Source organism: Pinus tabuliformis, chromosome 1_2 (genome assembly GCF_031772625.1).
Source record: "Pinus tabuliformis cultivar Carrire ecotype Pingquan chromosome 1_2, CPIR1, whole genome shotgun sequence".
NCBI lineage: Eukaryota > Viridiplantae > Streptophyta > Pinopsida > Pinales > Pinaceae > Pinus > Pinus tabuliformis.
The window spans coordinates 443,759,051-443,903,229 of NC_142298.1; positions in this window are offsets into that span (position 1 = coordinate 443,759,051).

The window sequence follows — 144,179 nt, forward strand, 5'->3', positions numbered from 1 at the left end:
AGCTGGAAAATGAGTGAAGGTTGTAGTGTTCAGTAGGTCGGTGCCTACATACCAGTAAATATATCGACTAGTACAAGAGCCAAGGGGTTGTAGCTCCCTTCCAGTAGAAGTTGGAGAATGAGAGAAGGTTGTAGCCTTCTGTAGGTGGGTGCCTTCATACTAGTATGAGTCTGCACCAATACAAGATTTTCAACAGGTTTTTCTTATATTAAAGGAAGACAGCAACAGGTGTTTTTTGTCTCGCATTGGGTTTCCACCTGATATCTTGGTGTTCATGTGTGTGATGATCTATTCCATTTTTACTGCACGTGGTTACTATTTATAAGGTTAATGAAGTTATGATGCACTAATTAAAGATCAACATATGATGAATTAACTGAATCATAAGTTTTCTGGATATACGCTATTTGCATTAAACACGGTTGCGTGTACATGCGAGTTCCCTTAACTGAAGTAGCATATATGAATTTGATTATGGAAATGAAATTTTTTTTGATTTGCTAATACTGATTCACCCCCCCTCTCAGTATTATTTCCAACAATTGGAATCAGAGCAGGTCCTTTGTTAGAAGCTTGATCACTTGAAGGATATCCGTAGAACAATGGGAAAGAAGGTAAAGAAGAAAGCACCTTAGAAGAAGAACATAGCTCAAAGGAATGATGACAGTAGACCATTAGTTGGAAGCCAGGATTCAGATTCCAAAGCAAATGAAGCATCAGATAAAATGATAGACCAACAAGATCTATTTAACAAAAGGGAGAATGCCCTCAAAGAAGAAGTCACCAGATTAAAAGCTCAGCTGGAGTGTGCTCTCAAAGTACGTCAAATGCTGCAGGATGAAGTGATAAATTAAAAAAAATAAGCAGAATCAAGCAAATAAAGAACAAGAAAATGAGATTCTTAAATTAAGGCAACAAGTGGAAGAAGGAAGAAAGGCTGCAGAAATCTTGAAGAAGCAACATTTGGAAAAGGAAGAGCAATATCAGGTTGAGGTAAATATCTTAAAAGGTAAATTAGAAGAAAAGGGTAAACTGTTACGATTTCAAGGCAGTGCTATGATTTTGGATGATATTCTTAGCTGTCAAAGATCTCCTACTATCAAAATTGGTCTTGGTTTTTATGAATTTGTTGAAGGTGAATCTAGCTCACATGGTGAGGCAAGGAACTCTAATGCAAAACATGAAATGCTCAACAAAGAGATAAGAGGTCAACCACATCAACAACCAAGGAAAGAAATCCTTCAAAGATAATCTTTTACTCCAAACTATGGAAGTGATAGTCGGCCATTTCCTCAGATGAATAATGTTGTGTGTTATGTATGTCATAATTTTGGACATGTTGCAGCTAGATGCAGAAGTAGAATGGTTCAAGATCATCACGTTCCAAGTAATTTAAGGGATATTGTTTTGCTTGCAATATGTTTGGTCACAAAGCCATTGACTACTATAGAAGGAATATGAAACATATGATATGTTATGCATGTAACAAGCTTGGACATATAGCAAAGGAATGCAGGAGAAGATTTTGGGCACCATACCAAATGGAGAAAACATCAACTCAGTCGAAGATATGGAAGAAGAAGGAAGTACAGTCAGAAAGATGTGGCATAGCAGAGTATACAGACATGACAAACTTAGAAGGAGCTGAAAGTGTGAAACTTCAGCATTCTAAATCTCATATGCAAGTTTCATGAAGACAAGTCACATATATATGTGAGTTCGAAGCTGCACAGTTGCGTATATGTTAGTTTGAGGAAAAGCAGTGGGACAGACTTAGGAAAAAGGGTCTCATATAGTTTAGTAAACTATTTACTCTATTTGATTATTGTTACAATCTACTGGTGATGTGCGGAAATGTGTTGGTACTCATAAGATGTTATTTAGAAGTGCTTTTTGATCCTCACAAATTAACTTGATGTATATCTGATTGATGATGATGCCTTGATACTTCTCGCTGATATCAGATATGACAGTGAACAGATGGAACAGGGTCAGGGCGAGCATATGCTTCAAATAATGCATTGTTGGCATTATGGTTAAAATTATTTGCTGATGATTCTTATGTGGCTAAATGATACATATTGCTATGATACTTAGGGTCACATTGTTGGTATTCAGATTAGATTCATGGATGATCACTTAAGTGGCATATTATTGTTGGTTGGCAAAGAGAATGGTATTGCAGGTTATAATTCTAGATGTTGTTGATAGATGCTTATGGTGTAGATCATATATGGTGTATGATAGTTTCTGATGACTATCATGGTCTTGTTAAATCTTTGGTCTTTGTTAAAAATGTCATGTATATCTTTTAAAGACCCATGAGTCATATGATGTAATTTGAAACCCCACTATGCATAGGTTGGATGATGTAATGTTTCTTGTTTTTGACATGTATAAACAATTGGTATATCCCCACTTGGTTGGGTAGATGAGTCAAATTTGGTATATCCACACTTGGTTGGGAGATTGATGTATGTATGAGTCATTGGTGATAGGAAGGTCATACTCACTTAGTTGAGTTGTAGAGTCATGTTATTATTTTGACAAATATTTTTTGTAGACTCAGCATGTGCTCAGGGCGAGCATGGACGGTTTGGTGCATGTAAGCATGTACAAAGGGAGCCCAATTAGAGATTTTAGCATGTACTCAGGGGCAGTATGGACAACATAATGTATATCGAATGGAGAGAATATCTTGGTCCACCCTTTGCCCTTGATGTGAGAGGGGGAGTGTGACTTGGTGTGGTTGTTGCCATCAAGTCCAAAGGGGGAGATTGTTGGCATTATGATACAGGTGTTGTCCTTGATGGAAACTCACTCAGATGATAGTTCTCAGTGCAGTAGCAAAGAATTACATATTAGACTACAGAGAATGAAGAAAGAGAGGTATACATAGGTTCACCTTGAGAAAAAAGTGTATAGCATACACACGTGCTTTCACGGAATGAAACGCACGTATATCTTGAAAACTAAGTTTTGGTCCAAGGTATTTCGTCCATGGTATTTTGATCCATGGTATTTGGTCAGAGGTATTGACCCCGGGTATTGGGTCCAAGGTATTGTTCCTAAGAGGTTTTGGTCCATGGTATTGAGAGAGGCCTAAAACTATATAATGAGGAGAAGATCATTAGGCCAAGGTGTGAAAAGGATGCAAGTATTGAATATCTGATGAAGTGTGAGATCCAGTATGCAGATTATGGGTTTATGATGCTTTGCTTGATCTAAACTAAGGATGCACCTATCTGGATGATGATGGATGATGGATCAGGATCTTAAGGCTTGGAATGTATCATCATTATGTGGTTTGATCATGGATAGACAAGATCTAAATACTGATGCATGTTTTATTATGAAAATGTTATGATCTGGGTATTAATGAGTTCTAAAATAGCTGTGAAGTTGTTAAGTTAGTATTTGCAGATCTGTACATGGGCTCACTTTGGTAAAAGAGTGTATTCACTCTGGTTCAGTTCATCAGAGTAGCGTATACATTATGAAATATGATCTCTACATTTGCAGATGGTTCTAGTGGTTGTTGTGGAGTTCTGGGTTCTGCTCTGTGTTCTGGTGACTGTGTGATTTAGTTGTGGGTGATTCATAGATTGATGATAGAGTATTTAATGATTGGTTAATGCAATGGTTGTATTGCAGTGGTGATTGATTTTGAGCTTCAATGTTGTTGATGGGTCCAATATGAAAATTGGATGAAAGGTGTCCTTCAGATTGTGGTGTTGTATTCTAGGTGTATCTAGTCTGAAAATCTATGAAAGGTGGTCCCTGGAGGAAGAGAGAAGGTCGTAGCCTTTTGTATGCCGATACCTACATACTGGTAAACATATCGGCCAATAAAAGAGCCAGGGGGTTGTAGCTCCCTTCCAGTAGCAGCTGGAAAACAAGTGAAGGTTGTAGCCCTTAGTAGGTCGGTACCTACATACTAGTAAATATATCGGCTAGTACAAGAGCCACGGGGTTGTAGCTCCCTTCCAGTAGAAGTTGGAGAACGAGAGAAGGTTGTAGCCTTCTGCAGGTGGATGCCTACGTACTGGTATGAGTTTGCGCCAGTACAAGATTGTAAATAGGTTTTTCTTATATTAAAAGAAGACAGTAGTAGGTGGTTTTTCTCCCACATTGGGTTTCCACCTTATATCTTGGTGTTCATGTGTGTGATGATCTGTTCTGTTTTCACTGTACCTGGTTACTGTTTATATGGTTAATGAAGTTCTGATGCACTAATTAAAGATCAACATATGATGAAATAACTGAATCATAAGTTTGCCGGATATACGCTACTTGCATTAAACATAGTTGTGTGTACACGCGAGTTCCCTTAACTGAAGTAGCGTATATGAATCTGATTATGGAAATGAAAAAGTTATTGATTTGCTAATACTGATTCACCCCCCTCCTCTCAGTATTATTTCCAACAATTGGAATTAGAGCAGGTCCTTTGGTAGAAGCTTGATCACTTGAAGGAGATCCATAGAACAATGGGAAAGAAGCTAAAGAAGTAATCACCTCAAAAGAAGAACACAGCTCAAAGGAATGATGACAGTAGATGGTTAGTTGGAAGCAAGGATTCAGATTCCAAAGCAAATGAAGCATCAGATAAATTCATAGATCAACAAGATCTATTTAACAAAAGGGAGAATGCCCTCAACGAAGAAGTCACAAGATTAAAAGCTCAGCTGGAGTGTGCCTTCAAAGTACGTCAAATGCTACGGGATGAAGTGATATCATTAAAAAATAAGTAGAATGAAGTAGATAAAGAACAAGAAAATGAGATTCTCAAATTAAGGCAATAAGTGGAAGAAGGAAGAAAGGATGTAGAAATATTGAAGAAGCAACACCTGGAAAAGGAAGAGAAATATCAGGTTGAGGTAAATATCTTAAAAGGTAAATTAGAAGAAAAGGATAAGCTATTACGATTTCAAGATAGTACTAAGATTTTGGATGATATTCTTAGTAGTCAAAGATCTCCTGCTATCAAAACTGGTCTTGGTTTTTATGAATCTGTTGAAGGTGAATCTAGCTCACAGGGTGAGGCAAGGAACTCTAATGCAAAACTTGAAATGCTCAACAAAGAGATAAGAGGTCAACCACATCAACAACCAAGGAAAGAAATCCTTCAAAGAAAATCTTTTACTCCAAACTATGGAAGTGGTAGTCAGCGATTTTCTCAGATGAAAAATCTTGAGTGTTATGTATGTCATAATTTTGGACATGTTGCAGCCAGATGCAGAAGTAGAATGGTTCAAGACCATCACACAGAAAGATCATCATGTTCCTGGTACTTTAAGGGATATTGTTTTTCTTGCAATATGTTTGGTCACAAAGCCACTGACTGCTATAGAAGGAATATGAAACATATGAGATGTTATGCATGTAACAAGCTTGGACATATAGCATAAGAATGTAGGAGAATATTTTGGGCACCATACCAAAAGGAGAAAACATCATCTCAGTTGAAGATATGGAAGAAGAAGGAAGTATAGTCAGAAAGATGTGGCATAGAAGAGTATACAAACATGACAGACTTAGAGGGAGTTGAAAGTGTGAAACTTCAGTGTTCTAAATCTCATACGCAAGTTTCATGAAGACAAGTCATGTATATATAGGAGTTTGAAGCTGCAGAATTGTGTATATGTTAGTTCGAGGAAAAGTAGTGGGACAAACTTAGGAAAAAGGGTCTAATATGGTTCAGTCAATTATTTACTTTGTTTAATGATTGTTACAATCTACTAGTGATGTGCAGAAATGTTTTGGTACTCATAAGATGTTATTTAGAAGTGATTTTCGATCCTCACAAATTAACTTGATGTATATATGATTGATGAAGATGCCTTGATACTTCTTGCTAATATCAGTTCTAATAGTGAACAGTTGGAACAGGTTCAGGGGGAGCATATGCTTCGAATAATGAATTGTTGGCATTATGTTTAAAAGTCTTTGGTGATGATGCTTAAGTGGCTAAATGATACATCTTGTTATGATACTTGGGGTCACATTGTTGGTATTCAGATCAGATTCATGGATGATCACTTAAGTGGCATACTATTGTTGGTTGGCAAAGAGAATGGTATTGCAGGTTACAAGTCTAGATGCTATTGATAGATACTTATGGTGTATGACAGTTGCTGATGACTATCATGGTCTTGTTAGATCTTTGGTCTTTGTTAAAAATGTCATCTATATCTTTTAAAGACCCATGAGCCATATGATGTAATTTGTAACCCCACTATGCATGGGTTGGATGATGTAATGTTTCTTGTTTTTGACATGTATAAACAATTGGTATATCCCCACTTGGTTGGGTAGATGAGTCAAATTTGGTATATCCCCACTTAGTTGGGAGTTTGATGTATATATGATTCATTGGTGATAGGAAGATCATACTCACTTAGTTGAGTTGTAGAGTCATGTTATTCTTTTGAAAAATATTTTTTGCAGACTCTACATGTGCTCAGGGGGAGCATGGACAGTTTGGTGCATCTAAGCATGTACAAAGGGGGAACCCAATCAGAGATTTCAGCATGTACTTAGGGGGAGTATGGACAGCATAATGTATATCAAAGGTAGAGAATATCTTGGTCTGCCCTTTACCCTTGATGTCAAAGGGGGAGAGTGAATTGGTGTGTTTGTCACCATCAAGTCCAAAGGGGGAGATTGTTGGCATTATGATACAGTTGTTGTCCTTGATGGCAGATCACTCAGATGATAATTCTTAGTGTAGTAGCAAAGAATTATAGATCGGACTACATAGAATGAAGAAAGAGAGGTATACGCAGGTTCACAAAGGAGCATATAACGTACACACGCAGTTTCATGGAATGAAAAGCACGTATATCTTGAAAACCAAGTTTTGGTCTAAGGTATTTGGTCCATGGTATATTGATCCATGGTATTTGGTCAGAGTTATTGCCCCCAGGTATTGGGTCCAAGGTATTGTTCCTAAGTGGTTTTGTTCCATGGTATTGAGAGAGGCCTAAAACTATATAAGGAGGAGAAGATCATTTGGCCAAGATGTGCAAGGGGTGCAAGTATTGGATATCTGATGAAGTGTGAGATCTAGTATGCAGATTATGGGTTTGTGATGCTTTGCTTGATCTGAACTAAGGGTGCACCTATGTGGATGAAGATGGATGATGGATCGAGATATTAAGTTTTGGAATGTATTATCATTATGTGGTTTGATCATGGATAGACAAGATCTGAATACTGACGCATGTTTTATTCTACAAATGTTATGATTTGGGTAGGACTGAGTTCTGAAATAGCTGTGAAGTTTTTAAGTTAGTATTTGCATATCTATACGCGGGTTGACTTTGGTAAAAGCACGTATAGATGTAGGTTCGGTTCATAAGAGTAGCGTATACATTATGAAATATGATATCTATATTTGCAAATGGTTCTAGTGGTTGTTGCAGAGTTCTAGGTTCTGCTCTGTGTTCTGGTGACTGTGTGATTCAGTTGTGGGTGATTCAGAGATTGATGATTGAGTATTTAATGATTGGTTAATGCAATGGTTGTATTGCAGTGGTGATTTATTTTGAGCTTCAATGTTGTTGATGGGTCCAGTATGAAAATTGGATGAAACGTGGCCTTCAGATTGTGGTGTTGTATTCCAGGTGTATCCAGTCTAAAAATATATGAAACGTGGTCCCTGGAGGAAGAGAGAAGGTTGTAGCCTTCTGTAGGTCGGCACCTACGTACTGGTAAACATATCGGCTAGTACAAGAGCAAGGGGGTTGTAGCTCCCTTCTAATAGCATCTGAAAAATGAATGAAGGTTGTAGCCTTCAGTAGGTCGGCACCTATGTACTAGTAAATATATCGGCTAGTACAGGAGCCAAGGGGTTGTAGCTCCCTTCTATTAGATGCTAGAGAATGAGAGAAGGTTGTAGCCTTCTGCAGGTCGGTGCCTACGTATTGGTATGAGTCTACGCCAGTACAATATTGTAAATAGGTTTTTCATATATTAAAGGAAGACAACAGTAGGTGGTTTTTGTCCTGCAATGGTTTCCACCTTATATCTTGGTTTTCATGTGTGTGATGATCTGTTCTGTTTTTACTACACTTGGTTATTGTTTATATGATTAATAAAGTTTTGATGCACTAATTAAAGATCAACATATGATGAATTAACTGAATCATAAGTTTGCTAGATATACACTACCTGCATTAAACATAGTTGTGTGTACACGCGAGTTCCCTTAACTGAAGTAGCGTATATGAATTTGATTATGGAAATGAAAAAGTTATTGATTTGCTAATACTGATTCACCCCCCCCCCTCCCTCTTAGTATTATTTCCAACAATTGGAATTAGAGTAGGTCCTTTGGTAGAAGCTTGATCGCTTGAAGGAGATCTGTAGAATAATGAGAAAGAAGGTAAAGAAGAAAGCACCTCAGAAGAAGAACACGGCTCAAAGGAACAATGACAGTAGACCGTTAGTTGGAAGCAAGGATTCAGATTCCAAACAAATGAAGCATCAGATAAAATCATATGTCAATAAGATTTATTTAACAAAAGGGAGAATGCCCTCAATGAAGAATTCACCAGATTAAAATCTCAACTGGAGTGTGCCTTCAAAGTACATCAAATGCTGCAGGATGAAGTGATATCATTAAAAAATAAGCAGAATGAAGCAAATAAAGAACAAGAAAATGATATTCTCAAATTAAGGCAACAAGTGGAAGAAGGAAGAAAGGCTGCAAAAATCTTGAAGAAGCAACATCTGGAAAAGGAAGAGCAATATCAGGTTGAGGTAAATATCTTAAAAGGTAAATTAGAAGAAAAGGATAAATTGTTACGATTTCAAGACAATATTAAGATTTTGGATGATATTCTTAGTAGTCAAAGATCTCCTGCTATCAAAACTGGTCTTCATTTTTATGAACCTGTTGAAGGTGAATCTAGCTCACAGGGTGAGGCAAGTAACTCTAATGCAAAACCTGAAATTCTCAACAAAGAGATAAGAGGTCAACCACATCAACAATCAAGGAAAGAAATCCTTCAAAGAAAATCTTTTACTCCAAACTATGGAAGTGATAGTCAACCATTTTCTCAGATGAATAATTTTGAGTGTTATGTATGTCATAATTTTGGACATGTTGCAGCCAGATGCAGAAGTAGAATGGTTCAAGATAATCATGTTCCAGGTACTTTAAGGGATACTGTTTTGCTTGCAATATGTTTGGTCACAAAGCCATTGACTGCTATAGAAGGAATATGAAACATATGAGATGTTATGCATGTAACAAGCTTGGACATATAGCAAAGGAATGCAGGAGAAGCTTTTGGGCACCATACCAAAAGGAGAAAACATCATCTCAGCTGAAGATATAGAAGAAGAAGGAAGTACAGTCATAAAGATGTCGCATAATAGAGTATACAGACATGACAGGCTTAGAGGGAGCTGAAAGTGTGAAACTTCAATGTTCTAAATCTCATGCGCAAGTTTTATGTGATTTTGAAGTTGCACAATCACGTATATGTTAGTTTGAGGAAAAGCAGTGGGACAGACTTAGGAAAAAAGGGTTTGATATGGTTCAGTCAATTATTTACTCTGTTTTATGATTGTTACAATCTACTTGTAATGTGCGGAAATGTGTTGGTACTCATAAGATGTTATTTAGAAGTGCTTTTTGATCCTCACAAATTAACTTGATGTATATCTGATTGATGATGATGCCTTGATTCCTCTTGCTGATATCAGATCTGATAGTGAACAGATGGAATAGGTTCAGGGGGGGCATATGCTTCGAATAAAGCATTGTTGGCATTATGGTTAAAAGTCATTGGTGATGATGCTTATGTGGCTAAATGATACATCTTGCTATGATACTTGGGGTCACATTGTTGATATTCAGATTAGATTCATGGATGACCACTTAAGTGGCATATTATTGTTGGTTGGAAAAGAGAATGGTATTGTAGGTTACAAGTCTGGATGTTGTTGACAAATGCTTATGGTGCAAATCATATATGGTGTATGACTGTTGTTGATGACTATCATGGTATTGTTAGATCTTTGGATTTATTAAAAATTTCATGTATATATTTTAAAGATCCATGAGTCATATGATGTAGTTTTGAACCCCACTATGCATGGGTTGGATGATGTAATGTTTCTTGTTTTTGACATGTATAAACAATTGGTATATCCCCACTTGGTTGGGTAGATGAGTCAAATTTGGTATATCCCCACTTGGTTGGGAGATTGATGTATGTATGAGTCATTGGTGATAGGAAGGTCATTCTCACTTAGTTGAGTTGTAGAGTCATGTTATTCTTTCGAAAAATATTTTTTGCAGACTCTGCATGTGCTCAGGGGGAGCACGTATAGTTTGGTGCATCTAAGCATGTACAAAGGGGGAGCCCAATCAGATATTTCAGCTTGTACTCAGGGGGAGTATGGATAGCATAATGTATATCAAACGGAGAGAATATCTTGGTTCGCCGTTTGCCCTTGATGTCAAAGGGGGAGATTGTTGGCATTATGATACAGGTGTTGTCCTTGATGGCAACTCACTCAGATGACAGTTCTCAGTGCAGTAGCAAAGAATTACATATCAAACTATAGAGAATGAAGAAAGAGAGGTATACGTAGGTTCACCTTGACAAAGGAGCGTATAACGTACACATGCACTTTCATGTAATGAAAAGCGCGTATATCTTGAATACTAAGTTTTGGTCCAAGGTATTCGGTCCATGGTATTTATATCCATGGTATTTGGTTCGATGTATTGACCCCAAGTATTGGGTCCAAGGTATTGGTCCTAAGTGGTTTTGCTCCATGGTATTGAGAGAGGCCTAAAACTATATAAGGAGGAGAAGATCATTAGGCCAAGGTGTGTAAGGGGTGCAAGTATTGAATATCTGATGAAGTGTGAGATCCAATATGCAGATTATGGGTTTGTGATGCTTTTCTTGATCTGAACTAAGGATGCACCTATGTGGATGATCATGGATGATGGATCGGGATCTTAAGGCTTGGAATGTATTATCATTATGTGGTTGATCATGGATAGACTAGATCTGAATACTGACGCATGTTTTATTCTGCAAATGTTATGATCTGGGTATGAATGAGTTCTGAAACAACTGTGAAGTTGTTAAATTAGTATTTGCAGATCTGTATGGGGCTTTGCTTTGGTAAAAGCGTGTATACACGCTAGTTCGATTCATCAGAGTAACGTATACATTATGAAATATGATATCTAAATTTGCAGATGGTTCTAGTGGTTGTTGTAGAGTTCTGGGTTCTGCTCTATGTTCTGGTGACTGTGTGATTCAGTTGTGAGTGATTCAGAGATTGATGATTGAGTATTTAATGATTGGTTAATGGAATGGTTGTATTGTAGTGGTGATTGATTTTGAGCTTCAATTTTATTGATGGGTCTAGTATGAAAATTGGATGAAATGTGGCCTTCAGATTGTGGTGTTGTATTCCAGGTGTATCCAGTCTGAAAATCTATGAAACATGGTCCCTGGAGGAAGAGAGAAGGTCGTATCCTTCTGTAGTCCGGCGCCTACGTATTGGTAAACATATCAGCTAGTACAAGAGCTAGGGGGTTGTAGCTCCCTTCCAGTAGCAGCTGGAAAATGAGTGAAGGTTGTAGCCTTCAGTAGGTCGGCGCCTACGTACTAGTAAATATATCGTCTAGTACAAGAGCCAGGGGGTTGTAGCTCCCTTCCAGTAGAATTTGGAGAATGAGAGAAGGTTGTAGCCTTCTGCAAGTGGTTTCCTATGTATTGGTATGAGTTTGCACCAATACAACATTTTAAACATGTTTTTCTTATATTAAAGGAAAACAACAACAGGTGGTTTTTGTCCTGCATTGGGTTTCCACCTTATATCTTGGTGTTCATGTGTGTGATGATCTGTTCTGTTTTCACTGCACCTGGTTAATGTTTATATGGTTAATGAAGTTCAGATGCACTAATTAAAGATCAACATATAATGAATTAACTGAATCATAATTTTCTTTTTATATACGCTAGTTTCATTAAGCATAGTTGTGTGTACATGTGAGTTCCCTTAACTTAAGTAGCGTATATGAATATGATTATGGGAATGAAAAAGTTATTGGTTTTATAATACTGATTCACCACCCCCCCCAGTATTATTTCCAACAACATCACCCTCAAACAATGGAAGTCCTAGAAGCACAAAAGGGACATGAAGAGCTTATGGACCTAGTCCTAAAGCTAAATGATCAGCTTAAAGAAACAGAGAAGGAGTTGGAAACTTTGATTCAGTCCAAGCAAAGTGACCTGGCCACAACTTCCACAACTTCCATCCCCACAGTGACAACAACATTTCCTTCCACATTGGTAGCATCATTGGCACTTACAGCTCCACCTTCCACAGCGCTACCAATTAAAACTGAGTCCACTACAACAGTAGGTACTTCAACTGAAAAAATAGCAGAACTGATAAAAGATATGGAGGAGATGTCCATCCAAGCTAGAAAGCTAAAAATATTAAAAGAGAAAGTGGCAAGCTTAGAAACTGACTGTAAACTTGCCCAAATTCAGCAAAGAGAAGAGACACAGAAGGCCCTAAGGATGGGTGAGAAAATCAAAGTCCTAGAGAAAGATTTGACATTGTAGAAGCCACTAGGACAGACTAAAGTGATGATCTGGGCCAATATCATTAACTCTATCAATGATATTTGGCCATCAATTCAAGTTATATTTGAGAAAATTGAATTGGTGAAGGTAGCCACTAAGGCTATCCAAAATGTAAGGGAAGAATTAGGAGACCAACCTGAGGATGCAAATCAACTCATCCATCTCCTGAATAGTAAGAACAGATATGAGCTCCATGAGCTTGGTGTAGAGGATAGGACTGAAGCCATCCTAGAGATGAAAAAGGTTCTTTCCAAAAGAAACCTCATGCTCAACTTAGAAGAAAAATGCCACAATATGCAGGTAGCCATTGACAGGTTTATGGCTAAATTTCAAATTTTGAGGGATAAAGGCCTTCCTAGTCCTATGGTCATCAATGATAAACTCATGACCCAATTGGACTATAGTAATAGACTCAAGCAGTTGGCCAAGGAACAAGCCAGTGCTTAATGAATTAAAGCTTTGCCCACTAGCAAAGTATTATATGATACATTAGAAAACCTATTTTTCCTAGAACATGAAGTGAAACATTTGTTTCTCACCAACCCCAATTTTGCAAAATAGACAAAGGCAGACGAAATTTATAGAAGAATGTTAAAGGTGAAATTGCCTAAGGTATAATGGTGGGAAAAATGACAAATTTACTATGAAAGAAATTTACATCAGAAAGTTACGACAGTAAATCTGAAGGTAGCTAGGTGAAATAGGTGAAAGACAGATAAGCAGGGTCAAAGAGTAACAGAGTCAAAGAGTATCGGTGAAGATCAATGTAAAGAAGATTCCAGCTTGAAAATACCACAACTATCAACTAGCTTAAAGGGCTCAAAACTCAACATAAACAGCCAGCAACACCACAATAAAAGGGACAACAAGAAATAGTTTCACATCTATCTCTATCTTCATGCATGAAGTTATTTTATTCCCTAGATTAAATATCAAACTATTATGAGATATTTTGTAATTTTTTTTTGTATAAATACCTCACATTTCGAAGTATGTAGGGTGGATTCCAAGACATTTCTATAGACCTTTTCTCTCAAATAAAAATTCTATTGTATCAATGACTAGATTTGCTTGCTGGATCAAGGAATAAAGATCAGATATTTTACCGGATTCTTGTGTAAAGAGAAATACAAATAAGTATTCTCTCATGTTTATTGTTGTTTCTCTTATGTTTCTCTCATGTTTCTCTTATGTTTCTTCATAATCTTGTTTGTTTCTCTAAAATCTAAATGTATAACTGTTATAGACATATTTGGGCACTGCAACCCCAAACTCATATGTCCATAAACTAAGGACTCCTTAAGTACCTAAAAGTGTTGCTTCATACCCTAAAGGATCATGGTCAGCTGATTACATCATTTCTCAAAAGTTCCACCTGCAAAACTACTCAGAATTGGCCAAAATTGGACCATACAGGCTACTCCATGGACAAGGTGTGATGCATACTGATTGCCTAATTGGCTAGGTGCGATGCATACTGAAATGGCCTTCTGTGGGGTGCGATGAGCAAGAATAGACAAATGGCAGAGACAGTTTGCAAGGTGGATGATCATGGAATCTTCCAGAAAATTCTCCTGTGACAGTTGCCTCTCTGAATTCGCCCAAGGATGAGTAAGAGATCATGAAATCTCCAAGTGGAACCAAGAGCTATCAGTGGAATGACACTAATCAAAAACCCAGAGCTGACTCACACCCTTGCAAGACATCTATAAATGGATCACTCGTCTGAGAGATCTAAAGGCTGGAATTTTGTATTTTGTAAGGAAGTGATGTTGGTTTGTTGAGAAGAGACATTGCATTGTTGGGTGATTTTCTTGTTCATGAGGTGAAGAGGGCTTCTACAACTGGGAGGATGATGCTGGATTAGATAGCTAGGTTGTAATCCTCTCTTACATTACTATTAATAAAGTTCTTTGAGTTTTCCTCCATATGATCTTGTATTTGTGAATCTTAATGTTTATGAATGCAATTGTATGGTCAATGTATTTTTGATTCCATATTGGCTATGATGTCTTAGATAGAGATGCTTTGATAGTTTGCTGTTACTTTGAATCTACAGGTACTCTTTGAAGCAGGACAAGTAGGAGAGGAGTGGCAAATTCTATCAAGTAAAGGAGAAATCAAGCTAGGATCAAAGCGAAGGATCCAGATTGGTCCTCTATTCTTCCCTTCCATCTCTCACACTTAAAGGAACTCTTGAAAAGCTTTCATTGTTTGATTCTAAGATAGCTACCCATCTTAGTGGGACTAGTAGTTTGAATCGACACTAGTTTTCCCTGAAACAAAATGGTGACTTTGCTGGGGACCGAATAGTTTGTTTTGTTTGTTTATTGTTTGATTTATGAACTAAAGACGGAGCCTGAAGTTAAGCTAGCTAGCCTTCGAAACACATTTGCTATGCAATTGTGAAATAGATAAACGCTGCTTCAGTCAATCTCCAGGTTGGTTTATGAACTAAACATCTGACTTACAAAGCATCTTAAGTGCCCTTGTGGTAGCTCAGAACCTCATCAGATCCTACCCTTATGCTTTGTGTTTAATGTTCATCATTACTCAGCCTAAATCACTGAACTTAGCTACAAGTTTTGAGCCAAAACCAAGCTCAGTTTCGCTCCCTGGCCCATCGCACTGTCTATAACTATGCAACCTGGATGCATCACACCTCCCATGCATTGCAGGTGAGATGCATCCCTGTTTCTCTGTGTTGCAGGTGCGATGATTGAGTAAACTGTATTTTCTTCTCTGAAATTCGGTTTTTCTCTCTGTTTTCAGCTTTACTCAGTAGTTTTGTTGTTCATGATCAGTACCTTCTTGCAGTCACCATCTTCCTTCACATTATTTCAGCCTCCATTAGTTAGGAATTGTAAATGTTTTTGTGTATTTTTTTATCATTTGCAATCTTCCTTTGTCGAAAGTAGCCTAATCGAACTGTCGTCTTTGATGCAAGTGTCATAATTGTCATTTTGAATCGAAAGAAGAGTGTCGTAAAGTCTTCCTCTTCTAGATAGTTGATTGTACTTTTGTCATTGTACTTGATTTTGAAATTATTAGTATTTCAAGTGTCGAAAACAGTTTTAACTTCAAAATAGAAAAATGTTGTCTTAGTCTCCCTTTCGTTTTGAAAAGAGAAAATTGTTAGTACTGTTGCTTTGAAAGAAAATAGTTCAAATCTGTACTTAGCATTCTTTTTGTCATTCACACATTAAGAAAGTAGAAAACAAATACATGCATGTGCATCTGCATTTTGACTACTTGTTTTGATTTAGGAAAGTGCATTTAGTGTGTGCTCTATGCTCTTTGCTGAAATAAAAAATCGTTATCTTCTTTCCTTTGTAGCTAGGATTTTCATTGCTAAAAGAACATAAGCGACTGTTTATCATTTTAGATTGCATATTTAGGAATTTCACATCTACATTACGTAGTGAACCTTGAAAGACAAACTTCTAAGCAAGATCAACCATAAAATAAACCTCAATGAACATAAAAATGCTTTGGAATCTAATGCAACACATCTAGAAGTCTAGGCTAGAGACGTGTTCCGGCATCATAAAACCTGGTAACTATCATTTTCATTGTAGGTTGGGTGATTCCTCCTCTTTGATATGACAAGTTCTAGTACAGACTTGTGCTCCCCGTACTGTCACGTATATATTGGGAGACCATAATAGGCTATCATCATTTATCCTTAGGAAGCTATGTCTGCTGCCCTATCGATCGTAATGCACTGAAAATAGCATTCGGGAAGATTGACTGTCGTACATAAGTCCTTGGTAATTTCTCTTTCATTTATCACCAAGGTGTATTTTGTAGTTTTACGATCGATTTGGTAAACCCTCTAGCTAGACTTCCAGAGTAGTCACTTTCGTTCCTTTTCGACTCCTTAAAAGAAAAGGTCCATCTGAGCACTTGTCACTTCAGGCTCTTTAAAAATCGAAGGTGACTAGAGTCACCTTTAGCTTTTTCTCGACTCTTAAAAATTAAAAAATCAAGTTGTGTCCAAGTATCTTTAAAATTTATTTTAAATGGAATAATATCCTTGTTCCCATGTTGATCGAAAGTTGAGATAATGGAGTCTACCAATCAAGGAATTCCCCTTGGGGGGAATCCTATTCTTTCTCCTCTTGGGGAGATATTGGTTCTCCATATATGGCTACATTGTCCCTTCCAAGAATCACAATCAGCCTTCCAGTATGGCTTTTCTCAACCTCTGTCGTTCAAAACACCGTAGTTCCTCAACAATCTAATCAACAACTAGATGATACTGAGGTTACCCCTTCGCCTTCTACTTCATTTGTTTCTCCTTCTCCTCCTTCCTTGTCGCTTGGTGAAACTAGTGACACTAAAATCCAAGTAACTGAGAAGAAAAAGAAAGGGAAGGAGAAGCCAGCTAAACAAGGGAACACCAAAGCATCGTCTGGCGAAAATATGCACACTAAAGTTTCCAAACCAAAAAATCCATGCGCAATTTTCAAGGAGAACCCTTACCATCAAGATTGCCCTTGCATCCCACGGATCTTGAAAGAATGGTCTCCCTAGTTGCACCATTCGGTGTCATTAACCCTTGACGATCAGGTTGACAGCGCACCATCAACTAGTGAAAACGAAGTCAATAGACAGAAAGGAAAAGTTAGAGTTCCATGTAGGTTATGTGAAGGTGATCAAACTATTTACCTTTTTCCTTTTCTGGACGAAGACAAAAGCATTTTGGATAACCGTCCTGCTTCACCACAGTAGCTTCCACCTAGATACAAGAAACTCTTACGAATCCTTCACCAGTTGAAAACCTGATTGACATAACTCAATTGTCGATTGAACCACCTATCTTTGAATGTGAACCTTTTGAGTCCATACCAGATCAAATTCAACTGGTTGAGATGGCAGTCGACCCAGTCTTGCTTTCAAAAAATCCACCTTCAGATGATATAGTTTCCCAAGAGGATGAGAACGACACCGTTCAAATTCTTTTTGTTGATATAGCATCTAATGAACTTGGGGGAAATCCACCCATTCCTTCACCATAGGAAGAGACCCCCCAGTTCATGAAAATTATTTAGACATTTATCCCGTACCTCCTCTGAGCAGTCTGGTTGTCTTATTTGACTGGAATCAACTAGTGAAACCTCGCCTTCCATCTAATGTACCCTTCCAAATCATAGTACAGGTGTACAAAATGATCATGTCTAGGAAAATCATAGATGAAGGGGATTCAGTGAGTATCCTTTCCTCAACTTCTTGGAAAGCACTTGGTTCACCATCGCTTTTGCCTAAAAAACAAAATTTGTCGAGCTTAAACAAAGGAACCAGTCGACCATTAGGGATCCTTCCAAAGTTGCCTATAACTTTAAGCAAGAAAACTGTTCATTTGAACGTGATGGTATTCCAAGGTCCATTAGATTACAATCTACTCCTTGGATGTGATTATATATATAGCATGGAAGCCATTGTCTCCACATTCTTTCGAGTGATGTGTTTTCCACATGAAGGTAGACTGGTACAACTTGTTGACCAGCTTTCTTTTCCTGGTTCAAACACAACTATAAATCAACCATCATCCCTAAATGACCTCTTCGCATCAACAATGTCTCTTCCATCTTCATCCCATCCACCTAATTACCATGGGTAGTTCGGTGAGTGTGATGAAGATTAGGGGGCGTGCACCCTAGTCTGCTTCGGCAGGCGAACCCATAAGAAAAGAGAGATTTTTCTGAAAGGGCATAATACTTGGACCAAATAACATTTCCGTATAGGTTATGTGATCAGTCTAACATGATTATTTCCTTTGTATGATTGTGAATGGAAGCTCACAGCGTTCACCTTCGTACGTTATGTGATTGGAAGCTTACATCAATCACCTTTGTCTATTTCGATGGACATCACAAAGGAAGAGTTTTTGTCTCCCAATAGAAATGATCCTACCTAACTGCAAGGACTTCCATTTGATAACCTGGAAACTCTCCTTTTACTGAAAGACCTAGGGGCATGTAAACCTTTACATGCAAGTGAAAAGCAACCCTTGTTTTTCTTAGTTTTTAGGTTCTTAACCCTTTAACCTCATATCTCGGTCATTTCTAGCTTACATAAAAAGGTCATGAGCACATGTTATAGTAGTGATCAAGCTCATTAAAAAATAAATCTACCAAGAGACATTATCAAAAGACTGGTAAGAGCAATGTTCCCGCAAGGTTCAAGCTCGTTAAAAAATCAACCTGCACTGAGCACATGTTGGCACAAGGTTCAAGCTCATTAAAAAATAAACCTGCCTCTAGTAAATAACCTTTTGTGATCGCTTTGCTATCTACCCTTTTGAACTTTGGTTGTGTTCCTTCCATCACCTCCATTTCATTCGGTCGACCATACACTTCCACTTGATTGTTTACCCTTTTGAGGAACATCTGCGACGAGTGATTCTGATTGCCACCCTCTTCACACTACCATGTTTTGAGAAGTTCCAAACTTACCTGGAACCAGCTGCTACCTAGAAATATCACTCGTTCCTAAAAAACGAGCCTCTTTTAAACTCTTTTTAGACTCGTTAAATATAAAAAGATCATCGAGCTATTAGCCTTCCCAGCTCGTTAAAGTAAGGGGAACGCTATCCCTCTCATATATTTTAATCTTTTTGGACTTGAGGGATTATTGAACAAAAATATCGAGTGCTTGTCTTTGTCGACTCGTTAAAACTATCGAAAATCCATCCCTTTCATATTATTTTACACTTTTTCAGACTTAAGGGATTATGCCACAAAAAAGGACTATTGGAGTCTCCTTTTCGTCCATTTTCAGACTCTCTAAACAAGAAAAGGACCGAGTTATCTTTGTCATTAAACTCATTAAAACAATAGCGATAAACTTGTCCACCCAGACAAGAACGAGTCTCACTGACGCTAGGCTCACTAAACACAAAGCGACAGGTTTTCCCAAAGGGAAAATTATAGACCAAGCATATGTTATCCTCCTCAAGCTTGTCAAAAATAAAGAGGTGCTAGTCAGCAATGACTAGGGAAAAATGGGAAGAAAACTTGAAGAACTCTATTGGTAGCAAGTCACTCTTAATCATGACACTTTCACTCCATCACCATGATTGAGTTGGGTTGGTTTTCCGTTCACCGTCACCATTGGTCCGCTGTGCCATCCATGGGGTTAACACTACCAGTCCATATCAGTGTTGCCAATATGTTCAAGAGAAGTCATTCAAAGAATTCACCATCCAGCAAATGCCTCATCCACTGCATTACATCCACACTTCATTTTTCATGACCGCCATTCCTGAACCTCATATTATCAGATTGTTTTCACCTCCACAAAAATAATTTGCTCCGTTTCACGTTGTATATGTGGGATACATCAAGGCCCTCATACGACAGGTCACTTCTTGTTGACGTCAGCCCATTATCCAAGAAGTTGACTTAGAAACAACCCTTTCAGTACTTTGAAGCTTGCATGCCTCAATGGCAAGTTTCTCACTTCCAACGACAGGTTTACATCAATGACCTTCGACCGAAAGACTTTGCATGGTGTTCGACATCAGATCATATATTCATACCATGCGAATTGTACTATAGTACCTTTTGGGTCATCATCATTATCGGTGATTCCTCTTGCATCTCTTAACAGCTTACATCATTGGCTAGTAATCAGGTAATGTCTTTTTGTGTTCCACTTCAGAACATCTTTTCACATGGATTGACTTGTACATCAGGCAAAGATTGTACGAGTTTTGAAAACCCTGGATCTAGTTTCATCCATCTGAGCTACGATATATTCAGGAAAATAAAGACATCAATTGTACACAGAAGTGGCACAGATAGTCATCTAGCTAGGGAAGATGACTCTTCATGCGAAGAATCACAAGTCTGCAATAGCAAACGATTGTTTGTCCTATGTACATGAAAATGAATTTATAAAGCTGAGCATAGGAATTCCCACCTCAGCTAGATCATGAAAATAATATCATGATGATGTATTGTATTGTATCTTATATAGGTCACCTTTTAGTTCGAATACCTCGGATCCTCATGAATAAAGCATTTCACCCGACATTAGAAGATTTATGACCTCATGCTTTAGGAGGCATCTGTTATAGACATATTTGGGCACTGCAACTTCAAACTCATATGTCCATAAACTAAGGACTCCTTAAGTCCCTAAAATTTTTGCTTCATACCCTAAAGGATCATGGTCAGCTGATTACATCATTTCCCAGAAGTTCCACCTAAACAACTACTCAGAACTAGCAAAAACTGGACCATACAGGTTGCTACATGGACAAGATGCGATGCATACTAACTGCCTAACTGGCCAAGTGTGATGCATACTGAAATGGCCTTCTGTGGGGTGTGATGAGCGATAATAGACAAATGGCAGAGACAGTTTGCAAGATGGATGATCATGGAATCTTCCAGAAACTTCTCCTGTGCCACTTGCCTCTCTGAATTCGCCGAGGGATGAGTAAGAGATCATGAAATCTCCAAGTGGAACTAAGAGCTATCAATGGAATGACACTAATCAAAAACTCAGCTTTGACTCACACCCTTACAAGATATCTATAAATGGATCACTCATCTGAGAGATCTAAAGGCTGTAATTTTGTATTTTGTAAGGAAGTGATGTTGGTTTGTTGAGAAGAGACATTGCATTCTTGGGTGATTTTCTTGTTCATGAGCTGAAGAGGGCTTCTACAACTGGGAGGATGATGCTGAATCAGACAGCTGGTTTGTAATCCTCTCTTACATTATTATTAATAAAGTTCTTTGAGTTTTCCTCCATATGATCTTGTATTTGCGAATCTTATTGTTTATGAATGCAATTGTATGGTCAATGTGTTTCTGATTCCATATTGGTTATGATGTTTTAGATAGAGATGCTTTGATATTTTGCTGTTACTTTGACTCTATAGGTACTCTTTGAAGTGGGACAAGTAGGAGAGGAGTGGCAAATTCTATCAAGGAAAGGAGAAATCAATCTAGGATCAAAGTGAAGGATCTAGGTTGGTCCTCTATTCTTCTCTTCCATCTATCACACTTAAAGGAACTCTTGAAAATATTTTGTTGTTTGTTTCTAAGATAGTTACCCATCTTAGTGGGACTAGTAGTTTGAATCGACACTAGTTTTCCCTGAAACAATAACAAGGAATGATATTTTATAAATTGCTTGAATGCACTCTGTCTTGATTGTTTTACATTATGAATGTTTTCTCCTAAACTATCTTAGCTAGGGAATCGTCAACTTCTCCTTAGCTTCCGTAGTTTCTCCCCTAGTCTATAACAAAGGATTCTTAATTTCCCTTTGTTCATGATCACCCTCACTTCTTCATTTTGATCCTAGTCCAAGGATTCTTAAGTTTCCTTTCACCCTAGTTAGAATCATTTCATCCACTAGACCTAAAGTTTTGCCTTTTACTTTGCTAGCCTACCCTGTGAACATTCCCTTTAATGATCTAGTCCAGTTATGCTATCCATGGATTGACTCCATAGCCCAATGGCTTGAAGACCTAGCTCTATCCATATGTTCCAAGAATTCCACCACCCAACCTTCAATCCAAAATCAAAACCCCATGAACACTAAGAACTAGCCTAAAATCTAATAAAAACAAAGCTAAATCACAAAAAGAGAGCCCTCTCTGGACTTAGATTGGCTAGAGCCTAAGCCTAAAATATTGGTTTGTGGTTACCTCAGATGATTCCTTCTTTTCATAACATCTAGGGAAAAGTTCTGAGTGATAACATAGTGGCGACCATACTGGGGACTCAAATCCTCAGTCTTAATAAACCTTTGAGAAAATTTGAAATCTTTATTTCAATTCTCTTGAAGGGTTTATTAGAAGTTATTTACAAAATTTCACAAAAATAAAGTAATTAGAAAAGCTCGAAACTCTGGCTTCAAAGAGAACTCACTATATTAGTTCTAATCCAGATCCAAACCCTACCCCAGTAGTGGATAATCCCAACATGATTTCGAGACGATCCAAAAAACAAGAAAGTTCAGTAAGTCCAACACCTTCAATTAAAGCAGATTCATGTCCAGATGAGTGGTTGTTTGTAGAAGACCTCTCCTTTGATGAGTCATTTGACCCTTCTCTATTTAGAACCAAGTCTGAAAGTGCACTTGATGAAATAGTTCTGAATCCAGAGTTTATTACAGACCTCGAAGTCCAAAAGGCAAGCTAGTCAATCGATGAGTATATTCTAAATTCCCCTCAGTCATCCCTTACTACTGCTAAGATCCCTAAGATTTTTGAACCAGCGTCAACTACCCTTAGTTCACCATTATTCCCTTCCACCTCTGAAATTCATTCCTCACCTCCATTTATACCTTCACTTCCCTACCAACCTATCATTACCCATCAATCACCTATTACTCCCAGTTCTCCATCAACTACTATATCATCTCTTGGTACCCCACCCCACTTCTTAGCCCTGCCCAACTTAGAGCCATGGCAAATAGATATGCTCCTCTTATTTTACCTGCCCCACTTGGCACCATGCCACAAGATTACCGAAACAAAATTGTCCAATTTGATGGCATATGGCCTTATACAGCACAACATCATGTAAACAAAATGACAGACTACTTTGAATTACATGAAATTGATGTCAGAGATGTTCAAATGAGACTTTTTGCTCAGACTCTAGCTAGTGATGTTAGGAAATGGTTTAGAGCTTTACCTGTTAATAGCATAGATAGTTTAGATATATTTTATCAGCAATTTTTAAATAGATGGTAAAAGAAAAAGAACCTTGTACAGATCCTTTCAGAATGCGCAAAAAATCAGAAGAGGACCAAATGAAAGAGTCCAAGATTACTGTACCAAATTTAACAATATATACAATGCAATATCAATCAATCTTAGACCCCCACCTGACTTAGCTCTGATAAATTTTCCTAATGGGTTTGATACTGATATGGCATTCCAACTCAGAGAGAGAAATCCTCCAACTTCAGAAGACATGTAGAGTGTAGCAGTTAGTGAAGAAGCCAACTTGCTAGAAAAAAGATCTAGGGTTAGGAATGAAAGGAGAGGATCTGCCAAAGATGAAGCCTCACCCTCTAACCTTAAAATAGATGTTCTAACCAAGGGTAGGGAAAAATTGATGGATAGGATAGAGATCATTGAGAGTAAGCCTCAATGGGATAATCAACAGGCACCTCTAGTGAGAAATCCTAACTTTAGAAAGAATCAAAATTAAAATACTAGGAAGAATGGACCTGATCAGAATATTAGGCCTCCCTTTCAAGAAAACTATGCTAAAACATCCCATTTATATGACCCTGAACAAGACACACAAATTAACTTGATGGGATTAGATGATGAGGAAACTATCCTCTTGACCCAAGATGAGAAGGAACTACATATGCTACAACAATTGCAGACCCAATCCGGAGAATCATTTGATTATAAACAAGGGTATGATTCTGCTATTTTTGAAGTACACAAACAATATAATTTGAGTAAAAGGAATTTTGACACTCCTAACCAGACGAAGAAAACAATGCCAAATCAACCTAAGAAAATCAAAACAGATCTAGTTACTAAGACTCTCCAAATCCTCCCTAGACCAAATCAGAACCCTTCTGGTCCCATCATTGTATATATAACCCATGACCAATCCCCTAATGATCAACCGTCCACTTCAATCTGCTCCAAGGAGACAGTGGAGAAATCTCCAAACACCATATTAGAAAATCCATAGAAAAAAACCTTAAATGCAGAAAAAGAAGAGAAACCTACTCCAAATCCTGCTATGAAGATTCCAAGAACTCAAACAGAAAAATCTCCTTTGCCTTTCAATTTGGGGGTAGAGGTAGCTAAATTGAAAATTTCAGTTCCCTTAACAAAGCTGATTAAAAATGAAACCTATAAGTCTCAAATAAACAAAACCTTAAACTCTGTTGAGAATGAAGACTCTTTCAACTTGTTTGATGATCAACCTGAGCTTATAGTTCATCTTTATGTTAATGGAAAACCACTAGGAGGGATACCACCCTTTTATATTAGCCTTAGCATTCACGATAAAATCTTACACAATGCAATGTTAGATTCAGGGGCCTCACACAACTTAATGCCTAAATCGGTTAAGGAAAAGTTAAACTTGGACATTACTATACCTTACAAGGACTTATTTTCATTTGACTCAAGTCAAGTAAGGTGTCTAGGATTAATCAAAGACGTGTGTGTTTCTTTAGAAGAATATCCTGCTAATACCATTCTCATGGATATAGTAGTCGCTGATATCCCACCTAAATATGGCATGCTATTGTCTAGATAATATGGAGCTAAACTCTAAGGATCTTTGCAACTTGACATGTCATATGCCACAATCTTAGTCTTTGGACAACCTAAAAATCTATACAGAGAGACCCTAATGAAATATGTAGTGAGTAGCCGAGATAGACCTCAAAACTTTCCTATCTACTCCGTTCATTTTGACATTGATTCTTTTATTTTGTATAATGCTTAACAAACACAACAAACCACTTTAGACAGTATTATTTCATAATCAAAAGAAATTGCAGTTACAGCTAAAAAATAAATTGTCCAAACTCAAGAGATTTCTAATAAACAAGAAGATCAAAACACTTCAAACAAGGAAAATTATCTTCCCCCTGACAGTGAAAATTATGAACATGAGATATTATGGTACCTTGAATTTGATGGATCAGTGAATAAGTTAGGAGCAGGAGCAGGAGTGTGGATATATAATCTGGAGAATGATCACTCAGAGGGCCATGCTTACAGATTGAATTTTAAATGCACTAACAACATGGTTGAGTACGAAGCACTTCTTTTAGGTCTTAAATTAGTTAGGAAACTAGGAGCTATAAGAGTTTCTGTCATGGGCGACTCTGAATTAGTGATAAAACAGATTAAAGAAGAGTATATGACCAAAGACCCTTGATTAAGTTGTTACAAAGGAATTATTATAGAAATACGAAACACTTTCCTAGAAACCAAAGTTGTTGTAATTCCTAGGAAACATAATATGCAGGCTCATAGTTTAGCAATGTTTGCTAGCGCTTGTAAGTTACTATTTCAACCTAACCATCAGTACATTGTTGAGGTTAGGCATAGACCTGCTATCCCAAATAACTTGAAAAACTGGCAAGTATTCGCTAATGACAAACAGATAAACAATTTTTTAACCTTAGAGGAAGAGTTTGTAAATAGTAATATAGACACTGACATAACATTAGATCCTGATTTAAAGATGAAATAGAAATTAATGAAATAGAAGATGAAAAGATAGATAGATTCCACCCCACTAAATTTACAAAATTAGATGTATAAAACCTAAAGCAAGTTGAAATTGATGAGTCTGAAATCATTAATCTCAAAGACAACTTTCTTCCCAAAGGATTAACCCCTTTGGAAGACTTGTTTGATTCAAACGACGTCCCTAGAAAACCAAAGGTGGAACCCTTAAAATTTGACATAGAGGAGTGTAATATAGGTACTAAGGAAAATCCAAAATTGATCAAACTTTCAAAGTCCGTACCTCCTACCAAAAAAGTGAAATACATTGAACTATTAAAGGAATTCCAAGATGTCTTTGCTTGGAGTTATGAGGACCTCAAGTCCTATGACACCAGCATCATACAACACACTATCCCCATAAAAGAAAACCAGAAACCTTTCAGGAAGAAGCTTAGGAAGATCAATCCCATCCTATTTCCTTCTATTGAAAAGGAAATTAGAAGAATGTATGAGGCCAAGATAATAGCACCAATCAGATTCTCTGATTGGGTTTCAAATTTGGTGCCAACAAGGAAGAAAACTGGTGAGATCAGACTTTGTGTTGATCTCAGGAACCTTAATAAAGTTTCACTCAAAGACAATTACCCTCTCCCTAAAATGGATCATATATTACAAAGGGTAGTACGGTCAACCAAAATCTCATTATTTGATGGTTTTTATGGTTACAATCAGATTTTAGTTCACCCAGATGACCAGGCTAAAACTACGTTTACTACTCCTTGGGGAACATTCAGGTATGTGAAGATGCCTTTTGGATTAAAGAATGCAGGGGCCATTTTCCAAAGAGCCATGGACATAGATTTTGCTAAGGAAATTCATGACTTCCTAGTGATATACTTAGATGACATCACTCTATTCTGAAAATTTGATAAACAACACTTACATCATCTAAGGTAGGTCTTCATCAAATTTAGGAAGTATGGAATTTCTTTGAATCCCAAAAAATATTTATTTGGGTTAGAAGAGGGAAAGTTACTAGGCCATATAATCTCTAAATATGGTATCCAAATAGATCCTGCAAGAATTGAAGCCATCTTACAGATACAACATCATAGGAGCATTAGGGAATTACAAGCCTTTTTAGGAAAATTAAGTTTCTTAGGAAAGTTATTTCTAACTTAGCAGAATTAATTAGGTCATTAGACAATATGTTGAAAAAATATTCGACCATAAAATGGACCATTGAGGCTAAGAAATCCTTTGAAGATATTAAACTAGCCGTAACAAAAACACCAGTTTTGATCAGTCCAAAGTTTGATAGTGATTTCATTATATTTTCCTTTGCTTCAGAACACACAATTGTTGCAGTCCTATTGCAGAAGAATGATGAGGGTTATGAACAACCTATTGCCTTTTTTAGCAAAGCCTTGAGAGATGCCCCCTTAAAATACAATATAATGGAAAAGCAAGCCTTTGCTTTGGTCAAAGCTATCAAAGATTTTAGAGTTTACATTTTATATTCTCATGTAATAGCCTATGTCCCCAATTCAGTGGTCAAGTATATCCTAACTCATGATGGTCCAAATGGAAAGAGAGGGAAATGGATTGCTACTATATTAGAATATGACCTAGAAATCAAACCAACAAAGTTAATCAAAGGCCAAGGTTTAGCCAAGCTCATGGCTGAATCGAACTGTCAGGCCTTAGATATAAATTTTATTGCAGAAATGGATAATGGAGAGGAGATGGCAACTCCACCAAACAGCCAGGCCTTTATTGAATTGCCATGGTATGATGACATCATATATGCTTTACAAAATGTACAAGATCCTCCTGAATTATCCAGGACCAAAAGTAGATTTTTAAAAATGAAATCTTTAAAATTTTGCATAATTTACAATGCTTTGTTTTGGAGGAATCATGAAGGTATCCTTCTTAACCTTTTATTGAAAGAATAATTTGACAAGGTGTTACAAGAGTTTCATGTAGGTGACTGTGGAAGACATCTTTACTGGAAAACCACTACTAACAAGATTCTTAGAGTTGGTTTCTATTGGCCTACTTTGTTTTCTAATGTAAAGAAATTTGTAACCTCCTATCATAAATGTCATCCTTTTGAAGGAAAGAAAAAGCTTTCACTCCTGCCCCTAAAACCAATCTCTGTTGAAGCACCTTTTCAACAATGGGATCTTGACTTCACTGGTGAAATTCACCCACCTTAATCTACCCAACACAAATGGATCCTCACTGCTACAAATTATTTTACCAAATGGATAGAAGCCATACCATCAAGGCAAGTCACTGCCACTGTTATAATAACCTTCCTCAAGTCCAACATCCTATCTAGATTTGGCTACCCAACCAAGATCATCACTGATAATGCAACAACTTTCAAATCTAGAATAAGGATTGATTTCTATAATAAGTATCGTATAACCCTGGGCCTCTCCACAACTTACTACCCTCAAGAAAATGGACTAGCAGAGTCCTCAAACAAAAGTCTGGTAAATATCATCAAAAAAAATTTAGAGGATAATAAGAAAACATGGAACAAAAAGCTACTAAAGGCCTTATGGGCAGACATGCTAACCACAAAGAAATCCATTGGTACTAGTCCTTATCAATTAGTTTATGGAATGGAAGTTGTTTTCCCATCTTCCTTGGAAACACCAATGATGAAGTTACTCCAAGAGTTGTAGGTTGAACCAAATGACATCCAAAGAAGAATCAACCAAACAATTCACTTGTAGAAAACCAGGAAGAAATGTACATTAGATCTCAAGTTGTGCAGGAAAGGATCAAGAAGACTTTTGATAAAAGGACTAAGGCTGCATATTTTTACCTAGGGGACAAAGTTCTAAAATGGGATTCAAGGAGAGAAGATAAAGGTAAACATGGGAAATTTGATTTCCTATGGAAAGGCCCATATATCATTTATGATTTCAGAGCTAATAATGCTTTCTTCCTTAGAGAAATGGATGGTACAGAAGCAGAAGGAGGACCAGTGAATGGTCGAATGCTCAAACACTATATTGAACCTAATTACTGATTTAATTGATCATTTGTACATACTTTACCTTCAAAAAGTCTAGAGTTGATTGGATGGTGATTTTTGAAGTTGAAGCCTGAAGAGAAGGCCCTAACCTTCAAAAAGGTTTATTGTCATAAATAAAAATAATGCAAAAACATGAAAAGGAAAAGTTACAGGGTAACATCACAACAATTCAGAAGGCCATTGGTCTACAAAGTTCTTGACATTTCACTAGGAAATTCCATCCCCAAGTGGAGCCACTATTAGGTTCCTATACCAATAAGAGTCATAATTTTGAATGTCTGAGATTAAACCTATAATATGTACATACCTTTGCTTTCTGCAAATATTTTCCATATTCAAAATATTAAAAAATGTAAACAGGGTATGTCCTAAAAGAATAATCAAATGAAAAAAAGAACAAAAAGGTCAAAAAAAGATGAAAAATATGAACCCCAAGAAAAGAAAAAAGACCATCAAAGTGATCAAGCCAAAATCCCACTACTATTTACCTTTTATGATTAATAAATGATTGTGTGTAGTTTGTAATATTTTCCACAATCTATGATAGTAAAAATGTTTAAACTTGGCTATTTCATGTTTCAATTTCATGTCTATAGTTAGAGAATAAAATCTGACCAAACCGTTTAATCTTGACAGATAATTAGATAAGTAGAGTAAATAAAAGGAGCTCAACTGTTTAATCTGAGCCCTTGATGTAATAAGATTAGATTTAGTTAGTTTACTATTCTAAAGAAAAAGAAAAACGTTTGATAATGGTTTGCTAGCTCAAATGCACCCTAATAAAGAGAAGTAAAAAATGGTAGGATGAGTAGATGCGGTAAGTAGAAGAAAGGTTGCAGAAGTATGATGATTGATTAGAGAAAAGCATATTTATTATTCTCATCATAAAGGTTCCAAATGTGAATGGGAAATCAAGCATGCAGATGGATATCAAAATCAATTAGTTAACTTCCCTCATTCATTTCACCTTTTACTTAACTAATTTCCCACAATAAAGTTCAAAGTACTCAAGTCAATGAGGCTCAGAACATTTCTCTGACTTTTGGAGGGACCAGACTCTTGGATCAACGACTTATAGGAAATAAGTACTAAAACCCTCTTATAAGAATTCATCCCACCCTTCAGTTCATTCATTTTCCCTAATAATACTCTTTTCCTAAGGTTAAATTATTTTTTCCTAGGAAAAGTGTTTATTCCCCCACATAAATCATTTTCATCTAAAAAACCCATGAAAACACTATATCCTAAGTTTTTATGTTATTATCGAAAAAGTATTAAAATATGAAATATCATATACTTAGGGTATGGTTCCCCTTTCTGCGCATCTTATTAATTTCTAATTTTATTTATTTAAATCCCAAACAAAAACCCTTTTCCCGTATATATTTAACTCCTGCAATATTAACTAGCCCTATACCCTAGTTTAAAATATAAACTATGATTTTTTACCCAAACCCCGACAACCCCACTAACTAATCGATCCGTGATTAAGTTAGTCAAAAACCCAATTAAACCCTCCGCTAATGACCCCAATGCCTTAACCCCACCTCAATCCATCATTAACTAAAAACTGCCGCATTTAATCACCTGTCACACCCCACCCCACTACCCTCTGTGCAACTCCACTGCCCGATCACCGCACGATTTCTCCCCTCCACATATAATGGCCCTCATCCATTTTGGACGGGCCTGACTTCCGAACAATACCCACCCAAAAAGAGTTGTTTTCTGTCGTGCCCTCGATGCTATGTGTCGCTCAATGTATGGAATCGGGTGGCCTCCCCCCAATACCACTGAACACCCAAAAGCGGTGTGATGGAAACCACTTACCACCCACGTACTACATGAAAAAATAGCTATTGTTCACCCCTCTACATGACAAGCAACCAATGTTCACCCGTACCCACCAAAATTTACTTTTGCGCATAAATCCAAAAATCCCCAAATCATTTGTTTTTATCATTTTTCCAACTATAAGACTTCATGCACGCACCTTCGAATGTCGAAGTTGTTAACCTATGTCCAATTGCACCCTAAAGATGCCATAGAGCACCCAGTTCACCTTATAGCCTACACAGAGTCTTTTCGACCATTCACAGATGCCAACCGACTTGTTCAGAGCTAGTTTTCCTTAATTCCAAGTATTTAAGCCATAATTCACTAGAAAACCTCTCAATTTCAGAACCAGTTGCTGAGTCTTATTAGTTAAAGTGAAAAATTAATTAAATAAACTCAAGTGACTTATGCTTACTCTGACTGAACCACCATTGCCCTAAGAAATTGAAAATCACCTCCCCCATTCTCAAATCCACAAGAACTAAGAATGGCTGCCCCAATTTCCATGGATGTGAGACCGATTTCCACTCCTCATCTAGGCCTAGACCATATCCCCTTGGTAGACAAGGATTTCCAGATAAAGGACACCTCTGTCCATGAATCCCCTCTCAAACTATACTGCCAATACAGAGACCAATATTTGAACCATGCTGATAAAATTGGTTTTTGGGAGTCCAATTCGCCCAAGTACCAATTCCCTAAAGTTCACATTTTCCCAGAAATTGTCCATTACTACCATGAAAACTATATCCCCAGTCAAACTACAGTGATGTCCCCTAACCAAACCATACTTTTCACCATCACTACTGAATCTATTAGTGAGATGCTGCAACTTCAACCAGGGAAAAACTTGACTCCTCTCTCCATTGGAGACCCGTTGGACTCATTTCCCAAGCTTAGCCCTGCAGTATTGGCCCAAACAATCCAAACCTTCATTGTGGAAGAGAAGTATACCACCAAAGAACCCCCTCCATATGTGTATACCATATTTTCCCCATTTGGCCAATACATTGTAGCAATGATATCCAGCGTCCTAGGTTATACCACTAGTGAGTATATAGATGAGATCATCTTGGCTTTTATGTCCATATACACTCTAGGACAACCTCCTGCTGTTATTTATGATTATGCCAAGTTTATAGCTGATAGGATGCATGACCAGTTCCTTAGGATGAGTAATGAGCGAGTCTTCAAGTACTCCTCTGTTTTGTGTCACCTTTTCCTATACTACCAAGCAAATAAGTTCCCTTTACTCTCTAGAAGCTTGACATAAAAGGTCACCCTAGATCAGTAATTTTCTGGACTCCATTGATCCATAAATATGACTCCCCATATTCATATACAAACTTCATAGACCTATTTGTACATCCCATTGTGACAATGTTGATAGGCAACCCTCCTCCAAGAATCAGTTCAGATATAAGGAGGATCCTGCAACTCTCAAAACAATCCAAAGTGGGGGATTGGTACTTGTACCAAAACCACACTGAGATTAGAATTTATTGCTATGATCTAGTCCCATACAAACTACCTAAATACCTCCTAATGAGGTTATTTGCTTTGGAGTACTACAGGAAGATAATCAATTTAGATGAGGTACACTTTGTCAAAGCCAAAAAGAAGGCCCAGCTCAGGATCAAAGACCAATTAGGTCCCTTTATTTGTAATAGTTGAGAATCTAGAAAGGAGGTAGATCAAATCCTTCAAAGATTAAATCTAAACAGAGCTTCACATGGAGATACAATCCCTTAGATTTCATCTGCAACAAAAGGTAGAAAAACAAGATGTCTCCCTACATTCATCACCGCATCCCTGAAATAGAAAAGTATGCGAACCAATTGGAATGGGTGGAAAACACTTTAGAGGACAGGGAAAGTACTGAAGTTATTGTGTAAAACACATTAATTGATCTAGAGAAATAGCTTGATGAGGGTTCTTTCCTCTAGGTGCCAGGAGAATCACAGGTCCAAGAAGAATCACAGGTACCAAAAGAATTAGAAGCACTAGACCTATTAGAGGTACCAGAGAAATCAGACATACCAAAGTAATCAGAGAAAACAGATAGACCAGAGGCCACCAAGAGTACCCCCCTAGTTTTACAGACTCCTCTAAATGAGGAGAAAAGCCTTAAGAGAAACAGGGAAGGGGCCACTCCTTAAAAAATAACAACATCTCAAGCCTATGCAGAAACAAGCCAGGAAAACAGGAAAAGAGTGGATCCTGTCTCTAAACAGGGATATACAGAGGAGACAACTGAGGTTACTAGCACAGAAAGAGATGGGAGTAGGCATGCCACTCCATCTGGAGGCATTTGGAGGCAAATTTTTGAGCTATCCTCTTTCAGAATGCTAGCAGATAAAGACCAAGACATCAAAGAGAGATACAAAGAAATAAAGGTTAGAAATGAGAAGCTGAAAGCCCAAAATTATGCACAGTATCTAAAAATGACCCCTACCAATCAAACAAGGCTTGTGTCAGCCTATTATGTCAAAGAGGGGAAGATGCAAATAACCTTCATCAAGCCAACCACTCAGCAGCCAAGGACAACAACAGATTTTAAAAGAGTGGATTTTGAAGTACTAACAAGGGATATTCATCCCATTAACCAGATTGAGCTGCATAAGCAAACAGGTGAAATGATTTATTCTACATTGATAGGGAAAGCCATTGCAGCCCACCAATTATAGAACTATTTAAATAATATATCAGCTCAGTTTCAGTTGGAGAAGGCCTCCTCACAGGCCAAAGATACAAGAATCAAGTCCTTAGAGGACTTAGTGATAGGATTGGGACATGATCCCAAGGATGTGAAAGCAACAGAGCAGCTAATTAAAAAGAATAATGATGACATTGCTGCACTGAAGAAGCAGCTCAAAATCCCCCAACTGCATCACCCTCAAACAATGGAAGTCCTAGAAGCACAAAAGGGACATGAAGAGCTTATGGACCTAGTCCTAAAGCTAAATGATCAACTTAAAGAAACAAAGAAGGAGTTGGACACTTTGATTCAGTCCAAGCAAAGTGACCTGGCCACAACTTCCACAACTGCCATCCCCACAGTGACAACAACAGTTCCTTCCACATTGGCAGCATCATTGGCACCTACAGCTCCACCTGCCACAACACTGCCAATTACAACTGAGTCCACTACAGTAGCAGGTACTTCAACTGAAAAAAACAATAGAACTGGTAAAAGCTATGGAGGAGATGTCCATCCAAGCTACAAAGCTCAAAATATTAAAAGAGAAAGTGGAAAGCTTAGAAACTGACTATCAACTTGCCCAAATTTAGCAAAGAGAAGAGACACAGAAGGCCCTAAGGATGGGTGAGAAAATCAAAGTCCTAGAGAAAGATTTGACACTGCAGAAGCCACTAGGACAGACTAAAGAGATTCTCTGGGCCAATATCATTGACTCTGTCAATGATATTTGGCCATCAATTCAAGTTATATTTGAGCAAACTGAATTAGTGAAGGTAGCCACTGAGGCTATCCAGAAAGTAAGGGAAGAATTAGGAGACCAACCTGAGGATGAAAATCGACTCATCCACCTCCTGAACAGTAAGAACAGATATGAGCTCCATGAGCTTGGTGTAGAGGATAAGACTAAAGCCATCCTAGAGATTAAAAAGGTTCTTTCCAAAAGAAACCTCATGCTCAACTTAGAAGAAAAGTGCCATAATATGCAGGTAGCCATTGACAGGTTTATGGCTAAATTTCAAATTTTGAGGGATAAAGGCCTTCCCAGTCCTATGGTCATCAATGATAAACTCATGACCCAATTGGACTATAGTGATAGACTCAGGAGGTTGGCCAAGGAACAAGCCAGCTCTTCAGGCATTAAAGCTTTGCCCACTGGCAAAGTATTATATGATACATTATAAAACCTATTTTTCCTAGAACATGAAGTGAAACATTTGTTTCTCACCAAGCCTAATTTTTCAAAATACACAAAGGCAGACGAAATTTATAGAAGAATGTTAAAGGTGAGATTTCTTGAGGCAGAATGGTGGTAAAAAATGACATATTTACTATGAAAAAGTTTTACATCAAAAGGTTACCATAGTAAATCTAAAGGCAGCCAGGTGAAACAGGTGAAAGACATATAAGCAGGGTTAAAGAGTAACTGATTCAAAGAGTATCAGCGAAAGATCAAAGTCAAGAAGATTCTGGCATGAAAATACCACAACTATGAGCCAGCTTAAAGGGCTCAAAACTCAATAGAAACAGTTAGCAACACCACAATAAAAGGGATAGCAAGAAATAGTTTCACATCTATCTCTATCTTCATGCATGAAGATATTTTATTCCCTAGATTAAATCTAAATATGTTATGAGATATTTTGTAATTATTTTTTGGATAAATACTTCACATTTCGAAGTATGTAGGGTGGATTCCAAGACATTTCTATATAGTTTTTCTCTCAAATCAAAATTCTATTGTATCAATGACTGGATTGGCTTGCTAGATCAAGGAATAAAGATCAGATATTTTATAGGATTCTTGTCTAAAGAGAAATACAAATAAGTATTATGTCATGTTTATTGTTGTTTCTCTTATGTTTCTTCATAATCTTGTTTGTTTCTCTAATATCTAAATGTATAATGAGGAATGATATTTTTGAAATTGCTTGAATGCACTCTGTCTTGACTGTTTTACATTTTAAATGTTTTGTCCTAAACTATCTTAGCTAGGGAATTCTCAACTACTCCATAGCTTCCATAGTTTCTCCCCTAGTCTATAACAAAGGATTCTTAATTTCCCTTTATTCATGATCACCCTCACTTCTTCATTCTGATCCCGGTCCAAGGATTCCTAAGTTCCCTTTCACCTTGGTTAGAATCATTTCATCCATTAGACCTAAAGTTTTGCCTTTTTCTTTGCTAGCCTTCCCTATGAACATTCCCTTTAATGATCTGGTCCAGTTATGCTATCCATGGATTGACTCCATATCCCAATGGCTTGAAGACCTAGCTCTATCCATATGTTACAATAATTCCACCAACCAACCTTCAATCCAAAATCAAAACCCCATGAACACTAAGAAATAGCCTAAAATCTAATAAAAACAAAGCTAAATCACAAAGAGAGAGCCCTCTCTAGACTTAGGTTGGCTAGATTCCTTCTTTTAATAACTTCTGGGAAAAATTCTTAGTGATAACAATATCCATGACTGACACTTGATAAGTGCTATGGGGTTGGTACTAGGTTGAATCTAGACGGCTAGAGGGATGAAGTACTAAATCAAGTTAACAACCAGTAGGTAGAAATTAACTGCGACAGTGCAATGTGGTCTCCTAGATAAGTTCTTATGCTAATGTAATTCAAATAGTTTCATCTTATCAACAAAAAATAATATACCATATAATATCAACTATAACTCAAACAAGTCCTAAACTATGGTTTAGGATGGCCTTCCAAAACCCTAAATGTCATATTATTAGGGAAAGAAAAAAATGTTTAGTGAAGGTATGAAGAGGTGTGGTTTCTTCCCACAACTGCCACCTATAGAGTAGTTTTCCTACAAGAATTTCCACTAAAATTACCTTATTCTTGTGGGTGAGAGAAAATATATTCTTATAGGTGTAAACTTTTGACCCATATTCTTGACAAGAGCTATCGGCCTTAAGGGTAATCACCAATATTCACATTCCAATCCTTACCGGCTCCCCCACCCCCTTTATGGGTTTCTTTTGCATTCCATTTTTTGCCACTAGATGGTGGAGGATATCAAGCTCCCTAAATACAATCTCTATGTTTTAATGTATAGTGATCAATGGGTGTTTTTTGGATGCATATCCCACTAATCTTAACCTAAATAATATATTATCTTGGTGTCCAAGTGGGCTTAGTCATTGCGCATCAAATTAAGGTTTATTTTAGAGGTTCAGTTTGGGGTATTGAACCAAGCATTTTAACGTAATGGTGTGTAGGAGTGTACAAGTGTATGTGTTATACAACTTGAAATGAAAGCACTTTGCACTGAAATTAAAGATAATGAACTATGTAAAAATAGTAAACAAAATGATGTAAAAGAACAATGATTAAACATTCACCATAAGCAAGTCACTACCCAAATGATGAGGGTTTTGTGCAAATAAAACGACGAAAAAAAGGGAAAAAGGATGCTCCAATGAGTAGGACAAAAAGTAAAGAATCAATGTGGAATATAATTGGTATCCAATTTTCTACAAAGGTTACAATAAGGAAATAGTGGTTATGGGCTACAAATTTACCTCAAAATGATCTACCATGAAAGGGGTTCCAAAGATAAAATCAAGGGGAAAAATAATACTAATAAAAATGGGGCGGTGTTATTAATCTCAAGCTATAATGGAGAAGCACATGATCATTTTTTTTATTTTTGGTATCCTAGAGGAACCTAGTATCTCATGTGACACATGGCTACCAGTAAACCTTTGTGGGTCTATGACATGTCCTCCTCTCCATTAACTCGGTCACAATTAGGGCGATTTGAACCTTGGGTCTCTCAGTTTTCTCAAGACTCTAATTCGATCATAAATTTAGTTTCCACCCTAGGAATAACATGATCAAATCTTTAAAATTATGGTGATAGGGGTTTTTCTAGCATACTACAACAAGATACCAATTAATCCCCCAAAAAACTAGCTTGGTGGAAAAGTACTTATAGAATCCCTCAATGGATTTTATTTCTTCCTCCTAGAGTTTAGAAGATGGAAATATCAAGGTTTAATACCCTACTATACATAGTAGGGAGCCTAAAACCATATAGTATAGACTTGGATGGAAAAACAAACTAGAACATTTTGGAAATTTTGAACAATGCAAGAAACCAACTTGAAAGTGCATTGACTAATCCTGAAATTAGGGTAATGAATGCATTGACTAGTGTAGGAATCAGGCCAAAAATTAGTTGAATAGTGCCGGAAAGGATCCAAAAAATGCATTGTCTTTTTGAGATCTATGTTTTTTTGCATTTGCTCTATATTTTCCACCTATTACTATTCCAATACCCGTGACATAAAAAACACTCAAAAAGGGCTAAAATGCGCCAATTTTTTTCTAGAAATCACCGAAAACAAAAATCTACTAACATTGAAAAGGGGAAAAATCATACAACACACAACCCAGGACCTGAAGTGTTTATGACCCTAGTGGAGTTGCCATTTTTTAGGTATTATCCTACACAAAGGCTAGCAAAATGACCTATTCTTTGGGTTGCGCATATTCCAACAAGAAATAATGAGGATTTTTATCTAAACCCCCAGAGTGGCACACTTTCATATAGTTGTTCAAAAAATCTATATAAATTCCATAATAGGACCAAAAAAGATAGACCTAAAATATGAAACCATATACTGCATTGTTATGTAGTGTTCTTTTTGAAGGTATATGAAAATAAACCACTTTAGATTGTGGATGAAAAACAACCTTAATAGTAAAAATGGTTATAAAATAGTGTGGATCTACAACAAATGATAGAAACAAAACCTACCAAAGTCCCAATCTATGCAACAGAAATAGTTAAACAACAAATTGGAATAAGAAAATAAGCACAACTAACTCTAATAATCCAATGGAAACCAAATATAAAGAATACGTTTTATTAGATGACACCTGTGAAGGGAAAAAATAATGTTACTAATCCCCCTCTGTGGGATGGGTTCTTAGTTATCCTCAATGTCTTTAGCTTTGTAGAGTCTCTCTCTTCTCTACAATGTGTAAATCCAGCAAACAGAATGTTTGAGCTCAATGGGAACTCAAAAGAAAAAGGCAAATGGTGAGTGACAATGATAATAATTAGAGCTACAACAGTGAGTGCAACAATGAAAATTATCAAAAGTGAAGAATGGATGTAAAACCATCCAATTTATAACAAAATATTAGGTTATTCTCGAATAATGGAAAATAATAAAATATTATTAACCAAATTCTAGAATTAACCATTTGGAATATTTTATTATATTTGGTTGGAGGGAAAAAGTATTTAAATTGGTTAAATAATTTTATTTAGAAATAATAAATAAATAAATGATTTATTTATCATCTCAAGGAATGTGGTTAAGGAATAATAAACAAATAATGATTTGTTTAAGTATTCCTAGAGGATTTAATCAAACTTGACAAGGAATAATAACAAAATAATGATTAATTAATTATTCTTAGAGAAAAATAAGATAAATAATGATTTATCTAATTATTTCTCATGATTGGGTCAAATATGACAAGGAATATTAGTTAAACAATGGTTTAAAATTGGCCCTACATGGTGTCCTTCGATCAATCTGGTAAGTTATGGTTAGATGATAAATTTTTGGTGATAACAGATTCCCCCCCAATGTACAAGTGTTAGGAGAAAAACATATGACCGAAGTACATTGTAAGGACACAATCACTAGACACTGAAGGGGAGCCTGAGAGAGAGAGAGAGAGAGATACCAATGGAGTTGAATTGAAAGAGGATAGTGACTGAGGGGGCAAGACCAACTAACTGATGTAAGTCTCCATTTATGTTGTGGTACCTGATCTCAGTGAGGTGGGGGAGGCATACCTATACCCGTCGAGATAACTCAGTAAAAAAAATAATAATGATCCCAAAAAAATGAAACTAAGCACTAAAGTACATGCTGAATGATACATGACATGCTGGCATAAATGAGCTAGAAAATAATACAGTGTATCCCATATACATAATGTTCCTGGGAAAAACATGGGCCAAGAATGAATATAATAACATCTGGGTACATGAGACATAATGGCCCTTCCCTCAGAAAATGGGTGGGAGGGAGGGTATAACAACTAAAGAAGCCCTACTAAATAGGAAAGGGCTCTACAAAATTGAATGGATCATCTGAAGGAGACATGCATGCTATGAGTGTTGTAAGTGGTAGGAACTGAACCCATCAAATATGCGGAATTGCATCTAAGGTTGTAGCATAATATGAAGTTATACGAGCATGTGGGGGGCTACCTGAAGGGCTACCCCCTCATGAGGTCTGAAACATCTCACACATATATGGGAATCAATGGTATAATTTGCTGCATCACTTGACCATTAGGTGTATGAATTGTGAGCATGAAACAATCAAGTAAAAGGGAAATGATGATTCCCCTTGCTTGATCTGAGGCATCGAACAAGAGTGGAAGTTGGAACCAAGATACACTACCCTCTAGGGGTTTCTTCTGGAATAGATGGGTTGATGTCGATAAAATAGGGTCTGTCATAGGTGAGGCAATGAGGATCCTCAGCTAAGCCATGAGGGAAAATAGTAATGTGACTGATGGACTGACACCAGGGAAAATGGGGAAAATGGGACTAAGGGACAAACAGATGACTTCCCTTGTCAGAGCATGAAGTGCATGGTTGACCTGGCAGCAACTGACTCGACTCCAGAGGGGATCATGGACAGTATGACTGAAGGAAAAAAATGGGAAACACGGGATGAATGGTATGAAAATATGGATGGAATACTGTGACATGATACAATGGGATGCGAAACAGACTCCATGGATGCAAAGGTGACTCATCGTGGATGCTCTAAACAAGGGTGACACCATGATGCTGCCACACAAAATAGACCCATTGGAGACCATGAAAAAATGAGCAAATAATGGTTTCTCACGATGAAAATTGACACGTGAGACAACAAGCACCAAGGTAAGGTGGTCCCCAAAGTACAAGCATCACATATGAATAAATTTGATCTTGAGAGGCGACGAAGTGACCCTTCTTGGAAAAATGGCTTCCGATGAAGTGTCAAATCATAAAAAACAAAGAGAGACCCATTATAGTGCTCGATAAGAGCTTTCCAATGGTGTTGATGGTTCATCAAGCCGAGCTACGTTTTGGTCACAATGGGAAACAAAAAAATTGGGGGTTTTCTTATGAAAGGGTGTTTTCCCTCCAATTTAATTCATTTTCACATTGAGCTTTGGTGAATTTGGAGAGGAGGAAAAGGCCATAAATCTTGTGGAGATCATAGTAGGCAAACCGACCATCAAAATTTGGATCTGCAACTTTCAGACAATTGGCCTTACTTGTCTAAAGATAGCCTTAATGCTTCTTGGAATGATGGTTCTTGGTGAAGAATTAAGGGAAGAGGAAAACAAGAATGAACTACTAGAGGAGGTATAGAATCATCCTCACCCACTAAGTCAAACGTGAAAACTATGTGGTAAAGGTTGTACACCATAGAGTAGAATATTTGAAGATATGGTATCAAACATCTATGATATGCGATGTGAATATGGCTCGCTGGAATAGATGTGTTGATGTTGATAGAATAGGGTCTGTCATAGGTGAGGCAATGAGGATCCTCAGCTAATCCATGAGGGAAAATAGGAATGTTACTGATGGACTGACACCAGGGAAAATGGGGAAATGGGACTGAGGGACAAACAAATGACTTCCCTTGTCAGAACATGAAGTGCATGGTTGACCTAGCAGAAACTGACTCGACTCCAGAGGGGATCGTGGATAGTATGACTGAAGGAAAAAATTGGAAACACGGGATGAATGGTATGAAAATATGGATGGAATACTGTGACATGATACAATGGGATGCAAAACAAACTCCATGGATGAAAATGTGACTCGTTGTGCATGCACTGAACAAGGGTGACAGAATGATGCTGCCACACAGAATAGGCTCGGTGGGGATCATGAAAAATTTAGCAAATAATGGTTTCTCATGATGAAAATTGACACGTGAGACAACAAGCACCAAGGGAAGGTGGTCCCCAAAGTACAAGCGTCGCATATGAAGAAATTCAATTTTGAGAGGCAACGAAGTGACCCTTCTTGGAAAAATGGCTTCCGATGAAGTGTCAAATCATAAAAAACGAAGAGAGACCCATTATATTGCTCGATAAGAGCTTTCCAATGGTGTTGATGGTTCATCAAACCGAGCCACATTTTGATCACAATGGGAAACAAAAAAACTGGGGGTTTTCTTATGAAAGGGTGTTTTCCCTCCAATTTAATTCATTTTCACATTGAGCTTTGGTGAATTTGGAGAGGAGGAAAAGGCCCTAAATCTTGTGGAGATCATAGCAAGAAAATCGACCATTGAAATTTGGATCTGCGACTTTGATACAAGTGGCCATACTTGTCTAAAGATGGCCTTAATGCTTCTTGGAATGATGGTTCTTGGTGAAGAATTAAGTGAAGAGGAAAACAAGAATGAACTACTAGAGGAGGCCTAGAATCATCCTCACCCACTAAGTCAAACATGAAAACTATGTGGTAAAGGTGGTACCCCATAGAGTAGAATATTTGAAGATATGGTATCAAACGTCTACGATATGCGATGTGAATATGGCTCGCTAGAGAGGTCAGTAGGACAAATTATCCAAGGAATGGGAGGATAATCGACCATACCTAGATCTGGTGGGATCTAGGCTGAGACTTATGTTAATCAATTGAGAAGATGGCTAGGCAAAAACCATCATGCCCCAAGCATGAGATACTACCCACAAGCATATGTGATGGAGGGGACTGACTTGGTATGCAAAGGTGGGAATGATGCCCCTAGTAGGAGGCATTTGTGGAGTGCCATTGTGTTATGAGTGCTCGAAAAATGGATTCAAGCATCTCAGCACAACTTGGCACAAGATACTCCAAAGGATGATAAGGAGCTGTAGAGGCCTATGTGTCACCAATTATGTTATGCCCGTATCAGATGTATTTAGAGTGGTAGAATCCAAACACATTTATTTTTATATGTCGATACATAATGTGATTATGCATCTTTTATATGACGATTGTGGTTTGCAATTTGTTTTAGTTATGGTTTTCTTTTGTGGTATACATGTGATAAATTCCAACCAAGTCCTATTTAGAAAATACCTATGAGTGGAATCGCCATATGTTATGTAGTGTTCTTTTCGAAGGTTTACGAAAAGAAACCACTTTAGACTGTGGATGACAAACAAACTTAACAGTAATAATGGTTGTAAAACAATGTGGGTTTGCAGCAAATGATAGAAACAAAACTTGTCAAAGTCCTAATCTATGTAACAGAAATCATTAAACAACAAAATGGAATAAAAAAATAACCGCAAATAACTCCAATAATCCAATGGAAACCATATATAAAGAATATGCTTTATTAGATGACACTTGTGAAGGGAACAAATAATGTTATCATTCCCCCTCTGTGGGATGGGTTTTTGGCTATCCTTAATGTATTTAGCTTTTTAGAGTCTCTCTCTTCTCTACAATGTGTAAACTCAACAAATACAATGTTTGAGCTTAATGGGAACTCAAAATAAAAAGGCAAATGGTGAGAGATTATGATAATAATCAAAGCTAGAAGAGTGAGTGCAATAATGAAAATGATCAAAAGTGAAGAATGGATGTAAAACCCTCCAATTTATAAAAAAATATTAGGTTTAGAATAATGGAAAATAATAAAATATTATTAACCAAATTCTAGAATTACCCATTTGGAATATTTTATTTTATTTGTTTGGAGGGAAAAAGTATTTAAATTGGTTAAATACCTTTATTTAGAAACAATAAATAAATAAATTATTTATTTATCATCTCAAGGAATGTGGTTAAGGAATAATAAACAAATAATGATGTGTTTAAGTATTCCTAGAGGATTTAGTCAAACTTGACAAGGAATAATAACTAAATAATGATTGATTAATTATTTCTAGAGAAAAATAATATAAATAATTATTTATCTAATTATTTCTCATGATTGGGTCAAATATGACCATGAATATTAGTTAAACATTGGTTTAATTAATTATTCCTAGAAAATAATTAAATAAATAATGATTTATTTAATTATTCTTCATGGGTTTAACCAGAAATAACTTAACAAAAGTGATCTATTAAGTAATTTCTTATAATGAAAGAAATTTTACTATGGTAAAATTGGCCCTACATGGTGTACTTCGATCCATCTAGTAAGTTATGGCTAGATGATCAATTTTTGGTGATAACATGCATGTAATACACCAATAAACCTAATAATAGACTTTACTATTAGTCACTTGGTGTGAAGATTCCGTGAAGCATGGCTCGAAGGACCTCCTCGTTGGGAGGGTTCATAGACAATTCTTGCTACAACATGTTATTTTATCTTTTCCAAAGGGTATAATGACCAAAAATAAAAATATAGAAAAGGTAGAGAAACTTTAGTGGATAAGACTTGAAAATTGTAGGATCAAAAGTTTGGGGATGAATATCGATAATTAGAAATGAGGAAAACCTAGCTATTTATAATAAAACATGAGATATAATTGATGAGGTCAAATATAATAAAATATTTGTTCAAGGAAATCAATATTTAACCAATTTCATTATTATTTTTGAGAAGAAAAGGTCAAAAATAATGGTCAATGACCTTTATTTAGGTAACTAACTCAAGCATAATGATTTATTGAGTTAATTAATGAAGACTAGGTAAATTTGTCAAAAATAATTAATGAAAAACAAGTTTATTAAATTAATGATAGGTGAAAGGGTAAAATAAGTTAGAAACAATTTATAAATCATGACTTAATAAATCATTTCTATGAGAATTTTTAATAGATTAAGAAATAATAAATAAATAAATGATTTATTGAACTACTCCTATGTAAAAAAATAATTTGAGTGAAGATATAATAAATTATTCTCACGTAAATGGAAAAATTATCATAATAATATAAAATTAATGAATTTATAGGTTATCCTCATGTAAGTGGGTTAATTAATGGAAATAACATAGGAAAAGTGGTTTCTTATGTTATTTTCTTAGGTGAAAGTGGATTTTAATATGTGAAACCCATACTTACATGGCATATTTCGATCCACCTAATGCCTTTGTATATGTGATCGTTTTTTGTGTGACAAAAATTATTATTTTTTCTCAGTACTAAGAGTGTATAAGACTACATGTAAAAGATTAAAAAGGTATACCCCTTTCAACTGGGTATATGGAAAGGAAGCAATCATGTCATTAGAGTTATGGTACCAAGCATTAAAATTTCCATGGCAATGAAAATTTCATATGACCAATCTTTTTAATAGTGGTTAGAGGGGTTAATGGAATTAGAGGAAGCTATAATAATAGTAGGTTATAACAAAGTAGATTAGAAGTAGATATAGAAGTCCCAGGATGTCCATAATATCTATCACAAGATATTAGAGCTTAGCATGCTAGTATTACTCTATGATAGTGGGTTTCTTAAGAAGCTAAGTAAACTTTGGATGTGTTGATTGGGACCCTTTCACATCATCCATATTAAAGGTGTGGTAAAGCTAGAAACATTTAGTGGTCACTCCTAGAAAGGCCTTGTTAATAGAAGTATGTAGAAGGCATACAATGGGCCCTATGAATTAGAAACACCCTGACCCAAACATGATAGCTAAGAAATGAAGTATTTAGGAGTAGGCTAGGGTTAAAAGAAGACTTAGTGTTGTGATGCATTGAGTGGAATATATAGGTCTTAGGACTTAAATTTAAAGGCATGGAGTAATTAGATAGATTCGATAAGATAGGGTAGAAATAATGGGAGGAAATCACTGGTAAAAAGTCACACACACACTCACTCACACACACACACACACACACACACACACATATATATGGTTTTTATGGGAATGTGACGAGTTACTACATGATACAAATATGAAAGTTCACATTAAAGATGAGCACCACTTGGAGGCTGATAACTAAGGTAGTAAATTCATGCCAAGAAGAGACAACAAGAAGTATAAGTTTTCCCCATTTCTCTATGTCTTGTTATTAAAATAAACTCAATTTACAAAGAATAGGACTATCTCAACTAAAGTGAGTTGAGTAAAGAAACACTCTACAAGTATTCAATTTTGTTGGTGTCCAAGTGTGTAATCACCAACTATGTGTAGTTATTTGACATTATGTAGGTATGTAACTAGGATTAGAAGACTAGTTGGGTTCAAAGTGTAGAGTGTAGGGTGCACCATGTAGGGGCTCACTTCTATTCAAACGAATGCATGTAGATTTTGAAGGTAGTTCACTGAAAAAGGGCCAAGGGTAGTGAACTTCAAAAGGTTATAAATGGAAACATAAGTCAAGAAGGTGTGCACCAAATCAAACATGGTAAAGGAATCTAACATTCCCTTAGTGGAAATCCCATTAGAATTCAAAATATAACATTTGTAAGGAAAATAGTAGTCATGAAGTTCATGGACTTCAATGTCCAAAATGAAAATTAGTTTTTAGAACTTAGGTGTGATAACTATGCAAAGGTGGTGATAATAGTAAATGAAAACAACAAGTTTATTCCCAAAGGATAGATGAAGATAATCTATAAGTTATGAATAATGACCTTTTAAAATGTACTACACTTCAATTGAATCTCCAACATCACTAGTTATACCTAATTCCTACTCATCTAGATACATGGTGGATTCCTATAGTTTTACCATGCATACCTTATGGACAAGGAAACCATGTGCATGGTCTCTAAATTCTACATACAATTTAGGATATTGCATATGTTATTTCAGTGCATAATGTAGTAGTTAAATATATCTATAATAGGTATGGCAGACACATAGGATTGAGCTAGGTGGTCATCTCATCTATTCAAGACAAAAAAAAAAAAAGGTTTATTATGCAATTTATTACCTCCAATATAATCTGAAAATTCTAGAAGTATGAGGCCCCTTAGGAATTCTCCTCGTAAAATATCAATGCATCCAAGAGAGCAAGATGAATTGGTTGAGGTATCTCATGAATGAGTTCATCCAATATTTTTTGGATGTGCATATCATGACAAGGAATTTTAGTACACTTAACTCATTCACTTGATAGAAACTATTGTTTAGAAGCCACCACATGATGTGGAATATGAAACGCCCATCACTATTTACTTTCCCACACTTAAGTCATTACATTGCAACACATCACAAATATATAAGTTTAATAGAGAAGAAAAACATATCCTTATAGAAGTGTTATGCATAAATGAATTAGGAGGTTGTAGAGTCCTTTCAAATTCCATAGTGCTTAGTTAATATGTGTAATGAATCTCTCTGTAGGCCAAGTAGGTGTACACAATGTATATACTCTTCTACATGTAGATCCAAACACAATGCTATATATCGTTCCCCTATGCATAATCAAGGAGGATGTTATGAAGGTGATGGAGAAATGGATAAAATATAAGGTCAAGAAAAATAAAAGGTATGGAGGTCTTGGAGTATGAGACTCATAGCACGAGGGATCACAATCTCAGGAAAACAAAAGGAACATCAAGCAATAGAGAAGAAATATCATGGAAAATGTGAGTGTATTTTAACTTCACTAGCCAAGTATAAATTAAAAGTGTAAGAAACCAACACAACTTCATCATGCAAATAACCTCATGAAGCAGGATGAGTAATACATCATAGCCACCATTAGCATAAAAATTGTATCCAACTCAATGGATTTCAATGATCTAGACACTTTAGTTCCTAAATTGAGTGGAGAAGAAATGGCACCTTCACCCTTGTGTAGAATAGGACTTAGGAAACCATAATTCCTAAGAAGAGTAGCACACAAGAGTTCACAAAAATACAAAGCATAATAGTATAGTCAAAAATCATAGCACGGGGCACCTTGAATGCACAAGTAGCATAGAAATAACTTAGGCTAATTGATCCCATCTCTCCCATAAAATAGTAGAACTAGATATCATCCCCTATATGGTCTACCATGAGTGCACTACATGCCAAAACAGAAGGGTAATAGATCCTCCATTACGATTCATGACAATATATGGGTACATTATGTTGGGAACTAAGGCTGTTAGAGCCTTAGGTACTTCCACCAATAGACAGAGATACAAATGATTTGATTTTCCTAATGTAGAGCTTGGTGCATGGAAGAAAAAAGATCATCCTCGTGAACCCCATTGACCTTTACTATTTTCCGGGAATCTGTAGGGTTCTCTTCCTTATGCCCAATGGGATTTGTCATAGGTTTTTATAAGTGACCTACAACACTATACCATGGAGATCATTAATGGGCCCATTTATAAGCACATGATCCTAGCTCAACCATAAACCAACATGTAATAACGTTATGACAAAGATTGCATGTGTCACTTGTCAAAGCAACCAAGAAGGCATACATCCATAATATAAAATTTAAGAAAGTCTAGAACAGCATCTTGGTGTAGAGAAAATAATACATATCCAATTTTTGGCACAAAACTAGGAGCTGAAGGAGAATATGAAGATGTTGGCATTATGATTTTCATGGTTGCAGCTAGCTGGTGTTAGAATTGCTTTCATGGTTGCAATTAGTTTGTGTTGGAATTGTTTTCAACCCTGTGATGATTTATATGCATTGATTTCAACCTTGTGATGCATTGTGTTGATCTAAATGATGTTTGATGTCAACCTTGTGAGGGTATATATGATCACATTGACATGGTTTGTGTGTAGATCTATAGGTGCCAAAGATGATTGCTCCGGTGTTAGACATGTTGATCCATGTTGATCCATGTTGATGAGTTTGGAACACTAGGTCTTCTCTTTCATGATCATGTATTATTGTAGAGATGTTTGGAATAGTTGATCATTTGATGTCCTAGCCTATTTCATCTACTTGTAGAGGTGCTACAGTGTTCTGCAGAGGTGTTGGAGGTTGTACAGGAGTCTGAGGAGAGTACATGACTTGTTGGCACTCTTATCAACCCTTGACTTGTTATCTTGTAGGTCAACTTGGTGGAGGAACTTGGTTGTGATGTTTAACCTTCTTCCAAAGGTGTCACAGAGATTGGCAGAGATTTTGAGGTCTATAAAGATGATAATGAAGGTGTACATGAAGTTAGTTGGCAGAGTTTCTTAGTTGAATATCTTTCAATTTATCTTATACTTTTCCCCAACCACTGCGAAGAAATGTCATGGGTGCGACTGAAACTATTTAGCTGAGATCTTCCAATGTCGTGCATGTGGCTATAATCCTTTCAGCCAAGATTTGCTAGTGTTTTGGGTGTAGCTAAAGATTTACACAAAAATTGTTTTGCATTCCTCACACACATCATTAGTATTTTGACTTGCTAATTCTTAGAAGGTTCTAAATTAATTGCATAAGGTAAAAATTGTTTGAATAATTCATCCATTGGGTGTGAATGCCTTTAGTGCACAATTAGTGATGGGTATGTGTGGATTTTTTCAAATTTATGCACCATTGAGCTCATTCCAAAAGTGGATTTCACCCAATACATTACATAGACTTAATTTTGGATATGAGATTTGGTTGGTTAATGTGATTGAGAGTGAGAGATGGATACAGAGAGGAAGAATGCCTCATACATATTAGTGAGCCTAGTGCATGAGTGTAAATGGAAATGGTGTGAAATAATCAAAGGCCTGTAGTAGAGTATTGAAGTAAATTATAAATTTGCAGATCAGATTCATTGCAGAGACAAATCAAAGGCATAATTTGTTTCTTCAAATTTTGTTTGGAGATCATGGATTGAGCAGTGCACCTATTACATATTTGAAATTTGTTTTGCAGGGTTGTTGGTGTAGATGGTAGTATGCCTTATTTTTTTTATGGTGTAGAAATTTTGTGGGTTTGATGTTATCTTGTTATGGTTGAGAAGGATTTGTGTTTATGCTACTCAATGGTTATGTTTTTGGTGATTTTATGTATGTTTTGGAGCCACTATTTGCTAGAATATAAAGCATTTTGTTTGTGGTGTTTTGATTATGATTTGTATAGATTGTCTTATTGTTGGGGCTTGATAGCAGAGCTTAATTTTGTTGAGCATAGTGTGTTGGATCTAGTTTGAAAATGAATGAAACTAAGATTTGCATAGAGTTGTGGAGGAGTTGCCTCTAGCAAGTGGATGCCTACTAACTTGGAGCAATGATTCCATGTGAGTGGGTACCAATGGTAGTGTTGCAGAAGTGGTCAATTTTTCCCAGTGGGAGCTATAGTAGTCGGTGGTCGCCAACTCATTGTGTTTTTGGGATTGAGTCTCCTAGCATGTGGTTGCAGGCTAACTATTTTTGAGGTCGAGTCTCCTATCTGGTGGTAGCCGACAATCTATGTAATTGACTATTTCTTGACATAATAGAAGATTCAAAGAAGTGAAACAAAAACAAGAATGATTCTTCTCCCGAAAGGGTTTCCACCAGAAATCTTTGTGTCTATGACAATTCATGTTTCTCTTTTGATGTTTTTTTGATGGTTTATAGTTCATGCATTGATTTTTACATGGTTATGTTCCTTTTTTTTTGCTACTCATATGATCATATTTACACATATGCTATTGGCTACTAATACATTGTGAGGTGATGCAAATTAAGTTTTGATTAAGTTGAAGTTAAAATCAGTAAAAATATATATCAAGATACACTACTGATTCATCCCCCCTCTCAGTAGTGCTCAAGGTTTCTAACAATTGGTATCAAAGTGTGGCTCTTGGTTGCATCTTGATCACTGCAAAGTAGATCTTGGATTTCTTGAACAAATCTAAATTCTTTTTTTTAGAATGAATCCTCTAGGAGTATATGCACTCACGACTACAAATTACAAGGTTTGGCATAAAATAGAGTAAAAAAAAATTCTTATGAATCTAACATTTGGAGATTAGTGTTTAAAGGATATGGTGAGGATCCACCTTCATCTCCAGTAATGCAACAAAATTCTCAAGCGAGGCATATTATTTCTTAGAATCTTCATAATGCAAACTTGGAGAAAGTTGGAGATAAAAAAGAAATGGAGGTCTAAAATATACCAAGGAGGTTTGGGACTGCATCTATTATTTGGAAGTGGTGGTAGCAATGAAAAGAATAAGAAGAAGAAGAAGAAGAAGAGATCCAAGAAGAAGGAGGCTTTAGTTGAACTAGCTATGCAACGGGTCAATATATCTAAAGGTGTAAACCATAATGATTTACTTTTGATTTATGCTTTTGATAACTGTGATGATAATAATTTAGATATGGTTAGTGAAGAAAACGATGATCATAATTTTCTGCTCCTTAAGGACGAATATCAATTTTCCAAGAATGTCATTGAAGAACTTTCAAGTGAAATTGGTATACTAAGAGATGCATGCAAGGAGCATGATAAGATATTGCAGATCTGTGATGAAATTGAAAAAATTATCAACGAGATCAATACTTTGAGGACTAATATAGCAGAATCAAAAAGAATTGGAGAAGTTATGAGAAACTAGCAAAAAGACAAAAAGGACTAAATTGCTTGAAGATGTAACTTCCAAATTGAGAAAGCATATTGATGAAAAAGAATATCAACTAGAGAAAGTAAAGAGCACCATAACACTGGATAGATATGACTCTAGATTTTAAAAGGGAGAGTCAAGCTCACATGTAGGAAAGAACAACAAAGAAGAATCAAAAGAGCCTACAATGAAGGATGTGATTAGCCATGACAGTAATGGAGGAAAGGATCAATAGATCCACTAGCAATAGCAAAGAAGAGAACCAGTAGGAGCTTTCACATCTAGAATATCATTCACTCTTATGGCTAATGGTAGTAGATTTGGGAGGGGGAGTCAAAAATCCTTTTCCTTATTTATGGATGAGATCAAGTGCTTCAACTATCACATTTTTGGACATGTGGTTTCTTCTTGTAGGAGGAGAATGCACACATCTATGCATTAGTTTGATCAACCAAGTAGAGGACCCATCTTCAAGTATACAAGTTCATTTAATGGTTATTTTTTTGCTTGTAACCTATTTGGCCACAAGGTCATTGATTGCAAATCTAGCATGAGGAGATGGAGATGTGACATGAGTAGCGAAAGTTTTGATCCTTTCACCTCATATTTTGGTCATATACAATGTTATTTATGTCACAATTTTGGGAACATGGCCAAATATTGTAATATTCCTAGATTCTTCAACCAATCAGGTCAAAAGTAGAAGATAAAGGAGAATGCATAACCAAGGAACCAACAAAGTACCATTTGGAAGAAAAATAAGGAGCAAGTCAGATGTAATAGCCCTTGGTTGATTTTCTATGTAAATAAAAATAAGACCAAGGTCACGAGACATGTATTCCAAGTTGAATTTTGGGCAAAACATAGTGATAAATATCACTAGTGATTAACTTATGGATATGGAAATTAGAAAAGGCATTATCAAAGGAAAAGAGGCAATAATTGGCATTTTATTTATGAAATAAAGAAAAATAGGAGAAAAGGGAGATGAAGGGTCACAAATTTGCATGTGAGGAAAATTGAAGGAAAAATGAAGGAAAATGAAGAAAATAAAGGCCTCGATGATAAAAAGGCTTCTGAGGATCAGTTCACATCTTTTTGTCAGTTGAGATTTTCCTGGATAGCTTTTGACATTTTTTGGGTGGAGCTCTCTTGCATTCTCTTATTCTCTCATACTCTTGCACACTTAGAGAAATCTTGGAGCATTCTTGGAGCACTTTGGCATACATTGGATTTGGAGAAAGAAGACAAAGGAAAGAAGGAAAGTGTAAGGGAACAAGTTCATCAACAACTATAGTTGGACTGCTCTGCAGGTAACAAGTTGCACGTGTGTTTTCCTTACTTATTTATGGATGCGTTGTGTATGCAAATGATTATCTAGTTATATGTTATCATTGGCATGGAGGGTTTCCTAGATTGACAATGGTTTTACGCTTGCCTTCTTGGATATCCATATTGTTGTGGTTTTTTCCACATGATTGTTTTCTAGTTGGTGCTCATAATTCCTTATGGTTGTGGGTTGGAACAAATGCTCTAGAAACCCTGGAATAACTTAGGTTGAGTTACTAGTCCTGGAACCTAGGTTGGTACAAACGCTCAATATCCCTTCCTAGGTTGAGTTACTAGTCCTTAAAGCCGAGTTGGAAAAATGCTTTAGAGCCCTCAAATGTTTTGGGTTGATTTACTAATTCCTGGAGCACTAGACAACTTGGGTAGAGACTGATCTGGTTTATGTTAGTAATGATCGATCGTGAGATGGAATCATTGGTTGGGGGTTGAGGTGGTTTTTCCTCTAGAAGCCTTGGTTTGGTTTTTCTTGGTTTATTCCATGAGATCCCACATTCATGCTTGGAATATGGTGTGAGGGTGATTGGTTGAAAGAGAGATTTGGTTCAGCCCAATCTATGGTTGGGTGGTATGCAAAAGTCCTTGACTTGGTTGGTATTTTCTTTTTTTGCTTAAGCAAGAGTAGTTCCTTCTATTTCATTAAACCAAAAATAAATTTACAGAATGTACAATAAGCTTGACCTCCGAATGGACTCAGGAAAACCAAGGGCGTGCTGCCAAAGTGAAGCCCCACCCCTCTACAACAAACAAAATTAATCACTTAAATCAAACCTTAGGTAGAACAATAAAAAACAAAAGCCTAATCAAAGGCTTCACTAACCACCCACGTCTTTAACCCGACCAGCCTGACAAGACCCGTGGCCCCACAAAAAGCACTTGCAAATCTGACCGTTAGATCAACCAACGAAATCGGACGGCACGACGAAATATCGCACCACATAAGATGTGTGAAACTTAATGTGCGATGGACGGTGGTTTCATCACCCCTCCCTAGCCACGTGGCAGAAGCCTAGTGGAATCGCTCCCAAAAAAGGTAAACCACTTACCATAAAAAATTTGCACGATCACCTGGAAATCACTTGAGCTTGGTTTTCTGACCAGAGAGAAGAATGAAGGGGAACCGTCTTTGCCAGGAAACCAGAACCCTATATATGCAACAGAGACCACCGTTGACTATGGATAGAACCCTGTAGAACAATCTGAAGGGAAAGGAACTTTGTTACTTTCCACTAGGGTGTTAAATGACTACTTTGAGCATGTCTGTCAACCTGGTGCCACCCCGAGAACTGAGATCTAACCTGTTTAGACGTCATTATACCGTATCTTTCCTTCTGGCCCAATGTTTAAAAGTTTCTCTATCTTCTGCCACTTCTTCTTCGCAAAGATCTTTTACTCTGCCCTGAGTCATCTCTTTCCAGTTCATTTCAAATCTGCTCTCTGAATTAATCACTCCTTGATTGGCTAAAGTGTCTGCTAGTTTGTTGGCTTCATGTCTAACATGTCTGAAACTAACAGTTCTTAGACTCAGGAGATGTTTTTGTATTCTTTGATACACTTGTATTAGTCTCTAGTGTTTTGAGACCTTCTCCGGTGCTACTCCACAACTGATTCTTTTAACATCTTTTATTGAGATCTCTGAGTCTGCCTCTATGATGACATTTGAGCTCTGACTTAGATTCAGTAGTTCTAGGCATTGTTCTAAGGCCATTAATTTGGCCATGTTATTTGTGGCTTTACCTAAGTGGCAGTGGAAAATGAAGCTTATACTTCCATCTTCATCTCTTAACACCCCTCCGTATCCGGCTATTCCAGGGTTGCCTTTTGAAGCACCATCAATATTGCATTTCAGGTATCCTTTCGGAGGAGGCTGCCAAAAATCATTTTCCTTTCCCAAATTTCCTTCTCTTCTGCTGAGTCCATTGGTATTGATCTCTTGCATTCTCAGCTGCCTGAGAATTCTCATCTCACTTTCTGTGGGAGGGTTTTTGGGATAATTATGAATAGTGGTACTAATTGTCTCCCTAATCTGCTTCAAGATCAAATCCATCAGGCGAAGAGGGCTAGTTTTTTCATCCTTGAAAATTATTTTATTCCATTCTTTCCAAACATTCCAGATGATGAAGCTTGGCATAAAGGCCCAGGCCAAATTGAGAATCTCATTCTCTGAAAAGTTCCTTCTCCACTTGTTTAGGGTATTGGTGATGCTTCCTTTATCTCTGTCTGTCTATTGAAAAATGGTGGCAAAATAATTCCACAACCAGGTGGTAAAGGTGCAACTGTTAAGAATATGCTCCATTGTTTCCTCTTGAGCTTCACATAGCTGACATCTAGAAGGCCCTATAACTCCTCTTTTCCTGATGTTGTCCCAAGTTAAGATTTTTTGTGGTGAACTAACCACAAGAATAGCTTGATCTTCATCCACCCTTGGTGGCTCCAAAGTTGTTGCCAAGAATTCATTGCATTACCGGAATCTTGGTTCAGGATAGTCCTCTTATCTTCCTTAAGATTAAAGGAGCCTTCTTTATTGAGGCCCCATCTTCACTGATCCTGCCACTCCGTTACCAAGATTTTCCCTTGTCTTAGCATGCTCATAATTTCCTCATCTTTTAGTTTTAGGGGGTTGTCATCTCTATAGTCTAGTCTCCTCAAATTTCTCCATTTTCCTGAGTTATGAGGAAGATTCCAGAAATATTTAACTTTAGTTAGACCCTGGGAATCGGTTTCCTGCTTGAGGCTCATATAGTCCTCTTTTAACAGCATTAGTTCTTGTTTCCATTTGTCCTCCCAAAAGAGAGTAAGATCTCTAGCTCTGATTTCCCAGAAACTGTGGTCTTGAACTACGCTTCTATTTTCCCAGGCTTTATTCCAGATGTAAGAGCCATTTATGTTGCCAAACATTCTAATAAGATCATTAGTTTGCCATGAAATTGCATATTTTTCTTTCCAGGTTTTATCCCATTGAGCTTCTGGTTCCTTAAACAGTCTCCACCAAAGTTTGGCTCCTAGTACATTACTTAAAATTTCCTGATCATTTAATCCTAGGCCCTCGTGACTCTTAGGTTTGCAGATTTTATCCCAAGAAACAAGGGCCCATTTCTTCCTTGCCCCACAGGAAGTCTCTCTGGATATTCCTGAATTGCTATAAGACCCCTTTGGGAGCTGGGAGAGCTAATAAAAAGAAAACTGGGATTGACTGTAGAACAGTTTTTGTCAGTATCAATCTACCCGCCAGGTTCAATGATCTGGTTGTCCATTTTTTAACTTTGTCTTGCATCTTGTTAAGCACTGGTTCCCAAATACTTCTGTGCAGGGGCCTGGTTATAAGGGGAATTCCCAAATACTTTGAAGGGAGGGAATCCCTTTGAAAGCTCAAAATTCTTGAGATATTTCTTTGAATTGCAATGTTAATATTTAAGAAAAAAAAAAAATTTATTTGGAGAGATTGACTTCCATACATGTATCCAAGGCAAAGTTATTCAGGATTTGTTTGTATGCTGAAGCTTCTTTGACTGTAGGCACTCCATGCAGCATTGTATCATCCACAAATTGTTGGTGAGTCATTGTCTGACCATTCTTTGATAATTGAAGGCCCTTAATTTTTCCCAAGGCTTTAGCTTGCTTAATGGCTCTACCTACACCTTCCATCATGAGGATAAAGAGAAAGGGAGAGAAAGGGTTGCCCTGGTTGAGACCTCTAGAAGGAGTGAAGATATCTGAGGGAGATCCATTCACCAGAATAGAAAAGCTGGAGGATGTAACCAGAGCCATAACCCATCTAGCCTAGTTGTGTTCAAACCCAAAAGTAGAAAGGATCCTCTTGATATAGAGCCAATTTACCTTGTCATAGTCTTTGGCAATATCTAATTGCATGATCATACCGGCTTGTTTTTTGTTGGTTAGCGTGTGAACTGTCTCGTGGGCTAGAATGATATTGTTAAGGATTTGTCTGCCTTCCACATAACCAGATTGTTCACCTAAGATTAAAGAAGGAAGAAGAGGTTTGAGTCTGCTAGCCAATACCTTGGATATAATCTTGTATACCACATTGCATAAAGCAATGGGTCTAAACTTATTAGCAATCAGGGCTGAATCCTGTTTGGGGATCAGAGAGATAAAGGAGGTGTTGAGGGCTTTCAGAATAGTCTTGCTTCTTCTGGAATCCTCCACTACATTCAGAATGTCCTGCTTGACAATGTTCCAGCAGGCCTTAAAAAAATCCACATTGAAACCATCTGGACCTGGAGCTTTGCCATTCTGCATGTCCTTGATAACCTCACTGACTTCCTCTTCAATGAATGGTTTGTTCAAGTTAAAATTGTCCTCTCTTAACACCAACTTAGGGGTTTTTTTGTAATTTCTTTGATACATTGCTCTCTGTCTCGATTGTTTTCCTTAGTGATAATTCTAAAATGTTGAACCAACACATCTTCAATATTCTTGTGAGAGGTATGGAGCTGCCCATTACCATTCAAAATCAAAGAGATTATGTTGTGAGTTCTATTGGCTGTGATGGATCTATGAAAAAATTTAGTATTACGTTCACCTTCTTTGAGCCATTGAATTCGAGACTTCTGTCTCCAAAATATTTCCTCTTGTATGCATAATTTCTCCCATTCTTGATGGTGTTTATCAGCTTGGTAACTTTTGACTTTATCAAAACCCTCTGTGATCAATGCTTGATTGAGTTCCTGTAGTTTGGCTTCCATTGCCTTTTTATCCACAAAAATGTTGCCAAAAACCTTCTTGTTCCATTCTTTGAGTCTGAATTTAATATGCTAAAGTCTTTTGTGTAGGGTGAACATATTAGTTCCCTGGATCTACAGATCTTCTACCCACCATTTTGCAATGTTGCTGATGAACTCTGGGTGGGAGAGCCAGATATTCTCAAACCTGAAGGGTCTATTCCTGGGAGAATCAAACCCCTTGAGTTCTATTTGGATCGGCTAGTGATCAGAACCTCCAAAGGGTAGAACTTTAGCTATTATTTCTCTATTTGCTAGCATAAGATCCTCTGAGATCAAAAATCTATCTAGCTTGGAGGTGCCCTGAGCCTCACCTCCTCTTTTGTTGTTCCAAGTAAAAAGGCCATTATGCATTGCCGAGTCAACCAAATTCATATCATCTGTAAAGGTTTGGAACAATTCTGAGTCTTTATTAAGCAATCTGGTGCCTCCTTTTTTTTCCAAAAGTGATTTAATCATATTAAAATCTCCTCCCAAGACCCAAGGTATTTCTTCATGTCTGCTTCTGAGTTCTGCCAAGGAGTTTAAGAGTCTTAGTTTCTCCTCTATTCTTTGTGGACCATAAACATTTGTGATGAGGAACGTATCCACAACTCCCACTGGTTGAATAATTACAGATAAACAATTTCTTGAAGCCTCTGCATATAATATGCTGACTTTTTGGGGTTCCATAGAGTGAGGATGCCTCTTGCTGTGTTTTATGCTTTCACTTCGAGAAACTCAAATATGTCCATCCATTTGCTATGGATTTTCTTTAATTTTTGAATGGAACACTTTTTTTCCTAAATAAAGATTATATCCGGTGTTGCTATTTTCATTCTGTTACTTAACATTCTTTGTTTTCTTTTATTACCTAGACCTCTGATATTCCAAGAGATGAACTTCATAATTAAAGATTTGTGAAAGAGTAACTAGTTAGGTCTTTCATCTTACCTGAATCTATCATTAGCTTTCCACATTCCATCAAGAGCTTGTTTTGCTTTTTCCTGTCCCTTTTCTTTCCTGGATTTCTAGTTTCTAATCCTGGAGTTGATTTCGTAGTTTTCACACCTCTGTGCTCCTATTTGTGAATACTTTTACCTTTATCTGACCCTCTTTCTTGGGTTTTCCACAAAAATAGTTGTTGTATTCTAGAGCATTCTTCAGGGAGTATTGATTCTATTCCTCCCTTGGATCCCTACCTTAGGAATCCTTCCAGATCTAGGTTTTCCTTGTCTAGAATTTCCTGTAATTTTTTATCTTCCAGATCTATTTCTCTTTGGGTCATTTCCTGGTCCATTTCCATTTCTGTCTCACTCATAACAGTTTCATTTTGATGACCCATATCTTGAGATTGTTTAATGTTTTCTTCCTTTTCTTTTTCATTAGGATCTTTCTCCTGAGAATTATCTTCCTTCGTGTTTTCTTCATTCTCTTCTAGCACTTGAAACTTGTTCTGACTAGCCTTCTGCCTTTCGTTCTGTTGTTGCTTTATTCCCTTTTTCCCCCTTTACCTTTGCTTGCCACTTTCTGAAAGCTCTCTGTCTCCTTCGAAGTTTTAAGGTGCCCTTTGTTGTCTTCTTTACTGAGAGGGAAATCTCTAAACAGATGTCCATGTTCATGGCATCTACGACATCTGAATGGGATATGCTCATAGTCCACTGTCTGCACCCACTCCTCATTAAAAAATTCCAAAATAACTTCATCCAGAAGAGCTTTTGAAAGATCCATTTCCACACATATTCTTGCAAATGAAGTATATTTCCCTCTTCTTATAGCTTCAAAAACTTTGACAAAACGCCCTAGTTTATTACCAATAGCTACTAGCGATTCAGTTTGCCAATAATCAAGAGGAAGAGAATATAGCCTTACCCATACTGGAACCGAGGTGAAGGTCTCCCGCTCTGGGATGAAGTTCATTATCCAAGGCCTCATATAGAGACTAACTGCTGCACAAAAGTAGGGTCCTCCTTCGAATATTATGTCTTTGTCTTCGATGTTTGAGAAGACTACTGTGAAGAATACCTTTGACCCAAGATGTAGGTCAATGCTTCCTTGGGGTTTCCAGTGATACTTGATCCACGTTTGTAAAGCTTTTTCAGTGGGCCATAGGCCCATGAATTTGCAGATAATGGCATAGTTCCCCATGTGTTCTCTGTGTGCTTGCAAAGCAGGGTCATTTAATATTACTCTGGGAGTGATTTCAGATTTAGGCTTACAAGGTCCCGTTTGCCTATGGTCTCGTGAACCATGATTTTTTTCTTCTTCCTCCTTGTCCTTTATGTTACTGTTTACCTTGGTCTTAGTGCCCTCTGTTCCCTTATCATTATCACTATTTTTTTCCCCAGCCACTCCTTTGTTGTTTGTCACCGTAGCTTTCCTTTGTTGGATACCGCGTCCTTGTAGGAGGGAGTCAAGCTCCCTCCTCTATTGCCCTCCATTAGAAACCATCTCTGCTATGCTCTGCATCGTCGCTGCTCACTCGCTCCCACCGTGGTAATTAAAATCATCAGCCTTATGATAACTTGGTTGGTATTTTAATATGTTAATACAATCTATTATTCTATTGTGATTCATATATACTTGTAGTGATTGTGTTAGCGATGTTATGGTTGAGTTTCCATTGTTTAGATGATGGTTATTTTCTAGTTATATGTTTTTCATATGATGTGTATCTTTTATGGCTCTTGTCATAAATTATTTAGTTATTGATTGGTTGATGAATGTACGGACTAATAAGTTTTTTCACAACTACGCTGAGAGGGCATAGAGACTTTTTAAAGATTATTTGGTGAGCTTATTCAATTAATGAATAGATATGTATTTATAAGCTTCAGGTACTATGTTTACAAAGTGTTTGTATAAATGAGTAATTGGGACCTCTAACTTCCCAGGGTCATAACTTTGGCATACGATCTCTGTTTGAATATCATAATACCTCATCTTGAAGATATCCATGAGGAGGGAAAGAGAATAAAAATTTTCAAATAGATTTTGGCGCTTTTCTAGTCTCTCTATTTTCCTTGAAAATGTAGTTTAGGCCCTCAAAATGACCTCAAAAGTTTAGAATGAGAAAAACTGCCAAAAATAGAAAGTTGTGTTAAATTTAAGGAAATGAAACTAAAAAGAAATAATGTTGGGTAAAATTAGGCTCATAATAGTGTGATCATGTTTCATTGGCCGTTTATTGTCATTTATGTACATGTGGCCCCAATTTTCCATTAGTGCATCTTGGAAATCGTGTCTCGCATAATTACTCTCACCTCATGTTTACCTGGCGAGCTTGTGGATTTAGGTAAATGTGGGAGGGATGGTTACCGGGTGGTATCAGAGCTTCTAGTTTCAAACACATGGACTGGATGGTTGGAATGTGTTTATCATGCATGAATGTTCATTGTTGTGGTTTTGTGTCATCATGTAGAGGTTGATGATGTTGTTATGTTGAGATGATTGATATGTTGATTTGATTATATATCTATATCTATATATATATATATATTGTGCTAATCTAAATTGACTATGTAAATGAGATATCCTCCCATGAACTTCACTGAGGTATTTTTATTATGTTTATATTTGGTTTATCTAACATGGTATGTTTGTAGGAAGAAGATCAGAGATGACAAGCAAGATGGTGGATTATAATTCATGTGATTGTCCTTATAGATTAGATGAGAAACACATAGTTGAGTACTCTCCTAACATAGAACATACCTTGAGAATTTTAAAGGAAGAAATCATAAGTTGTAAGGCAAATAATGATATAATCATTCAGTCACAGGAAATACTTTCCAGAGCTCAAGAAAAGTAAACAAAGGCTAATGCAGTGATCCTTTATATTTTATCATATTTGTAGAGACACAGACAACCACATATAAGTTATGGATAGGAGGAAAGGACAAATGGGGCATATGGTATAAGGTCTCATGGAGGGAACATGTCATACAGAGATGATACAGTCAGAGGTGGCAGATGTATGGATATAAATGACAAGAGAGTTAGTGGTTATGGATTCTATTCCATTTTTGGTTCAGGCATGTATCATGGTCATCATTGCTATCATCCTTACAAGAGGAGTGAGAAAAATTACTGGCTAGATGAGTTCAAGAAAGTCAAACCTTTTACCTTAGATGGAGAGTTGAAGAAAATTGAAGATGAAGAAGCATGGCTCCTTGGGATGAAGAAGTTCTTTAATATGCATGACTATACAGAGAATATGAAAGCTAGGATAACCATTTTTAGTCTCAAATGGAAAGTAGACATCTAGTGGGAAGATGTGAAGCGTGTTAGAGGAATCAAAACATAGGAGCTGAGTTGGAATGAATTTAAAAGACTCTTCCGAAAGAAGTACTTGTTAGAGAGATACTATGATGGTAAGGCTAAGGAGTTCTACGAGTTGAAGGTGGGATCTATGATTGTTATGAAACCATCTCACAAAAAGATAGAAAAGATAGATCAATGACTTAGAAATAAGCCTTTTCGAGGGGGCAACCTCCTTTACATTACACAAATGAAAAATTCTTGGATGATTCAAATGACACAACCTCCTTTCTATATATAGGAGTCTAAGGGGTCACAATATAATCAGAGTTGACATAACAATAATAATGTAAGGGCACCACAATACCAATAGTGGGCTTCTATGGGACACAACAATAACAATAAGGGGGCTACACTAATAATAATGAGGGAACACACTAGTATTATAGGGACATAACATGCCTCTCTCATTCAAAAAAAGAATTGTCCTCAATGTTTGAGTAGTTTTGGATGCTTTTGTGTAAAATTCTCATCCTCCCATGTGGAATCCTCCACAAGTAAGTTCTTTCACTTGATGATATACTCTAAAATTGATCGATTTCATAACTGACAAGTTCTTGTTTCCATGACTTCTTCAGGTTCCAATATGATTTTTCCTTCGTCATCAAGTTTTAGAAATATTCTTTAAACTCTGAGATTGTCACCTCTAACCTTCTTTAAGCATGAAACATGGAAAATTGGGTGCACTCTAGAAGATGTAGGAAGCTCCAATTTGTATGCCATAGTACCAATTTTTTGCAACAGCTTGTAAGGACCATAAGACTTTGGTGATAATTTATTATCCTTCTTAGCTTGCTTGAAGGACATTTGTTTGTATGGTTGTAGCCATAAAATACCCATTCTCCTATATCAAAACTTCTTTCACTGCTATGTTGATCTGCCTGTTGTATCATTATATTATGTGCCAAAGTGAGGTTATCCTTTAAGAGTTGGAGAACTTGTTGTTGATGCTCTATGTGATCTTCCACTTCTTGAACCTTAGAATTTTATCTTAGATATGATGTGATGGATGGTGGATGATATCCATAAAGTGCCATAAATGGGGTCACTTTTGTTTTAGTATGGAAGGAAGTGTTATACCACCATTCAGCCAAAGGTAACCATTTGACCCATTGTGTTTGTTTATCAGATACAAAGCAACGAAGATATCCTTCCAAACATTTTTTTACTCTCTCAGTTTTCCCATGTGATTGAGGACGATAAGATGAGCTATGAGCTAATTGAGTACCCAGACAAGAAATTAATTATTTCCAAAAATTTCCATTGAAAAAAGGATCTCTGTCACTTACAATAATCTTTGGGTTTCCATGTAGCTTTTGAATTGTTTCCATAAATGCAGTAGCAATTGTACTAGATTTAAATGGATGAGATAATGCACAAAATTGTGCATACTTGGTAAGTCTATCAACTACCACCATGATGACACTCTTTCCTTCGGACTTGGGTAAACCTGTGATAAAATCCATTGAAACCTGCTCCCAACATTGACATGGAATGGATAAAGGTTGTAACAGACCTGGGGTCTTAATTGTCTCAACTTTATTTTGTTGACAAACCAAGCATTCTGCCACAAACTTTTGAATATCAGATTTAAGGCCATCCCTAAAAAATTCTTTCTTAATCCTGTGGTAAGTTTTTAAAAATCCTGAGTGCCCTCCTAAGGGAGATGTGTGCGATTCCAGAAGAATCTTTTGTTTGAGTTGGGAATTCTTACAAAGGTATAAGTGATCCTTGTACCATAATGTATCATTTTTCCAGCTAAATGTATCAAATGTACTAAGATCTTGCTGCAACTTTTGAATGAGTGCCCACACTTATTAATCATTCTTTCATTCATCCCTCACTTCGTTTATCCAAATAGAAATGGCACAAAGAAATTCTTCCACATCCTCATCCTTTCTTGAGAGTGCATCTGCAACAACATTTTGCTTCCCTTTTTTGTAGATGATTTCAAAGTCATAACCCAACATCTTTGTGACCCATTTTTGTTGTTCCTCTGAAGATAATCTTTGTTCTAAAAATTATTTAAGACTATCATGATCTGTTTTTAGCTTGAAGTGCCTTCCCATTAGGTAAGGTCGCCATTTCTTAAGTGTGTGTAGTATTGCCAACATTTCCTTGTCATAAATAGCTTTGTGTAAATTCTTTCCTTTGATTGGAGGGCTGTAAGAAGAAATGGGTCTTCCTTCTTGCATTAAAACAACACCAATTCCATTTCATGAGGCGTCACATTCCACAATAAAGGTTTTGGTGAAGTCTAGCATAGCTAAGACTGGTGCTTGGCACATTGCCTCTTTAAGATGCTCAAAAGGCTTATTTGCTTCAAGAGTCCAAGAAAATGCATATTTCTTCAGTAATATTGTTAGAGGTGCTACTATTCTCCCATAATTCTTAACAAACTTGCGATAATACCCTATCGACCTAAGAAATCCTCGCAGATGCTTTATGGATGTGGGGATTTTCCATTCCTTAATGGCATTAATTTTATTAGGGTCTACCTTAACACCCTCATGAGATACAACATGAACAAGATATTCGACCTCTTGTACTCCAAAGAAACATTTGGAGGTTTTTGCATATAATTGTTTCTCCTCTAATATATTGAGCACCCTTGTCAACATGGTCAACATGATCTTTCCAAGACTTGTTGTAGATTAGTATATCATCAAAAAAATACTAACACAAGTTTTGTAAGGAAGGGTTTGAAAATGGAATTCATCAAACCTTGAAATGTAGAAGGTGCATTGGTAAGGCCAAAAGGCATGGCCAAAAATTCATAATGACCTTCATGAGTTCTAAATGTTGTTTTGGGAACGTCTTCAGTCTTCATTCTTATTTGAGATATCCTAATCAAATATCCAACTTGGTGAAGTAAATTTCTCCATGTAATTCATCCAATAATTCATCAATGACAGGAATGGGAAATCTATCTTTAATAGTGATCTTGTTGAGCTCCTTATAATCTAGACACATGCACCATGATCTATCCTTCTTGTGCACCAATATTACTAGAGTAGAGAAAGAACTTTGACTAGGTTGAGTTATACCCACCTCTAGGATTTCTGCAACCATACGTTCAATTTCACTCTTTTGGGCATAGGGATATCTGTAAGGCCTGATGTTTGGAGGAATGATTCCTGGAATCAAATGAATAGCATGATCATGATCACGAATAGGTGTGAGGCTTTTGGGAGTCTTAAATACCTTGGAATTATTGTCCAAGGATTTTTGAGGTCTCGAGAAATAGATGATTTTGATGTTTGAACCTCTAAAGAACATAATTGTGTAATTATGCCCTGTTTTTCTTTATTTAGAAGCTTTTCCATGCTATTAGAGCTCATTATCTTTCATGGTTTCCCTGAGATACCTCTTAATTCAACTTCCTTTCCTTCCCAAAAAAATTTCAAGAAAAGTTCTTGAAAATTATAAGTTATCATACCCAAAGATTGTAACCATTGAACTCCTAGTACAACATCAGCACCACCCATTGGAATAGAAAAAATTGGACTATTCAATACATATCCTCCCATGGATAGCTTGATATTATGGCACTTTCCAGAGCAATTTATGGTTCCTCCATTTGCAACCATCACTTGACACTTTGGTGCTGGATATAGGAAGCAATTTAATTCCTTTGCTATCTTACAATGAATAAAATTATGGGTACTACCCAAATCGATCAACACTATTACCTTTTTCTTCTCGATATTTCCTTCCATCTTGAGAGTTTGTGGAGTGGTAATTCTTTCCAATGCATTACAAGATATGGTCAGATTCATTTTTTCTTTCTCTGGGGTTGATTCTTGGTGTATATCCTCCTCTTTTGATGTTTCTTGTTCCTTTTCTTCTTCCTCTTAACAATCTATGTAGAATAATTTCTTCTCATCACACTTATGACCTTTAGTGCATTTGTTATCACATCTATAACAAAACCCTTTTGTTATTTTTTCTTCCAATTGTTGTGGTGTAAACCTTGTAGGTTGTGGAAGACTAGGACCAGTAACACTTCCATCTTTATAGTTGTGATTGGTAGACTTCCTTGTTCCCATAATTTGTATTTAAACTTGTCTTGCCACCGTGAATGCCTTCTCCAAGGAATCAGGTTCCCAAAGGCGAACCTCATGTTGGTTGTTATCTTTTAAAGTCCCTATGAAGACATCAATCCTATGCTGCTCTAGAATATCGGTTACCCTATTATTCAATTTTTGGAAGTCTTCAATGTGCTCCATCATTGAACCTTTTTTTTTGAGATTTGTCAATAGGCTAAACAAGGTGTTGCTCTTTGTATCTTCATAATGTGCTATCTTTTCTTCCGTAAAAATTGACCAAGTGAAAAGTGGTTTATGAGAACAAATCCATCTATACCATACAAATTGATTTGGTTCTAAATATAAAGATGCAATACGTACCTTTTGTGAGGGTTGCACATCCTGTAGATCAAAATATTGCTCCATCTATATTATCCAAGTTACCGAATCCTTGCCATCAAACTTCCTCATCTCTATCTTTGGAATGTGGTGGTTCTTAAACCCCGCATGGGATTCTCTAAAATCGTGATTGATATTTATTTTGCCTTCATCATGATTTTCATTGATTGCCTTGTCACTAATGGGACACCTTTCTTCTAGCAACTTTGTCAAACTTTCTTGCAATCCTTCTATCTTGACATTCAACATTGCTTCCATGTCTGATTTTAAAACATCATTCAAAACTACCATGTCCACTTTTATACCATCTATCTTAACATTCATCATGGCTTCCAATTCATTTTTTGTTACTTTTTGCGAGACCAAAATTTGTTGCATTTGGTCTTGCAATTTTGACATATCGTGTTGCATTTCTTCCTCTTCTTCATGTGTCATAGTGGAGCTTGTGGGTCTCTTACTAGGTTTTTCCATTTTATTTCCTCAGGGCATTAATTAATGATAATTGTGCTTCACTATGCCCTTTTGAATCAGTTCAAACTAATTTTTCAAACCAAACTTATGCAAAGTTTTTAAAAAGACTACACACCTTCTTCCTTTTTGCTTCATAGGAGCTCGATATTGAATCTCTTATATCGCTGCAATTTCAGCTCTCCAAGGTTTGCAATTTTGTCCTATGGTAGCTCTATGAAACCTATTTCGAGCTCCATAGGTCTGATCAAGATTAGAGTCTTCAAGAAAGAGTTAGGCCAAATCTCCCACACTTACTTGATTATAGAGTTCTTCAATAGAGCATACTTGTACGAAGTGCCACGTATCATTGTTTCCACCTTCAGACTTGAAAATGCTACACCGAAAACTAAAGTTTTTCCTCCTTCTATAACATCTCACGAAATTTCAATTTGATACTCAGAGAGAAATTTAGGACGAATTTTCCCAATGTCACCTTTTTGGGATGTAATTCAGGATCCTGCAAACACCCTAACTTCCTTGGATCATAACTCTAAAAATATAGTGATACAAGAACTGAAACTTGGACCAAGATTCACCAAGTTTTCGCCTCAAATGGGTTTTAATTTTAGAGTCTGAACCTTCGTAGAAAAAACATTATAGATAAAATTCGATGATGATCTGTTTGAGATGGAATTATAGAGCTTACCAAAACCCTAACTTCCTCAGATCATATCTCTGAAAATATAACGAGACAAGATCAGAAGGACCTGAGGTTCAGAGTGATTTTAGCTCAAATGCATTTTGTTTTAGCTTCTAAAAATTCATAGCAAAACGTTATAGATAAAATTCCATGATGACCTGTTTGGAGCAGCAAAACCCTAGAATCCAAATCCCTAATACCACATGTTATGAAACCAGCTCAGAAAAAGATAGAAAATATAGGTCAACAACTTAGAAATAATCCTCTTCAAGGGGGAAACTCCATTTACATTACACAGATGAAAAATTCTTGGATGATTCAAATGACACAACCTCCTTTCTATATATAGGAGTCTAAGGGGTCATAATATAATCAGAGCTGACATAACAATAATAATGTAAGGGCACCACAATAAAAATAGTTGGCTTCTATGGGGCACAACAATAACAATTAGGGGGGTACACTAATAACAATGACGGAATAGTGGGCTTCTATGGGGTACAACAATAACAATAAGGGGGCTACACTAATAACAATGAGGGAACACACTAGTATTATAGGTACCTAACAATGATAGATGAAGAGTATACAGCTTAGCTTTTTGAGTTGTTGAGGTATGTACCATATATTAAGGATAAGAAGGCAAAGGTAAAAGGTTCATTAGTGGATTTCCATTAGCATTTAAGTATCATATTGAGTATGATGAGCCTTGAACATTGGAGGAATTAATTGGGAAGTTGAAACATTGTTATGAGAAGTCTAGGTGTAAGTCAGAACCTAAGCAGGGTTGGAAAGGTAATGACAAGACTAGGGGAAAGTGGGATAAGAAGCGAGAAATGCCTAAGATATAGGTAACAAGGATAATAAAATATTGTAAACGAAATTCAATGCAGTTGACATAGGAGATGGATTTCAGTCTAACGGGAAAAGAAAGGGTGATGGCAAGAAGCCTTTGCAGTGTTGTACTTGTGGCAAGGATCATTGTAGGAGAGATTTTCCACAACATCAAGATGGTAGACCTCATATTTACAGTGCTCAGGAGGCACAAATAGTTCTATATGTTAGATAGAGTATTCCTAAGATTTATGTAGCATTGGATAATAGGTAGATTGGTCATCAGGCATCTATTATTGAGATGGACGTTAAGCTTTGTGATCAAGTTGTTTCTCTTTATATTGACCCTGGATCTAACTATAGTTATATCAGTGTTGACCTAGTGGATAAGTGTTGCTTGAATAAAGAAGTGCATGCAGAGTCTTGGTTGGTGTAGTGGGCTACATGTACTGAGAAAAAAGTTCATCATTGGGTAATATCTTGTGCATTTGAGTTGAACAGTATGTCTACAACAACACATCTAATTTACTTCTATTGAGATTATATAGTATATTGTTGGGTATGGATTGGTTGTACATTCACATGACTAAAGTGGATTTCTATGATAAGGCTATTAATTTTTGGGATGATGATGGAAAAAGGAGAATCTTGTAGGGTAAGAAGAAGCCTATGAAAATGAGAATGGTTACAACTATGTAGGAAAGGAGCAGTAGTATTAAAGTGTTTGTTTATTGTAGTTCATATTTCTAGTGATAAAGGTAAGGATGTTGAGGATTTTTAAGTCTTGAAGAGGTATCTGATTTTGCAGTAGTTTCAGGATGTATGCCTAGTAGATATTTTAGAGTTACTGCCTCATAGGGATGTGGATTTCTCTATTGAGTTGATTCCAGGAGCAACACCAACATCTAAGACATTGTACATGATGAGCACTCTAGGGTTGGTGAAATTGAAGTTGCAAATTAAGGAAATTATTAACAAGGGATACATTAGGCCAAGTGTGTCACATTAGGGTGCACCAATGTTGTTTGTAAAGAAGAATGGTGGTACTCTTAGGTTGTGTATTGACTACAGATAGTTGAAAAAGGTGATGATCAAGAATAGGTACCCATTTCCACAAATTGATGACTTGTTTGATCAATTGAAGGGAGCATTAGTGTTCTCCAAGATTGATTTGATATTAGCATATCATCAGGTACACACCAAAGAAGAGGACATTTACAAGAGTGGTTTCTATTAATGATTACAAATTAGGAAAAGATCCTCATTTTTGGCTCACTTGATCCTTCGAAGTGCACCCATGCTCCATTATCCATCATTGCCATAGTTTTTGAATGTTAAGAAGCATTGCCAACCCTGGAGGGGAACAAGGCTTGACTTGTGTTTGGTCTCTGAATATAGCCTTTCCCAATGGTGGCAACATCTGAGTAGAGATGTTAGTAAGTGACTTCAAAACCAACCATTGGTGTGGGGTTCGACCCAAAAATTCCAATTGGATTCGAGATCAAGTTGGATCAGCTGGTTAACCCTCTCTGTGAACTTGACCACCTGTTCTAGCCAATTTCTAAGCAAACTCTCCACATTTTCCACATTCGATTCAAGTAAGGAAACATTAATTAATTCCACCAGGGAATTTCACATCTCATGAGCATCACTAATGAGTTTCTTAACTGAGCGTATGCTAGATTTCCATCGTTTAAGGATGATTGATTTATGCATTGCGTCAATTTTTGGAAAGTTGGGTTTCCTCCCCTCAGCAATGTCTTTCCATTCTATCATTTCATTAAGTTTGCTCTTGGCTTTGTCAAAACACAATATCATTTCCACCAAGTCATCGGTCATATCATTTCCCAATCTACATTATTCCTGAACCAAATTCAAGTTCTCATAGAGCAATTTTTGTTGCATCTATAACCATACATTCAAATCATGGGCATCTTGCTTGAAATCCTTGAATTGAAGGGTCCCTTCCTATAACTATTTTATCTTCTACTAGTATTCTTGGATTTGTTTATTTTTTTCCTTAATTTCCTGTTCATGTTGAATTTGAAGGGAATTGAACTTTTTTTGTAGCTCTTCTAGTGCAATATCTTTTTGATCTAATTGAGTTTTCCACTATGCTCCTAGTTGTTCTACCCTATTGATGAGTGCCTTTTCTGGAGAGGAAATATTATCATCCTTCTCCCTCAGCAATTATTGTACTTCAATGACCTTGTCCATGGTGGTAGAAGCATATGCACTTGTGAATTGAGTTAACCCTCCAAGCTTATTAGCAGGTATATCTGAAGTATCTTTCTAGAGAAATTCAAGAGGAGAAAATTATGCAATTTTAACTGGTACTAAGGCCTGGGAATCATATATATTCCTTTTCTTGCTTTCTCATTTTACCATTTCCTTATGTACAGGGCTATAAAAAATATCCATTGGAGGGGTCTCTTTAAAGTTGAGAAAGATATCTGAAGTAGGATTGAGAGGAATAACCCCTACTTCAATCTGGGTAACCAATGGTGTCTTCTAAGTTGTAGGTTTCTCTGAAATGGTGTACTACCGAGAAGGGGGATAAATTAATGGAGTCTGTTGTTGAAAAATAGTTCTTCCCTCTAGTACCTATTTCCCTCATTCGTCTTGCTTAGGTTACTTCAAGACCTGAACAAATTGGTCCCTAACTTGCTCCATGTTTGGGTCCACTATATGCATCTATCCTCTGGGATCCAAATAACCAGTTGCTTTTATTTTTTGCATTTGAGGAGGAACCACTGGTTGGTAGGAACTCCCTTTCTTAGTAGATATAGTGGTGTCCTTTAAAGATATTTTTATTTTCAGAGGAGGTTGCAACAAATCTAATGGAAAGGAGGCCAGTATTGTATCTTTGAAGGAGAGATATTATTCTCGCTCCTGAAATGATAACTCCTCATTCACCCTTTTCAAAAAGGAATCATAAGAATCTTCTTCTACGAACAAGTCATCAAACTTGTTTTCTTCGTGGAGGAATATTTTGATATTGGAGTTTAGGGCCACTTTCTTTGCTACTTCATCTGATTCACAGGGTTTGGTCGAAATGGTGGCTAGTTTTAATACCTCAGTGGGTTTCAACTCCTTTTCAGCATGCCCATAATTAACCTAGGAGAATATTCCAAAAGGCAAAGCCAAACCTTCTTGTTGGAATCTTTTAAGGATTTGGTAATCCCATGACGAACTGGTTGGTATGCCACTTCCTTGCATAACAACTTTTCTGTAACATAGAGTGGCAAGACATGTGGGTCTACACGACTACCCAAGACTATATAGGTGAATGAATCTTCACTAAACCAATTCCCAATTCTCCTAAGGTTTTCCATAGCTTCCTAAGACATTATGGGGGGCTTGGTTTCAAATATCATTTCATAAATTAGGATCATAACCTTATGGAAGATTTGATAGAAATTACCAAAATAATTGTTCTCATATAGTACATTGTAATAAATGTGAATTGGAGTGGGATCATAGATGGTCCACTTCCATCCCATGGCTGGAAAATCAAGGGAGTAATAGATGGATTCCATGACATAGGTTGACATATAAAAGGGAGGGATTTTGTTCTCTAAGACATTGCGACAGAATATAAGGCTAAAATTTGTTTGGCCATATTATTGGATAATATAGTGGCTCAATTGAAAATGTATACCTCAGAAGCCCCATCAATGAGAGGAACCCAACTGTCGAGGAATTCAGAGATGTTCAAGTATGCATGTAGCTTGCAAAAATATGGAAACTACTTAACTAAAAGGAGAATCTAGTGAATCTATGGAGTTCTTAGCACCTGGCTCCTTTGTATTTTTGTTCGGGTCACTCCTATAGTCTTTAATGGAATCGGTTGGATCCTCATTCTTTTTAAAGAAGTCCTCCACATGCTTTTTTTTGTATATGCATTATGAGTCTGACAAGTGGTACATCTCCTAAAAGGCTTTTTCTAAGAACAAATCAATTATGATGCCCTTCCAAGTGTGGAGCTTCCTTGCTATGATATCTACCATTTCTATAGCCCATCTTACCATATATGTGTAGGGAATAATTCAAGGCCTTGCTCCAATTATTTGTAGGAAAGAGTTCTCCGCATCCTATGGAGTTGCCTCTAAGGTGGGTGTCTCATGGTCGATCAAGATTGTTTTGACATTCACCCTACGGCCTTCATCTTCAAAATATTTATAGATAGCCTCCCATGAGGAATTTCCCATATCCCTGGTACATACTGTGTCTAAAAATAATCTAGCTCTTGGTAATTTTTCATCAATGATTTCCCTGAATGGGTTGGTTGATGTACAAGTAGTTTTGACCTCCCCTTGGATTTCTTCATTTTATTTTACAAGGGTGGTGGAGGCTTCTTTCGTAAGTCGAGGGAGTTAAAGGTTGTGGGTGTACAAAGGTCCTTATGTTGGTAGAAATTCAGGTGAATGTAGGTGTGAAAATATGGAGTGGCTAAAGACATAATAGCTTAACATAGGCAAGTTTAAATTGAAATAGTAGACACGTGGGGTGCAATAGTGGGTTCGTGGGGGTTTTTATTCAGGAAAAGGGAAGAGGTGGCATGGGGTGAGACATGTCACAGAATTGGATTGGGTGGAGGTAAATTGATGAGGGTGATCTATCAAACGGTCTTGTGCTCGCTTGCCACACTCACCTGATAGCGGTCCCAACTATTAATGTGGTCGTCGCATTGGCCTGATACGTGGAGGGCCCAATTTGCTTCCTCCGATAAGGTTCCTAGGTAGGCTTGGAGGCAACATTTTACCCCATAGAATTAATCACAACCATTCATTAGCATTGTTCACTTTATTGACTATGACTTTCTTGGGGAAAATGGTGACTTAACTACTACACTTGTTTACCCGTTGGAGCTTCTCTATGGTGAAGTCCGTTCAAGATGGAAGATGATCCACTCCATTGGTGATTTTTATTTAATTATTTACATTTAGAATGTGGGAGAGGGCCCACCGCCACTTGGTATCTCCTCTGTGCCGAAAATTGTGCCGCCTAGTACTTCATTACTGTTGAGTTAGAACCCAGATGCCCTATTGCTCTAGTCCCCTAGTCTCCAAAAGCTTGGCTCCCTTTGAAATGAAATTAGAAATTGTTACAAGGTTTCGACCCTTTGGGGTATGCTACTGGAATGATGTCATGATGATGTCAACCATGCCATGGGTTGACTTATTATTTTTCCAAGTGTCATCCATACATGGGCCCTTTGGGTACCTAAAAAATTCAAAATTGCCTGCCACCTTTCCACCTCCTAGTGGGTGGTTGTTTACATGACCTTTTCCCAATGACATGTTGTCACCATTTTGATTAGAGGAGAGAGAGAGAAAGTTCCTTGATCCTTTGTTGTCTGGGAAATCTATTTGTAAATGGTTAAGTCTCGACACATTCGAAAATTGATTTAACAAAAGGTTATAGGGTTTCGGGATCTTGGGATTCATGCCTCCAATTTCTATTATGAGGTTCTATTAGTAGACATCCCCAACTTTTATAGTTGATGCATCCCTGGTCCCTAGTCCTTAGACCTTTCTGAAATTTATTTTCTCATGAGTAACCAGATTTCAGGGTTGTGGGGTCTCCTCGATTTTGACTTTTATAGGCCCAAATTTGACTACCCCTATATTTTGATCCAGAAGGCCATTTGCATACTTATGTATACTATTGGAAAGCACTTCCAATGTACTTTGTTATTGATTGGGTCCAATGTGGTCTTTGAGCTCATCTATTGCTCTGAAAATGACTCCAAACTCTATTATCCTTTGCATATTAACCTCTTTGCAATATGAAGAATGAGATGAAAGAGAAGGACGGTATAACAATAGGAAATATCAATGGTATGCTATGAATCAAGGAAGATAAATGAGCACAAGAAGAAATATGTGACTCATGATCTCGAGTTAGCATTTATCATCCATGCCTTAAAGATGTTCAGACATTATCTTCTTTGCAAGAGGTTTGTGTTGATGAGTGATCATAATGTGGTGAGATACTTGTTTGACCAACCTAATATGAATTCCAGGCAATCTAGGCAGTTATTTACGCTTAGTGAGTTCAACTTTGAGATCAAGTACATTAAGGGAAAGGAGAATGGGGTTGCAGATGCTCTTAGTAGAAAAGTGAATGTAAATCACATTGTAGCTATGAGTTAATATAGGACATACTTGCAAGAAGAGATCTTGCAGGCAAGAAAAGATGATGAGAGGTAACAACAACTTAAGCACATGTTATAGCAATAGAGTACAGATGACCAGGATGTGGATTATCATCTCATGGTAGATGGTTTGGTGAGATTTAGGGACAAGATCTATGTGTCAAGTAAAAATGAGCTCAATAATATTATCTTGAGGGAATTTCATGTTAATCTATATTTTGGTCACCCAAGATATCATAAGACATTAACAGCAGTTAAGAAATTCTACCATTGTCCAAACTTGAAGAAAGAGGTGATTGATTTCATTGTGAGATGTTTGGATTGTCAGCAAGTAAAATCAGATTGTCAGCATCTAGTTGGTTTACTGTAGCTGGTTCGGATTCTAGAGTGGAAATGGGAGGTCACTTCCATGGACTTAATTATAGGCTTAGTGAATTCTACTAATTCAGCTAGTGACATAGCCCATATTTTCATTGGGGGAATAGTGAGATTGCATGGTGTTCCCAAGAAGATTATATCCAAAAGAGATGTCAAGTTCACTTTAATGTTTTGGAAAGAGTTGTTTGCAGGCTTGGGGACAGATTTGGCTTTCATTACAAGTCATCAGCTACAAACAAATGGATAAATAGAGAGGTTAACGGGATTCTTGAGAACATGTTATGAATGTATGTCATGCATCAACAACAAAAGTGGGAAGAGTATATTCCACTGGTGGAATTTCCGTACAATAATGGGTATCAAGAATATTTGAATATGATTCCATTTTAGGCGCTTTATGGGTGGAGTTGTAGTAATCCTATCGAATGGAGTGATCCAGTGAACAAGGTAATAATTAGACCAGATATGTTGGCAGAGATGGAATAGGAAGTGCGGGTTATTAAGAGGAATTTGAAGGTAGCACAAGATAGGAAAAATATTTATGCACATTAGCATAATGTATTTAACATGTTTCAGGTTGGGGAGCACATGTACTTGTGCATCAAGCCCAAGAAGAATGCATTCAGGATTGGGTGATGTACCAAGACGGTACCTCAATGTTATGGGCCTTTTGAGATCCTTGAGAGGATTAGACTAGTGGCCTACAGACTTGAACTGCCACTGACAGTGAAAGTCCATGATTTTTTCCATGTTTCATTGTTGAAGAGGTATGTAAAGGATGTTGACCATGTGATTGTCTAGTCTATATTGTAGGTGGAACAAAAAGGAGAATTCTAGCCAGAACCACAATGCATATTGCAGTAAAAACAAATCATGCTATAGAATAGTGCAATCGGGAAAGTTAAAGTGTAGTGGAAGCACTTCAGGCCTAATAAAGCTACATGGGAGATGGTTGATCAGATGTGGGTTATGTATCCTTCTCTATTCACTAGTTGAACAAATGTATTTTGTTGCACGAGTTTGATTTTGTGTTGGTTATATGTATATGCATATTTGTCTTGTAAATATTGCATCGAGCTATGTTATAAAGATCCAATAAGTGGTATTGTATTCATGTATAATGGTGATGGTATCAATAGTATGATATGATGTCAATGTCGCATTGAATTGTGGTATAAAGCTCCATGGGAAGCATGTGTTTTGATGGTTTTTCACAACCCCTAGTTGATTTTATATGTAAATAAAAATAATACCAAGGTCATGGAACACATATTCCAAGTTGAATGTTGGTAAAAACATAGTGATGGGTATCACTGGTGATTAACTTATGGAAATGCAAATTGGCAAAGGCATTGGAAAAGGAAAAGAGGCAATAATTGGAATTTTATTTATGAAATAAAGGAAAATAGGAGAAAAGGGAGATGAAGGGTCACATATTTTCATGTGAGAAGAATTGAAGGAAAAATGAAGAAAATAGAGGCATCAATGATAAAAAGGCTTATGAGGATCAACTCACAACTTTTTTTTCAATTGAGATTTTGTTTGTTAGCTTTTGATAGTTTTTGGGTGGAGTTCTTTTCTATTCTCTCATACTCTTACACACTTAGAGAAATATTGGAGCATTCTTGGAGAACTTTGGAATACATTGGATTTAGAGAAAGAAGGCAAAGGAAAGAAGGAAAGTGCAAGGGAACAGGTGGATCAATGGCTACAATTGGATTCCTTTGTAGGTAACAGGTTGATTGTGTGTCTTTCCTTGCTCATTTATGGATGCATGACGTATGCAAGTGATTATATAGTTATGTGTTTTCATTGGAATGAAGGATTGCTTGGATTCACTGTGGTTTTAGCCTTCCCTTTCCATTTCCTAGATATCCATGGTGTTGTGGGTTTTTCAACTTGATTGTTTTCTGGCTAGTGCTCATAATTCCTTATGGCTATGGGTTGGAGAAAATTCTCTAGAAGCCCTAGAACAACTTGGGTTGAGTTACTAGTCTTAGAGCCTAGGTGCGGACAAATGCTCTAGCGCCCTTAGTGGGTTGAGCTACTAGTCCCTGTAGCTCGGTTGGACAAATTCTTTGGAGCCCTAGAAGGTTGTGGGTTGAGTTACTAGTTCCTAGAGCCCTGGACAAATTGGGTAGAGACCGGCCTTGTTGGTGTTAGTGATGTTAAACCATGAGGTGGAATCATTGGTTGGGGTTTGAGGTGGATTTTCCTTTGGAATCCCTGGTTTGGTTTTTCTTTCTTTATTCGTTGAGATAACACATTCATGCTTGGAATATGGCGTGAGGGTGATTGGATGAAAGAGAGATTTGGTTCAACCCAATCAATGGTCGGGTGGTACGTGGAAGTCCCTGACTTGGCTGGTATTTTCATATGTTCATAAGAGTTATTCCTCTATTGTGATTCATATATATTTGTATTCATTATCTAGACAATGATATGGTTGCGTTGCCATGGTTTATATGTTGGTTATTTTCCGATTATATGTTCTTCATATGATGTGTATCTTGCATGGCTCTTTCATGAACTATTTAGTTATTAATTGGTTGATGAATGTGTGGACTAATAAGTGTTGTTGCAGCTACGTGAAGAGGGCATAGAATCTTCTTAAATATTCTCTAGTGAGCTTATTGAATTAATGAACATATATGTATTTATAACCTACAGGTACTATGTACACAAAGTGTTTGTATAAATGTGTAATTGGAACCTCTAACTTCCCAGGGTCATAACTTTGGCATACATCCTTCATTTTATTATCATAATAGCTCGTTTCAAATATCTCCATGAGGATTTGAAGAAAAAAACATGCGAAAGATATTTTGGTGTTTTTTTGGTCTTTCTGTTTTCCTTGAAAATGTCGTTTAGGTCCTCACAAAGGGCCTAAGAAGTATAGAACCCAAGAAACATCCATAAATAGAAAGTTGTGTTAAATTTAAGGAAACAAAACTTAAAAGAAATAGTTTTGGGTCAAATTAGGTTGATATCAGTGTGATCATGTGTCTCTGGGTGTTTTTAGACAAATTTGGACATGTGGCCCCCATTTTCCCTAAGTGCATCTTCGAAATTGGGTCTCACATAATAAATATCACCTCATATTTACCTGACGAGCTTGTGGATTTGGGTAAATGTGGGAGGGGTGGTTACAGGGTTGTAACAAATCTTCCAGGTTCAAACACTTGGACTAGATGGGTGGAATGTGTTTGTCATGCATGCATGTTCATTTTCTATGTGTTTGTTATGCATGCATTGTGATGGTCATTGTTGTGGTTTTGTGTCGTCATGTAGAGGTTGATGATGTTGGTATGTTGAGATGATTGATATGTTGATTTGATTATATATATATATATATATATATATATATATATATATATATATATATATATTGTGCTAATCCAAATTAATTATGTAGACGAAATAACGTCCCCTGAACTTCACTACGAAATGTTGATTACGTTTATATTTGGTTTATTTGACATTGTATGTTTATAGGAAGAACATCAAATACAGAAAGCAAGATGGTGGATTACAGTTCACTAGGCTCTCTTTATAGATCATATTAGTAGCACAAAGATGAGTACTCTCCTCGCATAACAAATACCTTGAGAAGTTCAAAGGTATAAATCAGAGGTTGTAAGGTGGATAACAATAGAATCATTTAGTCTCAGGAAAGACTTGCCAAAGCTCAAGAAAAACAAGCAGAGGTCAATGTAGTGATCCTTCATTGTTTATCAGATTTGCAGAGATAGGGATAACCATGGATCTATTATGGATAGGAGTAAAGGACAAATGTCACAAATGGTAGTAGGTCTCATGGATGGAATAGGTCATATGGGAATGATACAATCAGAGGTGGTAGATGGATGGATACACCTGACATGAGAGGTATTGGTTATGTATTCTCTTCTAGCTCTAGTTTGTATAGGTATTATGGTCATAATCACTATCATCCTTACAAGAGGAGTGAGAAGAAGTACTTGTTGGATGAGTTCAAGAAATCTAAACCTCCTACCTTTGATGGATAGTTGGAGAAACCCAAAGAAGTTATTCAAGCTGCATGACTATACTAAGAATATGAAAGTTAGAGTAGCCATTTTTAGTCTCCAATGGAAAGCAAACATCTAGTGGGAAGATGTGAAGTGTCTCAAAGGAATCAAAATAGAGGAGTTGAGTTGGCATGAGTTTAAAATAATATTATTAAAGAAGTACTTATTAGAGAGATACTATGATGGTAAGGCTAATGAGTTCTATGAGTTGAAGATGGGATCTATGACAGATGAAGAGTATACGACTAATTTTATAGAGTTTTTGAGGTATGTACCATATATTAAGGATGGTAATTCAAAGGTTCAAAGATTCATTAGTGGATTTCCATTAGCATTTAAGGATCGAATTGAGTATGATGAACCTCAAACATTGGAGGAAGTAATTGGGAAGTTGGAACATTGTTATGAGCAATATAGCAATAAGTCAAAACCTAAGCAGGGTTGGAAAGGTAATGACAAGACTAAGGGAAAATGGGATAAGAAGTAATAAAGAAATCAGGATGCAGGTAACAAGGAGAATAAAACACTGTATAAGAAATTCAATGTAGTTGACAAAGGATAGGGATTTCAGTCTGAGGAGCAGAGAAAGGGTGATGTTAGGAAGCCTTTGCAGTGTTGAACTTGTGGAAAGGATTATTCTAGGAGATATTTTCCACAACATTAGGGTGGAAGAACTCATATTTATAGTGCTCAAGAGGTGTAGACAGTTGGGGATGTTGGACAGAGTATTCCTCATATTTATGCAGCATTGGATAATAGGAAGACTGGTCATCAAGCATCAAGTATCGATATAGAAGGTAAGATTTGTGATCATGTTGTTTGTATTTTGATTGACCCTAGATCTAACTATAGTTATATTAGTCCTAACCTAGTGGATAAGTGTTGCTTGAATAAAGAAGTACATGCAGAGTCTTGGTTGGTGTAGTTGGCTACAGGTACTAAGAAAAGAGTTCATCATTGGGTAAGATCTTGTGCATTTGAGCTGAATGGTATGTCTACATCAGCACATCTAAATGTACTTCCGTTGGGATCATATAGTATGTTGTTGGGTATGGATTGTTTGTACATTCAAAGGAATAGAGTGGATTGCTATGTTAAGGCTATTAACTGCCTGGATAATGATGGAGAAAGGAGAATATTGCAGGGTAGGAAGGATCCTATGATAGTGAGAATGGTTACAACTATGTAGGAAAGGCACAATAGTAGGAAAGGGTATGTGTTGTTTGTAGTTCATATTTCTAGTGATAAAGGTAAAGATATTGAGGATGTGAAAGTATTGAAGAGGTATCTGGTTTTATAGCAGTTTCAAGATTTATTCCTAGCAGAGATTTCAGAGTTACAACCTCATAGGAAGTGAACTTTTCTATTGAGTTGATGTTGGGAGCAACACCAACATCTAAGGCACCATATATGATAAGCACTCCAAAGTTAGTGGAATTGAATTTGTAGCTTAAGGAAATGCTCGACAAGGGATACATTAGGCCAGGTGTGTCATCTTGGGGTGCACTAGTGTTTTTTGTAAATAAGAAGGATGGTACTCTCAAGTTGCACATTGACTATATATAGTTTAACAAGGTGAAGATCAAGAACATGTTCCCATTGTCGATGATTGATGATTTGCTTGATTAGTTGAAGGGAACAACAATGTTGTTGAAGATAGATTTGAGATCAAGATATCATCAGGTACGTATCAAAGAAGAGGACATATACAAGACTACTTTCTAAACTAGGTATGGGAATTATGATTTTGTTGTGATTCCTTTTAGTTTGACTAATTATCTAGCTACTTGCATTTGTTTGATGAATAGTGTGTTGCATCCTTATCTGGACAAGTTTGTGATAATATTCAATGATGATATATTGATATATTTTATGAATGAGGAAGATCATGTAGAACATTTAGCATCAGTGTTAAGATTGATAAGAGAACATAACTTGTATGCCAAGCTTGGTAAGTGCAGTTTCTTTCAGACAAAAGTTCATTGCTTGAGACATGTTGTTTCCAAGGAAGGAATAACAGTCGACTAGGAAATTATCAAAGCTATCATGGAATGTGAAGCCCCTAGAAATGTGGATGAGGTCAAATCCATGGTGTTAGTAGGTTACTATAGGAAGTCCATGAGGAACTTCTCATGGATTTCCTATCCTATCACATATTTGCAACAAAAGGGTAAGGAATTTGAATGGATAGAGGATGTGCATCTAGTTTTGAGCAGTTGAATTAGTTTCTTACAAACGCTCTATTTCTAAAGATTGCAGATCCAGATAAAGAGTTCACAATGTGTATGGATGCTCGGAAAGGAGGACTTGGTGGAGTTCTAATGTAGAAAGGATAGGTGATATGCTATGAGTGAAGGAAGTTGAATGAGCATGAGTAGAACTATGTGACTCATGGTCTCAAGTTAGAAAGTATCATCCATGCCTTAAAGATGTGGATGCACTATCTTCTTAGGAGGAGGTTTGTGCTGATGAGTGATCAAAATGGTCTGAGATACTTGTTTTACCAACCTAATCTAAATGCTAGGAAAGCTAGGTCTTTAGCTATGTTAAGGGAAAGGAGACCAAGGTTGCATATTCTCTTAACGGAAGAGTGTCGATAAAGCATATTGCAACTATGAGTTCATATGGGATAAACTTGTAGGAGTGTATCTTGTAGGTAGGGAAACATGATGATAGGTACTCGCAACTTAAGCACAGGTTACAATAGTAGAGTACAGATGACCATGATGCAGATTATCATCTCATGGAAGAGGGTTTAGTGAGATTTAGGGGCAAGATCTATGTGACAAAAAACAGTGAGCTCAAGAAGCTTATCTTAAGGGAATTTCTTGTTAATAATTTATTCAAGTCACTCGAGATATCAAAAAACATTGATAGCAGTTAAGAAACTCTACCATTGGCCAAACTCGAAGAAAGAGGTGGTTGATTTCATTGCAAGATGATTAGACTATCAACAGGTAAAAGGAGAATGTAAGAATCTAGGTGGTTTATTGCAGACAATTCCAATTCCAGAGTGGAAGTGGGAGGTAATTTCCATGGATTTCATTACAAGCTTGTTGAGTACATCTAGAAAACATGATTCCATCATGGTTGTGGTTTAAAGGTTGACGAAGGTAGCTCAATTCATTCCAGTGAAGTCTACTAATTCAACTAGTGACATAGCTCATATTTTTATCAGGGAGATAGTGAGATTTCATGGTGTTCCCAACAAGATTATATCCAACAGAGATTTGAATTTCACTTCCAGGTTTTGGAGAGAATTATTTGTTGGCTTAGGGACAAATTTGGTTTCCAATACTTTCTTATCATCCATAGATAGATGGATAGACAAGGAGGGTTAACAAGATTCTTGAGGACATGTTAAGAATGTACTTCATGTATAAAAAATAAAAGTAAGAAGATTAACTTCCACTAGCATATAATAATGAGTAACAGAAATCATTGAAGATGAGTCCATTTGAGGTGATTTATGGGAAGAGTTTTAATACACCTATCATCTCAAATGATCCATTGAACAAGGTATTGATTGGACCAATATGTTGGAAGAGATGGAACAATAAGTGTAGGTTATTAAGAGGAATTTGAAGGTAGTATAGGACAAGAAAAAAAGTTATGCATATCAATGCAGGGTATTTAAGGATTTTCAGGTTGGGAAGCATGTGTATTTGTGAATCAATCCCAAGATGATATCCTTGAGTATCGAGTCATGTGCCAAGCTAGTAACTCGGTATTGTGGGCCTTTAAATATCATTGAGAGGTGATGAGCCCCAGTATTGCAACAAGAATGTTGCAACTCCTAAGGATACCAACTTAAATTATCAACCCGAGGTTTGTAAGAACTTAACAGGTTTCAACATTATATGTGAAGCATGCAATGTGTCCTTCTTTTGTTGATCTAATAAATTGAATGTCATAAAATCTAACCTAAACTAGTTGTAGAAATAAACCATGCTACTCTAATTTCAAACAAATCAAATCAATTATTCTAATTACAAAATGGAAAGAATTAATATAATTGAAAATCTCTTGGAAATAATAAAGTTAATATACAAAACATAATTAGTAAATTAAAAAACTAAGTCTACTTCACTTGCATTGAAGAGTTTCAAATGTGAAAATTGCTTCCTAACTCTATTTGTTGTTTTGCACTTGCAATGGAGGAACGAGGGGTATATAGTGGTCCTTAGGTCTCCATAATTATAGTTTTAGAGCCTAGAGGTCATTATTCATCTATACTAAGTCACATTTGTAGTGGGGATCAAAACCGGTGAAGGAAATTGATGCTACAGGTTTTCTAGAGGCGATTACTACAAGTGATTGCTATAGGAGGCCTATAATGCTACAGGAGCGAGAATCTTACTAAATGAACAAGTAAATAAAATTAAAATGGGATGGATTTTTTTTATTAATTAGGATGTATTAGGTATCCATTCAAATTGTAATCTACATTAAATGACATGGAACACATTCCTATATTTTCTCAATCTCTAAAGCTCCAAAATTTGTGAATAATTTCATGATATTTTGTTCATTTATTATCCAATATTAATCCTCCTGTAGTAGGGATAAAGTCCCTAAATTATCTCCTCCTCTAAATCTTCATAACCTACCCAATATTCTCACAATATTATTCAAAAATAAATAATATTAGGCACTTAATATGCAATCATCTCTAAACCTTCCTAAGAGTATATTAAAGAAAAAAAAATTATTAAGTGTATAAGGATAGGTCTAATATATCCTTAAAGTGCCTAATAAAGGTTAGATGGGCCTTAATTTGTGTCTAATTTAGAGGACCATCATACCCCCTTATTGAAACTATTTCTCATCCTCTTAGCAACCTATCCATCTTCTTGCCCTGTTGTTATTTTCTTATACCTCAGATGAATTTCATGATGTCCCATATTGATGTGGATGTAACTTCCCCTGTTAGATAATATTTTTTGTCTATCTCAATTTCCCATCATTCCTTTGATTCTCCCTCTTGGTTTTAGTAATTCAGAAGTATTTGTTGATTCTCCTCCTCTCATGACTTCAATATACATTTACCAATGTGAAACATGGAGTTTCTATTTTCTACTACAAGAGTGAGAGTATTTATGGAAACAAAAGGTAAAATAGATATTCTTTTATGATGTTGAGGAGAAGGTAGAATTCAACATGCAACCCAAGACACTTTATCCTTAACTACACAAATTCACTGATCTTTCTTACTGATATTTAAATATGTGTCAGCTAGAGAGTATGATTTTGATAAATGAGAGATTTTTATGGGTTTTCATGCCAAGTATTGGTGGAGAAAATTTGTACTTATCCTTTCCCTCATGATTCTTTCCTCCTTCTTAGGGTTTGAGGGAAATTTTGTCCACTAACAAGCTTCATGTAGCAACTTGTTCCTCTTGTAGCAGCTTTGTTTTCTCCTGTATTAACCAACCCGAATCCTATAGCAACTACTCCTTTCATGCCAAGAGGTGGTGGGTCCACCTTTTTATTATTTTATTTTATTTTATTGATTTTTTCATTATTGATTTTATTTTATTTTCAACTTGGTTCTCTTTTTTTTCATTGGATGCAAAATAAAGGCAAAGTTCTTTTAGCTAACTAAGTTTTCTCGAAACTAATTTTTGAACTCCATTATAACATACCACTTTCTTAAGTATTTTTTCACTTTTGTATCATTTATCTCCCACATGTGTGGTTGTCCTTTGGAGAAAATTTAAGTGGCTTGATAGATAAGAATGAGGCTTCCTGCTATTAATTTTGGTCTATAAAATATCTTTCCTTCTCACACTTTTAATGTTTTATTAAGCTAGAGTAGGTTTGAAGGGTGATGTTAGATAGTTGCATACCTATGTCTTACCATGAGTGTATTTTTTTTTGTGTAGGATGTTGTTGTTGTTGTGGAGGAAACCTTTGATTATCCTAAAGCATTATGTGATACTATACTAGATGTCCTCTAGGTTTCTTGATGTTGTTGTTTCTCTACTCCTGAGATGCTCTTGATGTGAGTGTTGTAGCTAATCATATGTTATTTCTAAACAAAGGTAATGTTGTTGTGGACGTCTTCTGAACTGGATTTCACCTTGACTGATGATGTTCCGGTGTGTTTGTGTGTAGGTGTTTCTCTCATTACTGGGCTACATATGTTGGTGAAATGCTTCTCTAAGGGTGATGATTCCTTTCCTGGGTGCAGAAAATTCTCCCTCATGCTTCCTATTGGTGGGGGAGAAAAAATATCAGAGATTTCTTTTGACTGCACAAGTTTGTTCCAGTAGCAACCTTTTGATCATTTTTTCTAGTCTTCATTTGGCATGGTGGTGTTGAGGTGAGTGATGAAAATCCATGTAAATAGGGTTGGAGTCATGAGTAGGACGTGTGAAGAATGGAAAAATGGAGAACAATGGTCTCTGTGTGTTTTTTTAGGTAGGACAAAGTGAAAATTTTGAGCAAGTTTAGGCGAAATGGAGTGGATGAGTGATGGATGAGTGATGAGTAAATCATTAGAGGGCCTTATTCATAATTTCATCAAGGCATCATGGATTTTTGGTCTTTTCTTATTGTTGGATCTCCCTCCTGTAGCTACACAAACTCCTCCTATAGCATTACAGGACCTCCTGTAGCATGACAAAATCTTCTTGTAGCATTATAGTGAGGAGGTGAAATTTGACTTTCTGGTTGATTGAAGGGTGGAGATAGATGGTTGTATGAGTTAGGGGCATGTAGATGAGATGGTATGTATGGAAGGATGGAGGAGAGATTATAGGTGAGCTCTTGTAGCAATTATGGTCCCTCCTGTATCATTTCAAGACAGTCTCCTGTAGTAGCATTGTTTTACTCATATATCTCAAATGGTAGACTGCATTGACTTGAAATACTTTTAGAATGTTTCCATTATCCTTATGCACCTACCCATAAACAAATTTTCCAATGGATGCATGAATCGTGATAAAAATTAAACATGGATGTAGGTGACGGAGGTTGATTTCTTGAAATGTGTGCACTAGAATTTTTTCAAATTTATTGATCATGTTACCATCATCCATATACATCTCCCCATGAAATCTCGCTTCCAATGGATACATGGTTTTCAAGATATGATAAAAATAATTTTCTGCTTTGTGTATTTTTGCCTCTTGTAGCAAAACATAACCCTCCTGTAGCATTTTAGGACAATGCAGAAAATGCATGAGACTTGCTTGGGAATGATGGGTAGATGTTGTAAATGTATGACGGTGATGGATTGACATGGAGTTGGTCCTATTGGAGGATCTTAGCAAAGGAGGAGAAAGCCCAAGTTTGCCTTCCTTTGACTATAATTTTGACCAACTTTTTCTAGTTGCCAAGATTGGTTTTGAGGTTGATATGGCCAAGGTTGCCAAGGAAAGGGTGTGTTCCAATTACTTTGAGATGGATGTGCATAATATTGAAATTATTAATTAGGTTTTTGCATCATAATAGGTTTAATAGGCTGTCATGGTACCCTTAGAACTACATAACATAACTTCTTTGGTGATTGACTTGCTCCATTGTCCTCTTGGTAAACTTCCTTCAACCTTGGTAATGATGGGAAATATTTAATAGCATGTGATTCTACATGGACAACACAAATATCAACATCTTATTTTTCCTCATATTTCATTCTTAACATTTCTACTTGTTCACTTAGATTTCTATGATTTTTTTTTTTAAGTCATCAAGAAAAATTCCAAGTTTAGCTTCACTTACCAATCTTGATGTTGATTTACTTACTCTTGTCCTTCCTCTTGATATGTGTTTGCATGTTTCATAAATTTCTTCAAATGATAATTGGTACACATCACCTCTACTCATGAGATCAAGGAGATAAATCCACTCATCCCTAATTTTTCTAAGCAAGAGGGTTTTTAGTGTGTTAGATCATAATTGATGTAATTCTTCCATCTAAACATTATAAATGAACCTCTCTATTAGATCCTCAAGGATCTCATATTATTTTTTATTCATTATAAATATTTCTTCTTTAAGATCATGATCTTTATATTTTTCTAGAAATATATTTTGCATATCATTCCATGATCTTATTGAATTAGTCCCTAAACTCATGAACCATTTAAGAGATCTATCCTTCAATGTTTTTACAAACAATCTCAACTTTTGACTATTTAGTAAGTAACCATAATATCTATAAAGGATTTCAAATTCAAAGAGAAAGGTTTTTGTATCCTCTAACCTCATACTATGGAAGTTGGGAAGGAAAGATGGAGGGATGTTCTTCATATGAACGCTGACATTAGTATCTTGAATGGAAAATCCAAGAGGATCCTCTTCATTGTTATCATCCCCATCCATTTATTCTATCTTCTTTGCCACCTCTTCTTCTTCTACCTGCAAAAGTGGATGGTGATGTGGTTCTTATTACACCACGTGATCAATTAGGGGGTTTGGATTTGGAGAAGTATTTTTTTTTTTTGGATACGAATGCTAAAGCAATGCAATTTTCTATTTTTGAAATGAAATATTCCTAATGAAATTTTTGTTCTTGTATAAAGTAAAAGAAATGAATCAACTATGGTAGAAAACAATGCATACTTTCACACCTCCTTCACAATGGTGCCAAAAGATGATGAGCCCCAGTGTTGCAACAAGAAGTTTGCAACTCCTAAGGTCACCAACTTAGATTATCAACCCAGGGTTCGTGCAAACTTAAGAGGTGTCAAAACTATATGTAAATCATGCAATGTGTCCTTCTTTCATTGATCTAATGAAGTGAATGTCATAAAACAAACCTAAAATAGATGCAGTAATAAACCATGCTACTCTAATCACAAACAAATAAAATCAATTATTATACTTACGAAACGAAAATCAATAATCTAATTGCAAATTTCTTGGAAAGAATAAAGTTAATCTACAACACATGCCTAGTAAATTTAGAAACTAAGTCTACTTCACTTGCATTGAAGAGTTTCAAATGTGAAAATTTATTCTTAAACCTATTTGTTGTTTTTTGCTTGAAGTGGAGGAAGGATGGGTATAGAATGGTCCTTAGGTCTCCCTAATCATGAATTTAGAGCATAGGGGTCATTATTCACCTAGAATAAGTCAAAGTTGCAAAGAGGATTGACATTGGTGAAGGAAAGTGATGCTACATGTTTGCTATAGATGATTGTTATAGGAGGCCTGTAATGCTATAGGAGCGACCATCTTGCTATCAAATTAAAATAGGATGGATTTTTTTTTATTACACATGATGTCTTAGGCATCCATTCCAAATGGAATAACTCCAAAATACCCCTGTTAGCACATGCTAAAAAATAGAAGAAAACTACTACTCTAAAAACTAGAAATTCAAGAACTAGTGAGCTAGTTAACCTATCAAATGCCTAACCTAATCAAGTGAAAATGCAATGGGGTAATTTCTTTTATTATCTTGAATGTTTTTATTACCTAATACAATTGGAATCAACTCAAATGAAGCTCATTAACAAGTTATAAGAAATAACAAAAAATTACTACTATTTTTGTTGTAGTGTTTTCTTCTCAAAGATGTACGAAAAGAACCCACTTAAGATTGTTGATGACAAACAATCTCAACAATATATATGGATGTTAAACATTGTAGATCTGCAGCAACTGATAGAAACAAAACTTGTCAAAGTCTAGATCTATGCCACAATCATAGTTAAAAAACAAAAAGAAAGAGTAATAACTCCAATCATCCAATGGAAACCAGATATACAAAGAATAGTTTTATTATAACAGCTGAGAAGGGAACAAATAGATGTTACTAGTCCCCCTCTATGGGATGAGTTCGTGGCTATCCTCAAAAGTATTTAGCTTGTGTAGTAAACCCAGCGAATAATGGTGTGCGACAACGAAAATAATTAGAGTTACAACAATGAGTGCAACAGTGAAAATAATCAAAAGTGAATAATGAATGGAAAACCATTCTATTTATAACAAAATATTGAGTTATCCTCAAATAATGAGCAATAATAAAATATTATTGATCATGTTCTTCGAATAACCACCTACAATATTTTATTATATTTGTTTAGAGGGAAAAAGTATTTAAACTTTTATTTAGAAATAATAAATAAATAAAGAAATGATTTATTTATCATCTCAAGGAATTAGTTAAGGAATAATAAACAAATAATGATTTATTTAATTATTCCTAAGGGATTTACTCAAATTTGATAAATAATAATAATTAATTAGTGATTAATTAATTATTCTTAGAGAAAAATAAGATAATTAATGATTTATCTGTTTCTTTTTCATGATTGGGTCAATATGACAAGGAATAATAATTGAACAATGGTTTAATTAATTATTCCTAAAAGAAAATCAAATAAGTAGTGATTTATTTAATTATTCTTCATGGGTTTAACTATAAATTACTTAACAAAAGTGGTTTATTAAGTAATTTCTCATAGTGAAAGCAATTTTACTATGATAAAATTGGCTTTACATGGTGTACTTCAATCCATCTAGTAAATTAGGCTAGATGATCAATTTTTTTGTGATAACAATTTTGGTACAAGGGACTTCTAGGAAATCTAGATTTGTGAACTAGTCAACCAATCCAAGTAGCTCAATGATGAATATGAATTCTAAAAGTTGTTCTAAGTATTAATCATGCTTGTGACTATATAAATAACTTACTTCAATCATTTAACCCAATCCTACAACAAAACAAACATCAATAATAAATGCAGAAATAGGAAAAATAAGAATAAGAATTGCATGTGAATAAGAAGTGAAAAGAAGAAAATAAAATTATACAAAAGGTATCTGAGGCTCGTGGAATGGCTAATCCCTAGGATACTCAAATACCTATGAAGGATATGAAGATTCAGAAGCTAAAAATGGCACCAAAATTCATTATTTGAATCAATCTAAGTGCATCCTTGCTAGAAATGAAAGTGGAGCTGCAAAAATACAAGTTTTCTCCACAAGAAGACTAAGAAATACATGCCCCTAGAGAAAAATTCAAATTGGTACTTATAAAAATGATGAGGAAGAATTATCCTTGAAAGGAAGAAGATTTCTCCTCAAAAATCTCGCAAATAGTGGATCTAGTTCCCAACACTAGGAATTTGCATTAAATGACAGGAACCACATTCCTATATTTTCTCGATCACTGGAGCTCCAAAATTTGTCAATAATTTCATGATAATTTTTCGTTTATTATAAAATATTGATCCTCCTGTAGTAGGGAGAAATTCCCTAGATTATCTCCTCCAAATCTTCCTAATATTCCCAATATTCTCACAATATTCTTCAAAAATAAATAATATTAGGAACATAATATGCAATCATCTCTAAACCTTCCTAAGAACATATCAAGAAAAAACAAATTATTAAGTGTAGAAGGGGAGGTTTAATAGAGGCTTTAAGTTCCTAAGAAAGGTTATATGGGCCTTAATTTGTGTCTAATTTAGAGGCCGATCAAGAGGATTAGAACAGTGGTCTACAAACTTGCACTACCACTGACAGTGAAAGTCCATGATGTTTTCCATGTTTCATTACTTAGGAGGTATGTGAAGGATGTTGATCATGTGATTGTTTGGTCTATATGGGAGGTGAAACTAGAGGGAAAATTCCAGCCAGAACCATAATGAATATTACAGCAGAAACAACTCATGCTCCATAACAGAGCAATCGAGCAGGTTAAAGTGTAATGGAAGTACTTTGGGTCAAATTAAGATACATGGAAGATGGTTGATCAGGTACAGACTATGTATCCTTCTCAATTATCCATTTAGAAGTTGTATTATGGTATGTTTTTGATTTTATTTTGTTTATATTTATATGCATATTTATGTTGTAAATACCACATCGAGCTATGTTATAAATCTCTAATAAGCAGTATGGTTTTCATGTATGATGGTCATGGTGTTGTATTTGTTTCCCATAGGCAGTCCTTGGATACAAAAACTACACCAGGAAACCAGCTCAACCAGCCTTTAGGTTCAAGCTGGCCCTTGAAACAAAGGGGGATCCCTCAATGGTTATGAGGATTTGTTTGACATTGTTCACCTGTCACTGAACAACAACCTTTGAAGCACAATGACCAGATTTATGGCTTTAATTGGGGGTGGATGGTAATCAATGAAAATACCTATCCATGATTTAATGCTTCTCTCATAGGGTCCCTTCATAACGTGTCAGCCACACCCTGACAGAATGACTTAGATTTTCAAGGATTATGATAGAAGAATGTAAGGAAATTCCTAATAATTAAGTAATCAGACAGACTTCTTAACAACTAGGTAAATTTGGATGCATGTAGAAGATTTCTACAGCCCAACAAAATATATTCAAAGGAAACTAAAGGCAAAACCAAAACCAATTCTAAGAGGAGCTATTTCAGATAAATAGTCCAACAAGATAATATATTTTAATGGCTATGATTTTACAAGGGATTTCAGAGAGATTAAGACTTAATCTACACTTACCCACACCTTCATATAAATGCTTTGAACATGTGTAGAAATAAGATATGAAACACTAGAAAGACATACTAGAAAACACAAAACTTTGTCAAACTAGAGCCAGAAGGCTTTCATTAAAAATACTATAATAGAAGCTATTACAAAGTGAAGAGCCTTGGCATCCAAATTCCACACATATTAATTCAATTGATGAATCATTTATACAATTTCCTCACAAAATATCTTGATAAAAATATCAAGAGCTATTACAAATATTTGAAAACTGTATTAAAAAAATAGAACACAAATAAAGGTAACTAAACATATTTGAAGAGTTCTTGTAATATCCTTGATCATTTATGTTGATAAAGAAGAGAAATTTGAATTTGATTGCAACTCATATTTGATGAGGTGGCCTCCAAGTCACTAACTGTTTTTGAGCTTTTTCCTCTCGAATTTCTGAAAAATAGGGCCCTGTAATACCTTTGTTTCCTCCAAACCATAATAGTTGTTAGAAAACTGAGAGATGTTTTTGTAAGTGATGATGTTGGCAACACAAACTCTTTCAATTTTTGAAAATTTATTTCCACCTGCTCGGAAACCACATTTGAAAATACTAACTAAAAACTGGAAAATCCAGGAAAACATACCTGCAAAGAGTCATCTGAATCTTTCAAAGAATAACCTCTGTTACAAAACAGAGATATATTTTTGTAGATTATATTCTGAGAAACAAAAATAACCTCCATTTTACCATAATTGATTTATGATTATCCACAATATGCTTTGCAAAAAGGTCACCGAAACATGAAATTTCTCGAAAATATGCCTTTAAATATGCATTTGTATCTCTTAAACCATAACAGTTGTTAGAAATATGAGAGAGGTTTTTGTACATGAGGAGGTTAGGAACGAAAACCTCTTTTAGTTTCTGAAAATACGTTCTCATGGGTTTGTAAGACATGTTTGACATTACTGTGTTGTATAGGGAGAAAACATAATTTCAGCTGACCATGAGACAAACATATGACATGGGGGTAGGGGATGATTTGGAGGTGGAAGGAAGGTGTGGGATGGAATGGTAAGTAAGAGTGGGATGAGGCAGGAGGAGATAAGTGGTAGTGGTTGATTGGCAGGGAAATGTTGTGAAAGCTAATGTAATTAAGAAGGGTGGTTTACATGGGGAGTGAATGTGATTGGTGGAGTTAACCGGAAAATGATGTGGTGGAAGGTGAGTGGCGAAGCACAATGGATAGGAGAGCGGTATCGAGAGGTGGAGAAACAATTTTTTTTTGGGGGGGGCAGGGGTTAGCAATTTCATCCGGGGGGGTCCGAAATGATGGAAGGTTGCCACGTTAAGGTGGGCACGGTTTCGTATACTGCCCATTTCGGACCCTCCCCCCAACGGTAAAGCTCGGATGGTGAAGGGGGGCCAAAATTGTATGCGGGCCATCAGATCCTAGAATATGGGTGGAAATGGAGTGAGAGGTGGCGGAGGGTTAACTTATGACGTGACGGGATACCTGATGGGGCTGGTAGAGATTAATATACCGCATAAAGGGATATTTGCAATGTATAAGGGGGTGTTAAAACTTAGGGATAAGTAGGAGGAGGAAAATATGAGCGGAGGGGTGATGGGTTGCTCGGCGGAAGGTGCTGGTGGTCCCCATCGGATCTTTGGCAAAGCATTTTTCCAAAACTTTAGGATAAATTGTATTTCCAAGGTTTATTAAATCCCTTATTTATTCAAATAAACTAGGTAGGGTGCATTTTTAAGGTGCTGACCCTCGTTAATTTATTTATCAATTAATCCCAATTTAATGCATAAATTTGAAATTGTTTGATCATATAGTTGATCAAAACTAATCATGTTACAACACACAATATTGGCAGTATGATATGATGTAAATGTTGCGTCAAGTTGTATTATAAAGCTCCATGGGTAGCATGTGTTTTTCTATTTTATAAGTGTCATTGAACACCAAGGACGGCGTTCCCCCAAGGGGGAGGGGTTTGCAACAATCCCTGGTTGATTTTCTATGCAAACAAAAGTAAGGTCAAGGTCATGGGACATGTATTCCTAGTTGAATGTTGGGAAAAACATAGTGATGGGTATCACTCATGACTAAATTGTGGCTATGGAAATTGGCAAAGGCAAAGAGGCGATAATTGGCATTTTATTTATGAAATAAAGGAAAATAAGAGAAACTAGTGATGAAGGTTCACAGATTTGCATGTGAGGAAAATTGAAGGAAAATGTAGAAAATAGAGACCTCAATGTTAAAAATTCTTCTGAGGATCAGTTCACAACTTTTTGTCAATTAATCTTTTTCTGGTTATATTTTGACAATTTTTGGGTCGAGTTCTTTTCTATTCTCTCATACTCTTACACACTTAGAGAAATCTTGGAGCATTTTTGGAGCACTTTGGCATATATGGGATTTGGAGAAGGATGGCAACACAGAGAAGGAAAGCGTAAGGGAACAAGTGGATAAATGGCTATAGTTGGATTTCTTTGTAGGTAAAAATTTATATGTGTGTTTTTATTGGTGATTTACAGATGCATGGTGTATGAAAGTGATTATATCATTATGTGTTGTAAAATGCACAGAGGATTGCCTATATTTACAGTGTTTTTAGCCTTGCCTTGCCATTTATTGGATAGCCATGGTGTTGTGGGATTTTCCACTTGATTGTTTTATGGTTGGTGCTCATAATTCCTTATGGCTATGGGTTGGAAAAAACACTTTGGAAGCCCTAGAACAACTTGGGCTGAGTTACTAGTCTTGGATCCTAAGTTGGGACAAACTCTTTTGAACCCTTAGTGGGTTGAATTACTAGTCCATGGAGCGAGGTTGGATAAAATATCTGGAGCCCTGGAAAGCTGTGGGTTGAGTTACTAGTTCCTAGAGCCTTGGTTAACTTGGGTAGAGACTTATTTGGTTGGTACTAGTGATGTATAACCGTGACGTGGAATCAATAATTAAGGGTTGAGGTGGTTTTAGCCTCTAGAATGTTAATTTTTATCAGGGATATATTGTTCATTTCTTTGATAATTGCATTTCAACATTTTCATATTAAATTCACCCCATAGGATCATGTCATTATTCATATTTACAACATTATTCAACAACATATGCAATTATATAGAAAGAACAACATCATCATCAATGCAGTGAAACATAAAGGAACAACAAAAGAAAATCATTCACACATAGAGACACCATGATTGGTCGGAGACTAGGGAAAACCCACTACAGGGAAAACCCTTTCAAATTCTTCTTCTTATTATATTATCATTGAATGATTCAACAAAGAGAGAGTACAATGATCCATATATTTCATCATAAACCTATCTAGAAAAATCAACTAGACAATATCCATGAGATGAACCCAACCATGCCAATAATACAAAACCATGATTCAGAAGCATGTGATCAACTATTACTAATTGAGGTCATCTATCGAACTCTACGGTCAACTGGAGAAATCTTTGATCAACTAAAAAATTCAACCTTTAGGTTCCAGTCATAGGGAAGATGTGTCATGCATGTGGCTGAAAGGATTTGGTTGAAATTTATCCATGACATGCTTGTAACAATAGTCAAAATTTCTTCATGACATCCCTACAACTGAGACCTAAAACCCTAGAAACAAAGATGTGAGTGTCAAACCTTGCAATTTCAAACATGTTCCAACCAATCTCCGTGAACTTGCCTCAAACCTGTGTGAGCCAAACCAAAGAAGAGAATAGAAGAATGCACCATGATAATGTCAAAATGAGTTTGAGGTCACTTGTATTTACAAACTTCCAAGGGTGCCCAATTTTCTTTAGGGCCAACCTGATCAAATGTGTACAAGTGGGCTCTAATTCAAAAATACACTTTTCGTTGTCCAAATTGAGCACTTCAATAGTCAAAATTGGTCCTCCTAAAGAGAGGAATCTTGTCCCATGGTTGGAATTTGTCACAGAGCTTCCAAATTAACACTGACTCTCAGCTTGGGTGAAATTACAACTTGTTGTAGTGGCTACAACCACCCCCCAAAATTTTCCCTTGGCCCATTTTGGAGCCTCCCTACCAACCTTACTTAGCACTTTATCTTGCTTCATCAAGTACACAAGCTTCAGTGTTTTTCATGCACAATGGTAGCCTATCAAGCACAACTTGATGCATTTCCCTCATAGGCTGACCACCCGGACTTGGTCCAGCTACAGGTTGAGTAGATTCCCCTAGAAAGTTGCACATTTTTGGAAGGCAACCGACCTTCCCTCCAGAAATTACGCAATCCTCTCTGGCATCCTGCTGGGCTCCAGGATTGCGCAATCCTGCCAATCAACACTCCCAACAAGATTTGCGCAAATTTCCCCGGGAGGGTTGCTTAGCCTAGGATTTGCACAAATCTAGGTAGCAGTCAGCTACTCTACCCATAAATTGCACAATCCTCCTGTGCAATCAACCCAGCTCCTAGCCAGGAATGCATATTTTTCTCAAGCAGTTGAGCAGCTACATGCGTGAGCAGTCCAATTGACCAGTTCCACTCGAGACTGAGGAAACTTGACTTGCATGCATGCATGACTAGTTCTTCTTGGAATAGCAAAAGGCAACATGCAAAAGGCATCCCATGATTCAGGGAGCTATTTTTAGCAGTTAGGGGTTACATGCAAAGTTGTTTTATAAGTTTCCAAGTGTCACTTTTTCCTAGATTCGTGGCATGCGTGTCATGAGCCCAAAATTATTTATTCAACGCATCAGAGCTCATTCTTTCAAATTGATATTAGAGCTCTAACATCCCACAGCATGTCAAGGACTCTTTGACACATCCGACTCAACTATTCATGGGTAAGTGGCCTCAAATTGTCCTTTTCATCATTTCTTTCGCTTTTTGTGTATTCGCTTGTATGAGTGTTTTTTGCTTGATTTCTTTGAATGCTTGTTGTCATTTACATGTATACTAGCTTTTCCTAGCTATGTTTCAGTTTTCGTTGGGCTATCTCACTGATGTCGCATGCATGAAACTATTTTTCATGAACATTAGCCCAACCGGCGAACTACTTCACCCACATGCATGTTGATATGTTTGTTGATTCTTTCATTCATGTTTTTGCATGCACTATCAATCACTTCTGCTATTACTTGGTGTCCCCATGAATTCACTGTCTTATTTGCATTCAGTTTCCCGTCGGCGAGTCGGGCCAACCTTGGCGCTGACTCTGCCTCACTGAGACTGCTTTGCATAATCTAGGGAAGGAAGGCTCTACCTTGCTCTTCAGAAATGCACATTTTTTCCCAACACTGGCCTGTAGGACTATTTTTCCCATTTTTGGAGGATAGTGACTACTGGCCCAGGAAATTGCGTAAATCTATCCCTAGGCTTGCAGTCCTTCCCAGCTGAAATTGTGCATTGTACAATCCTAGCAGCCAACAACCAGTTTGGATTGTGCATTGCATAGATCTAGCAGCCAATCCTACCTCCCAGGCTTCTTTTTGTGTAGTTCTAGCAACCAGTCACCTAGCCTCCCAGAAGAAATTTCACAATCTTGCTCATCATTTTCCCAGGTATGTGTTGTGTGATTCCTCAGAATTTGCTTTGTTTTCACTGACAGATTTCTAGCCATGCATGTTGCTTATCTCTAGATCTTTCAAGTGTTCATCTGTCTCAATGGATTCCAAGAGAATAGGATCTTAGGACATTGATGGAAATGCAGCTGGAGCAGCAGCTGAGCAAATGTCCTCTAGTCTACCAATCTATGAAGATACAAAGTTGTATCTAGACAAGGACATCAAACTGAAGTGGCAAGAAGTCAATGAAACATTTGCAGGCACTTTTGGGGAACACCTCAAAAACCATCAGGTGTACATGAACATTCACAAGTCCGGCTTGTACCGAATTGCATGCAGATATCCTGTGTTCCGATGTATGGATATGATACATTGGATCGTCTCTCACACGGATCCCGAGACGATGACCTTGAGCAGTGTCAGTGGGATGAAGCTTGCAACCTGTTATCACTCAGGTTTTTCCCCAAAGTTGTAAGAAAGGGAATACTGCCGAGGTAACCACAGACCAATATTTTAGATACAGAATCTAGCCAATCTGTATCCAGAGAGGGCTCTCTCTTTATGATTTAGCTTTGTTTTTGAAAGGTATTAGGCTAGTTATGAAGTTCAAGGGTTTTGTTTTGAGTTTGGGTGGTGAGATTCAATAGAACAAAGAGGTAAGAAAGAATAGTTCAGTCCATTGGGCATGATGGAGTCAAAAGAAGATGGCTTTCTGGATTTGGTTTCTTAATAGAGGATGATTTCACAGAGAAAGGTAGTCAAACAAGGAACAAATGAAGGATTGAAGAAGATGGAATGGGCTCCAATGGGTGAAGGGTAGTTAAGAATCCTTCAACATATTGAAAGAGGGAATATGGATAATTGTTGACAAAGATCAGTTAAGAATTCTTTAACAAATAAGAAATATGAGAGAATCAGGAAATAGAAGCAATTAAGAATTCACTATTTATTCTAATTCTAAAGAAAACACAAAGAACAATAAATATTGAAAATAGAGTGTAGTCAAGAAAATTATGAAATTAACCTTTTTCTTTATCATTCAGATTATGAAACACAGATGATATAGTAAACCAGAAAATTGTAAAACACAAGATATAGGGGACTTATTGATCCGGAGTTTGATTCAAGAATTCTGTGACAAGTCCTCTACTTCAATTCTTCATCCAGTATGCTAGACAATAGATGTTTCCAACAACTCTTTATTCCAAAGTTCAATATTACAGCAGAGTCTAAGAAATCCACACACCACAGACTCCTCTCCAATACTCTAATGGAGGGGGCATATATACAAAAATATATGTACAACAAATATCTCATGACAGCTGTGAGATAATATCTAGTTTTAACCTAAAAAAATTTACAAGAGAAGATAGAAACAACTTAGAGAAAGATAACTGATGTTTTGCTAGAGACAGGCCTTTAGGGTTCGGCTTGTAGCTGTCTTCTGTAGTAGCTCTGCGTTGACTGCTTGTCTTAACTCTGCATTAATTCTAATATGATAGTCTTTAATTCTGCACTAATACACTTTAATGCTCGTACTGATACTATTTGACTTGTTTTGATGCTCTTCAATGCTGAACTGACCCCGGCTCACTGCTGTCTGGCAAAATAGAACTGCTAATGTGCCCCCTCATTGCCTTTCCCTTGGCCATTCATGTTTTTGAAGGTCCACTAGCTAGGGTAACAAAATATCCCTATATATCTCTGTTTCTTTCATCTGTGAGGTTGGAAGTCCCTCAGTTTTCTTTCAACCATGTTTGACGAGGAAGAAGCTATAAAATGGCCACTTGGTTGAGGCCGCGAGCTAGTTGATGGAGCCTTTTTGGTCGGGAGCTGGTCGAAAATGAACCATGAACTAAGTTGATTGCATGCCCAGAGCACCGTTTGCAACGAAAATATAACAAAAATGATATTTTATCCCTTTATAGACAAAATGAGGCTTGGCGAGAAATTTTGACTTGAAGGACGGATGATGTCAGCGGGAGGTACAGGACAACTGACGTGGCAGATGATATCAGCAAAGGATGGCTAACGTCAGCAGATGACATCAACGGAGGGGTGGTAAGCGGTTTTTCCTACACCACTTTTGGGGCTGGGCGGTTCCGGGCAGAGGGCAAGCGATCATAGTGGGAGCGCGACGTGTGGCAAGGTACAGGCACCAAAACCATCAGTTCCCCACGAATTAAACATCGGTGGTTAGGGGGGTCGCGAAATGGATGCGGACCATTGGGTGGATGGACGAAGATCTGACGGCGGACAGGTTTCAGAGATGGCAGGAGGTTAACACTACGGGCCCAATATAATATATTGTGTTTTCTAATGGTATCGGGTGGGTTTTGATTGGTTCGAGGCTAGGTTATTAATTAATGTGGGGTTAATTAATCCATGTTTTAAGCAATGATATGGTCGTATTTCGACCAGGGCGGGATATTAATTATTTGGGCTTTTTTATTGTATTTAGATAATACAGGATCGGGTTATATTTACATGGGATTTATATAATAAAGTCAGAGTTAATATGAAAAATGATTCTGAGCGCTAAGCCAATGTTCACAAGTCACATTAAAACTTAGGCTTTTTGAAGTGAAAAGGGGTTTATGAAATGAGATGAGTGGTTTTAGTGATATTAAGCAGATCTTAATATCTTTGGGGGAGTTAGTGAATGATTAGGGGAAAATATGAAGGAGAATTAGTTATGAAAACCTTGCCTCGCTTGAGCTACATCAAAAAATATCTGCCATAGCACTTGTGATAGAGGTGAAAGTTAACCCATTTTTAGAAATAACCCATCACAAGTATCATTCTGCAACACCAATCTACCTACCCTGCCTACTTTTCCTAGCATTTTTTCTTCTCTTTACTTGGGTGCATTTGGACTAGCAAACCCTTTTCAACTTTTCTTTTCTTTTGCATGGGAAGCCTACTTAAGTATGCACTTATTACATCTAAGGGCTCAGATTAAACTATTGAGCTCCTTTGCTTCTCTACCTATCTACTTATCTCCCAAGATTAAACAGTTTGGTCAAATTCTATTCTCTATCTATAAAGCAGGAAATTCAAACATGAACTGGCCAAGATTAAGCTGTTTGGCCATTCATCAATTGTGGCAAAAGTTTAAACAAGCTGCACATAATGCTTTATTTGCAGAAAATGAAAAAGTAGTGGCAATTTGGACTTGCACACTTTCCTGGTCTTTCTTTGTTTGGGTTTCATTTCTTCTCATTTTTTCTTTTGACCATTTTATTCTTTTTGCCCTTTGATTTTTCTTTTAGGGTATACCCTCTTTACATTTTTTAAATATTTTTTTTTTTTTTTTGATAATATGGAAACCTTTACAGTAAAGAAAAGGATGAACATATAACAGAGCTCGACTAGTCAATCATGAAATATGACACCTATTGGTATAGAAGTATAATAGTGGCTCCACTTGGGGATGGCTTTCCCTGGTGGAAAGTCAAGAACAGAAGTTCAGAGGGCCTTATGAATAAATTTTACTGTGTTCTGAAAACTTCCTTCTGCTGGTTGATTTATTGTATATATACGACCACACACTTTTGAAGCTTAGGGCCTTCTCTTCGGGCTTCAGCTGCAACAAGTTACTATCTAATCCAAAACTGTGACATTATCAAGGACATAGTATGTACATGTTACAGTCAAAATTCATCAAAAAACTAGATCAAAGTAATGTTTCAGCATTAGACCATTCACTGGTCCTTCTTCTGTTTCTATACCATCCAGGCTCTTCAGAAAGTAAGTATTTTTCCCTTGCAATGCTTGGATGATAAATGGCCCTTTCCATAGGAAGTCGAACTTCCCATGTTTTCCTTTGTCTTCTCTCCTGGAATCCCACCTTAGAAATTTGTCTCCAATGTAGAAGTCTTCTACTTTGGTCCTTTTATCAAATATTTTCTTGAGTTTTTCTTGTAACACTTGGGATCTTTGGTGCACTTCTTCGCTGGTCTGCCGCAAATGGATGATCTAATTTATTCTCCTTTGAATGTCATTGGGCTCCACCCGAGCTTCTTGCAGTAATTTCATTACAGGAACTCCCAAAGATGAAGGAAACACAACCTCCATGCCATAGACTAACTCATAAGGGCTGGTTCCAATAGATCTCTTTGTAGTAAGTCTGTTTGTCCATAGTGCATTTGTAAGCTTCTTGTGCCAGTTTTTCTTGTTCTCTTCCAATAATTTCTTAATAATATTGATCAGACTTTTATTGGAGGATTCAGCTAGACCATTACCTTGAGGGTAATAGGCTGTGGAATGGCATAAAGTGATATGGTATTTGATACAAAAATTTATCAGTTTCTTGGATTTGAAGGCAACAACATTGTCTGTTATGATCTTTTCAGGACAGCCAAACCTAGACAAGATATTGGTTGCTAAGAATCTTATAATCACTGTATCATTGGCTTGTTTAGAAGGAATGGCTTCTATCCACTTGGTTAAATAGTCTGTGTCAGTAAGGATCCATTTATGTTAGCCAGATGAGGGAGGATGGATTTCTCCAATGAAGTCCAAACCCCATTGCTGAAAGGGTCTTTCAGTGGAAATTGGTCTCAAGGGTAAGGGTAATAGTTTCCTTTTGCCTTCAAAAATTTGGCATTTGTGGCAAGTAATGACAAACTCTTTTACCTCAGCGAACAAGGTTGGCCAATAAAATCCAGCCCTTAGGATTTTGTCTATAGTTGATTTCCAGTAAAGGTGTCCACCGTAGTCCCCTGCATGAAATTCTTTGGGAATTTTGTCAGCTTAATCTTTTATCAAACAATTCAATAGAATACATTCATGATTTTTCCAAACAAGAGCATTATCTAAAATACAAAATTTTGAGGCTTTCATCTTTAAAAACCTTTTCTTTGTTCTGGATAACCCTGAAGGAGCCTGCAGGTTTAATAATACATGAATTATATCAGCATACCAAGGTGATTCTAAGAAGGCCTAGCTGATTTGTGGAGTTGCTATCTCCTGTTCATTATCCAGTTCATTGATATCCAGGGCTTGAAAGTTTGTTTCAGTCATGAGTTTAGCCAATCCCTGTCATTTTATCAGCTTTGTAGGTTTTATTTCAATGTCATACTCCAATATTTTAGCAATACATTTACCATGTTTTCCTTCAATTCCATCCTGAGTCAGGATATCTTTGACAACAACATTTGGTACATAAGCTACTACATGGGAGTACAATATATAGACTCTGAAGTCTTGAATGGCTTTCACAAGTGCAAACTCCTGTTTTTCCATGATTTTGTAATTCAGAGGTGTATCTCTAAGTGCTTTACTGAAAAAGGCTATGGGTTTTTCACATCCTTGATCATCTTTTTGAAGTAAAACAGTTGCTATAGTGTGTCTTGATGAAAATGAGAAAATTATGAAGTCTCTATCGAACTTTGGAATTGTGAGGACTGGTGTTCTGGTCAAAGCCATTTTAATTTCTTCAAATGCCTGTTTGGCTTCTGTTGTCCATTTAACCTTTGAATCCTTTTTTAACATTTTGTTCAGCAATCTGATTAATTCAACCAAATTAGATATGAATCTTCTCAAAAAGTTAATCTTCCCTAAGAAAGCTTGAAGTTCTTTGACATTTCTGGGGTGGGGTATTTGCAGAATAGCTTCTATTCTAGCAGGGTCAATTATGATGCCATCTTTGGAGATGATATGGCCTAATAGTTTGCCTTCTTCTAGACCAAACAAAGATTTTTTAGGATTTAATGAAATACCATACTTTCTGCATTTTAAAAACACTTGTCTCAAATTATCTAAATGCTGCTGGTCTGATTTGGAAAACAAAGTGAGGTCATCTATATATACAACCAGAAAATCGTGAATTTCTTTTGCAAAAGCTATGTCCATTGTTCGTTGAAAGGTTGCCCCTGCATTCTTAAGACCGAATGGCCTTTTAACATATTTGAATGTACTCCATGGTGTTGTAAATGCAGTCTTTTCTTGGTCATCAGGATGAACCAAAATCTGATTAAAACCTAAAAACCCATCCAAAAGTGAAATCCTAGAAGCACCTACTACTCTTTGTAAAATATGATCCATCTTAGGTAAAGGGTAGTTGTCCTTCAAAGAAACCTTGTTTACATTTCTTAAGTCATCACATAATCTTATTTCTCCTATTTTCTTCCTTGTAGGCACTAAATTAGATACCCACTCTGAAAATTTGATTGGAGCAATTATCCCTGCATCGCGCATTCACCTGATTTCTTTTTCAATTAAAGGAAGCAGTACAGGGTCGATTCTTCTGAGCTTTTGTTTGAATGGTTTTTGATTTTCCTTGAGGGGTATTGTATGCTAAATTATAGAGGTATCATAAGATTTCAGGTCTTCATAGCTCCAGGCAAAAACATCCTAGAATTCTTTGATCAGTTCAACATGCTTGAGTTTTTGACCAGGGGGCAAAGATTTGGACAATTTTACCATTTTTGGATTCTCTGTGGTTCCTATGTTGTAGACTTCAATGTCTGCTTTTGGAGGTTCCATCTGGGGTTTCTTTGGAATATTGTTGAAATCAAAGAGATCTTTCAAAGGAGTCAATCCTTTGGGCAAGTGATTGTCTTTCAAATTGATAATTTCAGTTTCTCCTTCAATAATTTCATCAACATCTTCTCTAAGATCTTGTATTTCTTTTTTGGTAATTTTCATTGGATGAAGCATTTGAGTTGCATTTTCTGCTGAAATGTCTGTTTCTATCTGATTTGTTGGATCAAACTCACTGACTATATCTTCATCTACATTAGTGCTAGAAAATTCTTCTTCTAAGGTTAAAAAATTGTTGATCTGATTATCACTGTCAAACACTTGCCAGTTCTTTACATTATCAGGTATGGCTGGCCTATGTCTAATTTCTGCTGTGAATTGATGATTTGGTTCAAATGGTAATTTACAGGTGCTGGAAAACATTGCTAGGCTATGAGCTTGCAAGTTATGTTTTCTCGGGATTTTGGCAAGCTGAGTTTCTAGAAATGTATTTAGGATCTCTATTGCTGTTCCTTTGTATTCTCTCAACCTGGGATCATTTGTCAAGAAGTTCCCTTTTATTTGTTGGATGATTAAATCAGAATCTCCTAGGACTAACACTCTAGTTGCTCCCAATTTCTTGACCAGTTTAAGACCTAGCAGTAGAGCTTCATATTCAGCCAAGTTATTAGTGCACCTAAAGTTTAACCTGTAGGCATGGCCTTCAGCATCATTGTTTTCAAGATTGTGCACCCCTAATTTGTTCACAGAACCGTCAAATTCTAAGTACCAAAGGATTTCATGTTTATAATTAGCATCTGGAGTTTCAAGGATCTGTTCAATAGGGAGATCTGGTTTTTTAGTGTCATATGATTTATCTAATGTTTCATGATTTTCAGAAATTTCTTGGATTCAGACACTAGACTTTCCATTTGTTGTTTCTTTCGTTTCATCTGTTAAACCTTTTATTCATGTGGGGGATCAATTTCACCATTGTAGAGAATAAAAGAATCCATATCTGAATGTACTGAGTAGATAGGGAAATTTTGAGGTTTCTCTTGACTACTTACTACATACTTCATTAAAGTTTCTCTGTATAGTCTCTTGGGTTGACCAAATACTAAAATAGTAGCGTACGACATGTCTAACTGTAGAGATCCTTGAAGCTTTGCACCCCAAGACCTAGACAACAACATACCATACTTTGGAGGAATATCAGCTACTACTATGTCCATCAAGATGGTTTTGGAAGGATATTGGACTAGTGACACACATAAGTCTTTGATTAAACCCAAACATTTGACTTGACTTGAATCAAAAGAGAAAAGGTCTTTATATGGCCTGGTGATGTAAAGGTCAAGTTTTTCCATTATAGATTTAGGCATTAAGTTATGAGAAACACTTGAATCAAACATGGCATTATAGAGTATTTTATCATGTATGTTTAAACCCACATAGAAAGGAGGAACTTCTCCCTCTACTGTTTTTCCATTTACTCCAGGGCCAAATATCAATTTAGGCTGGTCATCAAAAACATTTACTGAATCTTCACTCACAGAAATTTTGAGTGATCTGCTGATTTGACTTCTGTAGACATCATGTTTAGCTAATTCTGATAATGGAACAACTATATTTAGTTTGCCTAATTCTGTCTCAAGATTGAAAGGTTTTTCAATCTGCGTTTTTGTATTTCGGACAACTGAATTTTCTGTGTTTTTCTCCTCTTCGGGAGTGGGATTATAAGCTGAATTTGCTTCCAAATCAAGTTCTAGAGGCTCTCCTACGTTTCCTTTAGAAGGAATAGAAGTGGATGGTTGTCTGTTAGGTGGCTAATTATCTAATATATCTTCAACAATTGGGTCATTAAGGTTAGGATCTGTTTTAGAAAGAATATGTACAGGGGGGTTATTGATCTTACCTATGTTAGGCTGCTTGGTATCTTTCTGTTTGTTGATTTCAGGGACATCCATCCTTCAGCTCCTTAGATTGTATTGTTTGTGGACTTCATAAATGGTTGTATCATATCCCTCCCTAAAGTCAAATGATTCACCTGATTGAGTTTGGAATTGTTCAAAAATGTGAGCTTCTTGATCCTCTTGGGTCAAGAAAACTTCTTGTTCATTGTTGAGTTCCATCAAATTAATTTGAGTGTCCTCTATTGGTTCATTAGAAGTTGAGGCTTCAGCATAATTTTCTTGAAATGCGAGCCTAATATTTTGGTCAGGCTTTGTCTTTCCAATATTAAGATTTTGGTTCTTCCTGAAATTTGGATTTCTACCAGTATTGCTTGGTTGACCATCCCACGGGGATTTTCTCTCAATTGTTTCTACCTTATCTCCAAGTTGCTACATTCCTTTGATGATAGCATCTAATTTCTATTCAAAGCAAGAAGGTTCCTCTTTGAAAGGTGTTCTCCTTTCAGCTTTGGCTCTAGACCGTTTAGATATCAGGTTGGCCTCAATGCTGACAACTATACTCTGCATCTCTTCTAAGTTTCGAGGAGCTCTTTCCCTAAGTTGATATGCCATATCAGAATCAAATGCATCAGAGAATTTGATCAAGGCCAAATCTGGAGGAGGTCTGAGATTTTGAGGAATAGCATTGTAAACATTATTGAATCTGGCACAGTAATCTTGGACAGTTTCTTGTGTGCCTCTTCTTAGGTTTTCATATTCTGATAAAATGTGGAGAGGATCTTTCTTGTTTTCCCATCTATTCAAGAAGGTCTGATAAAGAGCTTGTGGGTCATTGACACTGTTTGCAGGGAGGGCTCTAAACCACGTTCTAACATCTCCAGTTAAACTTTGAACAAATACTTTCATTTTAACATCATCATCATCAATCTCATAACTTTCAAAATAGTCGGTCATTTTCTTGGTATGTTGTTGAGCTGTGTAAGTGCCAGTACCGTCAAAATAATGGGTTTTACTTTGATAATCTTGGGGCATAGCCCCTGGATTGGCAGGTAAGTTTAGGGGAGTATATCGGTTTGCCATGGTTGCAGAAATAAATGTGACAACTGGAGTAGTAGGGATAACAATAGGAATGTGCGTTGTAGATGGATGAGTGGAAAGGGTAGTTTGAGGTGCTGATGGTGAGCTTGGAGAAGTTGTAGTAATCATAGAAAGGTTTGGTATTCTTCCAGAGGTAATCTCAGATTAAATAAAGTTCTGCAAATGTTTTTCAAGGCGTGAACTAGCAGAATTTCCTTGGCTCTCTTATCTTCCAAGAATCCTAGAAATCAGATTAGGATTTGATCTAGTGTAATGAATTTTTTCTGAAGCTAATTTCTAGGTGTGTTTTTGATTTTTTCTTGAAATAGATCTGAAAATACAAATTTTAACAGTCTCTTCTAGGAGGTTTTAGATGTGGGAGTTTTGAACTTTCCTAAAGATTTTTGAAAAGAGGAACTGATCAAGTATTTAAAACCAACTGTTCAATACATAAACTAGACCGGAGATAGACTGAAGTAGCATTTATTTACTTCTGCAATTGTAAAGAAAAAGTAGTTTCAAAGGTTACCTGGCTAACTTTCAAGCTCCGTCTGTAGTTTATAAAATAAACAATAGTAACAAATAATTATTCAGATCCCTAGTGGAGTCGCCAATGATGTTATCACTCAGGTTTTTCCCCAAAGTTGTAAGAAAGGGAATACTTTCAAGGTAACCACAAACCAATCTTTTAGATACAGAATCTAGCCAATCTGTATCTAGAGAGGGCTCTCTCTTTATGATTTAGCTTTGTTTTTGAAAGGTATTAGGCTAGTTATGAAGTTCAAGGGTTTTGTTTTGAGTTTGGGTGGTGAGATTCAAATAGAACAGAGACGTAAGACAAAATAGTTCAGTCCATTGGGCATGATGGAGTCAAAAGAAGATGGCTTTCTGGATCTGGTTTCTTAACAGAGGATGGTTTCACAGATCAAGGTAGTCAAACAGGGAACAAATGAAGGATTGAAGTAGATGGAATGGGCTCAAATGGGTGAAGGGTAGTTAATAATTCTTCAACATATTGAAAGATGGAATATGGATGATTATTAACAAAGAGCAGTTAAAAAGTCTTTAACAAATAACCAATATGAGAGAATCAGGGAACAGAAGCAATTAAGAATTCACTGTTTATTCTAATTCTGAAGAAAACACAGAGAACAATAAAGATTGAAAACAGAGTGCAGTCAAGCAAATTATGAAATTAAACTTTTTCTTTATCATTCAGATTATGAAACACAGATGATATAGTAAACTAGAAAACTATAAAACACAAGATATAGGGGACTTATTGATCCAAAGTTTGATTCAAGAATTCTGTGACAAGTCCTCTACTTCAATTCTTCATCCAGTAGGCCAGACAATAGATGTTTCCAATAGCTCTTTATTCCAAAGTTCAATATTACAGCAGAGTCTAAGAAATCCACACACCACAGACTCCTCTCCAATACTCTAATGGAGGGGGTATATATAAAACGAAATATGTACAACAAATATCTCATCACAGCTATGAGATAATATCTAGTTTTAACCTAAAAAAGTTTACAAGAGAAGATAGAAACAGCTTAGAGAAAGATAACTGATGTTGTGCTGGAGGTAGGCCTTTGGGGTTCGGCTTGCAGCTGTCTTCTGTAGTAGCTCTGCACCGACTGCTTGTCTTAACTCTGCATTAATTCTGATCTAATAGTCTTTAATTCTGCACTGATACACTTTAATGCTCATACTGATACTCTTTGACTTGTTTTGATGCTCTTTAATGCTGAACCGACCCCGGCTCACCACTATGTGGAAAAATAGAACTGCTAACGTGTCCCCTCATTACTTTTCCTTTGGCCATTCATGTTTCTGAAGGTCCACTGGCTAGGGTAACAAAATATCCTTGTATATCTCTGTTTCTTTCATCTGTGAGCTCGGAAGTCCCTCGGTTTGCTTTCAACCGTGTTTGAAGAGGAAGAAGTTGTAAAATGGCCACTTGGTTGAGGCCATGAGCTAGTTAATCAAGCCTTTCTGGTCAGGAGCCGGTCAAAAATGAACTGTGAACTTAGTTGATTGCATGCCCGGAGCGCCGTTTGCAACGAAAATATAACAAAACAATATTTTATCCCTTTTTAGACAGAAGGAGGCTTGGCGGGAAATTTTGACTTGAAGGATGGATGACTTCAGCAGGAGGTATGGGATGGGTGACATGGCAAATGATATCAGCAAAGGACGGATGATGTCAGCGGATGACGTCAGCAGAGGGGTGGTAAGCGGTTTTTCCCGCATCGCTTTTGGGGCTGGGCGGTTTCGGGTGGAGGGTAAGCGAGCATAGCGGGAGTGCGACGCGTGGTAGGGTACGGGCGCCAAAACCGCCGGTTCCCTGCAACTTAAACATCAGCGGTTAGGGGGTCACGAAATGGATGTCGACCGTCGGATGGATGGACAAAGATCTGACGGAGGATGGGTTTCAGAGATGGCAGGAGGTTAACACTACAGGCCCAATATAATATATTGTGTTTTCTAATGGTATCGTGTGGGTTTTGATTGGTTCAAGGCTGGGTTATTAATTAATGTGGGGTTAATTAATCCCTGTTTTAAGCAATGATATGGTCGTATTTCGACTGGGGCGGGATATTAATTATTTGGGATTTTTAATTATATTTACATAATATGGGATCGAGTTACATGGGATTTATATAATAAAGTCAGAATGAATATGAAAAATGATTTTGAGCACTAAGCCAATGTTCAAAAGTCACATTAAAACTTAGGCTTTTTGAAGTGCAAAGGGGTTTATGAAATGAGATGAGTGGTTTCAGTGATATTAAGCAGATCTTAATACCTTTGGGGGAGTTAGTGAATGATTAGGGGAAAATATGAAGGGGAATTAGTTATGAAAACCTTGCCTCACTTGAGTTGCATCAAAAAATATCTGCCATAGCACTTGTGATAGAGGTGAAAGTTAACCCATTTTTAGAAATAACCCATTACAAGTATCATTCTGCAACACCAATCTACCTACCCTGCCTACTTTGCCTAGCATTTCTTCTTCTCTTTACTTGGGTGCATTTGGACTAGCAAACCCTTTTCAACTTTTCTTTTCTTTTGCATGGGAAGCCTACCTAAGTCTACACTTATTACATCCAAGGGCTCAAATTAAACTGTTGAGCTCCTTTGCTTCTCTACCTATCTACTTATCTTCCAAGATTAAACAGTTTGGTCAGATTCTATTCTCTATCTCTAAAGTAGGAAATTCAAACATGAACTGGCCAAGATTAATCTGTTTGGCCATTCATCAATTGTGGCAAAACTTTAAACAAGCTGCACACAATGCTTTATTTGCAGAAAATGAAAAAGTAGTGGCAATTTGGACTTGCACACTTTCCTGGACTTTCTTTGTTTGGGGTTCATTTCTTCTCATTTTTTCTTTTGACCATTTTATTCTTTTTACCCTTTGATTTTTCTTTTAGGGTATACCCTCTTTACATTTTTTAAATTTTTTGATTTTATGATTTTTTTTTTTTATAATATGGAAACCTTTACAGTAAGGAAAAGGATGAACATATTACAGAGCTTGACCAATCAATCATGAAATATGACACCTATTGGTATAGGAGTATAACACAACCTTCTTAGAATAGGATTATGATGAGATGTATCAGATGTCAAAGCCCATCACTGTCATGGAGACTCCATTCAACTTTTCCAACATGTCAAGCGGAAAGAGTCGATAGTGCGGACACAAATCAACCTCCCTAGGAGCCTAAGACTCTCTAGTGACAAACAAGACAAACAAGAGCAATCCTTCTCTAAACATGCATTTACTATATAAGAAATCAAGTGTTTAGATCCTACCTGTAGTCCAACGCTGTTGTAGCAGTCCAGCTCCGCGGATCCGGATGAGCTCCTCCTTCACTTTGAAACCTGCATCCACTAACAATCAAACGATTAAATAGCACTTGATAATCTCATAGAATAAAACATATTTAACACATAGACCAAGGAGTACATGAAACAACTCATAAATAACAAGTTATTGAGAAGAATGGACTCATTTGCATTAATAGGAAACAAAAGGAACAATTACAACCTGAGCCTTGGTGTTGTGCAAGTCCCTCCCAGGGTCCATCAAGAGTTCTCCTTTACTTTGACAAAGCTCACCCACTTCCAAATAGAACAAGTAAAGATGACAATCTCTCCTCACAAGCTTCTAAATGGGAGTCCTAATTCCTGCAGCATCTACCCTTAGAAATGTTTAGCTTTCAACCTCTCCTCCTTCTGGCCCAATGCCTGTATTTATAGTGCTCAAGAGGAAGTTAATCAGGTCCACCATCAATGGGATAATCCCTTCTTTGGATGGGATAGCTCCTCTCTTGATGGGATAAGTTCCTCTTTGGTAGGGATACATGAACCATCTGGAGGCGCTCAATACACGTCGAACAACCTTCTAGAATGCTCTAGAAATGACCACAAGTAACTTTTTAAAGATGAAACTTGCGCATTTTGACCTTTACAGGGGGACGCACCTGCCCCTTTACATACAGAGCGTCCAAGGACGCAGTTATTGTGAACATTAGGTGCGTACCCGCAGGCAAGGTTGAGAGAACCTGCGTACCCAAAGATAAATACATTTATAAAGACTTTCTCTCTCTTTTGAAGTTTGACATGGAGAGCAGAGGCTTAAGACCTACCCAGGAGGATAGCATGACTGTTGATAGAGCCATACTAACTGTACATAGCCATGGTGACATTTTTTAGTGTAACAGATTGCCCCCTAAAGTGCGAAGCCTGTAGTAGATTAGGGTTTTGTAAATCTAGGAAGGGTGAAGCGCTTTATCATTTCAAGGATTATCTCGTGGAGAGCCTGGTCAGAACCTGCAATTTTCAACACAAAATACATGTATAAGATTATATCATCACTGAGGTAGGCATTCCCATACTCAGATCAAAACTTTAACTAACAGACTAACTACTCTGATATAGGAATGATCTTGCAATACATCATAATCATAGACTTTTGTAGACACAGTATGGGCGCAGCCATCTGTTTATGATTAGTCTACTTAGATAATGAATACAAAACTCCTCGCAGCCTGGATGGTGGAAACTAGATCCAGGGTCTTCATTTCTGCTTCCCGAATTGGTACGATTCTAGCCATGCGAATAAATGAGTTGATGTCGAACATGGTAGAAACCACTTGATTACCAGTCGATGATGTAAACTGTTAACAAGTGTGAGAGAGACCACCGGTAATGTCAATGGTTCTCAAAGTACCCAGTACAATCCATGAGATGTGAATGAATGAGTTGATGTCGAACATTTCACGGAACCCTTCAATCGAAAGTCGATGATGTAAACTGACGTCAAAGGCGAGAAACCTGCCATTGATGCATGCAGACTTCAAGGTACTGACGATTTCTAAGTCATCTTTCTAGATAATGTGTTGATGTCGACAGAAAGCGACCCGTTGCAGGCAAGCCCACAACACGAAATCATTTGTTCAAGTTGAAGAAATGTTGCTGTAAGGACTGACTCAGGGATGGTCAAATGGATGACAAGTATTTTGTAGATGAAAGTTTTGTTTGCAGACCTCTTGAACACATAACGACACAACATATGGCTTGGTGATAAACGACTCAAAGTTAATCCCCGAAACCCGGCTGAAGACTTTCAATGTGGTTTGATCAACTGTGAGGCAAAGGATTTCCCAACCCAGGTGAATGAAAAGTGTCGTGTCCAAGAGTGGTAATAAAGTTTCTTCTGAGACAAAGGATAACAAATAGGCTCATTCTTCTCTCTTTTCCCCCACCATTTCTGGCAAGTACCTCTTTATTTTTAACAAGCTTGAGGAGGATAACATATGCTTGATTATAAGCTCATCCTTCGGACGAGTCCAACCTAGTTTTGATTCGAACCCTAGGAAGGAGTGGTTCGTTCCTGTTTGTAATTGAACAGGTCCTTTACTGTGAAATTTTAACGAGTCCAGTATAGGAGAAACTCGGCGTTTTTCAATTTTAGAGAGTCTGAAAAACTTAAGAAGACTCCAGGTTGAACTTTTTCGTAAATTTGTGTCCCTCAAGCCCGAAAAAGTATAAAATAATACCTGGGGGAACCGCTTGATCTTGCGACCAAGGAGTACTTTCATGATTAGTGTCACTGACCTGAAAAGTAAAAAGCGATCAAGGACACGTCGTTTTATTTCCAGTATCGAGTTTGAAACGACAAAAACCCGGCAAACTTTTCTTGTTTTTACGGTCAGAAAAGGGCTATATGCGGACCGTCTTTTAATTCCATTTTAACGAGTGTAAAAGAAACGCTCGGCAATCTTTTCATGTTTTAGGAGTCAGAAAAGGGCTTAAAAGATGACTCTGAGGTTTCACTTTTTCGTAAATTTTAACGAGTTTGAAAAAATGATAAAAATGTACTCATGGTTTTCATTTTTTTGTAAGTTTTAATGAGTTCGAAAAAATGATAAAAATGTACTCATATGGCCGACTTTCAATTTAATTTATGAGCAGGAAAAGACGGAAAGAACTCGGCATTTTCATTTATTTTACGAGAATGAAAGATAGCAAAATAATCTCGGGATTTTCATGAGTTTAACGAGTCTTGAAAATAACTGAAATTGACTCGAGATAGGTTTCATTTTTACAAAAGCTTGAAACAGAGAAAAACTATGCTTCAAAGTAGTTTCATTTTTATACAAGCTTGAAACAGAAAGAAAACTGTGCTTGATGCCCCCTAAGCATAACTGCTAGAGCGCATGCCCCCCAGCTTCATTTCATTCAACCAGTTGGATGAAATGAAGGTTGAGTTACGAGATCATTTGAAAGACTGGACCTAAAACTGCAAAAACTAAAATAACTAACCTAAAACTACAACCTAACATTTATGAGGTCTAGTCAAACTCTCGACTCAATTAGAGGAGGATTTGTTTCATTTTTTAACGAGCTTGACACAGGAAAAGAACTATGCTCGGATTCAGTTTCATGTTTACGCAAGCTTGAAACGAAAAACTATGCTTGTTACAGGTTCACATGCCCCCAACATAATGACGCAAAACGAGGTACATGCCCCCCAAGCTTCATTGCATTCAATGAGGTGGATGGAATGAAGCTTTACTTTCAAGATCTTGGAAAGACTTGTGGGAGCTGTTTCATTTTTTAGTGAGGTTGACACAGGAAAAGAACTATCCTCAAAACCCTTGTTTCATTTTTTAAACGAGCTTGACACAAGATAAGGAACTATGCTCATAACTACTCTCTACAATCTACCTAACAAAAACTCTACTCTAAAAACCTTGATTCATTTTTAACGAGCTTGACACAAGACAAGGAACTATGCTCTTAAAATCCTTGATTCATTTTTTAACGAGCTTGACACAAGACAAGGAATTTTGCTCGTGACTACTCTCTAAAATCTACCTATCTAACCTATCCTTGTTTCATTTTTTAACGAGCTTGACACAAGATAAGGAACTATGCTCAAGAAGTTTGCATGCCCCCAGCATAATGATGCAAAACGAGGTACATGCCCCCCAAGCTTCATTTCATTCAACCAGTTGGATGGAATGAAGCTTTACTTTCAAGATCTTGTAAAGATTCGACTTGAAAAGGGAGTTGTTTCATTTTTTAACGAGGTTGACACAAGAAAAGAACTGTCCTCTTACTCACTGATTCATTTTTTAACGAGGTCGACACAGTAAAAGGAACTTTCCTCGTACACACTGATTCATTTTTTAACGAGGTCGACTCAGTAACAGGAACTATCCTCATACCTGATTCATTTTTTAACGAGGTTGACTCAGTAACAGGAACTGTCCTCACAAAATCCTACTTTCTACAATCTAGCTGATTCATTTTTTAATGAGGTTGACTCAGTAAAAGAACTATCCTCATGCTAGCCTGTTTCATTTTTTAACGAGGTTGATATAGGAAAAAACTATCCTCGTTACATCCAGTTTCATTTTTTAATGAGGTTGAGACGGGAACAAACTATCCTCGCACACACTGATTCATTTTTTAACGAGGTTGACACAGTAAAAGGAACTTTCCTCGGACACACTGATTCATTTTTTAACGAGGTTGACATAGTAAAAGGAACTTTCCTCGCCACATTGATCATGGCTTCCAACTAGAAGAAAGACATGTCAATGGACACACCTTGATCATGGCTTCCAAGAGGTCTTCATCGGAAGGAAGAATACTTCTTTGGAAGGAACACATGTCAAGGGACTCAAAAGGGATAAGAACATCGTGTTCAAGGAATCCCATAGAGTTTTCCATGTCAATTACCGGATCTAAATCAAAGGAAGATGAGCAAACAGTGAGAGGCTCACTTACATCGGTAACTGAAAACATGGGACCAGTTGCCACATAATTAACCCGTGGCAGGGTAGATACCACTTTAGAATCAGGAACATTTAAGGCTGTCATATTGTTGGTAGTTGAAAAAAGACTAGGGAACGAAAGCTGGTCTACAGTCACAATATTTCCATTGTGAGGGAAAGACATCACGCGAAAGAGTGTCGATACGACAGCTTTCATTGCCTAAACATAGTCTCGCCCAAGGAGTAAATTGAAATCCAAGGGAACTTGAACTACCACAAGATCAATATAGACAGTTTTACCTTCCAAGGTAATAGAAAACTTAGGAAGGATCCCTAAAGGTTCACTAATGGTTTTGTTAAAAGCTTTCAGATTCTGCGTAATAGGCGCAAGCTGAGGGGAACCCAAAGCTCTCCAAACAGTTGAGGATAAAATACTAACAGAAGCACCTTCATCTACCTGTGTACGATGTATGTCCCTACCACCAGCCTTGACAATGATTTGGAAAGGGATGGAGGAAGGAAGACGAGGTTCTGTCAATCTGTTCCAATCAAAGGAAAAGACCTCAGTACTTGGAGGGGGTTCTGTAAAAACAGGTGAAATGCCCCCCGGCATAGAAGAATCTGATGTAACAAGAAGAACATCAGCGGTATGAAATTTACTCTCGAAAGGGAGAGTGTGATCGACCGAATGTGAAGTTGAATCGACCACTTGATCAACTAATGGATCATCAACCTGAGTGACATGAGTTTCACGAGTGTGATTGACCGTACTTGAAATTTGATCAATCACTCCGTCAGTTGACGGTAGGTTGGGAGAAAGTTTATGGTAACCAGTTGGAAATTCTTGCTGTGGAACAGTAAGGTTTTCCAACAATGTTGAGGCTTCATCCATGTGAGGGCAAATGTGAGTTTGATGACTCCCTTTGCATAACTTACAAGGAAACCTAACTTTACCCTTTTTCCCAGGAACCTGACTATCACTGGTTGATGGATCAACAGAAAGTTGATGAGATTTTTCTGACCATACTTCCAAGACCTTTGGAATACCAGGACAATTGACAAGGAAGTGGTCACCCTTACAAAGCCTGCAAGGGTATTTGGGTTTACGATGCATGTCGGAGTTTTCCTCAACACAACTAACACTTACAGTCGTGGTTGGTTGGTTGACTTCTTTCTTATCTTGCTTCTTCTTCTTCTTCTTCCCTTTCTTCTTCTTCTTAGCCTCCTGGTTACCAGCATCAAGGCTTTTACCAGGCGAAGAGGAAGAAATGGAGGAAGAAAAATTAGGCGAAGAAGGTAAAGGGTCAACAGAAGGTTGGTGATGTTGAGATGGTGAACTCTGTTGAGGTGAAGCATTCGGTTGAGATGGAACAATTGGAGTATTTTGGGCCAACGAAGTTGAAAATAACCATATCGGTAAACCTATTGTAAATCCAGGTAATGACAAAGTAGCCATATAAGGAGGACCAACATTTCCAAAGTAAGGAAAAGTACTAGGATTCTCGTTAGGAGGGGTTCCTAGGTTGATAAATTCCGGAACATTTGCCATTATATCCAACTTCAGTGCATTTTATTAACAATTTAAAACTAAAATTAACAATTCACAATTCACACCTATGGTCTCTAAAAGTCAAAACAAACAAATTAACACGCGCTATCAAATCTAGGAGTCAAACCATACAAACAGTAGCCTTCCGGACCGAAAACACTAGTTGGTGATGAAGCCCAACATCGCCAAATTCAGTACAGAAGTGGTGGGTGGAACAGTTACCCCGGCAACCTGCTTAATGAATAGACTGGACCAAGTTCCTCCACTTTAACCGTCTTGAGTGAAGTGAACCCCCCAGAAAATCCAAGTGAGTCTAGCCGACGTCTGCTCCAGGTACAGTGGGATCTTCCCTCCACCGTCACCTTGGGTAGAACCCTAAAGATAATGGTCACTGAGGTCACCAACAACAACAAATACACCTGGGGGAATAGTCTACGACCCGATAGCATGCAAGGGCAGAGTAACAAGCTCAATCCCCTTGCCGGCTCCTTGACAATAATCCAAGGTTTACCAAAAAGTGACCCCAGGCTCCTCGACAATAATCCGAGGTTTACCCTTTGTAGTACGTGCATATCTGGCGTCTTTCCCAATGAAGGAGGATTGATCCCCTCACTAGTTCGGACACGGTCTCGTGCTTCTCCTTTAAGAGGAGCTTTCCCAGAGCATAAATGTAACAGTTGGATTTATCCTACCACAAGATGAGCTACTTGTTTGGTTTTGCTGTCTTGGAGAGTTAATTACTCTCCTACTCCAAGACACTAGCCTAAGCTATATTGGTGTTTCAGAGCCCTAGAAATGTAAAAATTACTAGATGAATTTTAATTAAGTGTTGTGTTATTAAGGCTGTTATTACTCAAGTGGGTAAATGGATATGAAACCAATGGTGTTATGACCCGACTCAACTGAATGCAATCGAATATGATAATGTGATCTTTTCAATTCGATGAATCCTAATTAAAGTAAGGAGAGAGTTTCCATTCACTTCCAACAATGCAAAAATTGATCACTAAGAGAAAATATAACAAATTCTCTAATGCACTAATTTCATCAAGAAAAACTAATGCAAATCAATTCCAAACCATTTTTTTATTTTTATTTTTGTGTAAATTCAAATCAAAGAAAACTGATCTAAATCTACGATTGATTTTTCAGAATGTAAACTATGCAATTGTAATCTATGCACAATTCACATTAATTTTCTGAAAATGAGAATTCTAATTATGCAAATGTGATCTATGCAAGAGAATTCTCAAACACAAGATGACTCTAATGTAATCTAAGAACCAATCAAGTGCAAGTCGAGAAAACTGGGTGAGAGTTCCAAAGATCAAAACATAAAAACACTCAAAGGCGATTAACACTCATACACAATTTAGCCCCCCCCGGCGAATGAGGGGGAAATTTTTTTGCAAAAACAGAAGCAAAAAGATGCAAAATTGTGAAAAGACTGAGAGAAACCTCCAAGTAATGACCAAAGGAAAACAAATCAAGAATTTCTCAAAAAGAGACTCAAGACACCCAATTGATGAAAGCTTAGAGCAGGAATGCCAATGAAATAAGCTTAGGTGAAGATTTATGGCAGAAAACTAATGGATCTGGGCAGTAAAAACAAAGTAAAAGCAAAATCTATAAGAGCAAAAAGCAAAAATTGAAATTTTCTCAAAATTGACAGGGGTACGCAGGTCATCTGTTCACACAGGCGCAGGTACGCACTGTGCACAAAGACGCAGTGCGTACAAGTACGCACTGTGTTAAACCCAGAGACTGCGTACTGCTGGCAAAGCTAAGAAAAATAAAAAACTAAATTGACTCTAAGCTAACCCACCCAAATACACAGCTAGACAACCAAAAATCAGAAAACAAGCAATTTTTCTCAGATCAAAATATCAAATCAAAAGGAACTCAAACACATTAATGGATTCCCCAGTGGAGTCGCCATTTTGTCAAGCGGAAAGAGTCGATAGTGCGGACACAAATCAACCTCCCTAGGAGCCTAAGACTCTCTAATGACAAACAAGACAAACAAGAGCAATCCTTCTCTAAACATGCATTTACTATATAAGAAATCAAGTGTTTAGATCCTACCTGTAGTCCAACGCTGTTGTAGCATTCCAGCTTCGCGGATCCAGATGAGCTCCTCCTTCACTTTGAAACCTGCATCCACTAACAATCAAACGATTAAATAGCACTTGATAATCTCATAGAATAAAACATATTTAACACATAGACCAAGGAGTACATGAAACAACTCATAAATAACAAGTTATTGAGAAGAATGGACTCATTTGCATTAATAGGAAACAAAAGGAACAATTACAACCTGAGCCTTGGTGTTGTGCAAGTCCCTCCCAGGGTCCATCAAGAGTTCTCCTTTACTTTGACAAAGCTCACCCACTTCCAAATAGAACAAGTAAAGATGACAATCTCTCCTCACAAGCTTCTAAATGGGAGTCCTAATTCCTGCAGCATCTACCCTTAGAAATGTTTAGCTTTCAACCTCTCCTCCTTCTGGCCCAATGCCTGTATTTATAGTGCTCAAGAGGAAGTTAATCAGGTCCACCATCAATGGGATAATCCCCTCTTTGGATGGGATAGCTCCTCTCTTGATGGGATAAGTTCCTCTTTGGTAGGGATACATGAACCATCTGGAGGCGCTCAATACACGTCGAACAACCTTCTAGAATGCTCTAGAAATGACCACAAGTAACTTTTTAAAGATGAAACTTGCGCATTTTGACCTTTACAGGGGGACGCACCTGCCCCTTTACATACAGAGCGTCCAAGGACGCAGTTATTGTGAACATTAGGTGCGTACCCGCAGGCAAGGTTGAGAGAACCTGCGTACCCAGAGATAAATACATTTATAAAGACTTTCTCTCTCTTTTGAAGTTTGACATGGAGAGCAGAGGCTTAAGACCTGCCCAGGAGGATAGCACGACTGTTGATAGAGCCATACTAACTGTACATAGCCATGGTGACATTTTTTAGTGTAACACAACAGTAGTGCTAACTCCAAGGACATTCTAAAGGATTGGGTAAAGGAGATAGCTTGTTTGAGGAAGACACCCAACCAGGTCTATAAGACAAAGATACTGAGGAAGGTGTACCAATACTTGATCATATTTTCTTGTTGACTATATGGCCAAGCAAGCACGGAAACCTTCCCACAGAGTTGGGTGGTTGCACTAGACCAAGTGGCTAGAGAAGGAAAACCATGTTACTGGTCCAACATACTGGCTCATCAATTGAAGGAGCAAGTCACGAAGGATCGAGAGTCACACAGAGGTATGCATGTAGAGATTTACATGTCTGACTACATCCTAGATGTAGTATGTATCTGACCTGAGTTCCCGGGCTTGGAGTGGGCATGGTCACTAGCAAACACTGCAACACATATTTCAAGTTGTTTTCTGAATGCATCTTCAAAGGATTAATCACATGATTGTCCAACCATTTTGTCATCCCTTTGTACAAAATGATATTTTAACAAGATTCACCCTGCATGTCAAAGGAAGCAATGGAGGCATTGATCAGTATCAAAGATTGGTATGCCTCACCATCTGGCACTTTCATCTGAATGTTCAGTGCGGAGAAGCCTCTGCATGTTTTGCCAAAGTTTTCCTTGGACGTACTTTTCATGCGCGAAGTAGCCTATCAAATCTCGGCAAGATTGACAGCTAGACTGTAGTGCAAGAATAAGGCACCTTGGCCCACTCTTCCATTGAGGATTGGGTTATATGAGATTCGAAGTATCAAGCAAGCGGATGTCGAAGTAGAACTGAGGAAGAAATACCTATTTGACCTTAGAAGCTACAATCTGTATGACCCATATTGCATTGTGATGGATCACTACACGAGAGTTCAATTCAACTGGATCTACGAAGCATTTCATTGGGCCGAGGAGGACCCATGGAGATATTGCTATAGTTTCTCCAGACCCAATGAATCAGTCAGATTCGCTGTGGAGTGGTTAGTGAAGTAGCACAAAGCAGCATCACAGAGAGCACTAACAGTAGCAGTGGCAGTAGCAGTGGCAATATATCCAAGCATACCAGTGCACAACAAAGGGAAGAGGAAGATTGTCGATCACATGAAGGAACAAAGCCACAAGTTTCGAGCAAATCCACTTGTATAAAAACCAACTATGGCTATAGAGGCAAAGAGGCAGCAACGTGACAAGCGAATCACGCAAAGGAAGAAGGATAAGAAGAGAATGGAAGAAGCAAAGAAGGAGTTGCATGAGCTGAGAGAGAATCTCTGAAAGGAACAAGAGCTACACAAATAAGAGAGGGAAGCGTAGCAACAACAGATACAGTAGGGGTGCATCATGTGCAAACAGATGAAGCAGTGCCCATAAAAGTAATTGATTGATATGAACAATTGGCATCAGGCAAATAGGGTGAACCATTATAGGGGCAAAACTTTGCTCATGAGATAGAACATGCACTTCAATAGTTGGATACAGACATGGAGTAATAGGAGTTGGAAGAGGATACCGACCTCATGCCTCACCACAAGGAGGTCGAATCACCCACCTCAATGCATCTAGAAGAAGAGAAAGTCTCGGATGACCAAGGAGGCAGTAAGATCCTTGGTGATCAGCTGGCAGAAGAGATGCACAACATCTTGTTTGATGAATCCCAATGTAGAGTTGTGCAATCTCACAGAGTGTCAAATCTAGAGGATCAAACATCCCCTACGCAAGTTGAATAACAAGTGATCATTACTGATGTGCGTAAGCATTCAACTACTTTGGCCAATGCAACTAGAGTGTATGTCGAAGCCACTAGCTCAAGTGTTCGTTTTCTTATAGATGAGAATGAGCGAATGGCAAAGGAACTACAGGTGTCCAAGAAAGGAGGAGACTTGGTGACAATGTCTTCTTGAGTTGAACTAAAGAAGGAAATACTAGATGAAGTATTGTCCCTTGAAACAGTGATGCAAGCAACTCTAAGTTTGGTATAGTGCGCAAGGCGGTCATCCATCTCAATGGATGGTAGCAGCGATGTGCTAAGAGAGAACACATATTGATTAACATACATGCTGTTGTTGTTGACATGCAAACATGGACGATGAAGTACAAGGGAGCCCCACTTCACTTGCCAAATATGATGAGGCCAAATGCAGTCGAGCTGAAAGCACGTATCCGGAGTCAGATCCGGAACTATGAAGACCTCCCACAACTCATCACTAGCATACAAGCTTCCCATGCATGAGTATTCAAGAGCATGGATGTTGTGGTGCACACACATGCAATCCCATCACTTGGGACTCTCACCCAGGTGAAGACCAAGAAGCAAGTCTAACTAGAGCTTGACTCATACTTCGATGATCTAATGTGCATTGCCACCAGCCCAGACTTTCCTATTAGTGTAGACATCATGTAAAAGTATGTTGCTGGTCTGGCCACATTGAAGAAAATGATGCAGATGCTTTCAAACGAGTTGGACAGAGGAGCCCGAGCAGTGTACCCAGATGCTATGGAGGCGAAGGTTAGGTTTCAGACAGATGTCACCGCTGAACACACGAACACTATTAGATACTACAGAGCTTGGCATCAATATGTTACTATTGATCAGCATGAGGATGTTGATCAGTTGGACTTCTATAGTTGTCTAAGTCAAACTGATGTCTAGCTTGGCTTTCTTAAGCCATTATGTTCACATGGGTACATGTGCATTGTAATGTTGAGTCATGTCAAGTGTAAGTCAAATGTCAATAGTGAATGTAACAGTCATAGAGTAGGTGAAGAGTCATGAGGATATTTTAATAGTCACAAAGGGGAATGTCAAGGGCCACCCCACCCTTTGCTATAAATAGTCCCTCATAACTCATTATATGGGCTTTTGGTTAGCCAAGCTTCTGATAAGACTATCCTGGAAAGAGCTTGGACAACATTGTAATGCGCCTTAGCTTCTCCACTGCACGGAGCTAGTTCATCTCTTTGGAGGAGCAGGCGGATGTGGCTATAATGTTTCACTATTGGGGCTAGTAGGTTTATGTGGATGTATTGTATGATTGGAACTTACACTTCTTTATATAATAAGAGCTAGCATATTTTCATGCGTATATTGTTATTGTAGTTGGACTACTTTGGTTGCTTTAATGATGTGTGTTGTTTAACTTACGTATTTGTGTATGAACTGCTTCGTATGCAATTATATGAATCTTGTTGCAGATGTTTTTTTGGTTTAACTATCAATTTGGATTGTCGACTAATCTTCTTTCTAGCTTGTGATGCATCTTTGCTCATGTGTTCCCTTCCCAGTTGAGTACTGATACAGGTTGTCAAGGGGTGCACTCAATCCAACCCACTTGTGTTAGAACCTCTCATTCACCTTCCTTAACTCACTGCAGCATTGACACCCTTGCTATTGACAAAGTTATATTACTTGCCTCTGTGTGACATTGCGGTCAAGGGATTACCTTACGACCCACTGCTGGGAATCCTACACCAAACTTTCTAAGGTCTAATTGGGAATTCTTACCAGGGAGATCCCGTTGACATGTTGGTGGGTCCAACACCATCAACACAACTCCATCATGTAATCATTACAAGTATCAAATCATATCCTGTCTCAAGTATCTCAACATCAAATGTTGATGTTTCTCATCTTGGTTCATATCTACTTATTCCTTCTTATCTCTTGATTGTCTGTGCTCATATGCTGAAAATTATTGAATCTAAAATAAGAAGAATTTGATATCGAAGGGGAACTTAAGCTACCACCCTCTATTTATGGGGGAGCCACTGCTACCACCTGGAATCACTTCCAATCGGGATCTCAATGATACCACCTAGGAAGCATTAGTTGGGAGCCAAATATAAGACTCACATCAACATCGGAGAGCCTATATCAATCAAAAGCAACATGAGGGAGCATATCTCAACCTGAAACCATATCAAGGAGAATAGTCTCAACGTAGAACCACATAGGGGAGGATATCTCAACCCAAAATCACATCTGGGAGCACATCTCAACCTAGAATATTATGGGGGAGGAAAAACTCTTCTACCCTGTTAGCACCTAAATTTGCCTTAGGCTGAAGGAAGGAAAAATTCAGGGTAACCACAAACCACGCTCAGTCTGGTAGCTAGCCCTACCAGAATAGGAGAGGGCTCTCTCTGGGTCACACTCAGGAAAATAAACAATAGGGTCTGAGATGACTCAAAAATGAATACTGATTTTAGGCTAGGTAAATAAATATGACATAGGTATTTTGAAAAATGACTGAGTTTTCTGGGATGTGTGGGGGCCAAGGAACAGCATGAGCAGAGAATTTAACTCAAAGACGCAGATTATTTCGTGAGTCAAGACAGGCGGAAAGTCTAGCAATTAGATTCGAAATAATATGGAGTGGAGATATTGTTTGAGAGTGTGAAAAGGGCATAAATACATGAATCCTTTTCAACAAAAGAAAACATAGAACGTGAAAACTATCCCAAGGCAGAGCAGTACACTAAATTCTACCATTTTTCTTAGAAAGCTTTCACTGGAAATGAATATGAATGAAAACATGAAACATAATGAAATACATATGAAACATAAAGAAGATACATTTGCTAAACTCACGCCACAAGAATCTCATGAACTAGAGCTGTAATCTTTCATTAATTCTCTATCAAAATGTACAGTGAGTGACTGGGTGTCTCTCCCACAGTTTCCCAGAAATTCCAACCTTTTGCAAATAGTGTTGCATACAATAAATAGACTATGCCATTGGGAAATAGAATGACCCACAGTTGGGGAGTTTTTAAAATGATTACAAACTGGAAATGGAAAGCCAACCATTAGTTACAGGTGCAGTGTTACAGAAATGACAAATGGCTTGGGTGACTGCTTGCCTTCCTTTGCCACTTGGATAGGAGCCCACCTTTAGTGAAAATACTTTTTAAAATTTGCCTTAGTTGCCGAGAAAAATATAGTGTAAATGAGCGGGCCCATTTGGAGGAAGTCGCGAATCGAAATGTCGCGGAGCGGAAGTGATTTTGGCCTTTGGGTCCCTGTGCGTCGTGACAAAATCTATATGCACCACGCCACTTTGGAGGCGATTTTGAGGTACCTTCTGGAGTCCAAATTGTGCCCAAGTGTGCTTTTTGGAAAGCCCTACCTGTCTACTTTCCAACCCAATTGGAATTTCTGAATTTGGTTCTCATTTGCCCCTCCAAAACGTCATTCTCCCAAGACTGCTTCCTGTGTGTCAAAATAGGGGTAGAGAGGTCATTGTTTTGAGTGTTTTTGACCTCCTGGGGACTCAAAACTTGCCCAAACTTCTTTTCCATGCACCAGAAGTCATGATTTTTCATTTTGAATCCAAAAATGCAAACCATTTTTGATTTGGAGCTCCCAATCCTAAGCGTCGCGCCAGTGGCACGGCGCACAGGGAGAAAACCCTGTTTTTTGCACAAAAATTTCCAAAAACACCAAAAGTGCCCCAGATTTCTTGAAATTTGGGTTGGAGCTTCCTTATCAAGTGTTATGCTGGGCCAAATAGGCTTCAGCCAATATCTGAAGTCGATCGAGCTCCCTTTGCCTCTTTTGTTTCTTGATTGCCTTCCTCAATTTCGCCTTCAAATTTTTGATTCGGGCCTTACACACTTTGTTTCATGCCATGTAGTGGAAAGCCATGTGTCTTAGCAATGTATGGTCCTTGTCGGCCTTGTCCAGCAGCCTCTCCAAGTGCATGTTTCTCTCTCGAGATTGGCCTCCTAATCCTCATTAATCTCTTGCTCTAATGACGTGAGCTCAACTCTTCTCCTTTGTGTAGTTTGGCGATGCTCACGAATGTTTTGTAGCTCCATGATCACTTGATGATCCTCCAGCTGTTTGTTCCTCTTCTCCAGATATTTCATGTTCAATTTGGCTCTTTCCAAATCAAGGGACAAGGCTTGAATCTCCGCTTGCTGCTCCTGGATGATCTCTTTAAGTTGTGCACTTGTCGATTCCGTATCTGTATCATCATCATGAAGGAGAACGAATTCAGTCTCTCGTTCACCTGATGGCTCACCTAAAGGCCCCTCATCCTGCATTGGCTCCTTGCCTTTGTCCTATTCCTGTGATGCTGATGGAGGAAGCGAGGCCCCTTCCACCCCGGGTGGAGATAACACTCGCTTTGCCGTTGCAAACAAATGTCTAGTGCCTTTCTGATATGTGATGAAAACCGGCACACTAGCAGTCTCATGGAAATCATATCGACGAGAAGGTTCACCCTCATGCTTAACCTCTGATAATACCTGTGAAGTGCTGAAGAGGTCACGGGAGATGAAATCAATCCCAAGTAATGCCCTGCAATCCCAGCTGATGAACCACCAAAATCTTAATAAGTGCAAAGTGATAAACACTGTTAAGTTGCTGCTGAGGGGTCTTGTGCTGCATGAAGGTGTTCATCCTCTCTATGTTCCTACAAATGAAATATGGGATGTTCATCATCCGTACCCTAGTAAAGTGCATAAGCAACCTGATGTGATAGGCATATAGACGAGAGAACCTCTCCTCACAGCTGAAGTACTTCATGATCAACTTCATGAGTGGAGCATATTCATATTTCAAATATCAGAATGGAAAGACTCTTGTGAGCTGCCTCAAGAAAGTGGCCTTAATGTAAGGCTCATAATGCTGTTGATCAACCTTTTGTTTCTTGTGCCATGGTTCTCCAACATTCGGTATGCCGGTTGCTAATGAGACAGTTTCGGGTGTCAGTGTGAAGGTGACCCCGGCCAAGATAGAGTGATCTCCATGTAGGTGAAGCACAAAAAGACGGGCCAACTCATGATGAACTCGAACATTAGCCACCCTTTAACAAAACTCAAAACATGATAGATGCTGGAAACATGACATAGCAAGAGGGCAGGCCTACAATTCAGTGAGGGTGGTTGGCTCATCCCTAACATGTTTGCCACTTTTGTGATGTCTCCGGGGAGCCTGTTCTTCCAAGAATGAATCACTTTGTGTTTCCATCTCATACTCCGATGAATGCTCAGATGCCATGACTGCTGTATGTGTACTGTGCTTGGACTTCCCTTTGATGATGGTATGAAACTAGGTGTTGTTGTGAGATCTGCCACCAAGGGGAACAATGCAAAAAGGGAGTGTTAGGAAGGGGAATAATATGATGGGAATAGGGGTTATGGCGGGAAATTTTGTTTAGGGATATGTAGGAGGGTTTAGGGATTTTATAGGGTAGGGTTTTGGGGTTTAAATTGACGAATGAGTGGAGGGATAGGGAATATGGGTTTAGTAATGTTTTAGGGTAGGGAAAATAGGGAAAAATGGGATAGGGGGGAAGGGAACAATGGAAAGGAGTGAAAAAATGAGAGGTGAAAGAGGAGCCTTGGCATCAATACCACAAGTTTGCAACCCTAGCAACAATGGCTTTGATGTTTTCTAGTGGTATGTTTTAGGCGTTTTTATTGCAACTCTAAACGGCCATGAACCATCACTACATTCCATAAAATTTGATGAGCAAGCCAAGATATAGAGCCTACCTGTCAATTTGAAGGGTTTCAAAATGATTGGTTGCAAGTTTGGCACAAATTCGGGCCTCTATGGGTGTGCGCCGTGCAACAAACCCAGTGCGCCGCGCTCGGTATATGCATCGTGCCCGTGTTAACTTTACACTACGAGGTCGCGCTCTATGCGCCGCGCCCCTCTATGTGTGTGTCGTGCTCCTGAAAACGACTCCAAACTCACTCCAAGCGCGTGCTTTCACTCTCACACTCACTTTGCAATGTTTCTCTCTTCCTTGGTGTTCACAATGACTTTGTTTCTTGTGGAAACTTGTATATAAAGGCTTTGAAGTAATGGGTTTGATTTTTGCTTCTCCAAAACCCATTTTGATAATGTTTTGTTTTGACACTTTTCACTGATTTAATGCAACACTGAATTTCACTTTTCCCTTTGAAGTTTTAGCTAAAATGATGAAATTTTTTGGCACTTTTGTAGGGGTCGCACGACATGGAATTTGGCCAAGGAAACCATGACTGCACCTGAAGAAATCAACTAGAGACTTTTTTGAAAAATATCACAAATGACACACTGTTTGACTTTTCTTCAAAATAGAGTTTTGAAGAACAGTCGTAATCTGTCAACATGACGATGAAAATCTCTGAATCATAACTTTGCAAGGGCCTCCCTCTAGCCTGCATGGCTTTATTGGACATGTTTGAAGACCAATTTATCTGATCCCTAGACCTAATGATTGAAAATGACTCTCGTCCATTAAAAGATCAAACGTTGACTGTCATGGACTTTAGCGAACCTTGACAAAAGACTTGAGCCAGCAAGTGCCAGACACAAGGGGAACTGACTAACAAGACCTTTTTCGTTAGATTATGGCATGCCCCTAGTAGAATGCAGCTGAGTGAATGGAGCAAGACACCTAAAAATGAAATGCAGAAAGAGTTTTGATCTCTGACGGAGGACTGACAAGACCGACTCTAACATACCCCATATCAAGCAATAGGAGATATAAGGGAGAACATATCAACCCATCCTATTTCCCATTGATCTTCCTAACAATGAACCTCAATAATCATGTGGTATAACACCTGCATCATAATCTGAGAACCCCTAAGACTCCTCAACCCATAAGCCAAACTGGGATGGAAAATACCAGAAGGTCCATCTTATGGGTATGATTCCAACAGGGGTATACTCTACATAGAATAAGATAGGGGGTGATACCTAGCTTGTCAAAATGAACAATTATCACACACATGCTATGGGTGACAATAAGGGAGATACCTAACCTATTGTAAGAGTATGGATTACACACACCTATTATCTAGAGTTCCCTCAACCCTATGAGCCCTCTATCTCAATTCCTCACCTTGAGAGCTAATATAGGGGGGAAGATCTTGGCTCAATGTTCTCAATCAGTCATGAACTCTATCGATCAGAAACATATCATCATGCTCATATCATCATTTCGTAAATAACAATATTCTCTTGTTTATGCAGGACATCAAAGAAAATATTATATTAGAACAAAAATATATATCACAAAAGGATACCTTATTCATCCTCCCTCTCATGGAAGAAACAACCACAAGTGCAAGCTTGTCTCATACAACAATGTTGTCTCAATATATGAATAGATCTTAGTATTAGCTAAATATGGGTTTCTATGCCAATTGAATCCCACTCAATATTATCACAATGTATCCCTATCATATCTAGAGCCTTCTCAAACAACTTTGAAAGAGCTTCTTGAACCTATCTCACAGCGAGCCATGCTAGCATCATCGTACTCAACCTTGGTCATGCTTAAAGTTATGGACTTCTCATCCATAAATATCATGGCAGATCCCATATTAAGGCAACACTTAGATGTTCTCATCTCATCAATAATGATCCAAACAAAATCAATATATCTATATATATATATATATATATATATATATATATATATATATATATATATATATATATATATATATATATATATATATATATATATATATCATACGAATAATGTCTCAAACCAAAAATTGACCATCTCGTGGCAATATCTCGAAGTGTGCTGATCGATATCTCAATGTGTATGAACAAGCTCAATCATGACTTCACTAAAGTTGATCTATGCAAGACATATATATACGGATGGGTCTTCACACGAAACATCAATGCTTCAATCAACTGTCAGTTTCCAAGAAACGTTCAACAATATCTCTTCCTAACTTCTGGAAATTCAATTGGAGTGTCCAAGGATTTGCATTTTTTCTTTTCAAAAAACACTTCAATAGCTTCACAATATATATTTTATTTTCCAAACTTCAAAAAGTGATTCATTATTTCGAGCATCAGAATCCAACTCCACCTTACTTTGATCATTAGAGGCTTATTTCCTATCAAGAGTAGACCATCAACATATAAAATCGAAATCAAAGTCATACCTTAGACCCCTTTTGAAGTATATGTTTGGATCGGCACATCTTTTTGGATTCACTAGATAACTATCAATGCAAACATACCAATATTGAGGAGATTTCTTTATACAATTATTTCTGCAAACGTAACACTTGACCAAACCATTATGCTTAGCCTCACAAAAATCAATATTGTGCAATCAAACCAACTAGGTCAACTTATCAAGCCTTAGATGACAGATCAAAACTAATATCATAAAAGTTTTTGCCAATATCACTGTAATAAACTCTTTGGACTAGGTGATAGGTAGAGCTCATATCCAAATACCAAGTCATGACTTCATCTATTGTCATGTCAATAAATTTAAGCAATATCAAATTCCATCAGGCCATTCACATAATCATAATATGAATTATTTCTATCACTAGATGTGAATGCATATACCAAGGATAAGTCACAATTGTTTATACTTCAACCAATGTGCCAAAGCCAATGAAACCAATACAAAATCAATGTCAACATCAATCATTAAAAGTCACTATGCCCACATAGCACTGTCATCAAGGAAAATCATCATTCATCAAATATCAAATCAGATCCAAAGCTCTAACTTTTTATCAATATGAATTCAAACAATCCATAATCCAAAACATGTCTTTTAACCATCAAGAATCATGTCAAAGTTCTAAGGCATTATCAATTATCCAAGTCAACTAAGTTAAATTAGTAAGCTAAATCTTGTTAAATGCTTGCAATTGTTATCAAATATTGTCATATACTAACCTCAACGATCAAATTAAAATAGCATACTAATATGCATATTTCAGTCTCCTACAAATGCAAGTTTAATGAACACGTTTATATTCTCTATAGTAATTCAAAAATTCAAAATTCCCTACTCATAAGACATTTTGATGTTTGCTCTATATATGGACGACTATTATACTTCTAGTGAATTCTTGATTTGATGCATAAAGATTTAGTTTTGCGGCTTACATGCATAAAACAGCATGGGATTTCTTCCATGCAATTGAAGGCTACAATTGCACTCGTAATATTTCTTCTATGTGGTTGTGGATTAGACTAAGGGAAACCCTCTCTTCTCAGACCACAACTTTTTGCAGACCAAAAATGTTAGATATTTGTCTATTTATGCCCAAAAAACCTATTTCAATAGAAAATAATATTCCACATATTCAATGAAAATGATAATAGATGAAGGGATCTTATGAGGAGTCTCCCTCTTAATGAGATGCCACTTTAGATATCATCATTATCAACCTATCTATCATGATATTGGCATGCACAAACATAACTATTAGATCATGAAATCAAACTATCTAAAGTTCCAACACATATATCCACCATGGTCATAACATGTTAGCACCAACTACTTCATCGTGACATCAAAATTTCATCAACTATCGTGAACACAATATCACTTACATAGCTTTATCAAGTTAGAGCATCCATATTTACTATATTGTCAAAATTACTAAGCCAATATTAACAAGGGGATATTGAGAAAAAATCTTATTGTTACACTTCTATCAACATAGTTATCATGCTTGTCACTACTACAGGGATTAATGCATGGGTGGTTATGGATGAAATACCCTCTTGGGTCTTCTTGGGACCCAAGCTAGACTGTTTAATATTAGATGCAACTTTCACAAAGAGGCACACATATATTCATATTAATCCATGTTTGACAAAGGAAAATGAGAAATATTACCTCAGCCTTTGGTGTAGTCCTCTTAGAGAACTTAGTGTAGCAAAGTGGAATACCTCTCTGCCAGCTCCGAGATTAGGACCTGCACATAAAAAAGATAAAGTGTAGTCTCTACAACATATAAACCTTGATAATAAAAACATCGATATATAGAAGAATACAATCTAGCATGCACCTAAGATACTTATTAATCACGGAATCAAATCAACATGTAAATGAATACAATATCGACATGATCAAGCAGACAACAAAGAAACAAATACATATTCTTATATAGAAGAAGAATGATTACAACCATCTTGGTTGGATCAAGCCTCCTCTATTCCTTTAGCTTCACTCTCTCTCTCTCTCAACTTCTTGGTATCATGACAATACTAAATCTCTTGCAAACTTTTGACAACCATTCGACCTCCTTTACAAAAATCGAGCCTCCAATTTATAGATGGAGAGAGGCACATCCTCGCCAATTATATCATTAGTTCTAATGAGGCAAAAGCTTAAATGTTTCCTTGCTTTATTACTCTTTCCCTTACAGTGAGACTCTGTTAGGAATAACAATGTCCTTAGTTAGGCCTAAGGAAGATGTTTGCTACTTTTTGAGATGACATTTGAGTGAAAAGTAGAGTGTTAGTCAATCAACTTGCACTTTGACCTCTAGAATCTCATAAATATCTAGTAACGCTTCCCTTTAGGAAAAACAGAGCATTAATCTAGGGACTAATTCTTTTGGTTGAGAGCTGGAAAGCATTATAACTCTCCTTGTTAGTTTCTAGGGTGTGTTACCTTGGAAAATAGGTCGATAACTTACATCTTTTCTTCAACCAATGTGTCTTTCTCCTCCGAACTAATGAGGAGGTCATTTTGTTGTATAACAAATGCCCCCTAAAGTGTGAGGTAAGAGGCGAATATGATGACTGAAATACTTTATAAAGATTATAGTAGAAGAGAGAGAGAGAGGACTGGAGCTTCTAGACTATGGGAGACCTAAAACAAGCCACATATGTCAAAAATATAAGATCAGGTCCTGAGTCAGGCATTCCCACGCTCAGGAGTTGTCTCCGAAAAAAATATACATAGCTTGGGAGAGGAAACAAGGATGAGTGATGTAAGCTTGTACTCAAGGTATTGGTCGTCGCTTATCTGAACAACATATTTATACACATGTGAATAAAGGATTTGAAGTCGAACATGTGAGAAATCATCTAATTACTAGTCAATGATGAAAAATGTTAATAGACATGAGGATGGCCACTGCTAAGGATGATGGTCTCGAAGATGCACAATACAATCTAGCAAGTGTGAGAAGGATGTTGTCATTGAACACTCGTAGAATCACTCAACCAAGAGCCAATGATGAAAACCCCCAATCAAATGAAAGGTGACCTTCCACTAAGGAGAGCAAGTTCCAAGGTATTGATATGTTTTGCGATCTTCTTCCTAGAAGTGTTGGATTTGATAGGAAGATATTTTTCAAAAGGTAGGAAATGAGGTTTCCTACAATGAAACGGGACAAGCATGATTATTTTGGAGATAAATTTTTAGAAATGGGGCAAACAGATGGAGGGAAATGATGGATAGTCAATATAGGAAGCAAAGGATAAATGAATCCCTTGAACAACAGAGGGCATGACACCAAGGTTACCAGGCAACTTAGACTCATGAACACCAAAGAGTGTTAGGATATATAGATGCAAGAACATTAGAGTATGAAGGCTAAACTCATAGGATGGTAAGGTTCGGTGAGAGGCTAACAAAAGAGGTTTGGTGAGGGAGTACCATGTTCAAGGGATAAACTGCTACCAAAAACTATTTACAAATATAGATATCGAGCCACTATGTTGTCCAATTTTTGCACATATGATTAAGTTTAACGAGTCTAGGTGGGAAAACTCGGTGGTATTTTCATATTTAGAGAGTCTGAAAAGATTGTAAAGAGCAACTCCAAGGGGTACCTTTGTCATGGTTGATGACTGGGTGCGATAAAGGTTTAATAGTATACCCGACATAGTTCCTTTTCTATAAGTTAGTCCATTTAGTCCGGATAAAGTGATAAACCTACGCTCAATAGACTTCTAGCTCATTTGGTTACGAGTGCGAGGAGACAAAGTAAACTCAATATTTGTCGTGAAATTTTATCGAGTGAGATGAAGAAAAACTCGATATATATATATATATATATATATATATATATAGATATTAGTTTGAGTGAGAAAAAAGAGATAACAGAATTTCTCAAGTCTTGTTTGTGGGATTTTTATGTGCCCGAAGAAGGTAACTTGAGGATTTTTCAATTCAAGAGCAAGAAAAATTCCCAAAAAAGAACGTGCTCATCCATAGTCAAACTTGGTCAACTTTGCATAAAGACACTAAATATCATCAAAGCATAAATAATTTGACAGCATATCAATATGGCACATATTTAAATCATATAGGAATGAAAAAAATCAAGTTCAATGACTAGCTACAGTGATTCATGCCTCTAGAGTGATAAGAAGGGGGACAGATCCTCATTTTCACTATTTGAGTTATGCAAGAGTGCTCTGGGGAGAAAAATAAGCAGAATGTTCCAAAGTGATTGCGACCAATCCAGGTGACCATTCGACATGTCATCAGTTCTAGGTACATTATTCATCCCTATCTTTCATTTAAATACTTATTTTAGTCTTTTTACTGGTTAATTTTGCAGTAGAAATCCCTAGTGGCTTGGCCGGCTAACATGGTCGCCCAAGCTATGGGGTGCATTAAAATGCCTACCCATGAAAGGGACAGGCACTAGCACACCCTATGGGCATTGGAGGGCCACATTAGATGGCCTAGTGCAAGATAAACTTGGCTTTCTTCATTTCCTAGGGGTTTTTTTCCATCTGAAGACAGATTCAAGGGTTCTGTTGTTTATAGGAATTAAGATTGCAAAATGAGTTTGTGGAGAGAAAGAGTTGATGACGTTGAGGAAATACAAATGATAAATGATTTGGATTGCTTGGTAGCTTTGTGAAGGTGTTGGCTATTGAAATATACTAGACTTGACCTGATGAAGAGTTAGGAGGATCTCCTTAGCTAGATCATGTAATGGTGGGGTGAAAGACAGGGTTTGTTCAGGGTTAGGGACCATGAGCTCCAGATCGAAAGAGAAGATATATATTTCCTGAATGGTTTATTATGTAGAGGCGCATGAGTAAATGTGACAGGAGGGAGAGCTGATCCCAGGACCACCATGGACTTCGTCCAAACATACTACAGAGAACGCAGTGGGCTAGTGAGCAACAGAATTCCCATAGAGCAGATTAAAACAAGACAGATGAGGTCTATCATATGGATGATCATATTCCTGGTAGGGTCTAAGAGTCAGCATGTGGATACAAAGGCCCAATTTCTACTAGCATTGGATTTCTTACAGTCGCATATATTCAACTTGTGTGAGGGATTCCTATGTTAGGTGAAAGCATAGTTGACAGATTGTAAGACTCGGGCCCAAAGAAAATTTGGGTATGACACTTTGATCATGTCCTTTATCCTAGAGAGAGTGCTCGTCCATGTATGATTCTAGGTATAGCCTATCCTATGGATCCTAGATAGGAGTGACGGGCATCCCTAGCACCTTGTACTAGATGGGGGCTGATTACACACTTTTTTTAGGATGAATTCTTTGAGTGGCTCAGTGGTGAGATCCTAATGATTGAGGATTATCTGTATATTGGCATGAACTACTCAGGGGATCTGGAACTGATATTGCCACCCGACACTTGGTGGGGGCCACTATGTGAGAGGATCAATCAAAATGCAAAAATTATTTTTGTCTTTTGAAGTTAATGCAATTTTTTTGTTTTATGGGTGAAATTTTGTTGACATGAAGCACTTGCTTGACACAAATGTGGGACCAGTACATCCTATGGGTATGCCTCACCATACTAGGAAAGGTGATCAAATACCTAGGGTTGGAGCAACAACAGAGGGTGTGGTAGTCACTGAAGATGGAGATGACACACAGAGTTTGCTAGGAACCTCAAAGGTTTGAGTATGGGTCTACCACCTCTTCCCATGAGACAGATATTGGTCCATATATAACAACACACAATGGGTGTGTTGGAGAATTTTATGGTGCCTCTTAGGAGGTTATCTAGAGAAATCATTTGTCACCATGAGTAGCAGGCTCAACAGGAGTAGCGTATGGCCAATGGGTCTTAGGGTGAGGCTTAGGAGAGCCAATTTTGTACTTAAAACACCCAAGTTTTGTGAAATTTTTATGTAAAAAGACTAGATATGATCTATATATACATACATATATATTTTTTGGCGATTGATGGTGCATTTGTATGCTTTGATTTTTTGTAAATTTTTAACTATGAAAATTTTACATTCATACATGTAACTATAAATAATGGGACAAATGCCAATCCAATACATAATTTTCCAACGAATCAACTAATGCATTAGATTCTCTAGGAATGTGTTCATAAGTAATAAACTCAAATTTACATTCCAAAAGTCGTACCCTTAAAAGGTAACATAACAAGATTGGATTGCGAATGTGATAGTGATTATTCAATTGAATAACAACCAGCTGAGAGTCTAACCTGACCACTAGATTGGAGATGTCCTGAGATGAGGCTTTAATGAGGAGTTCAATCACGGACATGTTGTCAACAATATTTTTAGTGGCAGAACCAAGAAAAACTCCTTCAGAACTAAGTAGTTCTAACTCAGGTGTGTAAAGGACCCAAGGAGCTGATGTAATGTGTCACATGTGGTGACCTTCACCATTTGCATATCTGATGTATGATAAGGCTGAGAAATACATATGTGCAATGTGAGACGTGTATGAGACAAATACCCATTAAAATCCAAAAAACTCTAGACACAATAAAAGAAGAAAAACTTATATACATAAAATTACAAAGAAAATGCCCAGTAGAACACTAGGCATAATATTTTTTCAGATAGATCTCATTTTGGAGCTCGGCGAGTGGAATTCCATTTTAATCCTAAAGTTCATAGGCACCTTTTGAAAGGATCTTAGTAATGACATATGGATTGACACATAATGGTTTAAGGGTTCCTTCCCCCAAGAGATCATGCTTATGATCGTAAAGTAAAATGAGGTCACCCTCTTGGTAAGATTGAGGCTTGACATGTTTATCATATTGGGTTTTGAATCGACGCTTATGGGATTTGAGAGCTAGTGAAAAATCTCGACAACTCTCATCCAACTGATTGAGTGACAGTAAGCACTATTATTCAGTAGTAGTGTCGGGCAGGAGTTCAACAACTAATTTTAGGGAGGGAATCTAGCACTCGAAAGGAAGAGTTGCTTCCAAGATGAATCCAAGTTGAAATGGTGTAAAGCTTGTAGTAGTTTCATAAATCTTAATCTCATGCTCAACAATAGAAGGATATATGTTGAGAATTTCTTGATAATACCAACAGAAAACATCACGGAAGTCCTTAAAAGGGTAGGTGAAGCTCACAATTTCCTCAGGATTGTAGTTAGCTCCAATCTTAATGTTTTCCGTGATGCCTATTTTGCTCGAGATATCGATGGCCATAATCTTGGAAATATCACCCAAGTTACCTTTTGAATCCATATTTTGGATACTCCAATAAGTTGAAGGAACAATCTTAGGTGGGTCAAAAGGTAGGATTTTTACAGGTGTCGCACCTGAATCAAATATCGCAGTGCGGTGATGAGAATTTTCCCAAGGTCACTCTTCTAAAGACAAGATATCTTGAATAGCTCTATCCGTAGGTAGGAATTCAATGAGGAGATATTTAGAAGGAGCTATGATGGTAGAGGAAGTGGTACCATTCGTCGTAACCAAAGCAGCGAAAGAATCAGATGAAAAATGAATGGCTTGATAGGCCAATTCGGTTAGTGAAAATGGAATTTGTTCTCCATAATAGTCAATGTCTGAAGGAGCCAGGAGGATCTAGGGATAGGTTGGTTCATGAGGAATGGTGGAGACCATAGAAACCATCTACGAAACCTCGGATGATGGGAGAGGAAAGTAACCCAACAAGGAGGAACCCTTCAAAAGACCAGTACCTACACTAACATAAGAGTCAAGTATGCCACCCACTAAGGGTCCGATGCCGATAGGAAAAGGGGAGTAACCCGAGGTACATAAGGAAAATTGGACCACTGTGACTATTTTCCCATCCAACGAAAAGAGAATGAGTTGGAATACCGAAGAAACAATGGCAGTCATGGCATAAGTTCAACTACAACCCAAAAGTAGATTATAGTCGAGATGACGATCTACGACTTCAATATCCACTATTATTTTTTTCCCACTCAGAGTAATGGGGTATCTGGAAAGGTATCCTTTTGGGATGAAAATGTGGCCATTGAATGCTTTGATGGAACTCGGTGGTAGAGTGAGGTTGGGAGAACCCATGACGAGCTAACATGAATGGGACATGGTGGAGGTTAGAGAACCTTCGTCAATGACCGTACTATGGATAACTCTGTCGTTCGATATAACCTACACTTGAAATGTAAGTTGGTGGGAAAGGTGAGGCTTAATTTTATCCATGTCAAAAATTGCTAGCATGGAATCCTAAGGGTCAATTCCACCAATGGATGAAAGAAAAGCTTTATGTTGTGCTGGACATGTTTGCAATACTTCGAGTGCAGACATGGCTGACGGTGCTTGCACCAAATATTATACAATATTGTAGTTATGGGAAGCATGTGAAAAGGTATTGTGTGTTGCGCAATGAAGTGCCTCTTTAGGGGGCGGATCACAAGATCAACAATAAGCCTTTCGATATGAAGATTGTTAGGCGGCAGTGGATTTAAACTCAAGGCAGTGTTTAGGGCATTAGCTACTAGAGTTCCATAACTTTTGGCTCATGTTTGAAGATCAACCATTTCAAAGGTGTAAATAGTTGACGATCCTTCTAGAGGAAGGAGGAAGTGGACCGTCGTTGCCCCCTTGCAGGGGTTGTGGTGGGTTCAAGATAAGATGTTGTTCTTTAGTGGGGAAAGGGTTGTTTAGGACTATTGTGGTTTGGCAAGTGTCTTTTGGAGCAAGAAGATCTGTGAATTCTTGAATACGAGGACATTTATGTGTCATGTGGTCCTCTACATAGATTTTTCAAGGGAACTTGATAGTTTTTTCTTTCCCACTATCAAATTTGGCAGTAACCTTTTGTTTGGGGTTGTTCTATGTAGAAGGTTTCTCTTCATAAGGAGAGGTATTTTTCTTATTCTTCTTGTTCTTATTGCTAGCTTTTTGTGTAGATTGCACAAAGTTTATCACAATGGTTAGAAGAGGAGCCAATTGGGTAGAATGAGTGGTATTGACAAACAACTGGCTAACATGCCCACTGAGTTTTTTTAAAGCAGCCCCAGAGGTAGCATCGACGAGACTGTCAGCGTGCACATTGGGTTGCTGAGTAGCAAGAGCATTAGAAGTTTGAGGGGCATGGTGGATTACATCATATAGCATGCCAAACTAAGAGTAGATCAAATCATGCTAGGTATGACAAATGGATTGGTCTTCCGTGACTACGCCACCTAAGGCAACGTCCTTGGCAATTTGAGGAAGAAGTGATTTGCAGAAGAAATCTGCTAATGGGTAATCTGGAATAGGGGCTTTGAAAAGCCTTCGCCTATGTCTACATTCATGGATATAATCATAGGCGTGTGTGGAGGTGTCTTGGCACAATGTAGTAAGAAGTTATGTTCCAATTTTATAGTGGATAGGAAGATGGAATTTCTTTAAAAATTCCATTGCTATGGCACCAAAGGTATTGACTGATGTGTGTGGTAAGTAAATGTACCTCTTGTAAGCATTGCTAGTAATGGTGCAAGGGAAGATTCTGAGCTGAATACTGTCATGAACCATGGAGTTCAATACATACCATAAGTGGTAGGTGGTGACATCTGTAGTTGTATCATCCCCCTTTTTCCCATCGAATTTTGAAATGTCGACAGGTGTCTTGTGTGGGATTGGGGGCCAATGAAATTTATGATTGATGGGGTCATTAGTCAATTTATATAGATCAGGGATATCAAGTGTTGCCAAAAAATTCAAAGTGTTAGCTGCCCCCGAAGTCTAAGCAAGGTGATGAAGAATGACTTGAAGGACTCGGGGGTCCTCCCATCATGTTGTTCCTAACACGATACATATGATTCATTGGATAATAACCTCCTTGTTGTGGTGGAGCATTCATATAGGGTAGCGGTCCATAATGGATATTAGGCTTGGGGGGGAATTTTGGTTTCCCCTAGGATAAAAATTTCCCCCTTGGCTCAATTGAGGTTGAGGAGGGGATGCCCAAATGGATGGAGCAGGACTGGGTTGAGGGATCCCACTAGCCATATAGTTGGCCATAGGCACATGACTGACACTAGGATAGTGTCCACTTTGAGGAAGTAAGTCGATCAATGATGAACCAGGTTGTCCTATAGGTAGAGGGGGAATAGTAATGCCCCCTACCAATATATGCATGTTGGGAACATTTCCCCCTGGCATTTGAGCCTGAGGGTTTGAACTTAGCAAAGGGTTCCAACCAAAAGGGTTATTGAAGGTAGTTGTGCTAACAATGCTACTAGGAGTGATAGTCGGAGGTCCAGGAGCTAACACAAAATGGGTAGAAACTGGGATGTACTAGATTCCACTAATACCATGTGTAACTAGGTTTCTTGGACTAGGCATAGTCTGAATAGGAGGGTAACCAGTCAACTGTGTATTACTGATCGTAGGTGAGGGAAGTGATGGTGGATAAAAATTGTCCACAAAGGACCATGACCCATTAGTCACTAGGGGAATATTAGATGTGGTTACTGATGAAGACATGATAGGTACTGGTGCTACCTAAATAAACACTAGTCCAAGAGGATCGGTGAAGGGAGGATTGTAAGGAGGTACAACTCCTTTGTTAAAGAAGTCCTTAGGCAGTATAGTTTCTTGGGAAGTCTTATGTGATTCAATGTTATATACTAGAGGTTGATTTCATGAAGAGGTAGAATCCGGATCACCAAGACTTGGAAAATCCTCCATAGTCAATGGAGGAAGACCTTTTTGTTGCCTAGATTGACGATGAGGGTCGTATGTAGCCACGATGACAGATATATTTTATCAAAAATTTTAAAGTGATATTTATTATAGTCTCAGTGATAACAAACCAACACCTAAAAATAAAAAAATAATCTAAAATTCAATCAATAAGCAGTTAGGGGATACAACTTTATCTAGTAACCACCATTTTCTAGAGATGAAACCAAGTATCATAGTGGCTAAAAGAGAGAGTTGACAACATGTACAGTTATGATTACTCCTGAGCTTTACCCCCAGCTCAAATTAAGGGGACAAGTACTCTCATGAAGATGAGCACCCTCCAAAAAACCAAAGACAGAGTAGGTTCATCTATTTAGGTACTAGGGCAGCCTGCCCCAATCACCTTATGTTTGTCCCTAAAAAAAAATTCCACTAAGTGTTGGGCACAACCCAACTTGGCCTATTTTTTGGTGAAGACTCCTCATTTTGTGGAGTGAAGTGCAAAGTAAAGAATGTAGCAGATTGTGAAGTGGACCACACAGTGGAGCACCAGAGCACAAAGTGGACCATGCAGTAGATATAATGTGCGGTATATGGGCTTCGGGCAAACTGAAGCCCCTCCTTTTTGTAAAATAATGTAATGTTGTAAAAGATCAATGGTTTTTGAACCATAGTAGCTTGTATTAGGGGAGTCCATGGTATGTGGACCATGGTATTTTGATGATATATCCCTCGATGTAATAGTATATATAGGGATCAATAATAAAAAGAAGAACCATCTTTATGGTCCAGATCAATGTTTATGTTCAAATTATTCTGATATGTAGTTTGTGGCAAAGGAAAGGCTTTGTAGTTGAGTGTGTAGAGGCTTGAGTCTATAGTTCAGTGCATAGACAGCTTGTAGCTTAGTGCATAGGTTAAGAAATGTTTGTTGTACAAGATTCATTATTATAAGCAAGAGTTCTTGTGGACGTAGTCCCACAATGGGATGAACCTGTTATGCTCTTAACCTGCAAAATGATACCCAAATACAGAATATGCAAAGAAAAGATACCCAGAACATAGAATAGAAATGATTTTATTATTCAGAGAGTAATGTTCACTTGCCTCTTCAAGGGGGAAACCTCCAATAGAGCAGAGCTCGATTACAAAATAAGACATGATGCTCTTCGTGGGGAGTCGCTATCCTTTATATATGACTCATACATGTAATACCACGGGCAAATACCGTGGGTTTTATTAATACCATATATCTAATACTATGGCCCATTTGCAACTAACTGTGGTTCCGGCATTTATTGCGGATTAACCACTTACAATTATTAATATGGGCTTTATTGACTCTTGACTATGACGTGATCCCATTACATAAATAAGGGGGTTAGGGTGGGACCCTAACATGCCCTCCCCCTTAAGACTAGCCTTGTCCTCAAGGCTGAAGTTGCGGAAATTGCTGAAGAATAGTGGCTAGTTCCCAAGTTGCATCTTCCGGAGAGGTGTCTTTCCATTTGACGAGGACTTCCTTAATCATGCGGCTGCGCAGTTGCTTGTCTCGTGTGTCTAGGACCTGTTCGGGTTGAAGCCAGATGGACCCTTCTTTGTCCAATTCAGGTAGACTGGTCTGAATTCTGTAATTGTTCCCAATCACTTTCTTGAGGCATGAGACATGGAAAACTGGATGGATTTTTGCAGTAGGTGGCAAGGCCAACTTGTAGGCCACTTCTCTAATGCGCTGAAGTACTTGATATGGTCCGTATAATTTGGGAGAGAGTTTCATGCGGTTCTGAGCTTGATGAAGATTCTCTCGAAGATGGGCGAGCATGGTTGCGCGGTGTTGTAGGAGGTGATCCACTGCTTGTACTTTTAAGCATCCCTTGAGATACGAAGTAGGTGAAGGCGGGAGTTGACCATATACTGCTTCATAGGGAGTCATTTTGGTGGTGGCATGATAGTTGGTGTTATACCACCATTCAGCCAGAGGTAACCACTGTACCCAAAGGTGTTGCTTTTCTGAAGTGAAACACCTAAGGTAAGTTTCTAGACATTTGTTGACAGCTTCAGTTTGACCATCCGTTTGCGGATGATAGGAAGTACTAAGTTTTAGATATGGTTTGAGAATGTGGTTCATAAGGCTCTGAAAAGTAGAGGGGGCATTACAAAGACCAAATGGCATGACCAGGAATTCATAATGGCCTTCATGAGTTCTAAAAGCAGTCTTGGGAATGTCGACTTCCTTCATGCGAATTTGGTGGTAGCCTGAGCGAAGATCCAACTTAGTGAAGAATTGAGCCCCATTGAGTTCATCCAGCAAATCATCAACCACCAGGATGGGAAATTTATCTTTGACTGTCAACTTATTGAGGGCCCTGAAGTCGGGACACATCCGCCACTCCCCATCTTTCTTGAGCACCATGACCACTGGGGATGAATAAGGACTAATGCTGGGATGAATGACACCTGCTTCCAAAAGTTCCTTGATGATTTTTTCTATTTCATTCTTTTGGGTGAACGGATATCTGTATGGGCGCACATTTGGGGGTTGGGCCCCTGGAACCAAGGTGATGCTATGATCATGTTCCCCTCGCGAGGGTGGAAGCTCATGAGGCTTTTCAAAGACCGGCAGATGGTTATTTAAAATTTGTTGCATCTCAGGATGAATTGGCAGAGGCTTGGTTTCGTCTGCCTGGATGGCATTAAATTGAGCTACAACTCCATGATTGCCATTTTTTAACAAGTTTTCCATCCTATGCGAGCTGATGATAGAGGGGGCTACCGCCTGGAGTCCACGAAGGGTATGTGTGTAGTTGTTCTGCTTAAAACTCATATATAACTCCTGGAAATCCATTGTGATTGGCCCAAGAGTGCGGAGCCATTCAGCGTCGAGGACAATGTCGCAACCCCCCATGTGTATGGCAAACATGTGGGTTTTCAACTGATAATCCCCCATTTGAAGTTTGACATTTTCACAGCGGCCTTCACATTTCATTGTGCCTCCATCCGCAATTTGAACTTGGAAGTTAGAAACTGCTCGTACAAAACAATGCACTGCTGCTGCGACTTTTTGATGGATGAAATTATGTGTACTTCCACTATCAATCAAGACTACTACTAGGCGATGTTTAATAAAACCTCTGATTTTGAGAGTTTGAGGGGAGGAAATTCCTGCCAAAGCATGCAACAAAATAACTGGTTCGTCAGAGACATTGTCCTTTTGGGTGTCTTCTTCTAGCGGCTCATGTTCCTCCAGTGGTAGATCTTCCTATGTTGAGCTGTAGTCAGTGGCATCAATTTGAAAAAATTTGGGCTCCTTGCATTTATGACCTGGGGAGTATTTCACAGTAGTAACATAGGCCTTGCTTTCTTCTTTCAGCCATTTCCGCAGGTGACACCTTTTGGACCTTAAGTGTTTGAGTCGTGTTGTGAGCCTATGGGGGGCGACCTTTAGCGGAGAAATTTGGGCGACTGTATTGGGCTGCTAATGCACGTTCCACGTTATGAGCTACCTTGCAAGCCTCTGTCCATGTGGAAGGGTGGTGCAGTAGGACTTGGGCTTTGATAGCTTCTTTAAGACCGCTGATAAAACATTCCATGTAGAACACATCTGAGAGACCCCAAGTGCAGAAGGCTAAGGCTTCAAAAGCTGTAATATATTCATCCACTGTACGAGTCTGTCGGAGCTTAGTAAGACGACCCAAAAAAGATGATTCCTGGTCAAAGCGGTCTTGAAGAGCTTTGGTGAATTTGGTCCAAGTCCTAAAAGGTCCAGTGCAACGTTGATGCCATTCCCACCATTGCCACCTTTCACTGTCCAAGTACATGCTCCCCAACATAAGCTGAGTCTCATCATCGAAGATGTGATTCAGTTTGAAATACTGCTCCATTTGTGCTATCCATGCCGACGGGTGAGAACCGTCAAATTTATGCATATCCAACTTGGGAGGTCGCTGACTGGGTTGTTGGTGGGTGTGCCAAACGTGAGGCGAGTGGCTAGACTCACCCTCATTGTGTTCATTTCCATTATACGCCTCCTCATGGGCTTGCTCCTTGCCCTTCGGGACTATTTTCTCGACCATGCTACATAGTTCGGTAAGCTGAATGTGGAGGTTTTGCACTGATTCTTCAAGTTTGTCCATCCTTTCATTGGCCATCGCTTGAGCTCTAGTTTCTACCATACACCAACCTGACTTTTTGAAAATTGGGACCGCCTAAAAAATTTTCACTAAGAAGTGAATGGTACCACCGTGCTCAGCTCGTCGTCCTGATTCTGATGGGCTAGTTTTACTCCTTCCTTATCAATATTGCAGTGGCCAAATCCTCAAAATGTCAATGCGGCCAAAAGTCCTGTGAAAATTATACCCCGGTATAGGAACCCTTCACAACAACTCCGATCTGGTGGATCTGAGAGATATGAATGGCAGATCTGATAGCTCTGGGCGACGGAACAGACTGCTTCTGCAGATCTGATGGATCTAATAGATCGGATGGCTGATCTGCGAACTCGAGACTACGAGACTGATGTCTGCTGCTGCTGCACCCCTTTGCACAAGTGGATCTGGAAGAGATGATGTGTGATCCCCCGATAGAAAAGGGAACTATGGTCTTGAGGAGTGTCAGGTGCTACAGATCGCAATATACATAAGGGTCTGGCAGTAGTACTCAGCCCAATGTTTTAGGGCTCTAACTAAGGAGGATCGACCGTACCCTTAGCCGTACAACCCGACTACCCTATCGTACGGGCGAGTAATCTCTTCGAGTGCTGTTCTCGGTGTACTGTAGCCGCAAGACAGCCCACGGTTTATCTATGGTGAGGTTTCAATGGAGCCTAGGGGGTTTCCGATATACCCAGAGGGTACGTGGAAGACAGTCCGTGCGCGGTTCTGTCTAATGCGCTACTACTCGAAGGGGTACCCACAGGGGTTACAAGGGAGTCCAACAGACGTGACCACCTCTTGTATTTCCTACGTGCATGCCTCCCCAAATCCGCAAGTTTATGCGCTCAACGATAGATCCCGTGGTTTAAAGACACCGG